Raw genomic sequence first — 141211 nt, 5'->3', positions numbered from 1 at the left:
CACCTCTGAATGGCTTCCTGCTGCAAACAGCGGAAGGACAGTGCTGTGATCACTTGCAGAGGCTGCCCATCTCCTCTGATTAGTCCATCCGCTAAGAGCTGAAAGGAGAGTGCTGCTAGACCAGAGAAAAGGGCTGCCCTGGCTGTTGTGACTCCCCAGGGGCCCCACCTGTTTGGGTATAAAGAGGGAAAGATATGTGGGCTACTGGTAACAACCTTTCAGATAACCATTTTTTCCATTTTTAAAATAACTGGAAACCGCAACGCCCCATTATTTCATTAATTTTGGTTGTAGAAGCAAATTCAAAGTTCTGAATGAAAACTCATTTTCTCTCGTTAAAACTTTTTGAATTTTTTTTCACTTATTTATATTGGGAAAAATATGAGGAACGGCTGAAACAGGCTGTACAATCACAGAATGGTTACAGAGAAAGAAAATGGGGACACGGTGAAGTTGACCGATATAATGTGGGGTCTATAAAATGAGAACCCCCCCCCCAAAAAAAAACCCCTATGTGAAATAACAGGCAACATGGTACATGATCCTCTCATAGAAATTCAGTGGGAAGCTTGTTGACTACACACCTTGTGAGACAGAAGAGAAATGGTGCCCTTTGTCCCATCAGCCAGAAACTTGGCAAATACAATGTTGTTGTTTTTATTTTGGGGGGAATAATAGAACACCTAGAAATGTCATGACCTTTGGACACAAAATGCAGAAGTCACAGGCAGCAGAAGACTGGCCTGTTCCCCACTGATATCAGTGGAGAAATGAAAACAAAGCAATCAAATTGTAACAACTGCAATTAAAACAAATAGAAAACAAAAACAAGAAACAAAACCAAGAAATGTTAGGATTTTTTTTCAGCCCCCTACACTGCCCTGGGAAGGGCTCTGGCATGTTGTCAAGATCGTTCTCATGCAGCTTCGAGAGGGGAGCACGGCGTGGTTGACCCAAAGCATTCTTTGCACAGGCATCATTCACCATTTTCTTTTGCAGACAACAGCATCAACTCAGAAGACAAGCGCTTCTGCAGGCCGTCAAGAGCCAGAGACTAAGGCAGGCAGAGGCTCAGGGGCTGGGGACCACAATGCCCATTGCTGCACTGACGCCGAGTGTGCTGAACCCACGAGGCAGCAAAGCCCAGAGCATGTGCCTTGCCTGCAAGTAGAGTCCCACTCCCACGAAACCTCTGGGACCGTAGTTCTGCTTCTGGACAAGTTGTGTGCTCCCCGCACGTGACGTTTTCTCACATCATCACGCCTTTTGCTAGCACAGTGGCGACTGTGGCAGGCAGCGTGCCTACAGCCCCCAGTTGGTGGGGAAGGCTGCTGTCGCGCTGCTCTCCTGCCTGTGGGATCCTGTGGGCAGCTGGCCGGCCAAATGCTGGACGAGATGGACCATCAGTCTAACCCAGCACAGCTCTTCTTTCTTTTTTAGGGGGAGGAGAAAGTGCAATATTGGCCAAGAGAGACCGTGTGGGGGCCATGGGCGATCTGTCGCCCATCGTGGGTTAAGCTGAAGCTGGCCAGCAGGTTCCGGCAGGACCCTGAGCAGAGAGCAAGATGCGGGGAAGCTGGTGGCCAAGGGAAAAGAAGAATCGCAGTGTGAGGGACGAGGGGTGGGTGTGGAGCAGACGCAAGGCTAGACAGACACCCGTCAGGTACCATCACACCGGGAGGATGTGTGCATCTGCCTGCCGAAGGCTTTCGCCACCCACAGCAAGCAGTGCTGGCCGGAGGAGGGCACTGCGCATGCTGCGACTAACCAAAACAAGCCTGCCAGGGCTGTGATGGGGCAGCACAAGGACTTGCAACAGGTGATAGAGACCAACTCCAGAGCCCTTAGTCTTTCCATCTGATTTCCTTGCTGCTTGGTTCCATGTCCAGCTGGATCCGGCACTTTCCAAATGGCCAGCTAGGAGTCATCTTAACATATGCTCGGGATGAAGAGGGCTACTTGGAGGATGCGCAGGCTCCATGGAAAAGATTTGCTCTCATAGATTTAAAGAAGCTTCTTCCCAGTCATGAGGGACTGGAATATAGCAAAGCAACGTCTTTGGCAGAAGGTGCCTCCTTTTCCCCTGGGTTTCCCAAAGAGGGCAACTAGGTTTGCTCTGCAGGGACATCAGGGCTTGAGTTTGAAATAAGCTTCAACTGTAGGAAGAGAGAGAAACTCTTAGAGCACAACAGTTACAGCCAGACATGGACAAGCTCTGCAAGTAGATATTCACACAGAATTCAGTACAATTAGACACAGAACAAACCTTTTATTTTGGTTCTAAAGAAAAGGAAGGGGGCAGGGGGTGGAGAATTTGCTGATGCACCTGTGGGTGAGGGACTCCTGACCTAGGTGACACCAGCCAAGCCCTTGTCTCCTACTTGGCTCCCCATCCCAGTACAGGGTTGATAATACCAGCTTATCCTACAGGGTTTTTGGGAGGATTACAGTTGTATCATATGTGAGGCACCTTCACCCCTCCAAAACAGGGGTGGGCAGAAGGTAGACCTCCAGAAGTCTGAGACTTCAACTCCCATAAGCCCCTGTCCAAAACATTTGGAAATCTACTTTCTGTCCAAGCCTGCTCTAAAGCAGGGGTGAGGTCCTCTAAATATTGCTTGGCTTCAGCTCCTATCAGCCCTCATCAGCACAGCCAATGTGGAGGGATGATGGGAGTCGGTTTCCAACCACAGCTGAGGAGCCATGCTTTCCCCATCCCCGCTCTAAAACCATACATGTTAGCAAAGGTATGCACGTCCAGGTGTAAGAACTGGACAGATGGAGAAACCTTTCTCAGGTTCACTTACTTGCATACTCCTGGGGGGTCATGGGCTGCTGTAGAACATGCCGAAAGGCTGCCAGCCACTCTTGCTGATCCTTCTCCGTCTCACAGGTGAAAAGGTAATCTCGGTCAGGGGTGACAATGGTGATGCCATGCTGCCAGGTGAAGCAACCCTGCGTGCTGGTTGGCAGCCCTTCTGTGACACTGTACCCATGTTCCCCACTGCCCACAAACACTTCGCCTTTAGCAAAAGCATCCTGTGTGATGGGAGGAAAAGGAGGAGAGCCTGCCTTAGGGACCTCATGGGGACTCAGGCCCATCTGAGTGCTTGACAGCCCAGAAACACAGCTGTTAAACAGTTTTCCTAGGGACTGACTGGAAAGAGGGTAATGGGCCATGTATCCTAAATCCTAATGCTTAAGGTCAGAAGCAGGCACAGCCAAAGCAGCAACAGCGGCAGTTCTTAACATCTAAAGTTATGAGTTAATCCAGTTTGGAGCAGCAGCTGGCGTCAGACTGGGACTCGGGCAATCTGGGTTCTAGGCTCTGTTTGGGTGCCTTAGGGCCAGTCACTCACTCTCAGCCTAGCTTCCCCAGTCTGGATGGCAATATGCAGGAGCCACGAGAGTATGCCTATGAACCTTGCTGGCTGGGGAACTTAGGTGAGAGGGTGTTCCTGCAAGCCCTGCTTGCTGATCTCTTGCAGGAAGCTGGCTGGCCTCTGGATGAACAGAATTCTGGATTAGATGGACCCCTGGCCTAATCCAGCGGGGATCTTCTTATGTTCTTGCAATGCCTCACAGGGTTGTTGTGAGGACAAAATGGAAAAGAGGAGGAGGAATGTGAGAGCCTTTTTGTGATTCTTGCAGGAAAACATAAATACAAGAAGGTTGGAGAGCATATATTTCCCATCATCCTTCTCTCCAGGGCCTTCCCCAGTCAAGCATCCCAGTCGCTGGGAGAGTGAGGAACTGCAGGCCAAGGCCTGGGTGATGAGGTGACCGGTCCCCTGTGACCTAAAATATCTAGTGTAGGAGGAAGCAACTTCCGGCCCGTGGAAACTATCTCCAATCGCAGACAACGAGGGGGCTGCAAGAGGGCAGATTCACTCACTCCACATCCTCTCCCCAGAAGGTGTGGGAAGCACAGTGATTTCACTCTATATGGGCCTTCTCCAATGGGAGAAGCCAGTTTCTGGCAGATGTGCCCAGGGAAGCATTTTTAAGGATAGGAGCTACACTTCCCCAGGCCTTGAGGAACAACCTTGGTAGTCTCCCCCAACCTGGTGCCCTCCAGGTATGTTGGACTGTGGACCACCAGTTGGACTGTAGCTGGTGTGCTTACCTGCTGGGGATGATTGGCACTGAAGTCAAACTGGAGAGCACTTGATGAGGGAGCAAATCTTCCTCAATATCAAGGAAGAACAATATGAAAGCTAAAGAACTGGGAGAAATAAATATGGGAAAGTTCATCAGCTTACCAATGGATCCTTGAAGTACATCAGTCTGCGATGGTCGAGGCTGAACCAGCGTTTCTTGAAAGGCTCCTTCTGCTGCGATGGACAGAGAGAACCAAGGACATTTACAAGAGGAGAGAGCCCTCTGCTGCTGAATCTGGGAAAGTGGCATTAGAACAACTTCCTCTGAATCCTGTGCTGCATCAGTTCTGCCTGCGGCAGAACAGCTTAGGCTGAGATGTGCCACCTAAGAGTTTGATTAGGGTGCCACAACACAGCCTCTTCAATAAGCCACATTCCACAAAAATCAGCTGAACACCAACAGACATCAATACGATAAAATATTATTAAAAGCTCATGTTAAAATGAACATCTTCCAGCCCAAAGATAAAATAGAAATATAACCCACACCAGACAGCCATTAAAACTAATCAGCAGCAGTCAGCATGGAAACGAGCTGCAGCTGAAAACATCTGGAAATCAACACCCTGGAGAAGGTTGTTCTAGAGCTCAGGAGATGCAGGACTTTGCTCAATTAAAACTTAGAATGCTTAGGATTGTGCCCTTGGGGACCCTATGGATTGCCTTTTTGATGTTTTCAACTCTGCTGATCTTTCCCCTCTCAAGTAAACCATGGATAAGTTAGGTTTCTTTTTCTATTTAACGTATTTTCTACCCACAGCTTCTGCAATTAGCAGAATAATCAGAAAAATAAACCTAATAAATCAGTAAACTGATATACCTTGGGCCCAGTCTTCTCCATATAGCCTTCTTTCAGGAAATTTCGGGTCAACCGGCTCGCCAACTGCAACAAAGCAATCATTTCTGATTCATCAGGGGTCAGAAAGATACCCCCAGCCAATTTGGATATGCAAATTGCCTTTTTAGTCAGCAAATAAAAATGCCTGAGGCTAGTCCAGCCGGACACGTGGGTGTGCACCGTGAGTCAAAAATGGCCAAAAGAGCTGAAAAAAATTAGGCCTGCATTGTCACTAGGGCAGCTTTCAGATGGAAGGTTCCTGGCCACAAGAATCCACAGCCGCTAGTCATGCCAGCTGGAAGAGCCCCCGCCCCACCGCCCACAGCTTTCTCAGAGGCAGATGCTTCTGTATACCAGTGGCTTGAGAAACCAGTACTTGTTGGCCACTGTGTGGACTGATTCAGCATGGCTGTTCTGATGTTTTTAAGGGGCACTGTGCAGGTATTTCTCTTCTCTTCTCAGCATTGGAGGAACACAGGAAGATGATGTTGTCTGGCTAGCCTGCAAAATTCTATGAATGATGCAGAGTGATCTGGAAGCACCCTGGGAAGCCAGGTCACTTAGCCAGGTCATAACCCTTGTGAGTGGGTTATTCTCACTGCGTAAAACTCTTACCTCTTGATCACTGGCTACAGGAAAGGCCACCTTTAGATAGTGGAGCTGTACCGCACGAATTGCATTGAACCAGTCCACTATTTCCTAGGGAAGGAGAAGGCCCACAAAAGAACAACGCATAAATAATTGGAAGGTTGATCTTCAACAGGTTTGCTCAAAAGCAAGCCCCATTTAGATGTATGGAAATAGTTGGCATGATTAAGATTGCTCTGTGGGTCTGAGAAAACCAAAGCCCAATAAAAGAAGTGTTACTTGGCATGATCTATGGGCCAAATAATAGGTTACTGTTATCATTAGCTATGCTGGCTGAAGCTGATGGGAGTTGCAGTCCAACACATCTGAAGGGTTGGGGAAGCGTGATGTAGCTAGCTTTCTTCCATAAATTACACAGCTGAGTGACAATTTAAGAGGGATCTCAATATATGGGGAGAAGAGACTGTCCCTTCCCTTCTCTTCCCAGTCCTGTCCTTACCCTCAAAACTCTGCTCCATTATAAACAATTTTTTGAAAAAATTCTCCTCATGCATTAGAACCATCCACATACACCATGTCTGATATTAATTCAAAAGGAGGAAGAAACATAGCTTCGTGCTACATGAGCAAGCATAACATGTATTCTGGTCCTGTGAACATCTCCCACAGCCAGAATTCGTAAGATCATAGAACAGGGGCCAAGAAGGACATCGGGTCCAATCCCCTGCTGTTGCAGGTCACCAATTCACACCATCCCACTCAGAGGACTGTCTAAAGATGCTAAAGAGATGGACTCTACTATTCTTAGCCTGGACATATTTATAGGCAACATTAAGCACTTGTCTTTCATGTTGCTATTGCCTTGCGGGATTTCTCAGACTAGATAAATGTCTACCTTATGGGAAAGAAGAACATCAGGAACCAGTTCTTGCAACTCTGCTTGTTTGCTTCAGGTGTGGAGAGTACCAGAGGAGGCAGATGAAGAGCAGAGGGAAGCTTGCATTCAGATGCAGCCTTAGGCCTCTAGCACCATGTAAGATGGGGGTTGGCAACGTGGTACCCCTGGAACCTTTTTTTGTGCCCCATGTTGGAGTCCAGGCCCAGCTTTTTATATTTTGGTAATTAACACAGTGTTTTACAGGCAGATGGAAATGCAGTGAAAGATGTTTCTGTTGGCGCTGCATACTGTTGGTTCAAAGCACTGCTTAGTGTGTTGGGGCTCAAATGCCACCTCCGCCTTGTAAAGTTGCCTACCCTTGCTTTAATTCAAGGATGGTGTTAATCAAGGAAGTCTCCATAATGTCCTTTAGATGCAGATGGTAGTGCTACAGAATGATGGCAGGTCAGGTCCACATACCTTGCCATCCTCATGGTAAAGAAAGATGTTGCGGGTCTTGTTATCTTTAAGATAGGTGATTTGCAGGCCATGGGGATTCCCAATCTTCTCTGGCTGGAACATGGCATTGACACTGTCAATTTTAACAGCTATTTTGGGTTCTTTTGCCTGAGAAGAAATTGTTATTATTATTGTTATCATTTCTATAACATCAACCATGTTCATGGGATATTACAGAGTTATGTAACAATGACAGGCCCTTGCCCCAAAGCAGCATACAATTTCAACTTTAATCTAGGTGAGACACCATCAGGGAAGCAAGGGTCGATCTGAGGCAAGAGTGTTGGATTTTTTTCCCCCGAGGGCAGAATTTCATGTTAGAGAAGCTCCTGGGGACCATATTCCAATAGGGACAGGGGCTTAAGACAAAAGGAGTAGGGCCTAAAAGATCTCAGGGTTCTTCCTTCTGGTTTAGGAGAGGCACCTGAGCCTTTCAGAAAGCAGGGAGAGGAAAGAAAAGCAGCAAAGCTGGGAACCTTGTCAGAGAAAGGACTGCAGCCTTGAGGAAACCTGCCCGGCGGCTGTTTTGACCCCCTGAGCTTCAGGTTCTGCACCCCTGCTCTAGGGCTCCCTTAAAGGACTCTAAAGAAAACTCTTGAAACATCTCTTGGAAAGATTGCATGCTCTGGGTTGGGATGAGCTCACCAGTCACATGTTACTCACATCTGGTTTAATGAAGTATTTGAGGCAACACTCTCTCTCAGAGAGAAGAAACCTGCGTGGCAGATACTGCTCACTGTTTCGGCCTCGTTTCCATAAGATCCCTTCCTTCAATCCTAGGAGAAGAAATGCAAGCTGGTGAGCAGAGACAATGGACAGGGAGTCATCACAAAACCTCAGAAACATAGGAAGCTGCCTTAGAAATGGCATGCCTTTGGGCTCCGTGTCCACCCTGTTGCCTTCCATGCAACTCCCAGCCTGGGGATGTATATGTGAAGGGGAAGGAAAATAGTCTTGAGGAGAGATTAAAAAAGGAATTACTTGGGTTGTGGTTATTTAGCAGCTTCAGGAATGCAATGCTTATGTTCCTCCATTGCTGCAGGGAAAAACATCAGTGGTTGCATTTTGTCTGTTGCCCACCTTCTGAAAATACCAGGCCTTCACCAGAAGAAAAATGGCCACTGCTTGATTAGATCTTGATTAGGTGGTGGGCCTCATGCTTGCTGTGCTTGTTCCCAGGCACAAAGCATCCACACATAGAAACTGTGACTTTTGCTGTGCATTCACAGAACATCCTTTTCATGAAAGCATCATCCTCCAGGGCCCTGGGTTTTACAACCAGTTTTGAGGCCTTTTTGTATTTGTGGAGTGAGGGAAGTCAACTATTAGATTTCAAATGCAGAACAAATGATCGTCTTGTGCATTGCCACAAATCTGTTATGTTACAGCCATACCACTTAGCCACCTTGTGGCTGAACACACAGAAAAATGGAGGAGGACAAGTCCTGGGGGAAAAAGCATTGTACAGGATGCACTGTTTCTCTTGCAAAGAAAATGGAAGCCTAATCAAAGCAGTGGGTTAAACGCCTCATGTGGAGAGGCCTGGTGCCTGCCAGCTTACAGCCTGCAAAAACCACAGATACTGAACTAGAATTCTGCCTGTCACCTTCTGCAGGCTCTTGATTCTTCTGGGGGGGCGGCCAGAAACCAAATGACATCCTGTAGCATTAGTACTGCCACTCATTTCATGAGCCACCACTAGGCAAAAATCTGCTGGTTAAGTCTTTAGAGATGTTTGCTAGTCAGGCTACAACAAGGAACATTCTCACCTATCAGAGAGGGAAGTCCGCACTTGCTCCAAGAAGACTCTGGCTTGCCAAATTCTGCTCTGGTTTTGATAATCAACATGAAACAGTGTTGTATCTTATTGTCATCAATCTCATTTAGATACTTATTCAGATATACTGATTGCTTATATTAAATATGAATTTGCAAACAGAAGAGAAAAAGATATAGCAAAAAGTTCAGCTCACAATACCATTAGCAACATTTTAACACTCATATATTTAAGATACAAATATTGAATTTTTGCTAATGCTACTGTGAGGTGACCTTTTTGTTTTGTCTTCTTCTGTTCTGTTTGCAAATTAAAATTATTATTAATTTAAAAAAACACAAAGTTCTAAGTCCCTCCATGCCATAATCATTTTGTCCCATTTTCTTCTGTTCCCATTCCACCCCTTCAGCTTACTTTTTGTAGCATCATGCCTGATGAAGACGTCTCAAAAGCTTGTATATTTTGGGCGATCTTTAATTTGACCTAGTAAAGGAATTGCATCAGGGATTCCCAAGATTTTTGGGTCAGTAGGTCTATCTGGAATTTTGAGAGTGTGTCAAGGACATTCTCACAAAATGGCTGCCATGGGAAGGTGCCCATTCATAAAATGGCTGTCACTGTGGGGACAGCCATTGCTGGATGAGAAATGCTGATTTTGTATAAGGCCAAAAGTGACACAAAAGGCAAAGTTCCTTGCAAAAAAAACCCTTAGAAAAGACAGAAGTAGGTTCTGAGCATCAAAACACAAAACTACTTTTTTGAATACAAATGAGGATGGCTTTAGAGAAAGCACTTTGATTTGCAGCATGGCAGCATCCTCATTAAAATAATTAATTAAAGAGGCTTAAGAAGTAAAATAAAAATAAGGGTTGTTGTGGGCACCACATAAAGTGTCTGCAGGCATGCTGGAGAAGCCAGGATCACACTTTATAGATTTTGGAACACTGCAGAATGTTACCATTGGAATATGGTGACTGTTTTCCTGGTTGCATGAATTCCTTCCTTTCATATTTGGCTCGTATCCACTGTTCTCTCAGGACTCTGTGAGACATCACAACAGGTGATATGGCAACAGGTAAGAGAAGAGCAACAGCATTCACCCGCCATCCCTTCCTGCTGACCTTGACAGAGCAAGCATACTTACAGGCAGTCTGTTTGGACTGGGACGTAATAATACGTAGGGACATTAGCTTCATATGTCACTTGGGCCACCATGTTCCCATGCTGTGCCAAAAACTGTAAAGCAGGGAGATGCATCAGTGAACACTCCTGCCCTCTCACACAGGAACAATCCTGGCTGGTTCCAGTCTTACTTGCCCCTCCTGATGTCCACATACCCCTCACCACCTACAAACTCTGAGCAATTCTCGTTCTCCAGATACAGCAAGACCCCTGTATCGCTGGCTCGGTTACTTCATTTTCAGTGGACCACAGCTGACCTCGGCCCGAAAGAGAAGTCATAAAGTACAATAAAATTCCAAAGGAAGTCTTAAAGAGCTGAGGTAAGAATGAATGAAATTGGAGGAAAGAAATGTATATTGTTTATTTGAGTTTATTTTGAGTATGAACTTCGAGGTTATTTTGCAGCTTGCTGCCCATGGGGCCCTGCTTGCTATTGTATACAGTATTGTATAGTGTTTGCTATTATCCACGCTTTCAGGCATCTGCTGGGGGGCTTGGGACTGATCCGTGTGGATCCGTGTGGATCAACTCCTGCAATATGGAGTTATTTCCCCAGATGAGCACCAGACTAATGCGTTGCATTCTGAGATTTCTAATACACGATGCAGTAAGAATGCAGAACATCAGATCCACGGGCCAAACACCAAGAGGAAGAGAGGAGCTGTCGGGACTCCTTGAAGCACCCACAGAAGGCAGGAGGGAGAAGCAGCAAGCCCTCCTGGGGTGGTGGGGAGGAATCACACACTTCACGGAGCCTCCTGCTCTGCTGCCTGATGCAAGCGCCTCACCCTGGGGAGCCCCGACTCTCCTGCCCTCCGAGTTCTTGATAGAAGAGAGGGAAAGCACACATGGGTTCCCCAGCTGACAGTCCCCCTTCCTTTAACCCCATCCCTTTTCCCAGACTATCTATCATTTGGTGGTTTTCTAGCTTTTGCACAATTCTCTCCATACTCAATACGATTGGAATGCCTCTCCTATAGTTTAGTTACTTGCAGCGAGACCTTCAGGTAAATATGCTGGTAGTTTTGATATTTCCACCTGATCCCTTTTGCCTTTGGCCTTACCCACTGACAGAATGCAGCCCCAGGGACATCTCCAGAATGGAACTGGGCCCTCAGGCTGAAAGGGTTTCCACAGTGCTGGACTACTGTGCTGGCTGGGGTTTATGGCAGCTGTTGCTGAGCATGTCTGGAGTGTATCAAGTTGAAGAAAGCTGAACTAAACAGTAACAGCTCTGTGTTGGGTGCATGAGATGGCACGTGCATTTGTTAGCCCACGGTTGTATTGATATTTTAAATGTGTAGTAGGCCTCTTACTTAGATAGCCCTATGCAAAGTAAAAATGAATAAATAAAAGTGGACGCGCCACTGCCAGTGTAGACTTAAAATGTCCTTACAATGGCAATATATGAAGTAGCCTTAAACTGTGACAATTTCCATACTGTTAAAGGATACACAGAAGCAACAACTCAGCCTGGTGCGAGAGGGATCAGGGCTTTCTCCACAAGTGCCAGGGTGACCCTTGCCTACCCTTGCAGATTCCCTTTTTGTCCTCTTTTTTATGATGCACAGGGGACCATTCTAATTTAATGCCAGCTCTTTTCAGCGCTGGTGCAAGCGCTTTCGCTTTCCAAGCCAGGAGAGAACGTGCACTGTTGCATCTCCCCTGCATTGCCTTTGCTACTGCCACCCGTCACGTGGAGAGGCACTTCTTCCAGCTATGTGGCTGTCATGTGAGGAGACAGCAAACAGAAGGTGGGCAACTGTTCTAGAGAGACCTTCCAGTCGTGCTCTCACTGTGACAAACGCCACAATGGAGGAGTGGCTGGTAGGGCTCTCCAGAGCACCCACTGAAGGTGGTGGGGCAGCAGAGCCATCAGCAAGCCCTATAGAGGAGGCATGGGGGAAGCAGCACAATTCACCACTCCTCTGCCTGATGCCGGAGGGTCATCCTGCCTCATACAAAAGCCAGTCCTGCCTCTTCTGCCTCTCTTTCCACTCTAAGTGTTCTGGAGACAAAAGAAGGGGAGATGCATGCATGCCCCAAACAAATAACAGGGCAGAAATTTTCTTCAAGCAAGACTCACCTGAACTTGGTGCTCTTCCCAGTCGTCCTTTTTTATTGACTTAACTTTGCTGATGCTGGGGATGCTGCGATGAATCTCCGCGCAGACTAAGCAGAGGAAGACACCCAAGCTCTGGGAGGCCCAGTCAGCATCTAAGTGAAATAAAAGCAGTGATCATGGTTGACACTGGTTCTTGACAGGGGCAGAGGATAAAAAGGAACAGTCTATCAACATAGCTGTCATTCAAGCCTATGCTCCAACAACAGATGCTGAAGGAGAAGAAATAAAAAACCTACATGAGCGTGTCTCAGAGGAAACTGGTAACACACCAAAACAAGAGGGATGGCGGCCTGTGGTGAGCGGGGTCCCCCAGGGCTCTGTCCTGGGACCAATCCTGTTCAATCTTTTCATCAACGACCTGGAACAGGGGGCAGTGGCCACAACTGAGGAGTAAGTACTCCAGATTCAGAAGGATCTGGATAGACTACAGAAGTGAGGGGGGGATAACAGGATGCTGTTCAATGAGGATAAGTGCAAGGCCTTGTGCTTGGGGAATAGGAATAGGTGTCATATGTACAGGTTAGGGGACAAGTGGCTGGAGAGCAGCACTTGTGAAAGGGATCTCAGGGTACTGGTTGACTGCAGGCTAAACATGAGTCAGCATTGTGATGTGGCAGTCAAGAGGGCAAACGCCACCCTTGGTTGCATAGCCAGAAGTGTGGCTTCTAGATCAAGAGAAGTATTACTACCACTCTGTATGACTCAGGTGTGCCCCCAACTGGAGTATTGTGTTCATTTCTGGGCTCCACATTACAGGAAAGGTATAGCCAGCTTGGAATCGGTGTAGTGTAGGGCCACACAGATGGTAGCCAGTTTGCAGGAAAAGCTGTATGAGGTGAGACTGGGGGAGCTGGATCTCTTCATTCTGGAGAAGAGGAGACTCTGGGGAAATCTGTTGGCAACATATAGGTATGTGAGGGGGTGCCACATGGAGGAGGGTCAAGACCTGTTTTCCCCTGCAGAGAAGGGCAGGATACATTCCAGTGGAGCAAAGCTCAGGGAAACAAGATTCAATTTGGATACCAGGAAGTACTTTCTAACAGTTAGGACCCCTAGGGTATGGAATGGGCTTCCATGGGAGGTAGTTGAAGCCCCATCAGTGAGGATATTCAGGAAAAGGCTGGACATGCACATGTGACACATGAGCAGAGCCGGCTGGAGCCAGGGGTCAGACTAGATGGCCTGGGAGACCCCTTCTGACTTGCTCTGTTTCTCTGTTTCTTTCTAAGTGATGTTGGTAATCATTGATGAGCTTAATGCAAAAGTAAGAAACAAAGCAGAATTCAATTTTGTGGGCAAATTTGGCCTAGGCTTCAGATACAAAGTAGGAGAACAACTCACAGAATTATATGAAGTCAATGATCTCTTTATTGCATATACACACTTCAGGCAACTGATCAAATGACTGTCTGTGTGTACATCACCAGACAGCCAATACAGAAATCAAATAGACTATAGTGGAAATAAGAGGTGAGGAATTTATATTCTTGCTGCCAAAACAAGACCAAGAACAGACCATGGCAGAGACCATGAACTATTAATACCAGAAGTCTGATTAAAACTGCAAAAGATCACTAAGTGTCAAATACAAATTAAATAACATTTCTGAGGAATGTAAAGCCCGCAAAGAGAACAACTCTATTGACTGTGAACTAGAACACCTGTGGGCTAAAACTATAGACGTTATTAGAGAAGGATGCAAAAAAAGACCATTCTGGTAGCAAAAGGGGGAAAAAAGAAGCCTAGAAGAACAGAAGAGAAAAGGGGGAAGAACAAGAGCAGCTAGTGACAATGGTGGGGAGAAGAGAGAATCACAGAGCGGGGGACACTGGTGGTGTCTTGCTGAAGGGCCTGCACATTTGCATGATTTAAAAAATCATGGGGCAATTGCATGATTTTTTTTTAAAAAAAGCTTGAACACCAGTACATACTGAGAGTCTTGCCCAAGATTTACAGGGCAGCAGTAGCAGAGATGAACCCTATTACTTTACAAGATAGAGGCTTATACATGAGCCATAAGATCTTAATCACTCGTTTGATTCTCCCATGCAGGCCTTAGGAAAAAAGAAGAATTGGGCTGTCAAAGTGGAATGTGAGAAGCTGTGCCAGGGTGAAAGGTTATGGATGACTTCAGTGCCTTGCATAGTAATTCCAGTGTTAGGGATCATTCAGTCTTGGGTCTAAAATGATCTAGTTACAGCACAGACAGCAGCTGAAATGTTTTAAAACATGAAGTATGTACACAATCCACAGCTGGAGAAAACATTTATCAGGACCAAACTTTTCAGTTCTCTAGAACTCTTTGTCAGTTAAGTGCTACAAAAACCGGGTGAAGGGAGAAGAAACAGAAAATCCTCCAAAGTCTATTCCCTCACCTTCTCTTTTTCCTTGCGTGCCTACTCTGGAAAACTTTATTATTATTATTATTATTATTATTATTATTATTATTATTATTAAGTGAGGGGCCATGTAATACTACTTTAAATAAATAAATAATATATTTAAAAGGTGGTCACATGTTACAGCCATGAGCTCTGCAGCTTAGTCAGACCTCATCTCAACTGGAGGCTGCAGATTGAATGAATGAGCCTCTTTATCTTGGTTTAAAGTCTACACACAAACCAGCACATGACTGAATCTGGCCTACCCACCCCATGTCCCAAAACCAAGCTAGATAAAAGCACGTGATGCCTGCAGCCCTCGGCCTTCTCCCAAGAGCAGGAGCTAATTTCGCCCCAGCCTTCACTGCCTCCAGGATGTTTATTCTTTTCCTACATAAATGCTACCCCCACCTCTCTTTCTGCTCCATCTCTGTTCTTCTTTCACCTCCCAGACAGATTTACCTGGTCCGCCACAATCTGCACAAGAGGCATTTTCTTCTCTCCTCTGCACTTCTTGGAGAAGGTTTGCAATGCTGTTATCTTCGGCAGCCATGGCCTCTGACTGCTTTGGAACCCTCCAGGTGGAACAGGAGTGGCTTCCTCTGAATCTACATCCAGTACCTTGCACAGGAGATAGAATTAGCCCGGATGAGGATAACGAGGGCGAAGAATTTCCTCTGGAGAAAGAAGGCGGGAGGGAGACCTGCAGAGATCATCAGAAGCTGCCTCTGTGTGAGGCAGCTAATAGCAGAAGGGCTGCTGCAAGGCAAGGCAGGCAAGGCAAGGCAAGGCAAGGCAAGGCCTGTGTGGAGGTGAAATAGGCTCAGACAACAAGCAGCGGAGGCTGCAGGGAAGGAGGGCAAGCTTGTGGGTGTAAAGGGAAGTACAGCTATTAACCACAGAACCGGTTTTTCCACATGTCATATATAAGGCTAAAGGACGAGAACTAGAAGGAGGAGAGCAGAAGTGATAAACACGGCCCAGCCCAGAGCGCTCCATTACAATCACCAACATGCAACACTATGCACCCGTTCGATAAAATTAATTGAAACACTCATAATAAGCTGCCTATGCAAACAGCCCTTTGGTGCTGGCATTGTTCACATTTCAAAAAAATCTCATAAGGAAGAGACCGTGAACATTTGTTTGCATTGAACTCTCTATCATCTCAATGCAACACCTCTGTAATCCCCAAACCATTGAAAATCATTGTTCTACATGTCACTTTTTAAATTTAATCTGCAGTCTTAGGCATGCTTACCCACTGTACAGCCTGCTTCTGAAGAAATGTGGACCTTTTCTGGAAATGCAGATGATTCTAACACTAAAGGAACCTTGTGGCTATTAAGGGACATTAATTAATTGTGTCTTTTAAGGGACATTATTAAGGCACATTATTAAGGGAATGTGGTTCTTGTGTCTGGCTGTGGCATGCTGGGAGTTGTAGGTCTATTTCTGTCTAAAAAAGATGAAATAGCTTTCCAATTGCCACTTGAGTCTCTCAGCCAGACATCCCTCTGCATGTCAGTTAAGAGCTCAGGTGATCCTGAATGCCATCATCATGAAGTGGTTCCCATATACCATTTTCTTCCTAAATAGTTTTTAATGCTTAACTTTGCATTGTGAGCTAATGTAAGCAATGTATACCTGCAGTAAAGGCAGCAGCACCAAATATATATGACAGCTCCATCCCTTTTCCTTCCTCTTTAATGCAGCTATTTATAATCATTATTCCATTGGTTTATTTACAGTTCATATAAAAAAGTTGGCAAAATGGAAAAATAGTTTTAAGTGGCGGATATGTTTTACTTTAACACATTTTCTTCCTTCCTCCTCATTTACAGTTTTCTGTTCTCTGCTTTGGAAGTGACATTAAAAAAAGAAAAGAAACCTTTCAGGACATAATCCTATGGCCTCTCGAAACTGTCTGGGTTCCATGGGATTATGCAGAGTCCCAGCTCCAAGGTCCTCTGACTGACCTCAATGCTGGGGCTTTGATGACCAAGCTCCCATTCTGCTGCCTGTGCAGCCAGCATGGAAAGGGCTGTACCAGATGCCTCTCAGAAAGTGCAAATGGGCTTTGAAGAGGAGGAAAAGAGCGGGCAGGGAAGGAGGCTGGAGCCATTTACCTACTGGCAGCCCAGCTGCCTTCCCCCACCCTTTCCAACCCTTTATCAAAATGTGCATAGGAGAGCACCTTCAGCCATCTGAAAAATCACAAAGTGTAAGCTTTCAATGGTCTCCAAATTCCTTCAACATGTAAGATGTTACAGTAAGTATGTACCTTACCACCTGCTTTTTGGGGGGATAGGCTGTGGTCTGGAAACAAAGAGTAGCTGAAAGAGTAGGGTATGTTTAGCCTAGAGATGATTAAGGCGAAGCAACCCCTTTCTCTTAATAGTAGAACCCAAAGTCATTTCATGAAGCTGCTTGGTAGAACACTCAGGACAGGTAAAAGGAGGGACTTATCCCCATAGCACATAGTTAAACTATGGAATTCACTTCCACAAGATGGGGTGATAGCCACCAATTTAGACAGCTTTAATAGGGGATTGTGGAAGAGAAGACTATTAATGACTACTAGTCCTGATGACCATATGCTACCTCCAGTGTCAGATGCAGTAGGCCTATGGGCACCAACTGCTTAGGAACATAAGCAGGAGGGTGCTAACATAGTTAAATCCTACTGGAGGGATTTCTTCCAACCAGTTGATTGGCCTCTTTATGATGCAATGCTAGGATTTATGATGCAATGCTATGATGCAGATGGAACCTGGCTGTTCTTATGCCTAAAAATCTTGCCTGACAAAAAGATCTGGAGCAATTAAAAACTTGCACATTTTTATTGATTGTTGCATTGCTGTAATACACACAGCAATGCAGCTGCTTTCTATTGGCATTTTTTGTCTAATTTGAGCACTGCAATTCTGTTAACTGATTTAAAATGTTTTAATAAAATAATAATAATAAACTGAGACTTACTCCAGAGTAAATCTATAAAATCAAGCTGCATATTTCCACATGATACAGGCTCCCACACAAGTGCCTGCTGCTTCCCGTCATGCTACATTGGAGTTGATCCTAATGTAAGTATTGCCCATGCATGACTTCTGAAATGTGTGGCCCTATTTCAAGTTCTTTAGAGAATCAGAACCACCTATAGTACAAGAAGGGGCATCTAATAATAATCAAGAGGGCACCCTATGATAGCCAATGTGGTGCTGTGGTTAAAGTTTGCCTTGGGAATCAAGAGATCTGCTTGCATGTTTCCACTCAGCATGAAACTCAGCCTAACCAACCTCACAGGGTTGTTGTGAGGATAAAATGGAGAGAAAGAGGAGTATGTAAGATGTTTAAAAAGGACGGATATAGATACAATCAATCAATAAATAATAGGTTCCGATACAGAAAAAGTCCCATAAACTGCAGCAGTCAACCAGTCAGTCATAGCTTTTTCCCCCTGTATGAACGTGCATAAAGCTGCGTCCTTGATTACTGCATTAAAACCCGAAGCGAAAAGTAGAGCCAAACGGCTCCTATACAGCAGCGACTCGTATGGGCGGCAGGGGCGGTGCTCGGAGGTGGGAGGAACCGGCAGAAAGGAAGGGGCGGTGTTCGGGCGGCGCCGGGACGCGGGGCTTGCTGGCCGCTCGCTCGGCCGAGCCGGAAGAAGCGCGGCTTGTTTCGCGGAGTTCGGCATGGGCCGCAAGAAGAACAAGCAGCTGCAGCAGCAGCGGCGGCTCCGAAGGGTTGTGACTTTCGATGAAGAGAGTCGGCGGTGAGTACGCGGCGAAGAGGGCCTGGTCGAGCAAGCCGCTTGTTCTCCCTGTGGCCGGCAAGTGCAGCCGTGCTTCCCTCTCGCGGAGTGTTGCGGCCAGAGAAGCTTCCCACGTGGACAGAGGCTTATTTTGCCGTCAGATTTTGGCATTAGGAGATGGCCGAAGGCTGCAGCGGATGCCGTTTCTCCCGCCACCGAAGGGGAAGAGCTTGCCCCTATAAAAGTTCCGTGCACGCAGCGCTTTCCTTGGGCCTAATCCACACGCGCAGCACGAGTGAAATTCTGAAGGGGTGGAATGGACTGTACCGCTATGGAGTCGGGATGGATTGGTATCAGTGCAGAATTAGGCGAAACGTTCATGTTTGCATGTTCTGTTTTTAAAAACTCCGCGCAGAAAACCTGCCCAGGAGTCTTACTGAAATGGCTCTGTAGGTCTTAGGAATGTGTGAAGTTGGGTTCCTGCCCTCGCTCGCCCACATCTTGCAGGGCCCCACTGCCAACCTCCGGTTGCTCTTGGGCCTACGGTTTCGTCCTCTTTATCTGCTCTCTCTGAGTATGCAAGCCGAGAAAGGGACCCTGTCTCATGCTGACTGCCCCCCACTCCACACACACACTTCTACAAGTCCTTGGACAAAACGGGTCTGGGGAAGAAAATGGGCAGCAGAGACACTGACAAGGAGCTAGCTAGCTCACTCAGAAAGGAGGCTCACAGAGAGCACCTTGTCCAAAGTCTCCCTGAAACAACTGCTCGATGTGCAGGGCTTCTGCTGATATTGTTTTTTTTTTTCCTCTTAATGAGGAGCGCATTCAGAAATTGCATCTCTTCCTGCCGCCACCACCACCCTGCAGTCTAAAGTAGTATAATCTGCTCTACTTACCTAATTTATGTATTTATTTTACCCTTTATTATTTTTCTGTACTCTGGACAATTTTGCTGCACCTGTAAACCAGACCTATAAAAGTGCATTCCATGGTAATTGGCCCATCACATAAATGCCCCTATATGATGTGGCATCCCCATGGAATGTTCATACAAGCAAATACTTAATCTGTTTTGGCCTCACGGGCTGTGCCCGGCAGCTGATTGGTAGTATGTGCATAAGAAATGCAGTGGAATAACAGCTCGGGGAAGTGAAGAGACTTTCTTGCATTGGTTTTAACTACTGTGATGTGCTTACTCTTTCAGGGAGTACTTGACAGGGTTTCACAAGCGTAAGGTGGAAAGGAGGAAAATGGCTGTGGAGGAGATAAAACGCAAACTGAAAGAAGAGCAAAAGAAGATGAAGGAAGAGGTACCATCCATTTGGGGTGGATGAGTGTACCCCTAAACTGTATGTCCTAGAAGTGCAATGCTATCTGAGAAACTGAACTCTGGCCCCTGTCTGTGTAACAAGCCCTAAATGGCTTGGGACCAGGATACCTGAAGGAACATCTCCTTCCCTATATGCCCTCTCACCCCGTTACATCTATAGGAGAGGCCCTGCTCTGGGAACCCTCCCTGAAGGAGGTAAAGAGGATCCATACCCGGAGGAGGGCCTTCTCTGCGGTGGCATCCCAACTGTGGAATGTGTTCCTCAGAGAGGTTCACCTGGTGCCGACTTTATATTCTTTTTGGCACCAGGTAAAAACCTTTTTATTTACCCATTATTTTAAGGATTGAGGAATTTTAACTTGGATTTAATATATTTACAGTCACGTTTTGTTTTTGTTTGCTATTATACATGTTGTTTATTTATTGTTCTTAGTATTGTACGCCATCCTGGGACGATTTTGGTATAGAACGGGGTAGAAATATTTTAAATAAATAACAGATGACCACCCAGCAGCGTGTTAGTTCTGAATGGCTGGTTTCTGAATGGTGGCTTGAATAAAATCAAACAAACAGTGGATTATCTGAAAGCACTTCATTATTTGGGGCTGTTCCCCCCCTTTATTTTTCCTTGTTTGTAGAGGCACAAGGAGTACATGAATATGTTGAAGGAGAGAGAAGAAGCCTTAGGTGAGGATTGGTTTGAATGTATAACCATTAAAATTGTGGAGGATCAGGTGGGGAGGCAAGAGGGCATGGGAGAAGTGGACTTGAATTATGGTCAACATTTTCCTCATTTGTCTCATGCAGGCTTCTTTAAGTCTTTGTGGCTGCTGCCTTAAGCACACACAGTACAAACAGTTGTGAAAAAATACCCTGTCTGGGTTTTTTCTGATGAAGTATGCTTGATAAGGTTACCATCTTCATATTTAGAAAGACAAATGCATGCAAAGGTCCGTAAACAGGCTAGATTGTGGGCAGGAGGGTTGGCATAGTCTGCATCACACAGGTGCACTGGAAGTAGAAGCCTGACTCCCCACTGCCTTTTCTCTAGCTGGATGCTTTCTAAGGAGAGCAATCTAATGTCATTCATCAGGGATGGGGGACCTGCAGCCATGCTGGTGTGTTTGTACTCCATATTCCATCAGTCCAGCGACTCTGGAGGGTCAAAAGTTCTTCAGTACTACACAACATTAAAAAACATCTACCTACAGTAAAAAGCAGACATATTTTTAACTCAACTGGTATGAAGGAATTGCAGGGTTTCTGAGAAGTCTGATCGTGGAGGAATTTCTTGTATACCATCATTTTCATTTGGAACATTGGTGACAGGGACAGCTTAATTTGCTTGTAATTTCAGTCTGTTCATTATTTAACCTTCTCAGAGGAAGCAGATGAGTTAGAGCGAATGGTGACATCCCAGACGGAATCTGTGAGCTATGATCACCCAAACCACACGGTTACTGTTACTACGATCAGTGACTTGAACCTCTCAGGCGAGCACCTGCTAGGACTGGACACCCATGAGGTACTGCCTCCCTCCCAGCATGTATGCATGGATACTTGCCCAGGTCTAATTTTTACTGGAGATGTATTTGAATATTTTGTTGTTTAGATAGTTGTGTCCAAGAACGAACGACAGACAGACAGAACACACACACACACACACTTCTTGGGAGAATAGTCCAGAGTTAACACACAGCATTTTACAAATTCTTCTTTGCCAAGACGGAATGATGTCCTGCAAACATCAGGGCCGAGATGACAGATGACACCCAGGCTAGTAAACAAGCAGACTGCAATTCCGGTAGCAGTGGATTTGCTTGAAAATGTATTGTAAAAACTGTTTGGATTAGGGACATATGGGTGCTTAAAAATCTGTTCCATCTGTGCTTTGTGGATTGCTAAGTGCCTTTTGTTCTGTTGTCCACTCACTGATGGAATCTTTTGCAAAAATGCACTTGTACAAATTTGGGGTTGCACAAATTTGCACACCTGAAAATACGTATTTTCAACTTTAGTCTATGGAGGAAATACACATGTTGGGTCAGAGGACTTACATATTGTGTTTTTTTTTCTAGACTAATTTTGTGTAAATTACATAAAATAAAAAGGCCTGCAGTTTCATGAAATCCATGCATCTTGGATAAAGCTGATCTACAGAATCCACAGCTTAAATTCTTTGATAACACGCCTCATTGGAGCCTGTTGTGGATTTGTCCAATTGCTTCTCCAGGGGGCTAAAGTGGTATAGTTTTCCCAGTACTACATTTTGATCTCCGCAACTATCCTGTAGAATAGGCTGCAAAAGACTGACTGGCCCAAAGTGCTTCATGGTTGAGTATGGATTGAACCAAGGCTTCCCTGGTCTCTAGTTGGACACTCTCGCCATACGCCATCCTAGCTGTTATATATTCATGTAGTACTCTGTGTATTCAGAAGATTTAACTAGCCTCTGTGATACTCTGGCTCTCTCCAGATGTGTTGGGCTCCAGCTGCCACAGTGCATTTCAACATGGTTGGGGCCTCCGTGGTTAGATCTGATTTTGTTCTCAAAGAGGCCCTGCGGCAGTGCAATAAGCATTGACTTCCTTTCATCTGCAGCTTTGATAAATTGTTTGCAAACTGCACCAAGTTATTTAATGCTTCCCATTGTGTGGTGGTGATGTGTGGGCTTGTGTTACTCTTCTAGGGCAAAGATTCTGGAGTGGAAAAAGATGCTCCAAGCAAGCCTGCAAGCATCTTGCCTAAGAAATCTAGAGATCCTTTCCTATCTCAGAGGTAAGTATGATTTCTTTAGCCCTCCTTGATCTAACAAAAAAAATTAGAACACCTCATTTGTACTTTTGGATCATTTCACAAACCTGTCTAGAGCCAACAGATGCTGAATACCTGCAGTGTGCAAAGAACCTTAACACTATTCTTGGCATGCCTCTGGGTGTAACTCAGCAGGCACCCTAGTGCCCTCCAGATGCTTTGGACTATAACTCCCGTGGTCAGGGACGATGGGAGTTGAAGCCCAAAACATCTGGAAAACACTCCTAGTCTATTGACTGGGACAGATCTCTCTTTTAGGGTGCTGTCACCAAATTGATGGGGTGGAGTGGCTGACTTCACACAGAGAAATGATCACGACACCTTTACATCAAATTAGATCTTGTTTTGGGCCCAACACTTAGGATAGCTTTATAGCAAAACTTTTTTTTACAGTGGCACAAGGGGGCAGTCTATTACATAGTGCTAGCACTGCTCTCTAGTGCTTAAGGGGGCAGTTTAATTTTACTATTGTTTAAATGGCTGTGTGAAGCTTAATGTTATCCTGGGGGGCGGGGGGGGCAGGTTATTTGGACCATATTGGTTTTGTCCTTTCTTCGATATGATAAAGATGGTTCCTGACCTCTTCCCTTAAAAAAAGATATTGATGGTTCTAGGGAGCAATCCTTTGCAAACTTATTTCATAGCAAACTCCACTCAGCTAAGTAGGATTCCCTGCAGGGGTCTGTCCTGCCATCTGAGATTCCTGGAGAGGCTAGGAATGTAGGGCCTTCTGCATGCAAACCATGTGTTCTGCCACTGACCTATGCCTCTTCCCAGGTGGTCCCCCATCCAAGCAGCTTATAGGGCTATCTCTGCTTAATGTCAGCAATAGAATTGCACCACATGTCTTCCCAATAGAAGATGAAGCTGAGCATGACAGGGTGAAGGAGCACAAGCAGGGGAGGGGAGAAATGTCATCAGACAGGACTAAACAATTCAGTACATTAGGACTAGAAAGCCTGTATCTAAAACTTAATGCTTGTTCTCCCATTTCCAGGATCTCTTCACTCACTGCTTCACTGCATTCCCATAGTAGCCGGAAAAAGACAAAAGGAAAGCACGCAAGACATAGTCAAACCATAACAAAGGGAGTTCAAAAGTCAAGAGCAGGACGCACAAGCAAGACCCAGCGTCGGAAAATGACAGGCAAAGGAAGGCATTTCCAAGACTGATGGGCAAGCTGTGGTAACAGCAGTAAAGCCTGCAGAGGAATGTCAAGTTATGCTCTCTGCCTTACAGCCCATTTTATCTGAATGAAGGTTTACTTGTTGGGCGCTGCGGAGGAGATGCAGTGCTTTCCCGGACTAATCGAGGAGCTGATGGGTGAGAGGCCTGACAAATCTTGGTTGTGCCTAATACCCTCTTTGGGCCAAGCTGATGTGATTGTTCTTAACTTGTGTCCCTTGCTGTGTAACACACCCACTCCACATGGGAAGTAGAAACAGTGGGGGCTGGTGCACATTTTCCCACCTATGGATGACAGGCAGATCCATTTAATCTGGGAGTGGGCTGCCTGTGACCTGCGGCCTTAGAGAGGATTGCTGAAGGGGGTAGAGGAGGCTTGAGCCCCCCTGCAATACTATCTCAGGCAGGAAGGGGAGGTTTAACCCTCCCCCTCCTTGCCCACTGGAATGTGGGGATGAGCAAGGGTCAGCCTTGCACTCACCCCAAATTTAATCGATGCAGCCTGTGTTTAGGGACCCATTTATAGTCTTACTCTCACATCCAGAGTGCCAGCTCATGCATTCCCAGCCCATCCTCTCCTGCAGGTCTGGTGCTATAGATGCTCAGATCCTGCTTCCCTGTTCAGGTAGGTGACTGCATCAACCAGTCTTCCCCAACCTGGTGTCCTCTAGATACCTTGCCTTTAATTCCCAGCATTCCTGACCACTGGCTAAGCTGGTTCGGGCTGATGAGAGTTGAAGCCCAAAACATCTGCAGGGCTCCAAGTTGGGAAACCTGGCACAGGCTGAGAAAGGCTGTCCATTCTTTCCCTTCAGTCACATTGTTTGTTTGTATTTATAAATGCCTTTTAATACTGAAATTGTGTGTGCTTTTGTTTTTAATGGATCCTTCTGGTACCTGCTGGGAGCAGAAGGTAGAACATACCAACTACTGTTATTTGGATGGCACTAATGAGAGAGGGCTTTGCTGCCCTTGGTTCCATTTTACCTCATAAGGAATATATGGGACTACTTCCATTCCCATTCAGAGGTGGGAACCATGAGTGTTTGCAGAAGGAACCTCTAGCACTGCCAATCAAAAAAGGCAGAAGCTAGGCAGTGATCCCGTTTTGCTCCTGAACTATTTTTTAATTATTTTGGTTGAAAGAAAAAAGGCTGAAGGTGATAAAACCTAGAAAGGTCACCTGAAGGACAATGTCATCTGAATCGCCCATTACATTCCTTGAATGAGGCACAACGATTGCATGGTAAAAACCTCAACTGGAAACCACCTGAGATATAGTGGCTTTATTTGGGGTAACAGGTTGCATGTCCCTGGCAGAGATGGGATGGAAGTGCAGTTTGCCAGTTCAAAGCCCGATACTCTCCACTGACTGTCAAAGCATAGCCAGGACCCAAGAGCTTCTTTAGATATGGCCATGGCTTTGCACCTACCCAGTAGAATTTCTGGGGCTGATTTTTTTCCTTTGAACAATGGACACTGGCATAGCCTTGTCTCTGATCTGTTTCTGAGCACAACTCAAACTATTTTAAAACCCCAAGGACAGTTACCTTCAACAGAAAGTTTGTGCCAAGATATGGGAGGACATCAGGCTTGTGGTATCTACTTTTTTACTAATATGATATTCCAGCCAAGGCTGAGGGCAAAAGTTACTCAGGGATGGGTGCCTCTGAACTTAGGAATTCATTTTCAGCACCAGAACTGTCCTGAGCTCGCAGCCTTTCGTACACAATGCACTCCTGGGAACCCCAAGCATCCTGCAGGCCAGTTTTGATAGGGAAAGTCACTTGGTTGGTGCTATTGTGAAACTCTTTGGACTTGGAAATCCCCATTGATCCTCTGCAAATCACACAGAGACCTGCCAGTAGACTTTGGTCTATATTCTGCCCACCTCAGCTTTATATTCAGCATCTGAGTCAGCCCTCTGCTTGCTGAGCTTAGGCAGGGATGACTGGAAGGAGGGCATTCTCAGTTGTGCTGCCCTGCACATGGTGGAGGTCTCCCAGGAAGCTTACCTCTCTGATACCTGGCAGAGAGCTTTTCTTCTCCTTTTCAATCATGTTAGTTTTGTTGCTTGATCCCACTTGGCCTGAACCTACTCAGACAGACCCTCTGTCACTCATGTGAGGTGAAGCCAGACCTCCTCCCTGGGCCTTGCCTGAAGAAAATGTAGCTGAGATTTATAATATAAAGTGGATGGGACAGGGGACTAAGCTGCGGGCAGATGGGAAAGTGCCCAGGAATCCAGCAGGGCCCATCCCTCTGCAGCATCCAGTAAGACGAGGATGAGGGTAATAGTTTAGTGGTAGAACATTGAATTGTACATAGAGCACCATATGTCCAAACCCTGCTACATCCTGATAAAAGAGATTGGGCACCTGTGCTGTACAAGACCAGTGTCCAGCCACCAAGAGAGCTACTGCCAGCTCCAAGAGGTGTTTAATAGGGATGCATAAGCAATTCATTTTAATTTTGTTTTGATTAGGATTTACTCATCCCAATCAATATTTTGCAGCTTCTGAAAAGGTTCTCAGAATCTGCAGGACAGTTCTTACATTTCCCAGCTTGCAGAAATTTGTGGGCACCCTAAAATACTTTCCACAGCATGCATGCTGTTGAAAAATGGACACAAATGTGCTTGCTTTAATCATTTGGGGAAGAATGGATACATTTCAAAGAAACATACAATTGATGCATACATTGTCCCTGCAGGTTATCTCAGGCCATTGAAAGCTGGAGTGTCATTGCCTTGCAGAGTTTCAGAAACCTGTCCTGCATGTCTGAAACTCCAAAGGGGGAGAAAAATGTCATCGAACTCCTTCAGAAGTGAATGCAGTGCATAAGTAGAGCTACAGGAGGGATGGGGAATGTGGGGTCCTCCAGCTCCAGTCAGTCCTCACCATTGGCCGGCCTGCTTATGGCTAATGGGAGTTGTAATCCAGCTGGAGGTCATGCATTCTCTGCCTCTGATCTGCCAGAAGCTTCTCTTGGCCTAACCTGCGGGTATAGAACAGAGCAAAGCATTTGGGCTTCTAAATTAAGATCTAGGAGTTGGGGCGGTGCCGATGCCGTTGCATGGATGCAGTATGCGCTCCTGCAGTAATTACACCAGCCACAGTGTTGATCTCTTTGTAATTGGTAATGGAGACTTGGAGAAATGACACATGATAGAGAGGAAATGGGGAGACATGGTGGTCAGTAGGGGTGGGGGTGTATCTTGTGACTCAGTCATGTGAGGATTTTGGTATGCAGGTCACAGGATTAAGCATCCAGGCTATGCCTGGTGTGTGGCTAAAAGCCAGAAGTATTAGCTTGATGACAATTGGATAGCTTTCTGTTTTTTCCTTGAATATCCTGGTTTCTACCCTGGTAGGGAACTCACTCTGTTCTGTGAAAAGAAAAATGGGTTTAAGATCTCTTTAACATATATATTCTTAATCGTTATTGTCTGCCTGCTAAGCAGCAATGCTTGGGCTCTGTACAACCTTCAGTGTTGTTACTAGCCAGAGAGGGGAAATGGGCCCCACAGCCATGAATTTACGAAAGCTGAGCAGGGCTTTACAGGAAGGGCATTTTGGAGGGTCACCATAAGTGACTTGATGGCACATAACAACAACAGAGGCTCAGTGTTGTAGTACAGGGGTGGGGAGCCTGCCATCCTCTAGATGTGCCCTGTGAGAAAGACCAGCAGTCAGGAAGGATGGAAATTTAGTCCAGCAACATCTGGAGGACCGTAAGTTCCTCACCACTACTTCATTACAAAATTCAGTTACAATGGGACTCGAATAGGACTGAAGGTGGGCAGCTTGTGGACCAAAACTACTGGAGGCCACAGCTTCCATCAGCCTAGCCGATGGCAAGAGAGGATGGGAGTGGTAGGTTAAGACAGCTGGAGGACCCCAAGTTGCCCATCCCTGTGCTAAGTATTAATAAAGGGACACATCACACAGATTCACTTGTTTGCCACTGGGTTCTCTGCATCTTTTCAAGCACCCATGTAGGGACTGTCATGAAATGGCACTTTGCACGAAAAATAAGTACACAGCATTCATCTTATTAGAGCTATAATTGCATCAGAACTCCAGATTCAAGCACCAGGCATCTCTGCTCCACTTTTGCAGCTGAGGTTTGTGTGTGAAGTGCACCCTTTCCTGCTTTAGCATCATTTGGCCATGATGATTCGTGCAGGGGTAAACTTATGTTTGGATGGCAGTCATGCATTCTGTTTGGGGCTACTGTTGAGACTGGTTTGGAAGCTGCAGCCAGTGCAGAACGCAGCGGCCAGGGTGTTGGATGGGAACACAGATTACGTCTGTATTGAAAGAACCGGACTGGCTGCCACTTTGCTACTGAGCCATGTTCAAGGTTTTATGAATTGATGTTCAAAATCTTAAACAACTTGGAACTAGGATTACCTGAAAAACTTTCTTCATCCTTAAAGACTCACTAGCTCTTTGGAGGAGGTTGGTTCATGCCACAGCTTGTAAATTGTGCACTATGAAAGCAAACTCACTCTATGGTGGCACTAAAGGTGCTCTGTTCCATTCTTTGGAAAGCACTAACAGATATTTTGGCACCTACAAAAATGGATTTATTTTTGCTGCAGAGTTTTGTCTATGGGGTGGTATAGAAATGAAATAATTTCCCGATTGCTAAATCCTGGAGTTGTGTTTTCAGTGTTTATTTTGTTTGATTTATTGTAAACTGCTTTGAGATCTTGACTAGTGACTAATTAAATGAACAAATGAATTAACTGAACAGCCTGCTGCATGGAATCAAAGGACTATCTAATCCAGCATCGCACAGTGGCAAATTTGATGCCTCTGGGAAGGCCAAGAGGGGGGCCTGAAGACAGGAGGCTGTTCCCATGTGTGGTTTCCTGTGATTGTCAGAAGCGTGCTGCATCTGATCAGCAGAGAAAGCATATGCTGCAGAGCAGAGTTCCTGCCCTTTCTCAATCCCTTCTTAGAGGCTCTACACACATAAAAAGGATGAGTGTACCAACACCAAAACAGACAAGGCTGTAGCATGGTTTCCAGCAGAGGCTATATCCAACGGTAGACATAGCTGGACACTTGGTGAAGCCCCACACCTTGGCAGGGCCCCAAGTGAGTTGCTTCTCTTTACCACTGCAACCTGTTCTCCTGTCATCTCTCCCTTGGGCCTGGATAATGGTGGTGGTCAGGACCAGCAGTGGATGCAGCTGCCTCCTTGTTCACTAGCTGTTGAGCAAGTGAGTGGTGGCAACGATGCTATTTAACATCTAAGTGAAACTCCTGGATGAGGCATGGGATGAGGTACCACCAATATGCAGATAGCACTCAGCTCGACCTCTCTTTTTCATCAAAACCAGGTGAGGCAGTAGCTGCCCACCATGGTCTGAGCACGGTGATAGATTGGATGAGGGCCAAACTGAGACTCAATCCAGACAAGACAGAGGTGCTGCTAGTGGGTGGCTCACCTGTCCAGCTGGGTGAGATTCAACCTGTTCTGGATGGGGTTGCACTTCCCCTAAAGGACAAGGTTAGGGGGTTCATAGTTTGGAGGTATTTCTGGATTCATAGCTGTCACTTGAGGCACAAGTAGACTCAGTGGCACAGAGCACCCTTCATCAGCTAAAGTTGATATACCAACTACAACCCTACCCAGACAGAGAGAGCCGAGCTAGTTATCTATGCTCCGGTGACCTCTTGTTTGCATTACTCCAATGCAAACAAGTACATGGGTCAGCCTTTGGAAATGGTCCAACTGACCCAAAACAGGGCAGCAAGACCATTGATGGGGAATGACTCATGAGAACAAATTATGCCAGTCCTCTTCCAGCTGCACTGGCCCCCAGTTGAAGTGCAGGTGCAATTCGAACATTCAAGGCCCTAAAAAGTTTGGGGCCAGGTTATCTGAAGGATTGCCTCATCCCGTGTGTATCTGCCCAGACCCTGAGACCATGTCATGTCATGAGCAGAGGCGGCAGGAGCTGGGGGTCAGACTAGATGGCCCAGGAGCTCCCTTCTGACTCACTCTGTTTCTGTGTTTTGATCTCCAGGGACACTTTTCTAGGAGCCCTTTCCAAAGGAAGTGAAGCAGGGGACTACCAGGAGGAGAACCTTTTTGGTTGTTATTATTATTATTATTATTATTATTATTATTATTATTATTATTATAACATTTCTATGCCGCCCCTTGCCGAAACCTCGGGGCGGCTTACAACACAATAAAATACATTGAAATACAATAGAACATAATAAATTACCATTAAATACAAAAATACAAAAAATACACTGAGTTACAAACATAATAATATAAAATTAGAATTATCAGTATAAAATAAGTAAATAAATAATATAGGAGGAGAAAAGAGAAGGAAGAAGAAGTTGCCCTGGCCAGATCATATGTTATGGCACCCAGATTATGGAATGAACCCCCCAAAGAGGTGTACCTGGAACATATTTTTCAGTACTAGGTGAAGAGTTTTTTATTCTCCTAGCATTTTAACAGTTTAACTTTTTAACCTCATTTTTCAATATTTCATGTCATTCTTTACCACTGCTAGGCTTCTGTACTGATTCAGTTGCACTTGCTATGTGCGTTTGTGTATATGCTTTAATTGATTTTTTTTTTATTGTTAACTGCCCAGAAAGCCTTCTGGTGGAATTAAAATGAAATAAATGATCTTACTGTTATTGCTGATCATTTAAGGGATTGTTAGTGTAATGAATTATTATTACTTTTTGTTGTTTATTTTAAATTGTAACCCTCCTGAGAGCCATTATGCTGATTTGGTATGGTATAGAAATGTTTTAAATAAATACATAAAATTTTGAGAAGCAACAGCAATTGATGGTGATGGTGGTGAAAGGGTCAATTTACTGAAGGAGAGGCCACATTGAGGGTGCTCTGCCAAGGACTTCCGTCATTTGCTTTGGGACAAACCCAGGGATCCTACACACAGGCTTTTTCCCTGCCAAAATGTAACACTAACTGGTGTTCCCATCAACTTCCTTCCTTCCTTCTCTGGCAGTTTCCATATCAAAAGCCCTGCTTGTGGCCTGTTTCTGCATTCAAACTCCTGTGGGGAGGGAGCCCTGGAGGCATTAGTTGCTACCAGTTACTGAGCCACAGTTCCCTCTGAAAAGATGCCCCTGTGTCTTCTCCCTGGGAGCCCTTGTGGGTAGCGCATGGGGTGTGTGTGTGTTTTTCCAGTTTGGTTCTTGCTATGCATAGATCAGCCTTCCCCAGCCTGGTGCCTTTCAGATGCTTTGGACTACAACTCCCATGCTGTCCAGGGATGCTGGGAACTGTAGCCCAACACATTCAGAGGGCACCAGCTTGGGGAAGCCAGGCAGAGAGTGGTCAGTAAGCTGCACTAATCAGTGGCAGAGTTTCTTCTCTGCTGCTCTGCTTCCACTGCGCTGCGCCTCTGTGGCTAGTTGTCCTGGTGGAAGCTCTGCTTCAGTAGCAGCCGTCTTCACTGTACAGGAGGATTGCAGGGTCTGCTAGCATTTGGCTTGCTGCATCTGGGAGTCATCCATAATTTGTTCACGTGCAATGAATTAGCTTTTTTTCTACTGATGTGCAGAAGAGCAGGTTTTCTGTGGATGGGTGGTCTAAAAGAGATAGTCAGACCAGCTTTGGCAAAGTTGTGCAGTGAAGAAAAATTTGCCTGGGATTAAAGAAGGCAGAAGTAACAAGAGGTGGGTCAGCTCCTAGGAGGCTTTTGTACCATCCTCTCAAATGAGAAGCAGACTTGAGTAAGAGGAAAGAAAAAGGGTGTGTCTAGGAAGGGACCAAAGTTTTTCATGAGATGTGGAAATGCTTACGGAAACTGGAATGAATGTATTGGACCCTAATATTATCAATCAGCCTGTCAACAAATAGAAGAGATGCTTTGTGACCTGCAGCAACAAAGCCATTTTCCTCCCCCGCAAAAAAAAATCCCTTGGGTAAAAGTCATTCCTCAAAAGGGGTGTCCACTGTGCCTTGACATTGTCTACGTTTTTTTAAAAATCCAGCTTGTATGTGGGCATCCATTTAACAGGAATTTAAGGACTGTGAGAGAGTGGGTACATCATAGCTTTATATAAAGGTCTACACCAAGGAAAATATATGCTCGCGTCCTGTGTCCAAAGTATCACATCAGCCCCAGAAGCTGCTTTCTGTACTGGGTCACCCATGCGCCAGCATGAAAGCATGTGAAGGGTGATGCCTTGGAGCACTTGCCAAGTGCCATATCACTACACAGTAACAGCTTGACATCACATAGTTGGAATTAAAGGGTCTCTGAATCAAAAGATGGGGGCTTGTGTGTGAGGGGGGAAGCCAGTTCCTGTCCCCTCTATTTTTACAGATTAAACTTTGTATTTTTTCAGTCTTAGGAAAGTAAGAGCCCTGCTGGATCAGCCCAAGGGTTCATCCGGTCCAGAGAATTCTGTTCGCTCCCTGGGTAACCCACTGCACTTGGGAAGCCCCAGGTAGGACAGGAGTGCAGCTCCACCTTCTAGCTCCTGTTTCCCAGCACCTGGTTTACAAAGGCATTGGTTCTCTCTGCTGCACAGGCACAGAGGGGGACGGAGGGACACTCTAATTCATCCATCAGCTCTGATAAATTGTTCTCAGGGAAGTGGCGGGTGCTGTGGACAGATTTTTCTGGAAAAGGCTGCTCCAATGCTCTCCACTCCGAACAGCTCTCAGGACAGAGATGTGCGGACATTTTCTTAACAGTGACAGAGACATAGGCTGGGCAAAGGAAACTTGGATTAAAACTACAATAGCCCCAAAAGACATTTTGGTGCAGCAAAGAAATGGGAAAAATTATACATGATCTTGGCCCCAAAACGTTCCAGAATCTTCCAAAGGGAAAGTAGTTGAGAGAAAGAAAGATGGATGCTTTGCATTCAGCCTACTAGGGGTTAGGTGTTGCTCCTGCGGACCTATGAGTAGATCTCCGTGTGATTTGCAACAGATTAGCAATACCTCCCAGCTGTTGAACAACAAAATGGTTTTTTCCACCTAAATTAGGCTGCTGAAATGAAGAACAGGCATGGATTTTTGTGTGAAAGGAGTGTGAAGGCAGTTCAGTTCCACTAATTAAGGGAGATTCGTAGGCTAAGAATATGTTCGGAGGTACCTGGCTCTTTAAAAACTTAAGCAGATATCTTTGGCACTTGGCTCTGCTTGGAATCTGAGTAAAATATGAAGTAATTGATGAACTTAAACTCTACAACACATATAGGTTTTAATTCTGTGCAAGCTTAGACAGGAAAAAGGCGAACTGGCTGGGGATTATAGGACTTTTCCCCATCCAAATATGCAAAAGATTGTGTCCTAACGGTACTTTCCCCATCTGGCGCCCTCCAGATGGGTTGAACGACAACCCTCATCTTGCACTGAGAGTATGGGCCACGTTGTTGGGAGACGGGAGTTGCAGTCCAAAAGAGCACCACCTTGAGAAAGGCAGAATAAAGGTGTCAAGACGTGGAACCCACGGGGGTTTCGCGGACGGGCTAAACACGAGGCATTGCGAACTTGGAGTAAATGAACTCTACGGAGGAGACTAGGGCAATTGAATCATACGGAACAGAAAGAGTCAGAAGGGAACCCGTGATGGTGAACAGCGAGTTTGCGATCTCAGCGATGAGTTAAAACATACGCCTTTTTATTCGTGTATTTCCGATTTCCCTTCTCGTAATTAAAAAATCCCGAAGCATAAGGAAATGCTGCTTTGGCACGAAGCCTGAGCGAACCGACATTGGAAGCCAAGTGGTGCGCGTGGAGGGGAGAAAAATCAATCACACACCCAGTGTCGCTGCAACGTGGGTCACAAAACATGAAGGGAGGGGAAAGGCGTCGAGTTAATTAAAGCAAAAACAAAAAAGCAGCCCCAAACTTCAGACTTGAAAATCCCAATCCCGATCCGCATTCCATTCGCTGCCAAACCCGTCCGCCCCCCTCCAGGGCAGCCACTTAAGAAGCAGCATTCAAATGAAGTGGTCCGCGCAACCAATCAAAATGAGGCGAGTGGGTGGGGCCTGAATTCGCCTGCTAGGAGGAAAGTTTGTATTCTTTTTTTTTTTTAAAAAGGAGGCAGCCGTGGAAGGCTTCCAGCTGTAGCCAACCTACAGACGCGTGGAGTAGGCACTCTATTCTGCAGGGCGCTTTTCTGCTGTCTTCTACCGGTATGTTATACTGATAAGCTACGGGCTTTAGGTTGCGGACTATGTGGGCATTATTCCTGTGTCAGAAACGGCCCAAGTGCATAAAACTTTAGCAGCATTTTCTCAATTTTGAGGCAAACGTGAAAATAGCTGCCGCTTCAATTGCAGGTACAAAGTGCCTTTGTAAAGGGCTCGTGTTCTCCCAGGTGAGACAATAAAATCTGAGTTTATCGCTGAGACCCCCGAGTTGCTGCAAATGGTTCCGCTGCGCGGGTTTTCTTTCAATAAGTCTCTAAATACGTTGCGTGTTAATTAAAAACAGCGGCCAAACGGAAAGGGAGCAGAAAGGTATTAAGCTGGGTTTTTTTTCCAGACATGCGACGAGGGATGAGAAGTGAAGAAATTGGGAGACATGGACAGATTATGAGAGCTTATTCTTTTCCTTACGTAAGGAGTGCTGTAGCAAGCTGCTTCTAATTAGTTTTTGAAGAAAATTCTGATAAATAACAAATGGAGCTTCTAATTGATTCATGCACTTCCTTCATCACAAAATGGAAAGTGCTTGTTTGAAATGTATGGTGGCACGGACAGTCCTTTATAGCTGTTTTTTCTAAGAGGGTGATGGTGTCAGGTAAACTATTTCCAAACAGGAGAACTTAAGAATGTCTCTTAATTCTTAAAACTGGTATCCAATGGCTTATTCATCCAGTGCCTACAAATAGTATATACAGCAGATTAGGCAGTCTGCTGTCCTCGAGATGTTGTGGACTGCAAGTCCTACTAGCCCCAGCCAGCAGGGCTGTGGGTCTCATATTATGGGAGTTGTTGCTTGAAACACTTGGAGGACACTAAACTGCTTCCTTTGAGAAAAATTACAATTGAAGATAATCCGGGGGGGGGGGGGCAAACCAGTGTGAAGTAACTAAAGCACAGGTGTAACTTTCTTCAGTGGTTAGATGAAATCATAATTTTATGTCCTGTTTTATCTTTACTTACATTCTTATGAGCATGAATCAGTTAAAAGTAAGGGCAGGTCCCCACAGTTATCAATGTAGACCTTATGCTTATGGAAACACACATTGATTGATGCCTCCCTGTTAAAATTAGTCTGTTGACCCAACATGTGCTGCTGTTCCACCACTCTCCAAAGGCTTTCCTTGTACATGAGCAAGTACAGAAGATTCATGTGCCCTTAACATTTCCAGTATCTATCAAATGGAGAATAGAATGAGTTCCTGTTGCAAGCCCACAGCGAGGAAGGCATGCCATACTCTTGAGTGAAGATCTGCATGCTGCAGAACTGAGCCACTGAGCAAGTGGTTGGGGCATCTAGTAGAAGTGTGCAGCTTCAAACAACACCCCTTCCACCAGCTGTAGATGCTGAGATGATAAGAGAGGAAGACTAGCATGCAGGGCAACTGCTCTGCTAGAGCTTGTGTAGTTGAGAACACGATGCTAGCATAGATGATCTGTTAATGTCAGGAAAGTCCTTGCTCAAGGATGTACATCGCACTAGAAAATTGATGTACGTCTCTCTGGCCGACTGAAGCTATTGATGCATTCCCTCCATCAATGCAGGCCAGCTGAAGCATGAGTCAAGTTCCTCAAATAACAAATTCAGGGTGCAGCATAAAGCACGGCTCATAATGCGTGTCTCCTTCCCCTAGATGGGCTCACTTAAGTCTGTGAGTTCTGTTTTCAGCAAAAAGAAAGCAAGAAATGGAATGCCTTTGTTGCACGGATGTGTTCCTAAAATTTGGGAATCCAGAGTGCATCCTTGGGGGCTTTTAACGGTTACAACATAGCTACTCTGTGTTAAGTGGTCCTTTGATGTTGATGTACGATGGGATGCCAGAGGGCCTTGCTGGATCAGACAGAGGCCTGGTTAGCCCAGTCTGCTTGGCAAAGATCCCAGCAACCAGCACACCCACAGGAAATAGTCTAGTGATTTATTGCTGGACTGGTCTCTTTCTGTCCTCCCCAGTTTTTAGGACCTGACCTCACCAGTTAGAGTGGTCTTCCCCAATTTGGTACCTTCTGGGGGTTTGGGATGGCAATTACTGATGTTTCTGAGCAATGGCTCTGTTGCCTGGGGCTGATGTGAGTTGTACTCCAAAACATCTGGGGAGCACCATGTTGTGGGAGGCTGAACTACAACCCCTCCCATCCTTGTTGGGGAATAAGGTAATTGAATATCAACTTTTAAAGGGAATTCCATGTGCTTTGCAGCTTCCTGGTGCCATCCTGGAGGTGTTCCCCTTACTGGAGTAAAAGGGGGCCTGCCAGGTGTACTGTGGCGCAGAGGAGGGGGGAGTCCCTGGGTGGAGGGGGAAGAGGCCAAATGGGTTGAGTAGAGGAGATGGTGACATGGCCTTTTGAATTATGAGCAATAAAGAGGCTACGGCACATGGATGAATGCTTTGCTATGCCTTGAAGATTCCTCCTCTGGATTCCTCCTCTGCAGATCAATGCATTTCCTGCTGTTTGAGACAGTTCTCCCTTCGATAAGTTTGGAGGAAACTTAGGGGGCTGATGAGTCTTGTCTTATGATCCTTTCACAGCTGCCTCCCCTGCACCCCACTCCATTCCAGCTAGCCCATTAAACCTGCATGCCAAGTGACCTTTCCTTCCCTGCATGGGCCATGTTGGAAACGGCAGACCACCCTCTCTGTGAGAAGTTCGAGGCCAATGTTTTTGCCAAGAGCCGATGTCAGAACTGTTTCCGTAGAGACACTGCTCACCAGCATGGTAACCAGGTGAGCTTGCTTTTGACCCTGGGGACAAGTTGCTTAATCACTGTTCATGCGGTTGCAACTGGTGGGTGATGGGGGAGGTTTCAGCAATCATTGCCAAGGGTAGGGAAAGCCAGCAGAGGCCATTTTCATAATGGCCTGATTGAATGATTGGTGCTAGAACCTGCGAAAGTCAGCAATGTGGTGGCCAGCAGCTGACTGAGTGAGGCAGGTGTCTCAGTGGAGGATGGTGTGGGCACAGTGGTAGTCCTCCAGCCATGCCCCTTTAGAAGGACAGAGCTGTAAGCCAAGCTACCCTGCTTCTGTCAGCCATCTTTCCCCAGACTCGTGCCACCCAGATTATGACTTTCAGAATTCCTGATCAGTGGATGCTGGCTGGTGAATGCTGGGAGTTGCGGTTCTTAGCTAGCCAGCTGCTCTTCATGCAGTGCTGACGTCAGTGTTGAAATAAAAATTCAAGTGCCAGTCCAGCTGTATTTGTCCTTGGAATAGGCTTAGAGCACCAGATTTTGACCTTTTCCTCAAGCAGCAAAATCTCCCAGAATGATCTCAGGGACAGAGCATGGGGAAAGGTGCCAGAGCAGGAGTAGGTGTATTGAGATTTTTGAAAATATAAGATGGTATAGACAATGTTTAAAGAAATATCATTAATATTATTACATTGCATTTATATCCCATTGTTTTCCTCTTGTAAGGGCCCCAAGGAGGCTTCCATAGCTGTTTGCTCTTCACAACAACAATCCTTTGAGGTAGGTTAGTTAGCAATTGAGTGTCTGGCCCATGGTCACTCAGCGAGCTGCATGGCTGAGTTGGTCTGGTGGACTGGGGATCCAGGTTCTTATTCTAAGCACCACACCATACTGTCTTTCTGTGTATGATGGGGTGTTTCTCTGAAAGACTGGGGCACACAGGTATGGTAAAAGAGCTGAACAAACGGGATCAGAGCCAAGCTACTTGCTGTGTAGAGTTGAGACTGTGATCTTGAGAGAAGCTTTGCATCTAATTTTCAGAAATGCCCCAGAGCTCATCAGGTGTCGCCCTCAATACAGCGCAGGTCGAAGAAGGGCAACTGACCATATGAACCTACAGTCCTCCACTTCCCTCAGGTTAGGTGTGTTGACACATGAGAAAAGATATCCAAGAGCCACCATTGGACAACATATTAGGGCTAGATCAAAGTATTTGGCCAGCTGTGGTGGCCACAAAGTCTACAAGTGTAGATAGACCCAGTCTATCTGGGTTAGATTTGTAATGCACTAACACATGTAATGCAATGAATGGTGTTTTCACTGTTACTATTAGTTAGAGAAGCAGTGGCTGAACTCCTTATTAGGATTTATAATTAATAACCAGACAGAAACTCAGCTGGATTTCTGCAATGGGGGAAACTGACATTTTCTCCTTTATTCTTTCCTGCAAACCCAAGAGCAGCTCCAGGTCCATCCCTTGCAGAGCCTAATTTGCAAGTCTGAAGACTCTCCCACCTCCACTTTATCTTGGGGCTCTGAACATGCAGACATGGTGACTTCATCATGTCAGGGTTTTCTTCTCCTGCTCTCACCCCACCCCATCTTGCCAAACCTGCTTTCTGTAGCATCTTGCCTGATGCAGAGATCTGATGATCTCCAAACTTGCACATTTTCTTGTGATTTTGTAATAAGTATGGATTTTAGAATGAATCTTCCATGGTGAAGGCCACTGTGATGTAATGCCTTGTCTTGGATCCAAAGAACTGGGGAAGTATCTTAAGTCTGCCACAGATTTGCAAGGTGACTTGGAGTAAGCAGCTGTCTTTCAGCTTCTGCCTTATCCTGTTTCCCTACCCGTGGTCCTTAGCCCATAGGAATGGATCCCAACTTCTTCCCAAATAGGCAACCTCTGCCATGAGTTACTCCCAATCCCCCATTTGGAAGACTTAACTGTGCTTCTGCTTAGCATCTTTCCCCAGATTCTTTGCATTGGATTATGTCCTCACTGCAATCCCATTAACTTTATTTACCTGTGCTCTATGAGCAAGGCTCAGACGAGCCACTTTTGCCAGCCTGGTGCCATGCTCATGTTTTGGACTGCAGCTGCATCAGCTCCAGTCATCATGGCCACCAGTCAGTAATCCTGTGATTTGCAGTCCCAGACACCTGGCGTGCACAAGGTTGGGGCAAACTACTGTAAAGCAAGGAGGGTCATATTTCCAACATGAAGGACATTTTTAAAGAAAAACTCAAAGTGGGAATTCTGGCATTTTGCACTCCTGTGTAGCTGAGATGTGTGTAGTAGACCAGTCCCCATTCACTGACTGCTGTAATATTGAGAGGCTGCTTGTCCCTGCCATCAATAAACCTTGCCTTTTCCCGGTTCCTTCATTTTTCCACTCTGGGACATCCCAAAAAGAGCAGGGAGTGCTTCCTGTAATCATTGTAAGCATTTCATTCAACACAGTGTGTGCTTCCTCTGCTGTCATGCAAAGAGATTCAAGATGCTCAAGCTGCTATTTGCAAATGTCTGCTTTGAATGAATCCACAGGACTGGTAGATACTCTGTCAATGAGAGACTAAGGGTTTTGGCAGGAGGTATAAAAGATTGCAAATGAGTCTTGCTGGCTGCTGTGCAGAGTAATTAGAGGTCAACACAGAGGCTCTGTGCCTTTTAACGCTGCCTGGCAGCTAGCAATTCCACAGGTGAAGCTTTCCCATTTTTGTTTTATGTAACACTATTCATGTACATGCTACTTTAGAGTCCTTACCCCAAAGAGCAAGCAATCCTAAAATGCAGCATTGGTGGAAACAGTTTAACTTGACCTGGAAGGCAGAATACATAGTAATTGCAAAATTAACTAATTAATTGAAAAATTCAGTGACAAATGGAAATTCTATTATACCCAGTACAATTACAGCAATGTAAAAGGGAGCTCTTTAAAAAGTAGTTGAGGATTTATAATTGATTTAGAGCAATTGGAAAATTTATTGGTGTACAGAATAATTCCATTTTTTTTACTGAACTTCCAAAGAGTGCTGAATGACAGAAAGGTAGCTATTTTTGGTTGCTTTGAAATTTGTAGGTTTGAATGTATTGGTTGTAACTTGTCCAATATCCTGTGGCAACTTTATTTTACTTTCTTTTACTTTTATATACATTTCTTCTTTCTGTATTCTGTTTATGTTAAGAAAAATAATAAAAAGAAGAAAAACTTGTCCAGGAAGCTGCCTTCTAGCAAGGATTGTCTACTTCACTGACAGCATTTTCCCAGTCCCACTTGCAGATACCAGGGGTTGAATCTGGGACATTCTGCATTCATATCATTTGCTGTTCTTTAGTTTGAGCTGTGATATCTCCCCTAAGAGAGGTATTAATGAAGTGTTTGTCGGCTGCAAAAGGAACAAGATGTATTCCGCATTACAAGATTGGCCCTGCCTTTGGTCACCCCCAAAGTGAGTCTCTCCTTTTGCCTTGGTTTTCTCTTCCTGCAGTTTTTACAAATATTGCAATGCTATCTTCCAGTTAGGAAAGGCAAATGGATTTTAAAGTATTAAACCCTCTCTTACTGCTCATTTGAACAGAGAAGAAAAACCTGCCAGTAACCTGCCCCTAGTTTCATTTTGGTAGAGAATAAATACTGGATCTTCTAGTGCTAACTCAAATGAATACAGTGTAATCTTATTCATGTCTGCTCAAAATAAAGTCTTAAGTTCAGTGGGCCTTACTCCAGGGTATATAAGCATAGCAGGGATGGGGAATGCATGGCCTTGAAGATGATGCTGGACTGCAACTCCCATCAACCCTATGCACTGGCTATCTAGTGAGAGATGGTAGAAATTTCATCCCAAATTTAGACCATGTTTTCCTTGCCTCTGCCACTAGCTGTATGATGGGTTTGCAACTAGGAACTCTGTGATAGTTCTAACAGAGAAGGGTCAAGACCCACTGCTTTACATCCCAAGACCCTTATGAATCTCTTTACATTTTTATCAGGAAGGCAGAATTGATTGCATTTAGAATTGTGTTTCCTCCTGTTAGGCCAAGTTTGAAGCTTCATCTATACTGCAAATTGGATCTGGCTTTAAGCTTGTTCTACTGTTTTGGTTCCACAAGAAACCCTGGGAATTCTTGCAACAGGGAAAATAGTAAGGATTAGCTTTATGGCATCCCTAGGGTGCTTCTAGAGGTGATATTTATTGTGCAATTCCTCTGCCTCATTCACAGAATTTTATAGACATCCAGATGGTGTTGTCTTCCATATGTAATCCTCTCATGTTTTCCCACTGCTTCTATCTTTTTGTTTGTTTCTGTTTAAAAAAAACCCTGTTGAGGAGGAAAAAATGGAATAGTGGCATGACGTTGTTCAACTGCTTATGCTAGGATCCCTTAGCCTGAGACTGCCCCAGTCCCTTTGCAGAACATTGTTTCCCAAGATTCAGTGAACAGGGAAAGAGAAATGCATCTTGTTTAAAAGTATAAATGGTAGCATCCTCCGAGTCTTGCCTCTCATCGATGCTTTCACTTCTGCAGTGCCCTCCAGGACACAGAATGCCTGGGTGCTGTAACACTGGATGAGCGCCTGTCCTTTAGCTATTGTTTGCCTCTCAAATGTGGCAGGATTGGAAAGGCCCGTGAGTCAGCCGTGGGCTTCTGGGCAGGTGTAAACTCCATCCCTCCCTATGGCATGCCAGCTGGTGTCCTGTTAACAAAAGGTTTCATGTTGTTCATTGTCTGCTGGGTTAGATCAGCCATGGATTATGAAATAATGATGAGGTCCCCTCTCTCCCTGTTCCAGGCCCTCTAGAATTTCCTCCTGGCTCGCCTGCGATCTGCTCCGAGCCTTTTCCCCTCCCCACCCCCAGCTCGAGCAGGACAATGGCAGGGAAGTGGAGGTGCTGACAGCACTCGCCTGGTAGGGACCCTCCCTTTGGTGAGCCTAACCTGCCAAGGTAACCGGACTGGGGAGAAGGCAGGAGGGGTTGTGGGGCGGGGATTTCTCTCTCTCCAGCTTGCCAGGGCAACAGGGAACCCTCTAAAAGGCGGGCTGGGTTGAGATTCAGCTCTGGATCTGAGCAAGGCGAGGGCTTGACCTCTTCTTTCCTTCTCCCTTTCTCCTGTTTTAATGCTGCCAGAGTCTTGCTCATCCCCTTTCCCTGGTGGTGCTGTCAATAAGCAGGGCTTCCCATTCTGTGGTTCAGCTCTGATCAAACATTTCAAAAATTGCTTTTCCTCAAGCTGCTTGCTGAATTTAGTGGGCTGGGGGAGAGATCTGACCCAGTGACTTGCAAAATTAGAAGGGTGACCAACTAGCTCAATCTCCTGCGCAACCCCCCCCCCCCCCCGAGAGAGAGAGAATGAGAGAGAGAGCAGGAGAAAGACCGAGCCTTAAGTGAGTGTAACCTTGAGCCAGGGGGTTAAATCCAGCCCTCCTCAAGAGCACCAAATGCTAGCATCTCCTCCTGGCCCCTTCCCAATTGCAAATTGTCTGCTGGTTTTCCCCCATTCTAAGAGGTTGAAATACCTCTCCTTATATGCTTCTGAATATCCCAAAGTGCCTGAGGCTGCTTAATCCTGGAAGTTAAGCAGCATCAGGCCTGGTTATAATCTGGATGGGAGACTTGAATTCTGCAGTAAGCAGAGGGTTGGACCTGATGGTCTTCAAAACCTCTTCTAACTACATGATTCACCTAAAGGCTCAGTAACTGGCAGGAAGAGCCTTAAGCTAAACTGGGCTAGATTTTTTAGCTCCCTCACCTTTTGACTATGGACCTGGCCATTGCTGGAATGTAGCCCCTGAGAGCATATCTGAAATGGTTTTCAGCCCTCGGGCTGGAAGAAGTTCAACACCCTCCCCCACCCCAATTAGCTAGTGTTTTCTTAGACCATGGGTGGACAAAAGATGGATCTCCAAATGTTTGGGAGTCGAGCTCCCAGAAGCTCCTGGTAGCATGCTGGGAATTGCAGTCAAAAACCTCTGGATTGTGCCTGCCTGCCTGCCAGCTCATATTCTAGATCAGTGATTCCCAACCTGGGGTACGGTACCCCCAGGGGTACAAACCAGGATATTTAGGGGTATGCAGAAAAAAAAGAATAATGGCTGAAATCTCTTGAGTTTTGAATGTAAATGTATATGCACCATCTGTTCACCTTATTATTCCATTCCCTTTTAATTCCATCATTGGCCTATTTATTTTCAGTAACTACATATAAATTTGAAATAGCAGCAACTATATTAATCACAAACATTTTGCTAATATGAAGAGGCCGCAAGTGAAAAATTTATGGGTACAGTTTATGGAAATGGGCTGCCAAAGGGCACACATGTGAAAAAAGGTTGGGAACTGCTGCTCTAGATGATCCTGTGCCCCAGTAAGAGAGCAAAAGCAGAAGTTGGAGGAACTGTGCAGGCTCCATGAGCGAGTGCAGACAACTGCCAAGAAGGCACAACCGCCTTCTTTGGCGATTCTGGGATTGTGACAGCACAAGTGTTAAGATGGGTATTGTCCACCTTCTATCTGCTGTCCAGTTCATGTGATGCAGAAGTCCATGTGCCTTCCTCAACATAGGCTATTGATTGGTAGTGCTGGCAATCAATTGGAATAACCATGCTATTTATAGTTTTGTTTTGCAAGCTTTTCAGTTCAGGTCCTTTTGAAGCATGCCTTAGGCTTGTGTGCAATCTTATTTTAAAAGGAATACGTGCTTAATCTTAACAAATGAGAAGACTGCAGTGTTCAGCGTGCTTTGCTCAGTATGTCTGAGAACCCCGGCTTTAGAACTAGAGTGGGGAAACTGAGGCCCAGGGCACAAATCTGGCCCTCCTGTTTTTCCCGGATGGCCATGCCCCCTTCCCTGGCTTTGTCCCTTTTTTGACTCCACCCACTTCACCCAATCATCAGTCATTTGGTGACTTCTTGGCTTTTGTGCAGCTTTTTACCCATTTTAAAAGGAGGAAATGCCTCTCCTAAGGCATAGTTACTGGCAGTAAGAGGTTTGAGCTGCAGTGTGCTGGTATATTAAAAAAATTTGGTCCCACCTCTTCAGTTTGAATCTTGCCTCTTTCCCTTCAGTCCGCCCACCCACCTCATTGCCTCTTCCAAGAGCTTTCCTGAAACTCCTGCTTTAGAACAAGCTGCAGGCTTGCTATTTAAGTGACTCTCAGCATATGTCTGCACTTTCCTTGGCTTCTGTAGCACTGGACTGTGTGAGCACTTCCAGCAGGCGTTGAGGGGTCATATCTTGCAATAGGTTTCTTAGGCAATTGAACTTGCTTGGTAATTTCGGTAAAGAAATGCTGTGGTTCCTGTGTGGATGTGAAGCAACGGCGATCTTGGAGGTAAAAATCTGGGTGAGATAAAGCAGGTCCTCTAGTGTGGGAATGGGGCAAAAAGGAATCCAGTAGTAGAGGTGTACTCTCTGAACCAGGTGTTTGGTAGCAGCACTTGTGGAGGAGGAACCCTCTGCTCCAGTATCCGTGTTGAGCAGCAGTCCTTTGGAGGCAGCTGTACCGGGGGGTGAGGGGGGGCTTAGTGCCTCTTTGAGGGGCTGCAAGGCAGCAAGCGTCCTTGGGAAGGCAATGCTTTATAGAAGGCCTGGCTGACCACTCAGTGAGTGGGCTTCTCCAAGATGACTAGGATCTTTTTAGTCATCGTGATCATAGTTTCGTTATCCCTGACATTCTATAGTTCGCATTCTTGGGCATACGTTATGCTAAGGTCAGAGACTATTTGCCAGTGTCAACTGTACTTCCAAACTTAGACACAAAATAAAAGAGAACCAGTCAGGTAAGGCACATGCATTAGGCTAGTAGGCACTCTGTGCTGACTTCCTGTGTGGTTTCTGTGATCTTTTATTTTATTTTTTTTATTTATTTTTCAATTTATATCCTGCCTTTTTCCTACAAAGGGCTCAAGGTCTGTCTCTTAATCCACATATACTGAAGCTCAAATTATGACCGTGATGCCAGGTGATCTCTGGTTATCCCTGGAACAGGTGCACTAGGAGAGTTTCATCTCCCTGCTAGCTGAGTGGGGTCCCTAAAACCTGAAAACAGGAGAAAGGGCAAAAGCTACTGATAGGAAGCTGTCCTGTATCTGGGCTTAGCCAACCTCTGGCATTTGGTAAAGGGAGGACAGGTTTTGTTTAGGGATTTGTTACATGCTTTTTGACTAGTGTATTTAAGTTTGATTATAATACAAATAAAATCAACAGTTACAATAAACTATAAAATGTATTATGTCAACATTGCTGTCTGCATGTGAAGGTCAAACATTTGAAAATAACAAAACAGCAATTACAGACCCCCTAAAATGGCTGTTGAAGATTAATTGAAATATTCTAGGAGGGAGTTCTACATTTGAGTAAACACCACCAAGCTGGATGTATTGTGTTTGAATATTTACATGAAGGGAAATCGCAAAACATTTGGAAATGAGCTAAGCTTAATGAGATGTTCTTCCGAGTCATGGAGCAGACTGGGGCAACAGAACAATTATTTATCCAAAGGGGGACAGAATCTAACTGCAAAGGGGCAGCACCTTCTGTTCTTTCTATAAGCAAAAGATATGCAGTGAGTAAGCCAGTATCGTTTCCTGTTAGTTCACCCATTTCTGTTAGCTTAAGGCTTGCATATGTTTTTGTTAACAGAGAACTCTTTATCAAGCAAAATGGAAAGGGAGATGGGGGAAAATGTGGCTTTTTATTTTTTGTCTTAATCCCTGGTAGGCAGAGCAGCCCTTTCCCTCTCCTCTGAGCACAGCAGAAGCAGCAAAGAGGTACCACTGGTCTATTGTTTGATGGCTCCCACTTCCTTTGACAGGAGTTGGCAGAATGCACAGTGAAAACACCCGAGCGTGTTACTGATATCAGAGAACCTGGGTCCTGTGATCCATGGGACCCCTTGTGCATTTTAGTGCCCCAGTGTGAGGTCTATGTATGTGTGGGCTCCGAGGACAGGACTGAGAGGTGAGTACTTCAGTGGGGAAGCGGAGAAAATTACTTATTTCTAAACTTTATACCCTGCAGGGGTACAGATTCTGAGATCCAGAGGCCAAATTCCTCCAGTCTGGCTTCCCAGGATTCCTAGAGGGCTTTGCCCCCTTTCCCACAACCACTGATCATTGGGTGTGGGAGTGGGCCACTTGTGTCCTCCAGATATTTCAGCCTACAACTCCTGTCAGCCCTGGCTAGCATAGCCAGTAGTAGCTTTTTCAAGTTTTTAACAGCCATCCTGAATGTTAAGCTGGTATTATTAGACTGTATTGCGGCTGTGGAGGAGTGAGGTTGAGAAGAAGTTGGATTGCCTAAGGCCACCTAATGACTTCTCAGCAGAACTATGATCCAAAACAGGGAATTTTTGGTATTGGCCTCACCCACTTTGCCATAGGCCCCACCCACCAATGGACGGGGTCCCCAAGGATTTCTGCAGAGGGAAATCAGCCCTCAGGCTCAGCACCCTGAGGTAACAGAGAATGCCACTGCCTGACCCTTCTCAGGAACCTTCTGCCGTGAGGGCCACTCTTAGCTCTTGCACCTGACATGTTGGGTGATTGTCAGTGGTTCGTGTTCTGCCTGTTCTGTAGCTGGCAGGAGAGCTTGGAGTACACGCAGCTCAGCTGCACGGCTGAGGAAAACTCGGAAGAAGCCACTACCTGTCCCAACACCACGCCTATCATCCCTAGTGTTGAGCCAGACACCGTTGCAGCTCTCAGCAAGGTAAGGTGTGTGTGTGCTTCTCTTGGCAGCCGAGCGCTCCCACGCTTTTTGAGGCAGTGGTCTCTGTGGGCTGCAGGAGGTCCCCATTGCTCCCTGTTGAAGCCCCCACTCTCTCTCACTTCCTTCAAAGTATTTTTAGCCAAAAAAGGCAAATGTAGCAGCTATGGATTGTTGATAAGCTAACTGCAACTCTTCTGGGAAATTAAATCTAACCATAGCAGTGTGAGCAGGCTGCTGAATCTGGAGGCAAACCAGCAATTTCATTCTTTTTTCCTTTCTTTTCCTGGGGGTGCCTGAGGTGGGTCTGGGGAGTGATGGTTCCAGGACCTTCTGAAGCTGCCCACCCTTGTTTTAAAGGAAAGCTTCTTTCCTCTTATTTCAGGTTCCTCAGGTTCCTTAGGCACCCTTGCATTCTTGCTTGCCAAGTGGAGTGAAGTGTAGCTTTGCGCATCAGCTGAACTGGCTTTTCTACTGGGGATTTGGCATTTCTGCCTTGCCTGGTTTACATGTCACCCCAGTTCATAACTTGGCAGTTCTCCTGGACTATTTGTAAAAGGGCAAGTGGTGTCTGTGGTTAGGAGTGCCTTTTATTACCTTTGGCTTGTATGCCGGCTGCGGCGCCATGTAGAGCTCAGACTTTGCCTCTGTTGTCTCTGCTGCAGCCATACCTGGTTAGATTACTGGAATGGACTCTGCTTGGCCCTGCTTCTGAAGATGGTCTTGAAGCATTTGCTGATACAGAGTACAACCTGCTTGGATGTTTGCAGGGCAGAGGGTGAAGGGGAAATGTAATACCAAGCCTGTATCAGCTGTATTTGCTGTCAGTGTGTTTATGGGTCCAATTTAAAATGCGAGGCTTGGCGTGTAAAAGCATAAATAGTTTGGAACTCGCTTCGCTTGGAGGGCTGCCTGCATGCATATATACCTACCTGGGCATTAAGGCCTGTTTTCTAGGCCCAGCTTGTAGGCTTACTGGTAAGATCTGCTTGGGTGTCATTTTTAAGTGGCAAAGACTTTCAGTCGTGGCCCCCAGCTTGCTTGAGCTCTCTTTTCATATAGCTTGAACGTTTCCAGGTTTTACATAGCCTTTTAAAGTCCTTTTTCCCCAAGTTACTTTCCCATAAATTAGCATCTATTTCTGCTATGAGCAGCTTAATGGACTGGTCATACTCATTTATTTAGGGGTGCTTTGCTTTCTATGTGACTTGCTTACTTAATTGGATTTATTCTGCAGTCTGTAGTATGTGTGTGAATTTTGGTTTATTGTATTTTATGGCAGTTCGTAAAGTCTGTCACTCTGAGCTACCTTGTCAGTGCTATGCCCTGAAATACATCCTATAAATATTCCTATAAATTAAATAAGTGTACTTTGCAGAACTTCTCAGTGATTTTTTGTGAACTTCTTCCCTACCAACCTAGAACTGGGAAATGACCAGGCTCCTTGGCAACATTTTGGGACCTGACAAAGGAGACATGATGTATTATGCGAGCCGGAAGCATGAAGTGCGACCTGAAAATCTACATTCTGATAGACCCAAATGGGTGGAGACAGCATCTTCCAGGAGAACAGAGTCCTGGAGTTGTCTGAAAGCAGGTACATTTTCCCCACTCCCACTTCCCCACCATGCCAGTGCAGATACTTTGGTCTTAAGGAGCTTTCTATCCCTTAGGGAAGAAGTGCTGCTCAAGTGCTCCATCAAGAACAAACCTCTGTGCCCCAATTAAGTTGCATAGATTAGTGGATTTGATGCTGCTGTTACCAGTGGGATCAGGGCAGGGGAACATGTGGCCCTCCAGATGTTGATGGACTTCAGCTCCTGTTAGGTTCTGACTTAGATTCTCAAAGGACCTGAAGCTTCTAAAGCCAAGACTGAGATTGACAGGTGATAAAAAAAGAATGATGTAAATGTAGGGAGTAGCATGGAAGTGCCCAGTTTTCCCAGGGGGCAGGAGACTGAATGGGCTGGCATTCCCCTTCTGACCAATGAAAGCCCAGCCTAGCTCTACTTTTGATCTCTAATCCCATGCATGTTGAAGAAGGAAGAAATCCCCATTGCTCCCAGCAGCTGTAAGGCTTCTTTTCTGTCTAAATAAACAAGGATTGTTCCCTAAATACATAATAAATATTGGTATGCCTGAATGGGTTTGTATCCAACTACAGGGGTAAACCAGTAGCTTACCAATACCAGGATATTTGCATTATCATCAACACAGCTTTGTAGATGTAATTCCTAAATCTTCTGTTTGTTGCCTAGGTTTTTAAATTTGTATCAGTGACCATGAAGGCTAGAAGTAAGCTCCCTGTAAATAAAATAAAATAAAATAAAATAAAATAAAATAAAATAAAATACAGCATTTCAAAGTCAAAATAGATTCTGTTTACTATATCATGATCTTATAGGGGAATGTAACACACACAACCTTGGTTTAGTTAAAAGATGCTCATGTAAAGATTCTCGCTTTTCTGTGTAGCCTCTGGTCTAGATTGAAGAGGTTGTTCATCCTTCAGTTAAAACATACAATGATGCAGAAGCTGTAACAAGGCAGCTCATAGCAACAGAAGCACCCTACGAAACTCCTGAGCCAGCATCTCTGTGACAATTTCCAGCCACCTCAAAATTGTTGTTTTGAGAGGCTTATTTTCCCTTGTTCCACTTGGAAGAGGACCTGGGGCCCTCTGTATGCTGTTGGACTTCTGACTGCCATCAGCCCAACCAGCATGGGCAATGATTCTCGATGATAGGGTTCTCAATTCCAGGAGGTCACAGCTTCTCCTTTGCTGTAGATGTGTTTCTAAGCTTGCACCAGCCAAAGGAGTTGCTGTGTTGATCTGTGCATCAGTGAACATCCACTGCTAGTAATAAAGCCACACCAAAGTAAATAGCAATGCTGAACAACAGGTCAGCACAGTTTGTCATAGTTCTCTGGGTTCTGGGTTACCCAATTTTGAATAAAAACACCTTGCTTGGAGAAGTGAATCAGGGCTTCTGTATGCTGGTATTTGCTTGCATGGCATGGCCTTCCCTCACCTGGTGCCTTCCAGGTGTTCTGGATTTCAGCTTCCACTATTGGCCATGCCACCAAGTAGAATTGCAAAACCTCTGCAGGGTTGGAAGAGGTTGGCGTATCCTCTTGACTCTACATTGGCTCTGTTCCCCAAAGTTCGCCCACTCCTTGAGCATGAGAGAAATTGCTGCAGTGTTTTATTCCTTCCCTCTCCAGAATCTAAAGCTATGAGCCAGAATCAGGCAGACAGTAGAAGAAAGCATCAAGGAGAGAGTGGCTACTTCTCTCTGGACCGTCGGAAATCGGAACCAAGCTGGGCTTCCTCCCATCCCCAGGTTGGCTGCAGCACTTTGCCTGTCCGTAGCGATGCCACGGGGGCAGGCAGGTGGCCCACCTCTTCCATCAGCTCTGCAGATTCGGACCTGAGTTGGCGCACAAGTGGCAGCAGCGAGAGCCGACGTGGTCTGATGAAGCATGAGTATACGGTGTTGGCCGATGTGCCCAAGCCAAAACGGCTCAACCACCGGCAGGCATTTGAAAAAGACCGCAGAAACTCCCGCACTTGTAGTCCTGGCCGGGCGGAGGTGGAGCGGATCTTCGGACAAGAGCGCAGGTGAGCCATTGTATGGCATCAGGAAATGCAGGCTTTGTGTGGCTAATCTCAGGCACAAGAAGCATCAGGATGGATTAACCTTTGCATTAACTAAGTAATAGTATTGATTCTGGAATGCAGGAAGAGGAACACTTTGGTCCTGGCCCTGAAGGCTTGCTCACCAAAGAGCCAGCCCCAATTATCTCCCCAAAATGAGCCCCACATTTCGTCTCTAGTTTGGAACTGGAGGAGGCAGTGGAGACCCTCCCTGTTTTGGGGATGAGCCCCCCAAAGCTCCTCATAACTGCCTGGACAATCCTTGACGCCAACGCTCCATTGATTTATATCCCACCCGTTTTCCTTTCAAGGAACTCAAGGTGGCTTACATCATTTTCCTCCTCCTGCGAGTCTTGTCCTCAGAACAGCAGCCCCGAGAGCTAGGTGAGAGTTTGACTGGCCAAAGTGCCCCAGTGAGCTCCGTGGCTGGGTGGGAACTAGAACTCAGATTTCCTGAGCCCCAGTCCTGCAGTCTTAACCCCTACACCACACTGGTTCCTTGGTCAAGACACCCTCCGTTGGCACCCTCCCCCAGCAAGTCAACTTTCGCACCATCTCCTCTCTCTCACCAGTGCTCCAGCTTGCTGGCTGGGCTGGCAGAGAGCCAGCAGGCAAGGAGGCAACGACATTCCCTGCTGCTCCTCTGCACCAGCAGCCTTACCAGGACCATGGCAAAAGGCATGCTGAAGAGGAGCAGCAGCTCCAGGGGGCTCTTGTCAGTGGGTCCTTTGAAAATAGCAGTCGCGATCCCCACCCTGCCCCCAGCTCCAAGCTAGAGAGGGGCGGGTGGGGGGAAGCCGTTCCTCTTGCCAGGCTTACCAGAGTGAGATGGAGCACTTTGTGGCAAGGGTCACAAGGGGAAGAGTGGGTGTTGTCTTCATTCACCATTCAAACAGGAATTGCACACACACAGTCTTTGCAATCAACACGTCTAGACAGGGATGTTGCCAAATTAGCTGGCTTGCTGGTTGAAACCCATCTGTTTCCAATGCCTGCCTTACAAATTTCCTATCAAGTTTGGAATTCATTACATCTGAAGAATACCTTTTCTGTGCAGACACTAAGTTTGTTGATTTAACCGTTGAATGATCTTTTTCTGTCTGCTTCCTTCATCATCTTTGCTTCCAGTGCAACTCTGACTCTAAAAGGAGAGAGTAGGAGATCCTGTGGTCCCACCTTCTTTCCTCCATATAATGGCAATCTGGGAATAAAAAACACATCATGCATGCAGGCCATGCAAAACACAGACACACAGCAAGTCAGAAGGGGCCTCCTGGGCCATCTAGTCTGACTCCCAGCACAAGCCGGCTCCGCTCATAGTGGCCATGTGGGTGTCTAATCTTTTCTTGAACACCTTCACTGATGGGGCCTCCACCACCTCCCATAGAAGTCCATTACATATCCTAGAGGTCCTAACCATCAGGAAGTACTTCCTGACGTCCAACCTAAAACCCAGTTTCTCCAGCTTTGTCCCATTGGATTGTGCCCTTCCCTCCACTAGAGGGAAGATCCTTTTGGAGTCTCTTCTTCTCCAAGTGGAAAAGTCCCAGTTCCCTCAATCTTATATCATATGGCATCCCCCCAATCTGGCCACCATCCTTGTTACCCTGTGTTCAACTGTTTTCAGCCTTGCTATGTCCCTCTTGTAATGTGGAGCCCAAAATTAGACACAGTACTCCAGTTGTGGGCACACCAGAGTCTTAAAGAGTGGTATCGGCACCTCCAAGTCATCCACGTCCACCATGTCACCTCCATCTAGCCATCGCAAAACCTTGTTGTAGAATTCCAGAAGATTCGTCTGGCAGGATCTATTTTTGCAAAAAAAAAAAAAAAAAAACACAATCAAGAAGGAGTTGCATCATGTTGGAATGCATGACATTTTCATACTATATGATTCCAGACTACAGCTTCAGAGATGCACTTGAAGCTGTAGTCTGGATGAGGTGATGGTATGAAGGAGAACATTAATCCATGCTTATGTGGATGGGGTTGTTACTTTTCCAGGAAGTAACACAATCACTTAGAATGCATTTGTGCAATGCTATTTATGGATTATGTGTACCACCTGTTGAAATTCTGATTTTATGTAAGTGGAGCACAAGGGCCAGCAAGTTTATCTGTCATGCAGGTGTGAGGAATTTGTGGTCTTCCAGATGTTGCTGGACTGTAACTTCCATCCACTTTGGCTATTAAGCTGAATTGACCAGAGTAGATGGGAATTGAAGTTCAATATCAGTCGGAGAGAAGCCTATTCCTCCATGCCTGTGCAGTGTGTTTGGAGACATTTGAAATTCAATCCTAATTCTACCTGAAAACGTGCTATTGTTCTTGGTTGTTAGGAAGTCGGAGACCTTGGAGGCATTCCAAGCCCTGGAGGAGGGGCTGCTTGAGCGGCTGGACAGTAAGACCTTGAAGCTGGCCAAGGAAGGGCGGCTAGTCAGGAGGCAATCGAGCCCCACGCTACGCAGAGAAGTGAGAGGCTACTATATAGTGTGGGATCTCAGTTCCATACAGTGATTGGATGTTGTGAGGGAATGGGCTCCTGCCCAAACTGCATTCTCCTTTGACATTTGGCTTTCTCCTAATTTCTCTCTGTGTACACCACAGTCCATCTTGAAGAGCAAACTCCTGCTTTCGGATCTTTGCCCAGCCACGGTAAGGGGTAATTCGGTTCGGCCCTTGGATAGAACAGCCCTGCAGAAGCTGGTATCTCTTTGGAAGGCACACAGAGGAGAGAGGGATTAGGAATTTGAAAACACCCTGTCACCAAAGTCTCCATGGGTGCATAAAGCTTGCCATGATCATGTGTGCAGGAATTCTTGCTGAGGGAAAAGGAGTACACATGGCTAACTTGCAGAGTGCAGAGAAGTGGGCAGGAGAACACTTCCAGGCAAGGCCTTCCCATCTTCTGAAGTCTGAAAGTTTATACAGTGGGAAACTCTGGATGTTTGCATTGGCTCTCTAGTGAGTTCTTTTCATTGCTGCTTGTTTCTCTGGCTGCATGCAGCAATATCTTCAGACTCTCCAGACTCTCAAGAGGTTGGAAAGACCCCAAAGCAGCATTGTAAACCTCTGGTCGAGGGCGGGGGGAAGAAAAGCCTGGTCTTCACTTATGCACGTGGCACCACCCAAAAGAGGCTCTGAATTGAGTCTGCTGAAGAGTGGCTCTGATGCTTCTATTCCCGCAACAGGCACTGTATTTCCCAGTCTGGAAATGAACAGAATGTGCTTTAAGGGAGAGGGCTTCACTGTTTGACCTTGCACTAGTGGGGCATCTTTGCATGAGACTGATAGACCACTGAGTTGAGCATTACTACTAGGCTGGGATGAGCCACTGAGAACTACCACTAGTCTAGGTGGGAAATTTGTAGCCCTCCATATGTTTTGGTCTGTAGCTTCCATCATCCCAAGCCAGCAGGGCCACTGGTGAAGGATTATGGGAGTTGTGGATCAAAACATCTGGAGCTCCACAGGTTGCCCACCCCTTTTCTAGAAGGATAATTGGCTGCATCTCATATGGAATCTGCTTTGTTTGTTCTATCCTGATGCATAGTTGACTGGTTTGCTTTCATGGTGATACCATCTGTCCGCATTGGACCCTAGAAGCTGCCTTGAACTAGTCTGGCATGCCTTTCAGGGCCATGAGCACTTTGGGCAATTTGATAAACTGTCCTTGGCATCACCACAGAATAGCTGCCATGAGAAGCACAGCAAAGAACAAGGAATCAGTCCAATAGACTGAGCCCCGACTCCCCGAACGACCCTCTCAAGCTCACATTTTTCAGTGCCCACAGAAATCCCAGCTGCAGATAAGAAAATGCATGTTTGTTTAAGTGGGAGGTAGAGCATCTTGGTGCACACCTGGAAATGTGTCCAGGGGAGACATGGCGCCCACAGGCTCAGTATCACCTGTCACCCTTGTCTTGAGGCACCAAGCTGTAAAAATGGAGCTGCCTCGGTGGAAAATGTGTGTGCATGTGCTGGTACAGTATACCCGGCCCTGACGATCCATTCAGGAGCCCCAAGAACGGACCTCTGCTCTTCCTGGGAGAACAAGCAAAGGAGGGGAAGTGAAATGTAGGAAGTATTGGGCTCAAGTGAGATGGATGCTCTTTGAGCCATTTCTTATTTTATTGTATTGATAGTGCGTATACTCTGCCTTTTAGCTAAAAAGGCTCCCAGAGCAGCTTGCAAAGAGAGCTCGAATGACAGTCCTTGTCCTTAGTTTTAACAATCTAGCATAGTGGGGGAGCTTTCTGCAATGGACACCCAAAATGAAAGGGCTGTCTTCTCTCTCCTCTCACTTCAGGGAAACGAGAGACTCCCGCGGGAACCAGAACAGCAGAGCAGAAGTAGAGGAGAGTCCCTGCGGATGGGCAGACCAGGTCAGCCTCCCGAGAGAAGTGGCAGGAGCCAAGGCGAGCCCTTGCACACAGGGAGACCCACCCAGCGCCTGGAGAGCCAGAGCAGAGGGTTCCCACTGCACTCCACAGCTTTGCCGCCTCAGCCAGTAGACAGGAGGAAAAGGGAGGAGCACCACTGGAGAGCTGGTGGGGCTCCCCTTCATGCCATGAGTCATGGCAAGCAAACTCATAGTAGCAGAAAGAGCCAGCTGGAGGCATCACACAGCTCTGCAAAGAATGTTGAGACCAAATGGAAAAGCTGCCTGGAGACCTTGCAAACTGCCAGTCCTGCAAAGAGTTTGGGCAAGAGCCACGCAAGCCACCAGAGGCAACTGGAGAGGTACAAAGAGAGTGACCGGAAGGCGCGAGGCAAACCTTTGCTCCCCGTTGGTACAGCCGAGCAACCAGCCAAAGACCCAAGAGATGGCCAAGAAGCAGTGCGTGCTCTCAGTCCAGGGAGGGGATCAGCAACCTGGGGGAAAGGTGCGCAGGCATGGAGTCCATTGCATGTCAGAGAGGACGGCTGGAGAGTCCAAGGAGAGAGCAGGCGTGCTCTCAGTCCAGGGAGAGAAGTGGACATTGGTTTGAAAAGCCATGGCCAAACTGGTGGTGTGCTCAGTCTTGGAAGTTGTGCTAGTGCAAGCCAAAGAGGCACTGAGCATTTCCTCAGTCCAGAGAGAGGTAGGGAAAGGAGCCGGAACAGCTCTGGAGAGAGCAGGTGTTCTTCTGGTCCCAGGAGGCCAATGGAGGCTAGCCATGCATGCTCCAAGCAGACGAGGTGCTCGGCTGTTTCTGAGCAGCACCCAGAGCACAGCTGGAAAATCCAGAGGGAAGCTTGCTGCAGGAATCGAGGGACCAGTAAAGGCCACGACTGGCCAGGCCAAGAGGAGCAGGCAAATCCTTTCAGTCCTCAGCATGAGCATGTCTGGACGTGTTCTGGCCAGTCCTCCTTCCACACAAGCCTTCCAGCGGCTGAGCAGAAGAGGTCTGCCCAGGAAGACCACCCTCGCTCTGGCAAGTCAGAAAACAGCCGGCAAAGCTGTGAAGAGCCCTTGTTGCATGTAAATCCCAGGCAGCACTTGCGAAGGGAGTGGGTAAGCCAAGGGGAGTACATGCGATCTGCCAAGGCAGGGCAGCAGCACTTGGAGAGAAGCTGGAAAAACCAAGGGAGTCCAACAGAATGGGCAGAAGATGTGTGGAAGAATCAGGGAAGGTGTCCAAGCCCAATGAGGCCAGAGAAGCAATTGAGGAATGACTGGAATGCTGAGGAGAAGCTCCTGCATCAAGTAAGAAAGCGATGGGGGCATCAGTACAGACCACTGTCATGCACTTCCACTTTTTTCCTCTGGTTTCGCTAGGGGGAGCTTTTTCTTTGGGTTCCCTGCTGCAAAGTTGCCCTCAGAATTATAGCTAGCAAAGTGACTTGCCAGCTGGAGAATGATCTTTAGCCCTTTAGAATAACTGTGGATGCAGTTATTATTCTAACATCAAAAAAGTCCTTGTCCCTTTTTCAGAATGTGTTCTGTGTGTGTGCACGCAGATGTGCACATACCCCTAAAATATCTAAAACTGCTTGGGTCTCATAAGGTATCATAACTGTTAACTGAAAATTGTATATGTGTAATCCAAAATATGCTGGATTTCATTAAAATTGGCCCATTTAGAGCTAATATTTTAAAAGGGGGGGCGTGGATTTTCCCTAAGAGTAGATGCTGGCAATTGAATGTAAGAACATAGGAAGCTTCTTCACACTGAGTGGGACCACTGGCTCTTACTGCTCTGCAGGGGCTCTTTGGAGTTATGGGAAAGGGTGTTTCCAGCCCTGCCTGGCGATGCTGCAGATTGAACCTGGAACCCTCTGCATGCAAGGCAGGCCTTCTAGCCCTGAGCCACTGCTCTCCCTCTGAATAATGGCCTTAATGTATCCTCCATGAAAGGATTATAGTTATTTCAGGCCACCCGGAAAGCTGAAATTTTGGCACACACATTGCCCAAGATATGCAGATTACTAAGCAAAGTCTGAAATAGGACATTGTTGCACATAATATTCAGGAGTAAGGTCATGAAGTTTGCCTCAAAACAGCCAACATTCCAGTGCAGAAGAAGCCAAGTTGCACATGAAATTGAATATTTACTTTGTATGTTCTCGTCAGCTTATAAACCATCTTTTTATCCAGGGACAGCCAATGAACTATAAACCAAAACAAGGTTTGGGGTTTCCTGCCTCTTCAGGTGTAGATATGGGGGGAAAAGAGGCACTTTCCCCAAATCCACAAGCAAATACAAACTTTCAGTCCAGGTGGGAAGCCACAGGCCCACCTGGACTCCCAACCTGGCCCTCCAGCTTCCCTCGCTTGTCAGGAAAGTAGCTTTGGTTTTTGAGCAGAGATTCTTAAAAGAAAGCTCCTTGAATATAGCTTTCTTTATGTACATTCTTTTGTCACATCAGCTCACTGAAGGACAAGCCTTGAAGAGTACCTCCACCTCAAAAAGCCAAGACCTTTATCTGGACACAAGTCAGAAACACAAGGTACAGCATGATTTAAACTATTTTATCTGGTTGATCAACTAAAGGTATCTATCTGGGATTGCTAATTCTTGATTCTGATAAGGATCTTTATTAATAATTTACTGTGTGACAGGAAAAAGCTTGACAGATATTGCTTCCTCATAGCAGGGGATCCATTGTTGGTTGCTAGGCTGATGGTGCCCAGGTTACTGTCATGCAGCTTTCCCCAACCTAGCGCCCTCTGGATGCTCTGGACTACAGCTCTTCAAATGGATGTACTCTTGGCTGTGCTATCTAGGGCTGATGGGAATTGCAATCCAAAGCACTTGAAGGGCACTAAGTTAGAGAAGGCTTCTATAAAGGGCTTCTAAAATAGCTGTAGTTTGGTGGTAGGTGTTCACACTTGGCCCCAGACTCGGTTCTGTATCAGAAATGCCTGGAAACAGCTCTAGGACAGGGGAATCATGGTATCTTAAGAAGATTTGTGCGAGACTGTTCTGATAGGATATTGACATTTTCCTTATTGCAAATCGAAGTATTTGTCGGTCTTGCTGAGTATTGTCCAACGAACGGGTAATGGATTTCAGGGTTTGGGGCATATGGCTTTTCATCATTTACACAAACTGTTCAACTTGAGATGGCAGGAATTGAACCTGGATTTCGCTTCTCTGTGTGCAAAGTATGTGTGCTGCCCTAAGCTATGTTCTCTCTTTTGACAGGGCTGACAGTGCTGTAATAAAAAAAAGCAATTACATCTTACCAAAGTATGGGAGACTGTGATCGGGCAACCTGTGTGTCTTACTAAGTTTGCTGACCAGTTGCACTGTTGAGTAACTCCAAGGCCCAGCCCTTCCTTGTGATGGCTGCTTATGCAACACTTGGACTGGACAGCCCTTTAAATGAAGGAGGCATTCAGAACAGAAGATAGTCTTCTGGCAGCTGTTTTTGCAGCTGCTGAGGTGGTTTCAGTTTGCAGATAGAACTTACTAAAGGAAGGGCAAACTCAGTGCTGTACCTTATTTCTTTTGGTTGGATAGTTACATCTCCAGCATTTCTTCTTCTGTGGTTGTTGCATTGAGACATACTTTTAAATACGGTGGCGTCCACCCACCCTTCTGGACAAGCCTCTGCTTGAAATGCAGCTGCAAGGGAATGATATGTGCCTACCTGTATGCCTAGGGCAAACCCTGCACCTGCTTCTCTTCTCTTTCAGACATTGCCTGTACTGGTGAGCATGCAACACGCCTTAAGCGCAACCGCAGTATTCACGCACTAGCTAGAGAGCTCCATCAGTCTGTATTCAGAGGCAATAAAACTGAAATGATCCAAGGCCAGATCACTGGTAGCACAGGCAGGGATGCAAACATTTCTTGCCGTGTGCACAGATTATACTCAGTGTCACAAGGTGAATGATATTTTTAGATATATTTGAGACATCTTTGCAAGTACCCAGTGACTCAGACTCAAGAGTTGAGTGCTGTTGTGTCAGCCCTGATGACTGGGTTGTTCAGGGCATAAACAACCCAGCAGTTAACTCAACAACAAGCCATGGAGTGTAACCACTAGTTTGTTTGGTGGCTACTTTGAGCAAACAGTTAGAAAAGCAAGGCAGAAACTCAAATCAGGTATGCATGATGAATAAACTCATGTTTATTCATCATGCATATGTCCATACCAGTTGACACCAAAGATAAAAGATACAAGTCTTTCTGATCATGCTCCTTTATGTGCCACAGCATTTATTATAGTTTTTCTGGTGTGCTATGACATTTATGTTACTAATCAGTGGAGTTAAAACCTTTTAGTGTACCATTCAAACTATGTATGATGCTAAGATGTGGATATTGGAATGAGGTTTATGACAGCAGATTGTGGTTTTCTCCCTTCCTTGGTTGAAACATTTGTTTATCTCTGGTTCTTTGGCATAGTGAACTTGATACTGGTTCATCTTTAGGGACATAAGACATTGGGAATTTTGTTTCCTTTCAGCTTGGCAGGATTTTGGAGTGTTTCTGTTTTGGTAAGCTATGGAGGATTTGTAGCAAACTTGTTTTGATTCTGAAAATAATTTGCTCATCTTGGGGGAGGGGGCAATTTTATCATTTAATCAAGTTAGGGAAGTGATAATTAGATTTGCACTGATGATGTTATATTTTTTTAAAAGAATGTAAAAATATTTTTAGCTGGAAATCTTGCACAAGCGCACACAGTTGCAAGTGCATCTGTCCAGTATTAGCTCCACAAATGCATGATCCTCTTTTGTAATGTCGTGGTCAGTTTCATCCTCTCCATGCTGTACTTGGTTTAGACCAGCAGGTCAAGGAACTTGCCAATTTTGTTCTTCACTTTGGCAGCTCCCCTACAAAATTGGGAACAGGGGAAAATGACAAGTTTTCTGGCAAGTCCAGCATAGATTTCTCAACAAAATAGTTTATGGAGAGGATGAAAGTGAAAAGGATATTTACAAGAGGGAATAAGCTTTGGACTGATTGGCTTGTATGCATGTGTAAGATGATGAAATCACTTGCGTAAGTTCACAATTAAAAAAAGTATAATGTAACTTGCACAAATTTCAAGGTTCCCCCACCAAAGTTGTGCAAATTGCCACCATAAAAAACCAGACTTGCTACAGATTGAGCTAACTCCAGTGGGGGTGGAAAATGGAGTAAAATTTGTAGGGCCAGACCTGAAAAACTGCCTGAGTCCCCCATCCCCCCACCAGAATTCTCATACGTTTCTGTAGTGTCTTCCACTTGTTGCAAGGGTGGGCTCTTCCATGTGCTGCTATTCCAGGGAAGAACTTGCTATTCCAGGGTAGGAGGGCCCCAGGGAAGGTTGCAACAAGGAGCTAGTATTTTCCTTTAGTGGAGAAATGACCCTGGGATTGAACGCATCAGGCCATGAATACAGACCCCAATGGTCCTGTCCATTGCTTGCTTGTAATATTGCTGTTCTGTTATGTAACCAGAAAAGTGATAGGAATCATAACCATGCAGAAAGCTTGAGCTGGGGGTGGTATAGAAATGACATAAAGAAATGTAACAGATGGGGGTGGATGAGAAGTGTCGTCTTTCTCTGGCAGCAGCAGGCAAATGCAGAGATAAGAGATGGTGAAATTCAGCTCTAAGCTTGAATTTCATTTGGGCCGGGATTGGAGGGGAGGATCAGCAGCCTTGCTTGTCATGCTACATACTGAGCAGACAGAACAGGACTCCTTTCCTTTTCCTGAAGTTCTTTGGAAGAGAAGGCACTTGTCTAATTCTGCCATATGCTTCCTTTTGCTAGTCTATTTCAGGAAGCACATCAAGTGTTGTCCTGACTTCCAGGTACAAATACACATGACTGAGGGAATGTAGAAACATTGGAGTGAGAGGAAAATGAAATGCAGAAAGTACAGACGGTGATGCTTAATGACTTAACAGTGTCCATTCATTACACAATTGTTCATTAGTCTTTAAGTTACCATAAGAGGCTCACTGACACAAAATTTTGCCTTCATGCAATTTCTCCTGCTGTGAGCTGTACTGTTCTTTATAATTCCTCCGCTGTTGCAGTGCACAGAATGCGTCATTGTTATCTCCAATGTAGGGAAAAGTAACAGAAAATCTGGATAATTTATTTTGGATATATATTTGTGAGAAGACACAGATTTTGTCCAGGCTTGTTTGGAACTGAGGCGTGTTGCTTTTCAGTGCCTTTGGTTGGGATATTGGAAGCATCAGATGGCCAGTTGCATAAGAAAACTATCCAGATAAACTTCCCTTCCCTAACCTGGTCATCTCTGGACATTTTGGACTACAACTCCCAGGATACCCAACTATTTCCCATGCTGGCTGGGACAGATGGGCACTGAAATTCAAAGATCTGGAAGGTACCAAGCTGATATAAATGGCCATCAGGCCCTGCTGAAGTAACCCCCCCCCCCCCGCACCCGCCCTGCACTCCCACTTCCTCAGGCGTTTTTACAGAGTTAACATTTGATGTGAGGAATGTGATATTATAAGGCCTCCATGCAGGGTCCCTTGGGCTCCTTTCTTTTCTGTAAATTGCAACCAGATGCTGCCGCCTTTCCCAGTTCCCAACTGGGGTGCTTTCTGATGCCACCAATCAAAAGGCTTCGTGCTGTTTTTCTGACATTCTCTCCTTATTGGCTCTGTGGTAGTGACCAAAAAAGGGGGTGTGGGGGAGAAGTGGCGTAAAAGTGCAGGAAGGTTCTTTGTCTGGCACCCCCATCCAATCCTATGTTTGAGGCAGGGTAACTCAATTAGACTGGTCTGGAAGCATTCTGGGAGGATGAAGGAGTAGCAGGAAATCAAAGACTGTTACTCAGGTGAGGACCCCTGGCACTAGCGTTCAACAGCTGCTCTGGCTTTTTCTCCCCAGATTTCTGTATTAAGAAAAAAAGGAAGCCTGAGAGAAAACATGGGACAGCAAGAAACAGAAGGGATTGGATGGGGTCGGGGGGGGGGGGGAGATGTGGCGGTGCGATGGCGTAAGAGTCCGTTGTGGAGTGGCATTACTGTTGAGTGCTGGACTGGGACTTGGAAGACTGGGGTTCTAGGCCCCACTTGACCATGTAGCTCTTCGAGATGACTTTGGGCCGGTCGCCAACTCTGAGCTACCTGACAGGGTCGTTGTGAGCACTAAGTGGAGGATCATGCATGCTCCTCTTGGATTCCTTTGTGGAAAAGGTAGAAATATGCATGTAACAACTACTCAAAACCCCAGTAGAAACTGTTTTCAGATCTTGTCATTCCCAACTCTTGCTGGGATTATAGCTGGAGGGGAGGTGTGCCCGCCTTGTGGCCTTCCATAATTGCTAGGTTACTATCGCCATCCAGCCCGTACACAGCCGCAGGGCAGCGCCTTTCCTCTCTCCATTAACGGCTCGACACCGCTGGCAGGCAGCGCCGCCTGGCACACGCTCCGCAGCGGCAGGGGACTCACGGGCGCCTCTGCGTGCGAGGCCCTCCCATTTGTTCCACTGTATCCCTTCGTGCGCCTTTTTTTAAAGTCTTGCCTCCCCGCTACCCCTTCATTGGCTGGGACCCTTATTTATTTATTTATGGTATTTGCACAGTCGGGCTCCACCCCGTCTCCCTCGGTTGCGTCGTCATTGGCTGCTCACAATTCATACCCCGTAAAAGCTCCTGTTGCATTTGTTCCCATTGGCTGGAAAGGGCCGTCCCAGGAAGTTTTAAGGAGAGAGAGGGAGGGCGGGGAAGGGGGACGTTTTCTTCTGTGTGTAGAAAGGTTGGAAGGCGCTGGGGGAGAGAGAGACCGAGAGACAGGCGAGGAGCCGGACGATGGGTCGCGGCGGTGGCGCTGCTTTCGGCTTCGCTTGATTCGGGCGCTTTGAAAACGCACAGAACTTGCCGCCGTTCAGCGGAGCCGGCGGCATGACGGTAAGCGGCTGCCTTTCCATTCTGGGCAACTTTTGCTACCTTACCCGTAGTTGTACAGAAGTTCCCCTTCGGAGCAGGAGGGCGTGTACAGGTAGAGGTGTCCCGGGCAGCGCGTTCCTAAGTTCGGATTCTTGTAGGTAGCCTTCCCTTTCTGAGTGGAGAACACCGGGCAAGTCCCCGGTTTCTGCCCCTGTGATCCCGCTGATTTAAGGCTTGCCGCCGCCGCCGCCGCCGCTACAGAGTGGACTTGGATAAGATCGTCCTAGCCGGCTTCTCCCGCTCTTAGGCCTCGTCGTTCCTTCGCGTGCACAGAGCCTGGCGCAGCTCGTGCGTTTGAACACGTTGTGCGGACTTGCCGCGTTTTACCTCGAAGGGCTCGCTGCGCGACATCGAAACGCGAGCTCGTTTAGCTTGCCTTCTATTGGGTCAGACCAGTTCTTCGATTTTTTTTTTTTAAAGTTCTTTTAAAAAACAAAGCCATTTTTCTTCATCAGAAGCCTGGGGAAGGACGAAAGTGTTAACTGGAAAGTGGTGTGCATTTGCCTTGATCAAAGATTGTGGAGGGTCTTCCTTGGTCTGCTCAATCCCTCCTCTTCCTCCTTCCCCACCCGCTAAAAAAAACAAACAAACAAACAAGCAAACCCTTCTCTGTAGGGCAGGCATGTTTGTAATCAGAAAGAGTCTCTAGTCCTGCTGCTGGGTTAGGAAAATTTTCGCATGTCCAGGGAGGGATCTGCTTTCCGTCCTGGCCTTCAGAGGTGCTCAAGGAGCCAATTCTGTTCAACTGCAGCCCTTCCTCCTCCCAACCCCTTTCCTCCCCCACCCTGGCCTCCTGGGGGTGGGTGGTGCTGTAGCCATGGAATGGATGATCTCTCAAGTTTTGGAGATGAACGCTTTGTTGACTTGGACAAGCCTCCCAAAGCTTTTGCTCGGTTATGCATGTCTGTTATTTGTTTTTAACTTGGTTGATGCAATGATATGTCAACCCTTTTAAAAGCAGCCAAAGGATGAAGAAGGCAGGGCCTGTGCACTTCTCACCTTCCTGTTTGCTTTCCCGTTCTCCTGTATGGAGGGTTTGCCGCCTCCTGCACAACTTTTAATGCTCTTCATAGCTGAAAGAACGGCTCCTCCTGTTTGGCTGGGACCGTTGAGTCATGGAGTGTAGTGGCCTTTCTGTCCTCTGCTCTGTACGAAAAGGGCAGCTGGTTTCGAGTAATGGAGAGGGGGGGCGGCCTGGAGGTGCTGGTGAGCGGGGAGGGGTGTGCAGTGATAGAGTCCACTGGGGAGAGCAACTTGGCTGATTTGTGTAAACTGGGGCATATTAGTCTTTCTCCAAGGACACCCATGAAGAGCCTGTTTGTCTTGTAGGTGTGCTGTAGAGCCAGCCAACACGCAGCCCTATTTATAGGTGGTCACGTTGCCTGGGGATAGTGGGAGTTGTGGTCCAGCATGCATGGAGGGTGCCACATTGAGGGAAGTTGACCAACCACGACCTTCTCCAGCACGGTTCCTTGGGGATGTTTTGGACTATAGCTCCTCTCATCCTTGATGCAGGCTGGCCGGAGCTGATGGAACTTGTCATCCAGGTGATTTAGACTACATTGGCTGGGGAAGGAACATGACCCCACCCTCTGCACACCTCCATCCACTGCTGTTCCCGCTGTCCCTGGTTATCTTTCAGGTAGCAGGAGGCCCCATGGTGCCAAGGTTTAAGATGAATAGGCCTGTTGTAGAAGAAGAGGCAAATGTGAATGGATCTCTTTGCTGCTGCTCCTCTTGGCTTGGTTGCAGTAAGCTCTGCAGTGGGTACTGGCTGTGGCTCCACAGTGGGGGACGTGCATTGCGTACAGGAGGTCTTACCTGTGCCTTCAGGGAACCAGTGCCTGTCAGTGTCAGTGCTACTGAGCTTGATGGACCGTGGGTCTGTTCTGCGTAAGGCAGCTTCCTGCGTTCCTGTCTGTGCATTCTATGGGGGATCACTGTGGAAAGGAAATATTATGTCTGGCTGGGCTGTGAGAGATGTCTGGTGTAAAGGGGCTCCGGGTGGCATTGAGTTATGGCTGGTTTGCCAGAGTGGAGTGGAGGCGTGCAGTGATTGCACATCCATATTAGGGGAAAGCCGTGACCCTGAGCTTTGCCTGTGCATCCTACAGCCTCGTAATATCCTGCAGCCCTTCCTATCCTTCCTGGAGACACCACTCCTTTTCCTTTACTCCTCCCTCCCACTGCGCCTTGCACCCCAGGCCAAGGATAATTGCTGGGGGGGGGGGGGGGAGAGCTCAGAGACATGTGGAAACAGTTTTTCCCTTGTGAGACCCAAGAGTATGGAAACCCTTACAGTTTCCCACTCCCCTCAAATAGCAATGGCATAAATCCTAACTGAGCTAGCCCTTCCTTTTCATGTTTGTTTTGCATTCTCCCTGCTTTTGAGGGGGGGGTGGATGTCTTTTGGTCTTGAGCCAAGCCTTTTCTGGCAGTGTAGAAAGGAGCCGTTTTAATCTCTAGGAGTGTTGGATTCCATCTCATCAGATATGCAAGACTGGAGGGGGCAGTGCCTTTTTTTTTCTTTTTGCCAGCACAGTCTTATTCACAGTCCTGTATCTGTTGCTTGCAGAAGATCAGTTCATGGTTATTCATGATCCCGTCAGTGTTCATCTAGTTCTTCCCTCTTAAAAAACAGTTTTAAGATTTTTTTCTGGGGGTTGTCCACCACTGTGGAATGGAGAGGAGTGTAATAACAGGGTAGGCAGAGCAGAGATCCCCAGATGTTTTGGACTTCGCTTCCCAACATTCCTGGCAATTGGCCAGGGCTGATAGAGGCTTCTGGGAACTGAAGTCTAAGACATCTGGAGATCTACCTTCTGCTTTAGACTATAAACTCCTCTATATTATAGGAGTAGAGTTCCCACCCTTTCACTAAAAAGGATGACTGAGTAACAGCTTACCACAACTAGCCCTAACCTGGTGCCTAGGATATTTTGGACTACACTTTGCAGTGTGCCTGATCTTTAGCTAAGATGGGTGTGGCTGATGGCAGTAGACATTCAAAACATCTGGAGGGCACCAAGTTTGGAAAAGTTGGCTTAGCAGATGGTAAACTACAGCAGTACGCCTAGAGCTACACAGGGAATCAATAATCCATGGTTTCTGCCCCAATAAGGTTCGTACAGGTTAACGCTAAGCCGTTTTGCATTACAAAACAAGCCATGAGGCACTTTGGGCACTTTCTCTGCCTTGTGTATAGCCTTTGGAGATGTCTGATCCTTGCACTGTGGCAAGCTGTCAGATTGTTATATTGATTTCTGTGTCATTACAAACCATAGTTTACCTGTTACGATAAAATGGCCCGCTGTAACTTGGTGCAAGGCTCAGTCATCAAGGGCTCGTGGAGCCTTTCCTGGCCAGTTCAGGAGGGAACATTCATGGATGTTGACCAAGTGAGGCTGCATAAAGGTTGCTTTGTGCAACCTTAGCAGCTGTCAACTGGTGATCTGTCAATTGTGGAATTTATAGTCAATTTATCTATTTTATTCTGATTTAGGTTGTAAGCCATTCAGAGATGCAAGTAATGGACAGCATACACATTTTATAGATAGATAGATAGATAGATAGATAGATAGATAGATAGAAAAGGAAAGCAGCTAAGGTGTTCAGGGGATAATAAGTATATCTTTCCATTTCAGGTCTGATGCTCTAGTTTTCCTAACTGTCTCAGCCCCTCCACCTTTGTTCACACTTCTAGGTACTCTAAAAAGGTGAGATCTACATCCCCCACTTTTTGCAAGAGTTTCCTTTTGACAACTGCCAAGGCAGTGGGGCTGGAGCAGGGAGTAAAGAGCTTTTTGGGGTAGTGTCTGTGGACGTGAGAGAGCTTCTTTATTTGCACGTTCAGTTACACTTGTCAGTCTCTAGGGCCCTGGTGTGCAACCACTTTCGATTTCCTTCTGAGGTTGGTGGAGTTGAATCCTGAGAAGGGGGGAGAGAGTGTGGATGCTACTTGTTGGCAACGCAGCATTGCCAGGTGTTTGCCTTGGCTGCTCTCCACAGTGCCATGACCAGGAGGTGTGCTGCCTGGTCTTGTCTCGGCATTACACATCGCAGCTCCCGTCAGCCCAGCTGGCAGGGCCAATGGTCAGGGACGGGGGAGCTGTAGCCTGAAACACCCGGAGGGTAATGGGCTGTCCGCCCTTGTTCTAGATGGGGCCTGCAGTTTCCCAGAAACGAAGCTAGGACTGGATTGGCCTATATACGAAATCTTTGTTTCCGCCAGCACAGATTCGTTTTCCTGGCTGCTTCTGCAAGTGACAGCCCCCAAATGTAAGCCTGAGTTGAAGTCAATTTTTTGGTTACTGGTTTTTCTTTTTCTTTTTGGGATGTTCTTCGTATCACCATGCTAAGAAGGTTTATGACTTATAATTAAGAGATTTATGATTTTTAGTTCTGTTCCGTATGTCTAAGCCCTACGTGTGAGGAATGGGGGACAATTTCCCAGAATTCTAAATTCTTGAAGAAAGTTTCCCTAGATAGAGGAAACTACAGACAACCATGCTTCGTGTGTAGTGGGAACAAAAGTAGAGTGCTTTCCCGCTCCAATGCATAGACTTTACACCAAAGGGGAATGCCCAGATAGGGCTTAGGCAGTATTTAAACACTATAGCTACTTTGGTGAATGGTTCCTATCTCCTACTATCTCTTTGAGGAGAAAGGGAGCTACAAAATATTCCAGTGTTTGGCTTTTATTGGAATTCAAGTTTAAAAAAACCCCAAAAACTCTGTACACCAGATTTCATCTTGCCAGATCATGTGAAATACCCTAATGGTTCTGACAGCCCTATAAGTTTATTTCCTGGCTGCTAATGAAGCGTTCCTAATAGGCATTGCAGAAAACTTTTTTTCTTTCTCTTAGATAAAGTTTGGAAATATGATTAACTAACTGAGGCATTCAAGCTCCTCTTAGTCATTTGTGGCACATGGATGGGTGAGAGGGGAGAGACCAAGCAGCTGATTCAGGAAGTATGCTTCCTTGGTCACCAGGGAATAATTTGTATTCTGGACTGGCAACCAGATACCTGACTGATTTTCTCTGCTTCCACTTGTCTAAAATGTATGTATGTTTAATGAATGTATATGCTACTACAATAGCCCATTTCTGGATTCTCTGTGCAGCTCCCAGTATAAAAACAACACAACATTCTAAAATCAATAAATCAGCATGCTTAAAATACATTAACAATGTAATCCAAAAAACACATCAAAAGGAAAATATATGCTAAAACATTAAATAAAACAAACTAAAATTGACTAAAACCAAACATGGAGTCAATTTTAAAACCTGATAGCCATTAAAATCCATTGTTAAAATAACTGGAGAAAAGGTGACTCTGCCTGGTGGCAACTTTCTAGCAGAGTTTGCACCAGGTGTACCTCTCTGGGGAGACTATTCCAGAGGTGGGACCCTTCTTCTAGCCAGCACCCCCTTCACTTTCCTAGGGGATGGCTCCCTAAGGACCTCCTGGCTCAATCTTAGTGGACAAGTAGGGACATATGGGAGCAGACAATCCTTTAGTGTTTATAGTGCTGATGTTTATTCCATTTATTGTTTATTACATTTGTATACATCTGTTGCTTTCTCTGGTCACGTGTAGGTCAGTGAACAGTTTGATTTTGATGCTGATTTGGTTTGTCGAGGGATAGCAATTCTATTTTCTTGACTATGAATCAAAGGAGAGATGCCTTTGTTAGGTAGACACACATGAGGGGCCACATAAAGGTTTAGGTTGGGAGGTTAGCTGAGCGATCACACAGGCTCATAAAGACAAGGGTGAGAGCCCCCTAAAATTATTGCCCAGCATGGGAGCCAAGCTCTTCACAGCAGGGCAGTGGGACCCTAATGGAGCCCTTGATCCCTTCGCTCTGCTGGTTATGCCTTATTGCTAAAGATCAGATATTGTAAAGGTTAAGAACTAAGCTAGGAACATCCTGGTATATTTGGTTTTCTCTTTGTAACCAATATTACCTCCCCTTTATCTCATGCCTGTGTGTCCCACAACTTTTTTTTTTTTTTTTTAATAAAGTGCTTGTTTGTTTTTTCTCAGTCTGCCCTAGATACAAAGTACTGTTTGCTTTTCAGAGCTGGGGACTGCTCAGCTGGGGTGAGCTGGCTCCTAACTTACTGGAATTTGTGAATTCTAAATATTTTTCACTGGGATCTGTGTTTTCATTCCTAGTAAAATGCAACTTTCTTTAGGGAGTCTGGGGTAGGGAAGAGGGGTGTGATTCAAGGGACTTAAAAACCCATTGCAGGTACTGGTGAAGGTTGATCATGCAATCTGGTTGAAAATGGATCTTTTCTGCAAAGGATATAAGGTGGTTATTGTTTGTCTTGTCATGACTGCAAAGTGATCATGAATGCATGTCATGGATCCATTATTGCCTTTTAAGGATTTTTTTTTAAAGTCCAATTACCTGTCTACAGTCTGGCCATGTTTTAATGGGTCCATTCCATGTTTCACTATTGTTCCTCTATGTAACTTGTATAGAACATTTTATTTTGCACTGCTTCTTGTATCAAATATTCATATTTGCAGAAGCTTTGAGAAACGGAATTGTTTCCAATGCTGGAAAACACCAGATGAGGGTATGCTGGTGGAGCCTCAGTCAAATCAGGCCATGCCAGACCAGGGCTCAGTCTTGGATCCTCACGACCAAATCTAGCTGTCTCCTCACTGGACATTTCTTTCCTGATATCCTGCCACTGAATTTTTGAGTAATGGCTTAGGAGATTATTCAGCTTGCCTTAACATTGGTCCATTTAAATTTAAACTGACTGGCTTTATCAAGTTGTGTGACCTACACATGAAAACATTATGCATTTCCAAAGATCTAACTCACCCTTCAATTGGTCCTGTTGAAAATGGGCATGAGGCAGGAGAGCAGAAAGATGTCTGAGTGATGCTGTTATAAGTTGCTGTATAAATCTGTTTGGGTTGCTTGCCAGACTGAATTTAAAGTTTGTGCCACTTTAGTCCTTGCAACAACTGTCGGAAGTGGTACTGGGCAAGCAGATAATAACTTTGCCAGACAAGCCAGTGTGATTGGCCATGTTAAATTTGTGGTTCTTCACAGCTGAATCCAGAACTCTTGTATCCTTTGCACACAGCTGGCCTTGGCTGTTATTGTGCTTCAAACATTATGACCTGTTCAACCATCACCCTCGTTGGCTGGGTTCAGAGAACTTGATAGCTCACACTGAAGGGTTGAGTATGATTTGCCATGGAACGGTAGGTTGTTATTCAAACATGGGCTTCATCCTGTCTGAACCCAGCTGAGATAACATACCATCATGAACAACTCATGACCCATGGGTTTGTGGCAGCCAACAACAACATGGTTTTATGCATGGTTAAAAAGCCCCGGCTTGGAAGTGCAGTTGGTCTTAAACAACCCACACTCAACCCATACAGGTTATCATGTTGTCTGAACACAGTCTCTGCTTGTATATCTGGTATTGTTGCTTGCACCCTATGGTCATTTTCTTTCTCTGCCTCCTGGTGGAAAGTGTTCCAGAACCAAATAGGTCTTGTGGTGGGGATGCACTCTGCCATGGGTTAGTGCTCATCTTCAGCAATGTTAAAAGACTGCCCAAAGGCATGTGAAAGCATGTGAGATATTTTGGCCTCCCCTGGGAGACTTTTTAATCAGTCTGCTTCTCAATCCACTGTTGGACCTCACACATCTCTTTTGCTTTCATGAGCATTCTTTCTGTGTTCCTTTTCTACCCGTTTGTGCCATCCTAGGCAATTCCTTTCCTTCTTTGGTGTTTACATTCCTTGCATACTTCCACACTATTATCATGCCCCCCGACTTGATTTTTGCCAGACTAAGCATATTGCATTCTCTTTAATCTCTTCCTGCAACGCTGTCCCTTCAGCCGTCCAAGTGTTGTTGCATTTTTGTTTCTTTATCTACAGCATCACGGTGTCCTAGAGTGAAATACTGCTGCTTGGGAACATAGCTAACTTGGAGTCTGCTTGTTCCTCCTGCAAAGTTCAAGGCACATTGAGCTTTCCTGCAGGCAGGCAGCTCTTCATACACAAACTGCACACTTTCTCCGAGTTGTGTTACTAAATGGGTGGGAGATTGCAGGACCAGATTCCCAATTCACATGGCCATGCTCCCTTCTCCAGCCCCACTGCCTTTCTCTCAACCACCAATTGTTTCCCTGCTTTTGTGCAGTTTATGCCCATTTTAAGATTGAAATGCCTCCCTTAAAGCTTTGCTGCTAACAGAGCTTCAAGCTACAATGTGCTGGCTTTTAGGAGTATTTTGCTCCCCCCACCTCCGGTCATTGGCTCAACGCACAAATGGAGTGTGGCTCCTGAAAGCTTCCTTCAAACTGAATTTGTCCCTTTGGGCTGCAGGAGCTTCTCCACCCTTCTGTCCTCGTGTTCTCCTGCAGCATCCCATCCCACTGGGTTCTTGTGGACCCTCTCTTTGGCAATGGTATGTCTGCTGTGGCTCCAGTTGGGCTTGCCATGCTCTTTCACAGGGTCGGAGCACCTGCTTTGCAGGCTGAAGTTCCAGGCTCAATCCCTGGTGTCTACATTTAAGGGGACTGGGTAGCATGCTCACCCAGGATCCTCTAGACCAACTCCCATCACCCCAACCATTGTCTGCGCTGGTTGGAATTGAAAGGGAGATGTAGCTCACAATGTTTGGATGGACCCAGGTTGGGAAGAGGCTGTAGCGATGGGCTCCTCAACCGTTTTGATCTACACAACCGTTTCTACCCGTTTGCAGAATTTGAGAACCTGTCTTGGCACCTCACAAAATTGCTCTTCTGGCAGTTGTGGCTAGTCACATAGAGATTGCTGTGAAGGTCTAGCCAACCAAAATTGAGCTAAAGAGGACTGGGGGAGAGGTAGCAAGATACAAGCAAGGCTAGAAGCTGGGAGGGGGAAGAAACATGAGCAAAAGAAGTGGAGGGAATAGCAAGATTAGAACGGAGGGGGAAACAGGAGAAGGCTTAGAGGAGAGAGAAAAGGCAAGGGTAGAAATTAGAAAGGGAGAGAAAGAAGACTACTCTAACATTTGTCAGGTGTTTTATTAACGTGTTTTCAACAGGGTAGGGAGTAGAGAGCTTCATAGCATCTTTGGAAGCACCTGTGGGTCTTTCTGGGGACCCCACTGTAGCAATTGATGTCTTGAGACCCTGCCGTGAATAGATAGAGACTAGCCTTTCCCAACTCAGTGCCCTCCAGATGCATTTGGATATGATGGTTGGGAATAATGGAGGTTGCAGTCCCACTCATATGGAAGTTGCCATGTTGGGGAAGGTGAGTGTAGAAGATGGATGTCGAGAATGCCCAAAAGGCCTGATGTGATACCATGTTTCCAAGGTAATCCCTGATGCAGTGGGGCTTTTGCTGCTTCAGTTCAATGTCTGGCCTCAGCATCAAATGCAGAAAATGTGGGGGTGCTGTGATACTCACGCTTCGTTCTGCTGCTTGCTCCCTTTTCTGCCCTGGACAGGGAGTTTCTGCAGGATGGAAGGCGCAAGTTACCCGAGTCCACAGGTTGTTTTCAGATGCCTAAAGGAGGGACACCCAGTACCAGAGAATCGGTAGAATGCAGATGCTATCACTTTGCCTGTGCATCTGGCACCTGTTCCCTTCTGGGGGGGGGGGAGAATCCCTTTGTGTGCGCAGGCGGATCAGTTGCGATTTGTGTGGGCTATTATGTTGTGTGGTCTTTTTGGGAGAACACATTAAGTAGTCCCATCCTGTGCTTTTTCTTTCTCGGTTATCTCTTTTAGAAACAGCTCCAGTTGAAGTCTTTCCCACAGTTGGGCTTTTACCAAGTGTGCTTCAACAGAGCTGTTGCCTGGTACTTTGACACCACATGGTTTCTGTAGGCATCTTGCCTACAACTGTTGCAGCTCCTTTTTTAAGATAGTTCACAGCATTAAATAATTTAGTCCTACAAGAATAGAAAATAAAAATCAAAACCTTTTGGGTAGCCTTACATTTTTAGCTATTGGGACAATCAGTAGCCTTCAGTATTTTTTTTCTACCTGCGAATAAAAAAAGAGCAGAAAACAGTGTCTCATCCCATACAGCTTGTTGTTCTTCCTCATTTAATGTTGCCTGCAAATTTGGTCTAATTTTATGTTTACTCTTTCGACTGGGGAAGTATGCCTGACACACCATGCATCTTTATTAGATAAATGTGCTCCCTTTCATTACTTTGATGTTTGTTGTGACTAGTATTACCATTGTATCTAATCTACATAACAGCCTGAACTATTTGGACTTGAAATGCCATGGAGACACTGTACATTTTGGCTGTAAAATGCAGATATACAATATGCACTACATTCCTTTGGCTCATTATGAGATCTGGGTGTAACTGGCTGGAGTTATGATGGTAGCTCATATTTCTGTAGTTGCCTAAATGCCTAGGGATTTCTTGCAAAACTCTATGTGTATTATTCTTTCTTTATGGAGAAAAAACAATGTGGACATTGGTGGTTGATCTGGAATGTAATGGTGGATTCTAGGAAGCAAAAATGAATAGGAGCAGCACAGTTTTCTAAACTTTGGTGATGTCGGATCCCTTCTTGCACATCAAATGTTAAATGTAATACATATGGGAGGGGAGGATTCTGCATTCGGAGAGGGCAAAGGTCTCTACTGTGGTCCCCATAGGCACCACGCTTGGCATCCACTAGGCTTCCTGCCTTTCCTAATTTTTATTTGTTTCTTAAGATGGTGGTGATGATCATCATTAGTTATATGCCTGCTCCTTAGGGCTCAATCACTTTTGTGTTTTGGAGCTCAAACTTCACTCCTCTTAGGTTCCCATGCAAGTTACTGTTACTTTCACCAGTTGTCTTATGGGAAGTGTGTGCTTTGTGATTGCCCATACCCACAATAGCAGCCATTTTATGAATGCACAGGTCCCATCCCTATGGCAACCATGTTATTAGATTGCCCATCACATTATCTCAAAAATCAAAATTTGCCCATTGCCTCCAAAGTTTGGGGATGCTTGAAATAGGGCTTTGATCCCAGCTGTTCTAATGAAATCAAAGCTACCATCCCAGCCAATCTGAAGAAACTGGAAAGGCTCCAGAATTGGCGTTTGGTGGATCACTGCCAGTTCCTCTGAGTTTAAAAAGCGCTCATGATTTGAGTAAAAATGGGGTACATAAAAGCCAAAACTGGATCAGGTGGAAGTCCTATCTGTTCCGGTATCCATTTTCCCAAAGCGGCTAACTAGATGCCTGTGGTAGCTCCATGAGCAGAAGGTGAGGTCAGTATCACCCTCCTGCGTATGTTCCCTAGCAACTGGAATTCAGGCATATACTACCTCTAATAGCTGGAGGTAATCTATAGCCATCTTGCCTAGTAGCCACTGATAGCCTTTTTTCCATGGATTTGTCTAATCGCTTTTAAAACTGGCCAAGTTGGGTGGCCACCATTATATATTATGGTAGCACATTCTATAGCTTGAATATGCGAAGAGGGAAGAAGAACATGTGTTTGTCTGTCTTGAATCTCCCATCATTATTTGGATGACCGGGGTTATAATACTATGAAAAGGAGCAAAGGATCACTGTATGAGCTTTGTCCACACCATACAAAACTCAATATACTCGTTCTCTCTTAGTCACCTTTGTTCTAAACTAAAAGGTACTTAATTGTATAAAATGAAATACTCACAATGATGCACATTATGCATTACAATATTTCTTTGTGTTTAAAGTACTGTTCCTTGTTTTATGTGTCCTTTAACCATGATGGTTGGTATGTAGCACTTGTCACTTCTACTAGTTGTAATCTAGATTCCTAGTAGGCTTTTTAAAGAAGCAAAATTGTTACTGGACTCAAATTCTGACAGTGTGGGGGTTTTTTTTAGGTTTAAACAACATTATTGTGGCTCTTGCTCCTCATTCCTCCTCTGCCAGCTGATGTGGTGGACAAGCAGTAGCTTTGGTCATCATGCTCCACCAGCTGTTTAGACTGTGTTTGTGTCTATCAGTTTCCAGTTGTCTGTCTGTGTTCTTGGCTTCCTGTTACCTTTAAATTCTTGGTCATTGTTGACTGAGTGAAGCAAGGCCCTTTGGCGTGAACGCAGCATTTGTTTTGTGTGTGAGTTTAAAATGTGATACCAGTTTAGAAGATTTGAAACATTGAAAAGATAATTGCTCCGGGGTGTTTGTGAGAGGAGTTGGAGGCATAGTTCTGTGCTGCCAGCACTGTCGAGAGCTAGTGTGCTGTGGCAATTACAGTGTTAGACTAGGATTTGAGAAATCTGATTCTAGGCTCCACGTTGGCCATGGCACTCACTGGGAAGAGTTTGGGTCATTTACCTACCTCACAGGGTTAATTAATTGCTGTGCGGATAAAATGGAGAGGAGGAAGATCATGTACTCCTGCTCGGGCTTCTTAGAAGAAGACACAGCATAAACATGTAACAAGTAAAATACAGAATAAGTTCAAATATAAGCTCAGTTGGTTTGCAGTCATTCAGGATGAAATTGGGGCCCTGTTTGTATACTGCTTCTCCAAGTACTTAGGCTGATGGGTGGGCACAAGGGCTCCTCAGTTGCTGCCCTCCACTAATGGGATTTTCTAACTGAAATCCACCAAGCTCCATCATCAGATCCTGAAGGTTTATTAGTTTACCTTGGCCTACAGTTGGCTCAGAACTGTATCAGGTGCTCTTGTGTGTGAATGGTACTATATGGTTTAAATCATTCATTTTTATTTTATGATTATTGCTACTTCAGTTTCATAGTTTTAACTGTTGTGTGGCACCTTAATAGGGTGACTTTAAAGCCCTCCTTATAAATATATGGTGTCTTAAATCTTAGTAATTCTTAGATACAAGCTTCCCCTCTGCTCCTCTTTTCCCAGAAGGCCAAGGAGGAAGAACTCTCAAACGTGGTGCGTTTAGCACTTTACATTCTCATCCTCCCAGGTCTTCCATTTTCAATTATTGTCATCTATCCCTCCTCTTGAAGATTCAACTCTGTCTGGCAACACACCATGAAATGCAACAAAACAATATCCAAATCCCTGAAATCCCTCCCACCCACCAGCTTTGCACCTGAGTGAAGAAATCTTCAAAACTGGATGGGATTCCTGCCAATGGCAGTCACAAAAGGCTAATCAACCCTTTTGGACTTCCATCAATGGGTTTCCTCCAGTTTTGGGCTCCCTGATGCCATCATCCTGGGGTAAATGGCAAAAATGGGGAAACTGTTGGGGACCCAGCATTCTTAACAGTGGGATCTTTGAGCTTTTTTCAGGGGACTTGTGTGTCTCTGGGCTCCCACAGACTGCAAAAAGTGTTCCTCACCTCCTTTTTCCCAAGCATTTGCAAAGCATGCTTTGCAAGTGCCCCAGTGTTCAAATCTGGCATGGACACTTGTATCTTCCCAGAAGTGTCCATGCTAAATTTGATTTTTGTAGCATTGCAACCCCTGCTGGGCCCAGTCATCTGCTGGGCACATTGGGGGCCCTGGGCAAAGGAGCCACCTGAATGCTTGTAACTTGCCTTGGCGTTGAAGCCACAGTGGTTTGCTGTGCTGTCTGAACCTGGTGCCCCCTGCCATGGGATATTTTCTTCATGACCATGAAGCCACCCCAACAATCCATGGCCACACAGGGCAGCCCACTCACTCTGTCTCATTTAGTACCTCTAAGAACACCATTTGGCAGCTGTAACCAATAAGGCAATAGGCAAGGTGAACATGCGTAGATCAAAAATCCAAAAGAGTGCACTTGTGCAACTCAAAATACAGCCAACAAAGTTTTTTTCCTTAAAACATGAGAACATTTGCACACATTTCTGGCATCATCTTTTTGTTTTGTTTTTCTAAAGGTGTCTAACCAGCAATGGTCGCTCCATTAAAGTTTGGGCATTAATGGAAGTGCTGTTACTAGTCGTGACACAGGCAGATGGCCAGGAGCAGCAGGTGGGGTGGGGTTGGTGTTCTTGCCATGCCCCTTTGCTAGCTGTCTCCTGCAGCCCATATGCGATTGCTCAGTTCAAATGACATGGCTCAGATAACATGATAACCCAGCATGGGTCCGAGAATGCCTAGAAGAAATGGCTCTCTGGGGTGGCTTGATGCCCCCAAACAAGCCATCCTGAGGGAAGGGGCTTGGTTTGGATGACACAACAACTTACCAACACTGGGCTGTTGTATAATATGAACTCTGCCCAAGATTCCAAAGAGGGAATTCCACAGCCATGGAACCCTTAGTGAAAAGGCTCTATCCTGGAAAATCTGATTTTAGTTAGGTAGTATCCACTGCCAGTGCTTCATAGAGCAGACCCATTGTAATGAATGGGTCTACTTTACATAAGACTAACACCTATTTGTTTAACTGATAAAGGACTACAGGGCAGTTTACAGTCTTAAACCAACACATCAAACCCAAGCAAAAATATACAACAATAAAAGGGACAAAGTAATACAATATTAAACATTAAAATAGTATATATACACAGTTATTTATTTATTCACTTTATAATGAATCCAAGGCAGCTTACATGCTCCTCCTCTCCTTTTTATCCTCACAACAACCCTATGATGTGGATCAGGCTGAGAACTAGTGACTGACCCAAAGTCACTTAGTAAGCTTCATGGCCCAGTGGGGACTAGATCCTGGCCTTCCTGAGTCCCATTCCAACACTCCAGCGACTATAGCACCATGAACTCTGCAGTAAAGCAATTAAGCTACAGATTAAAGTTAAATGCCTGCTTAAAGAGGGAGGTCTTAACCTGGTACATGAACATAATAGAGTTGAAGATGCCAGTAGAATTTTCCTTGGAAGGACATTTCAGAGATAGGAGGCCCATACAGAGAGAGCTCTCTTCCTTGGTAACCACCTGTTAAACCATTGCAGCCAGCAGCTCCAGAGAGGATCCTGCACAGGTCTTAGAAATCAGACAAACAATGGGAAATGGCACTCCTTCAGGTCAATGGGTCCTAAGTTGTTTCAGTGGGCAGAGAGCCGGATGGCTAAAGCTGCTTTTTAAGACTAGGGCTAGCTCATAGGATCCTTCAACTAACTTCCCCCACTGCATAATTTCAATCAACAGTACCTCTGTTTTCTTCAGTCCATTCTGTGTGTATGTAGGGCAGCTCAAGGCTGCCAAAATAGTGTGTTGAAATCCACAACCAGGCTTCTCTGATGTGCCATGAAATCTTTCCCTCTGGCTCCTATGGTGTTCATATATTTTACATGATCCTAATGGCCGCTGATCTTCCCTGTCATCTCTGCCCCCTCCACATTGCTACACTGCTCTTCTAGCATTTGGCAATCATGGAGTTAAAGCATGTGGGAGCCAAGGTCACTTGGCTCTTCTTTCCTTGAGGTTTTTCATTTCCCACCTCCTTTTTGTTGACATCCAGTCCCTGCAATCAGACCTGCCAGTGATAGGCTGGGAGTCACAGGTGTTGCAACAGGTGGCCCTCCCCTGTATCCAATCAGGTTGGTCCATTCAGGGTGAGCCGGGAGGTCTATACTTCTGCTTATTCATAAGCTTGGGTGTAACCGAAGAACCCAGCCTTTCAAGATGAAAGCAAGGGAAAGTTTCACCTAGCCAGGTGTACAGAGTAGCTTGGCATCTGGTTGTTGCTTTCCTGGAAGTATCAGAATCCCAGTGGGGCACCGAGTACCCTTCCAGGAAGTGCTGAGCTGTTCTCCAGGATACCATCTTTCCAAAGAGTATGTGGCCATTGGGACCCCTGGACCATTTACAAGTGAATGGTTCTCTTGACACAGACAGTGCTCCGGTATGGAAATGTCCCTTTGTGCTTTTCTTCTTTCCTGTTCATAGTGAGAAAGAAGCATTTGGCGACAGGAGAAGCACTAGAATGGCAGGTAACACAGAATTCTCCAACTGGGCACCCTCCAAATATATTGGGCTACATTTCTCATTACAGCTGGTGGGAATGCTGGGGATTGTAAGCTCCCATTCTGGAGGGTGTTAGGTTGGGGATGGGTGATGTAACTTAAGATGATCTGCTCAGCTTCTAAGGCTGTTTCAGGGCTTGTACTGATTGTTTTTGGAAAATCAGGAGCCCCCTTTTGGAGAATAGACCAGATAGGTACTTTAAGGCTCCATCTCCAGGCCTTATATGCAGAACTGAGGCTGCCTCCTGCTCAGTCTACCCCAAAAGCTCGCTCTCTGGGAAAGGATCCAACTCAGAGGAGTGCCTGAAATTTGTAGGGCAGGGAAGGTGAGGTAGAATAGATGAAGGAAGCATTTGCTGAGCTGGGAAGTAGCAGCAGCAGCAGCCTTGGGAGCCTCTTGGGCAACATATTAAAAAAACACAGGTTTTAAAGGATGAGAGTGAAAGGGAGAGGGGTCATCTGGATAATTATTCTGATTTCTTCCTTCTGCCCTTCATTGTCCTTTCTATCATTTATAATCCACACAATGCATCCAAATATTTAATGACTTTTGACTTGGCTTTATGTGGTGAGGAGGTCATTATGCCTGATTCTGGATTTGTGAAGCAACAGGGATGTCTTCCTATGTCAGCTGTTCTACACTGGGAGGCCAAACTGGTTGGGGTGCCTCAGTCGAGCGAGAGCGTGGCATAACTGCTTTGATTCTGAATGGCTTCCACACCTTTTATGTTGATGAGGCGCAAGGGCCTTGCCAACAGACACAGGTGCAGCTGGGGAAGGGGGCACATGTTTGAGAAGAGTGGGAGGGGCTGCTCTTGCATTTTAAAAAGGCAGTTTGTAGTCTCAAATCTGATTCATTCCATTGCTGCGGAGAGGTTACTTTAATATCTGGATATTTATTCATCTCCTTTGTAGACATGGCAAAGTTTCATGCTTCTTGCCTATGATGTGCAAATGAAAGTTGATGAAAATTCATCATTTTAAGAATGAATATATAGTATTAGATTAGTGCCTTTTAAATCACGCTCAGCTATTTTTTACCTGAATGCAAAAGGCTCCAGCCTTTCTGGGAAATTAATAAATGGATTCAGTTTCTGAAGAATAGCTCCCTCTCCTGTAAGTTAGCCCAGCCTTGGGGTTGGAGTTCCCTAGGCTTCTTGCAACCTTCTCCATTCTGGTGCCCTCCAGATGGGTTGGGCTATAACTCCTGTCTTGATCCTGCTGGCTGGGAATGATGAGAGTTGTGGTCTAACACATCTGGAGGATGCCAGGATGGAGAAAACTGACCTATGGTCTTGGTTGATGTCATTGTTTACCCCAGAATCTTCCTGTTGGAGAGTGGCCTAGGATTTCATGGACACTATGCCAATCACAAGCATGTTCCAAATTATCTCTTTCCCCAGGACACACACAGATTCAATCTGGTATCTCTTTGGACTTGTTTGCATGGTGTTCTGAAGATGGAAGAATTCATTTGACCTTTATTTAGTGAGATTTAGACTGCTGATGACCCGGACCTTCAGCAAAGATGGATGACCTATTAAAATGCTCCAGTGCAGGAGTCTGATAGATCCAAATCACAATGAACCTATGTTTAAACCCGTGGCTTTTGGGTTGTGGGTTCTTCACAGTTCTGTTCTGTGCCCCATGGTTTTTACATCGGGGGTGAGCATATGTGGTTAGCCCAGGGACACTCAGATCTTTAAGCTCTCCTAGATGTTTGAACTGCTTGTTGTTGCTTGTTTATATTTTACTGGTTTTGCGCCCAAGGGAAGGGCGATATAAATGGCTTTAAATAAATAGCATGATTCTGGAGAATTGAGAGAGTGAGTATGTGGACTGGCAGAGGGGGAGTTCCTCACAGGTCCTTCTTATCCACCTAACACAGAAATACAGCTCTTTGCCCTAGCTTAGTAGGGAAAGTAAACAAAGACATGCTACAAAACAAGAAGTGTTAAGCTGGGGAAGTGCTAGGTAGGAAAATGATCTGGGGCTCAGGGCCACTGAACCAAAAAAAGTACAAAATTTGCACGTCCTAATTTACATATGCTCTAAAGTCTCTAAAGGACCCTGTCTCCTAAAAAGGCCCATCTTTGTAAAAAGGGGGTGTGTTGACAAGGGAGACGCTGGCATTTGATTTCAAGAAACACTTGGAGGGCATAGCAGGAGCTAAAGCCCATATGGGCAAAAAACCAGCAACTCCAGGGGGTTCAGATGCAATGGATCAAGAGGACCCCTGTACCTTTATTTCAGCAAGAGTCCATGAACAGCAGGATGCTGGGACAGAAGTCCTCCCTGAGATTTGGGGTTCCAGGTAAAGATTTGGAGTTCTAGCCCTAGTAGGCTGGCTGATGACATCGCTGCTGCATTGGAAGCTGGTACCATTGGGAGGCTAATTTCAAGGCAGAGTGAGTTACTCATAAGGAGGAAGGGTTCTAACTGCCACACAAATGTCCTCTCTTGGTAGGATTCTTATTTCAGTTTATTATCATAAGACCTCCACTTTTATTACGCATGCATTATTTCAGACCACCACATTTTACGTCTTCATTTCATGTCATTCATTAAGCTTCTGTGTGATCTCTCTTTCTAGCCAGATCTTCTCAATTTCAAGAAGGGATGGATGTCCATATTGGACGAACCAGGAGAGGTAAGATGGAGACAGTGAGGCGGGTTTTTGGGAAATTTTTGAATTGAAATTGGGAAATATGAAAAATATCCTATTTAAATTAGGCTAATTTGCATAGGGTCATTGACCTTGGAGGGCACTCTTTGCATCAGAATATCAGAGATCTGGTTTAGCACGTTGAAGGTTCCATGTTACATTTTTGCCCCAATATACCACAAGTATTTGACTATTTGAGAAAAGTTAAAATGTACATAATGTAACTTGAGATCATGTAGTTGTTTCTATTAGAATACAGTGGTACCTCAGCTCACAAATGGCTCAGTTCATGATCAAATCGGGTCGCGAACACACATTTCATTAACATTTTGACTCAGGTCGTGAACTCTACATTGGGTGACGATCGCAATCGCGGCCATCTCCCCACCCGCTGAGTGGGGAGATGGCCGCGATCATGCTGGGGGCAGGGGGGAGATGGCCGAGATTGTGCCTATCTTTCCTGTAGGAGCACGCCTGTGATTGCTCCCGTCTTTCCTGCATGAGCGCATCCGCAATCTCGGTCATCTCCCCCCCCCCCAGCACGATTGTGTCCGTCTTCCCCCCCTCCGAGCGCACCCACATTCGCACCCGTCTCCCCCCCCCCCACAGTGCGCCTGTGTTCACGCCCGTCTGTTTCTCCCTCAGCACGCTGGGATGATGGGTGCTTGCAGGGATGACGGGTGCGATCCAGTCTTGCTGGGGGGGCGGGGAGATGGCCGGGCTCGTGTTTGGGGTGTGTGTGGGGGTGGGGGGGAGATGGCTGCAATCTTTGTTGTTCTTTGTCACTTTGCTTCTTCACATTTTTCTGATTAAGAAAATTCAGTAGTTACAGAACAGATTAACCTTAGTTACATTGAACCTTACTGGGAAATTTAACTTGGATCACGACCATTTTAGGTCACGACCAGAGTCCTGGAATGGATTAAGTTCGTGAGCCAAGGTACCACTGTACTTGTAAAAAAGTAAAGTCAATAACATGTACTTGGTTTACATTGTTTAGTTGAAAGAAAGAAACAAAGGTTCTGAAAACTTTTGACTGCTAATTCAGCCTTCCAGATCATGGTACCTTCCTGATATGTTGGAATACAACTCCCAGTGTCCCCTAGTCATTTTGACTGGCTAGGATTCTAGGAACTGTAGTTCAGTACATCTGAAAAGAACTAAGTTGCACAAGGCTGAGCTAATTAATTTTAGTTTCTTAAAGAACCGTTCACAATACTTGTTCAATCATTCACATTACTGACTAGGGACAATCATCTGAAAAAAATCAATTACAGCATTCATGCCTGCCTACTGTATTTACACTTATTCATTGTTCATTGTTATTCATGAACTTATGAAATGGAAAAATTTCCATAGAAAATTTTCTGCCCCTATCACCGATAAAGGAAGTAGTTTTCCTTTCTTCTACAAACTCCAACATGGTTTGTGTAAGAGCACTCCTTTTGGAACAGTAGGAATAAGCTGCCCAGAGACCCCACTTGGAGTAAGGGGGTGGCATCTCAATGTCTAAATAAATAAAGAGCTGCTTTTGACTTCATCCTTGAACATGCTGCTTTCAGGATCTTTTGTTTATCTGCAGCTGGTGGAAATCTCACTGGAAGCACAGAAAACAAACCTTTCCAGAACTGAGGCAGCCCACCTGTTCCCCTCCAGATGTGTTGGAAGGCAGCTTCCATCAACTTTAGCCAGAATGGCCAGTAGCCAGGGATCATAGGAGCTGTAGTTCCAGACATCTGGAGGGCACCAAGTCATCCACTCATCCTTGAGACTAGAACCAGCTCCCTTTGAAATTGAATGGAATGACATGGATGTTTAGCTGACAGCTTGGGAAGGGCTAATTTGCTCATAAGACTGGAAGCCTGCCTCCTGCTTTGTCCTAGCATGCTTTGTGTGCCTCGTAACCCCTGTTGCATGATGATGCAACCTGCCTGCCGGTGGTTCCCCATATTGTGTGTCTTCAACCCGACAAACAAATTTGGTTTTGGAGAAGCTCTGGAAGGAGTGGAAGGCAGAGGGGTAGCTTTTGTTGCCAGTAATAATGCCTTTGGGGAAGCATTTCAATTGTTCAGAATTTGCAGGGGTGGAAATGGGCAAATGCCAGGAAATCCCCAATTAGCATTTGAGGAAACAACAGGGGAAGGGATGTTGGGCTGTTTGGGGAGCTCTGGAGGGCCAGATTGATTCCCCAAGTAAGATTTGGTCTGCAGGCCTGCATTTCTGCACCCCTGCTATGTCCCATTGCAGAAACCAAAGGGGAGGGGTGTGTCCTAAGCAAAAATGAGGCAGTTCAAACTGGGGTTGACTTTTCCTTCCTGAGCAGAATTTTGAAAGGTCAATGAGTGCCGCAAGCTTCTGTGGATTCTTTAACATAGACCCTTCCCTTTTATTTTGCTCTTCCCTCCCTGCTCCCCTCATGGTTCCAATCTGCAGTGGACGAAGCATTGGTTTGTGCTAACAGACTCAAGCCTGAGATATTACAGGGACTCCAATGCAGAGGAGGTAAGGAGGCATCCTGACCTGCATGGTCTCTCCTGCATGGGGGTAGTCGAGCCACTGCTGTGAAAATACCTTTATTGTATTCATTCAGAGTCTGTCTTGTTCCCCCGCCTGCAAGGCAGCTCACATGGTTTCCCTCTTCATTTTATCCTCACAACAACCCTATGAGGTAGGTTAGGCTGAGTCAACATCTGGCCTGAGGTTGCCTAATGAGCTTCATGGCCAAATGGGAGCCAAAACCTGGGCCTTCCCAGTCCCAGTCTAACCATGGACCATACTAGTGCTTGTCTATTATGTATTTAATGTACTTGTATATAATGTTTCCGTACCATCCAATAGCTAAAACCCACTAGATGATTCTCACAATAGAGTGAAAACCCCAAAAATATATATTTTAAAAAATCAATAACATCAAAGAACAGATAGAGAATAAAACAGAAGCAAAACCAAGCACTGAAAAAAAATCAAGCATAAGCACTAGGGAAGTCTTTCAGGGAAGGGCATTCTACCCCCAGGCTGCTCTCTTTATTAGCCAGTGCTATGCACTGTGGAAAAAATGGCATAATTATGGCTTATTTTTTCTTTGGAAGAAAATGAGCAGAAGTGGTGTGTTTGGAACACGTGAAAGAGGGCAGGGGCAGTGATGGTATGGGCAGTACATTTTATATTGATGAAGGAAGTAGACCATGGAGTCTTTTGTGCGTTGAAAGAATTGTCTAGAGAAGTATATAAGCTTGAAAGAGGCTGGTTGGCGTAGGTGTGTGTGAGCGCAGGCTTAAATAAGTTGGGAATGGTGTTAGGCCTGAAGCCTAGCTCAAGTTGATGGTTTGGAGGTCATTTCAGGCAGATGATCTGGATGGGGAGATTGACCTACGCTCTTGCACTGATGTGACGGAATATGCCGTGCAGCGCAACTATGGCTTCCAGATACACGTGAGTGCTTAGAATCTGGAGGCATTTGGGGTGAAACAAAAATGTCGTCTGGTCTGCAGTGCTGGCACAAAAACCTGTGCAATGACTTGATATTGCTGCAATCAAAAGGCTTTGCATCCCTTCGCCATCACAATGGGAAACTCAGAGGATAAGGGGAACAGGGTACGGGTGAACATTTTTCTACAAATCATACTTATAACATTATAGCATTGAAGACTTCCCTGCATTTTTTGGGTAGGAAACAGTTTCTTTCCAGCAGGAGTAGGTAGTGTAATGGTGAGGCAAGCCACCCCCACCAACACTGCCAGGAGTCCCCCTCCTCCCGGCAGTCCGTAGGGCCAGGAAAGCCCAATGTCCCCCCTTAGCAAGCGAAACTGCACTGGACCAGCACACGGTGACCCAAGTCTTGGGGAAAAGGTACTTTATTAAACCACACCATACATGCCATCGGAACAGAAACAGGCCACGACTACAAATACACAAATGTAAGGGGAAGGGAACAGGAAAGTGGAAGTGGGATAGCAGCTTTTAGTCAAAAGAATACAGTCACAGGCGTTCGCCCCCTTGGGCCATCGCTTCTCCTTCTGCAGCTTAAGGCCTTTCCCGTTCCAGGTAGCCTGGGGCCTTCCAGCCATGTTGGACTACAGCTCCCAGTAGCTACAACCATCATGGCTACTCTTAACGTTATCAAAACTTTAGTCCAAAACATAAAGGGTACCAGGTTGCCTACCTTGATGCAAGATAGATGTCCATTTTCTCTACTCATGCTTGTAGTTTATGGAGGCAATCAACATAATTTTTCAGCAGCATGGAAGTTTTATTTTTTAAGTGGATGGGGACATAGAATAACAACCATGCTACTGTGACTTCTCTAAAAACAATAATACCCCCTTTTCGGTGAAAAAACAATGCAGATACCCCATTTTCGGGTTCAAAAGCCAGTTTCTTACTGGGCAAAGATTTAAACAAATTGTAACTGAACTTCAGATTAATACAAAATACAAAGCATTTCTAGAAGATTTCAGCATGGTTCATAAGCATTAAAATCTCATAGAATTCCAAGAGTTTTGTTTAGTTAAAGCCCAAACATTAGAAGTCCACTGATATTCCAAAAGTTTCTTGTAAGGTTTGGTGGCATGTGGCAGCTTCCATCTGCCCTATTACCTTCAGGCTTCCTTTCTCTATTGAAGCCATGGGACCTGTTTGCCTGACGTAGATGGACAAGACCATTTGGTGTTTCTTTTTCAGACTAAAGATGGTGTCTTCACGTTATCCGCAATGACATCAGGAATCCGGCGGAACTGGATTGAGGCTCTGAGGAAAAGCATACGACCTGTCAGTGTGCCGGATGTCACAAAGTACGTGCACTGGGAATTTTTGCTTTCCCTAGGTCTTCTGACAGCATGGCATTTTTGATTGGTTCCCCTGAGCCAAACATATACTCTGTTCCAAACCATCCTATGTTTCTTTTCTCTGGGTAAATTCCAATATAATTCTTACATAGAGTAGAGGCACTGAAATGAATGGGGCTTAAGGGAGCTGTGATTGAACCTGTTGATCATGTGCTGTGAGGCTGTGCCATGGCCCTTCTATTGATCCCTTGCTGTGAGGCTGGAATGCTGATTCTGTTCCCACCTTGACCGGAGCAAAATATGTAGAGCAAAGCCAAATTTTATGATGCTGTAGACTGAGAGAAGGTACTCAGCCAGAAGTGCTTTGGTGATGCACTTTAGATGGCATGCGCAAGTTCAGTCATGCAGTCCTCCTCTACATGCGTGCACTCCAAAGCCAACACATCAGTGTGAGTGACTGGGACAGAAGTGGCATATGGTGGGGTGGAAGAGTCCTGGAATGACTCACCTCTGCCAAGAGCTGACTCGGGTAGCTGTTGCCACTAGTGGCATGTAGGAGGAGCTGGTAAGTGCGGATGGTCACAAGAAGCAGGTGCTGTTGCTTTCCTTCCCTCTCTGGGGAGCTGCCAGCAGCAGTGGTTTCCTCTTGCCTGCTTGCCCGCCTGCCTGGCCAGCAGCCATGGGGACTGAGGAGTCGCTGCCGCCATACAAGCGGCCATGGAGGTCTCCTGGGAGTCCCACATGGGTCAGAGATTTAGCAGGTGTAGGGCCTTTGGACTGGTGGCCCACACCCCATGGAATGGCCTTCTGACTGAGGTCAGCCATACCTGCACAGCTTTGTTTCAGAAGTGTGCTGAAGACTTTTCAGCTAGCATTGCTGAATGATGAGTCGATTCTGTCTGTCTGTCTTTGTACATTCCTGTGCTACACAGCTCAAGCTCTCTGGACAGTTCGCAGCAAGAAAAACTATAAAAGGCAACATGATAAATACAATATATGTATGTATGCATATGTATATAATTTAATTTCAATTACATAATTGTTATTTCATACTGTGCTTCAAAAAGAAAATAATTTACAGCCACTGTTGCATTGATCTGTTTGCTTTCATAGCACCTTTTTGCATTTTGTGTATTTGTTGTCTCTCAATGTGCAGCAGTTCGTAAATTTTATCTTAACCAATGACTGGAGTGAGGACCCATTGAAGGGACTCCCCCACCCCACTCCCACACCCAGGATGGGCACCAGTGCAGAGCAACCACCTGTTTAGTGGTTAACTGGGCACCGGCATTGCAGTGCTGAACACGCAGTGCTGGTTCTGACCGTTCCTGCTGAAGTGGGCATTCTCCCGGGAGAAGGAAAGAATTCCACAGGCATCTGTTGTGCTGCTTTTTGCATCCCAAGCCTTTTCTCTCAGATGCAGCAGAACTTGAGTGTTTGGCTGCAATTCCAACTACCTGGTTCTTGTGGCCACTGCAGACTTGTTCCTCTTGCATTGCTGTGTGGTATAACGGGGTGGACGGGGCTTGGGCAGTTTCAGGGATTGGGATACGACCGTAGGGCAGGGTGAGACAACCTGCACGGCCGGCTTTCATAACGCTTGCCTGTGCTCTGCTGCTGAGTTCCAGGTGAATTTTCTTCCAATTCTAGGCTGTCTGACTGCAATAAGGAAAACTCCTTCCGCAGCTATGGATCTCAGAAAAGCCCCTTCAAGTCTGAGGAGCAACGGCCAAGCTCAGGATCTGAGGTTATAACCAGGAGCAGCGGCAGGAAAACAGATGGGCAGCGCCATGCTTTTGACTATGTTGAGCTGGCTCCCTTGCAGCAGGGCGCTTTAAATCAGGGGTCTCCACAGCGGACAAGAGGGAGCGTGAGAGCCACGGATGGAGCAGCCAAGCGTGAGGAGCTTGAGCGGGACCTGGCCTCCCGCTCGGAGGAACGGCGGAAGTGGTTTGAGTCTCCAGCCAGCGGGGTCCTGCAGACGGACGGTCCAGCAGGAGACCTCGGCAACAAGGCTGGCGGCCACGAATCTCCAGGGACCCCCCTCTCCGAGGCTCAGAGGAGTCAGCTGAGCGAAGAGATTGAGAGGAAATGGCAGGAGCTGGAGCGTCTGCCCCTGAAGGATTCCAAGCGGGTACCGCTGATGGCACTGCTGAACCAAGGCAAAGGAGGCCACGAGGATTCGAGTGAGGCGCTGGAGAAAGAGGTAGAACTAGTTGTGGAGGGAACGATGCAGTGGCGTGTTCAGAAAGAGAGGGGGCTTTTAAGAATCAAGCGTAGGGTGTGTGGGCGTCTGTCTGTCTTGTGCCTGCAGGGTGTGAGAGTGTGAGGTGCTGTGGTGTTTTACCAGTACAAATGGGTAAGAGGTTGCACAGAATTCCTAGCCTGTGCTGCTCTGACCCAGAGCATTACTGTCTCCCTTTTGGGTAAAGGCATCTCAGGAAAGAGAAGAGCCATCTGTTTGTTTGCTATGTAGAAGTCACAGGAACAAATGGTGGCATTTGCCTTTAGAGAGGAGCCTGTATTCCTCTTTCTTCCTTGATTCAACACCTTTTTGAAGGCCAGGTATGTAGAGATCACAGGAAAAGCTTGTGCTTCCGTAAGATGAGCAAAGAGGCTTGTAACACCTTAAGGACTTAACCGATTTGTTTTGGCTGAAGCTTTCATAGGCTTCTGTTTGCTTGGTCGGATGCATAAAGCGTTAACTTGCATTGGCAGATATATATATATATGCTGGCTGGGGTGAGGATAGGGGATGTAAACTGCCTTATCAGAAGGCACTGAAGTGCAGAAAGTGATGATTGCCTGAGCATTTGATGTCCACAATATGTTCTTGGGTGATAAAGAAGGCATAATTGTAATGGTGAACAATGGTGCAGGGTATCCGTGTTATCACCCAGAGCATATTGAGGCTGGAAACTGGAGAACGTGACGGAATCCGCTGCCGCATAAGAAGTGCTTTCACTGACTTCCACATGGTAGCTATAATCTTGGATTAATAATAGTAATAATAATAGTTGCTTTACAAAGTAAATGTTTAATGGGTCTGTGGTGTGGGTATTGTAGGACTATTATTAAAGACGTTAAAATGAACTTAAGTAATTTTCTGTCGACATGAATGCCCCCCAATGATTGTATGGGGGCAGGGTGCTTGCACATGTATGTTATGCTATCTGTCCCGGATGACAATGCCCTTCTTCCTCCAGCATGGTCAATCTTCTTCTTCCTCCCTCTCTGCCCTCCTCCTTTTTTGGGCACAGGTCCAAGTCCTGAGGTCCCAGCTGGAGTCCTTGCGTGCCCACAGCAAAACAAAATCTCACCAAGATGGGCATGTGCCCCACAGATACATCTCTCAGGTAATGGCGCTGCCTAACACCACGCTGTGTATCTTCTGCCCTTTTCCTGGAAGCTCTTTTGCACCCCGGGCCCCAAAATACACAATAAGTGCAGAGAAAGGCAAACCGGGGTCACACCCATGTGCTTGTACTTTGTGGATCATTGCTGCCATAGCAACCACAATCAGGCCCATCTGTAATCAATGTTAATTATATGTAGCTGCTGTATGCAAGGAACTCCCCACCAAGCTCATGGCCAAAGCTCTCAATTTTGGGGAAAGTCCTGGTCTTGAGCCCTTAGCCTTTGTAAGCATTTTAGCCTAATCATAGTTGGTTTATGCACCCACAAGAAGAATGCAAAATGTAAGTCGGAAGCAAAGAGGAGCAAGCATGGCATAATAAAAAAACTGCTACCAGATATTCTGGTGCAGACACAGTTTATAGATCTGATGCAGCCATTTTAGAAGCTTTCTTGTAATCCAGGATCCTTTTAGGTTGATGGAATGTCCTGTTTAACAGGTCTGGATGGAACTGCAGTGCTTTTATCTGGCGCTTATAGTGTCTATTTGAAAATAACCAGTTTCTCCTTTGACTAATAGGTCATCTGTCTGACTTTTTGAGCCAAACAAAAAAGCCCTAAAAGCAGCTTAGTGATTGCCTTGAGACTTCATTGGGCTTTAAGACCTAGAATTCAGCAGAAAACCCTAATAAGGCCTTTCCCTGAGCTGGGAACCCTCCAGATGCTTTGGAGAACAATTCCTAGTATTTTGGTCATGCTGGTTGGGGCTCATGAGAGCAGAAGGCCAATAACACATAGAGGGACCCACTGGGAAAAGCTGCTCTGAGCAATTTTGCAATCATGCTTTCCTCTCTTAGAGGAATTACTTACACAGCTGGGTGAGGTTTTCTCAAGTCTTGTAGTGCTGAAGTGGCTGCCAAGAGAAAATCTTCCCTCATTGATAGGCACTGTTAAGTGTTTTTATTTCAGCCTAATTCAGTCTAAATAAGGTTCCCCAACCACTTTGGACTTGTAAGATCATCTGGGAATTTGCGTAACTGCTGTGGGCACCATTACAAAATGGCTCCCATGGAGGGTGAGCCTAATAAGGACTCCTAGTTGATGGCGGGCCTTTTAAAGACCGAGTGCCAAACTGCAACTCAAAACCCACTTATTTGTCGCAAAGTTGACAACATGACAATACAACCTGAAAACCGAGGTTTTAGTTTAGAAAAAACAACTCACAGCCTGTCCAAGCAAATATGGACAGAGCCCCTGACAGAGAGGGTTCTGTGTGCCTGCTGTGGCACGCGAGCCACAGGTTCGCCACCACTGCCCTAACCCTGCCCTGGTGCACTCCCCTAACCCTTATAGAGGGGTAAAATACCATTGAAAAGAGGGCGATTTTGAAAAAGCCTTCCTTAAGTAGCTGTTCCTGCACAGCTCATCCTTTCTGTCCATTCTAAACACATTCTAAGTATCAAAATCATGCCAGGACACCTCGTTTTTCTAACCCTAATCCAGTGATGGTGAACCTTTTAGAGACCAAGTGCCCAAACTGCAACCCAAAACCCACTTATTTATCGCAAACTGCCAACACTGCAATAAAACCTGAAAACTGAGGTTTTAGTTTAGAAAAAACAACTCACAGCCAGTCCAAGCAAGTCTGTCTGTCTGTCTGTCTGTGGCAGCGCACTGACCAGCCATGCGAAAGCTCGGACGAGTCGCGGCTAATGAGTCATGGCTCGTGACTTCATCGCCTGGCACCACTACTCCTTTCCAAGCATGCGCATGGCCCCTGTGTATGCTGTTATCCGATGCTCGGCTGCTGGGGTGATGCTGGGGCAACTTGGCTCGCATGCCGACAGAGGGCTCTGCGTGCCCCCTTTGGTACGCGTGCCATAGGTTTGCCACCACTTTCCTAGGGTATGGAACGGGATTCCACGGGAGGTGGTAGAAGCCCCATTGGTGAGGGTGTTCAAGGATAGGCTGAACATGCACATGGTAAGCATGTCATGATCGGAGCCAACTGGAGCCAGGGGTCAGACTAGAAGGCTTGGGAGGCCCCTTCTAGAAGGCTTGCTCTGTTTCTGTGTTTCTAGTCGAATAATGGCTACGGCAGGGTGGAAAGGAGCAGCAAGGCTAGAGGCTGGCAGTGCAGATAGAGACAGAGAAAAGGGGAACAGCTGGAGGAAGATTGGACAGGGCAACAAAGAAATCTTTCCTTCCCTTCATTCAACAGGTGGTCAGTGGCAGGTTCAAGAACAGGAGGGAGAACCTTGTGCCCAAATATTTGTCGAAGTTCTTGTGTTTAAACAAAGCTTTTGAAGAAGACAGGGAGTGGAATCTCCACCCCCACCTCCATGACTGATTCATTAGTACTGTGATAGGGGCCCTGGCCTGAAATTGAAGTACAATGACAACAGTTGTGTGAAAAGCAAAGTAAATTAGGTTAGGTCTTGAATGAATGGTTGGAAATGTGAATAAAGCAGGTTTCATCTGAACGTTAAAGGAAAGCTCCGAATGTTAAGAGCTGTTCAGTAGTGACACAGACTGCTTGGGTAGGTGCTGGACTCTTCTTCAGTGAACATATTTAAGCAGTGATCCTAATGGTTGCATTTCTTCATTAAGATTTGCATCAAGCAAGGGGCTGGGCTAGATGATCTCCATATTTCCTGCCAACACAAAAATCCTGCGGTTCCTTTTAATCTGAAACACATGTTATGGCCATGGTCAAATACATCTTTGAGGAACTGTAGGCAGGAAGCTGGCCTGTCTAGATATGTATATCGCATCTCCACCCATCAATGTTTGCTGAAGGGGAAAGTTACTGCCACTGTGGAAACCTCATAATGCTGTTCTAACAGCAAAACATGCTTTGCTCGAGTGGCCAAATTTTCACTGGCATTCTGTTGGGCTGCCTCTCTGGCTGCTGTTGAAAAGCAGCGGGCTGGCTAATAACTAGGAGAGTTAAAATCCATTGATTGGTACTCTGGATTCCAGAGTTTTAACGTCAGTAGGTACTACAATGCTAGAAAGAAATATGGGCCAGTCCCTTCCCAGTGGCACACCTTCCATTGTGACCTATGTGGTCAATTAATGGAATCAAAATAAACAGTGCAGTATGTCACAGAACTCTGGCCTGCCTGCTTGCCAACTAAAGCTGAGCAAGGAGATTACTGACTTCATAGTTAAACTAGGACAAACTCCCATGTGTTGAGAGAAGTATGAACTAAGTTTGGGAAGAAAACGTTGCTTGTCCTATGCAAATACCCGACATGCTGAGAGTCTTTTTTAGAGCAGGGATTATAGTAGAACCAGGCATGCCAAACCTCTGGCCTGCAAGTTGAACCTGCCTTTCCTGGGACAGTCTGGCGCTTTGGGGTTTCCCCTGTCAGTGGCTTGAGTGTTTCCCAGCTTTTGCATGGTTCCCCCCCCCCCCCCCCGCCTTCTAAGAAACTGAAATGCAAGTTGGGAAAGGTTGCATAACACTATGGTTTAGCCTCATTAGAATGGATCATGGTGAGACTTAGGCTCTCAGCCCTGCTCCTGCCCACACTTGGCTGCAGGAAGGAAATCAACTGCCATTTTAGACTAACCACAGTTGCTTGTGTCATCCAAGCCTGAATTAATGCATTGTTGTTATGTTCCATCATGTTGTCTCCAGCTTATGGCAACCCTATGAATGACAGTCCTCCAAAACATTTTGTCCTTGACAGCCCTGCTCAGAAACTCAAGACTGTGGCTTCCTTTATGGAATTGATCCATGTCACAGTTGGTCTTCCTCTTCTTCTGCCTTGAACTTTTTGTCTAACATTATTATTTTCTCTAATGAGTCTTGCCTTCTCATGATGTGCCTGGAGTATGATAGCTTCAGATTCTTTCATCTTTGCTTCCAGTGAAAGTTCTGGCTTGGTTTGCTCTGGGACCCACTTGTTCATCTTTCTGCCTGTTCAGCATATTTGCAAAACTGCACCATGTTTCAAACATATCAGTTTTCTTCCTGTCTGCTTCCTTCAGTTAATTGCCATTAGTAGAAACGAGCCAACTTCATAAACAATGGTTTAAGGCTGGTTTGCTTCACCTAACTATAAGTAATATTAACTGTGTGAGGCTGCAGTTAATCTAAAATAGAAGCAAAGGCTTCTGAACTCTTCTGTGCAAGTGTGTGATGCTGGGGTTCATGGTGGCTTGTTTTCATAATGCTAAATCGGGCTCACAGAGCTGTGAAGACCTTGCCCACTTCGATCTGACAAGCGAGATGGAAGAGGGTAGGAGGAATACTGTTCTAGCGCTATTATTAATGCTGGAACAGGCATTTTGTTGGAGTTTGGGGGAAGCTTCCAAGCTGTTCCAGCCTGGACTTTAGATTGCAATGAGAGTTACTGCCCCTCAACCCTCAGCCGCCATGTCTGGGACTACTCTTTTTCCTGCTGTGAATAGACCTCAAATTGAAGTCCTGGAAGGTGCAACATATGCTGTTGGATATATTCGCATACTAAAATTTTCAGTACTAGTACATAAATTAAATTTACATAAATCAAAACCCCCACAAAAAAAATATCTCGAAACAATCAGTTTGCCATTCCCTTTTAAGGAATGATTTTCTCTGTCTCAGTTATACTCCATATTTTTAAAAAATAGTGCCCCCCCCATCAGGAGTGTGACCTTATAACTTAATCCCTGAAAACTGTATGGTTTCATGCTGCCTGTTTAATGTTATGAGAAACCTGTTACTACTTTCTGTGCTGACCTACCCTTGATATGCTGCCCCCATATATGAAACAGGGATGAACATAGTAAAGGGAAGCAAGTTGTGGGTATTTACATTGCACCATATAGGATGGTGTTTTAAAGATATCAAAACCTAGTATGGAGAAAATTGAAGGGCTTTTGTTTTCCTGTCATAACATTGAGTATACATAGTTGCCTTAAAATCTACCCCATTTGGGGTCTTCGTGGTTTTGTCTGCCAGACCTGACACTGGTTCCTGGACTCTCCAGAGTTCACATTTCTAAGTGCACAATGTGTAAAGAGAGATAAAAGTTCTACAGCTCCCAACATTCATCAGCCAGCCATATTTGGCTTGGATATGCTGGGAATTGTAGGAGTTTTTTCTGTGTGAATGGGCATAGGATTGTGCCCTGAATCTAGCAATCAGGCTACCAAAAGCTTTTTGTTCTCATTTTCATCTCCTTCCTCTCCCCGCACACCTCAAATCTTACCTGGCAGGAGGCATGCGAGCGCAGTTTAGCAGAGATGGAGACGTCTCACCAACAGGTCATGGCCGAACTGCGGCGGCATCACCGGCAGGAGATGGAACAGTTGCAGAAGGAGAAGGAGCGACTTCTGTTCGAGGAGGCAGCTGCCACTGCTGCAGGTTGATGCCCGTGTCTGTGTGTCTGTGAGATCTCCTTTAGAGTACCATGCTAAAGAATGCACACAAGCAGTCTTTTCTTTATACCAGCTGGAAAATCCTAGTGCCATAAGCCAGTGTTGGGCTCAGATTGGAGAAAATGGGGCTCAAGGCCTTCCCATGCATCTCTGGACCTTTAAGCTCACTGGGTGTCTTTGGACCAGTGGCCCTCTCTCAGACTAACCTACTTCATAGGGCTGTTGTGAGGATAAAATGTGGAGGCATGAACCAGCTTTGAGCTGGTTTTATTTTTATATAAACTTAATAGGATTATAATTATTATTCACTGCATTTCCATACTGCCTCTAGCTGAAGTTGTCTGGATGGCTAACAGCAGTAAGTCATCCATCTAGATTTCAACCAGACCTGACTCTGTTTAGCTTTCAAGATTAGGCAGGATCAGGCATGTCAGGCTAACACACATGCAGTATATAACATATGTGGTGGGGGATTATAGGAATTGTTGTACAACACATCAGGAAGATATCAGGTTGGGGAAAGCTATTATAGAGTTCGATGCATTAGACAGAGAGCTGGGTAGGTCTTTCCGAACCTGGGTGCCCTCTAGAATAACTTATTTTTCCTGATCATTAGCCATGTTGTAGGGACTGATGGGAGTTGTAGTTCAAAACATCTGGATTTGTACCAGGTTGGCAAAGGCTGGCATAGATGTATGCTATGCTATTGTGCTGTATGGCATAGGAGTAACTGAGGACTGGCCAGCAAATTTCTGAACATAGGAAGCTGCATTATCCGGAGTCAGGCACTTGGCCAATCTAAGCCAGTGTTGCACACTCTGACTGACAGCAGCTCTCTGGCACCTTGCACAGAAAATCTTCCTTATCTGCTTGCAGTTCCTTTTAATTTAGAGATGCCTCAGATTAGATTTGGACCTTGTGCATAGAAAGCACTTGCTTTCCCATTGATCTCTGACCCTGCCCAAGAAAACCCTTGCTTCTCCCATTAGTTAGGAAGCAATAAAATGCACCAGGCATCTCAATTTGGTAGAGTTCATACGGGTGCCACCTCCTCTCTCGCTCATTCTTCCTTTCCTTTCCCTTTGCTTTAGCAATTGAAGCACTGAAGAAGGCACACAGGGAGGAACTGAACAAAGAACTGAGCAGGACCCGCAGTTTCCAGAAAGGGGTTTTAGACTCAGATGCACTTCATCAGCAACATCGGTAAGCAACACTTCTAGAATTACATTTTGCCCCTTTGCAAACTTTGAATGTTGACCCCTAGGAGAGAGGGAGGGAGCAATGGTGGGTTCCCACATGCAGGCTGCAGTGCCACTGGTGCTGAAGAAATGGCAAAATGCCCAGTTGTGACATCCTGGCTGCTTAGTTATCTCGGGCACGGGAGCCAAATGTTGCCCTTCCCAGTTCAGTCTTGAGTTTTCCTGATAGCCACACCCCCTTCTCCTGACCACACCCCCTTTCCCCCAGTTGCTGATTGTTTAGTGATTTCCAGGCTTTTATGCAGGTTTTTCCCCACCTATCCTGAAAGGCTTTAATGCCTCTTCTAAGGCAGAATGATCGGCAATAAGGGCTTTCAGCTAAAATATGCTGGCATTTTTTGTCTTGCCTGCTTTTACCTTCAGTCCTACTCCCCGCTACAGTGCAGCTTCCAAGACCTTCTGCAAAACTGAGTTTGGCCCTCACACTGGACTCCCCACCCCATCTTAAGCTTAAATATTGTAGATCTGCATAATATACATCTTCACTGGAAGCCCTACTTCTTTTCCAATTGTAACTGTTAGTGATTGGTCATTTGAGACCTGACTGATCCTTTCTGCCGCCGAGCACCTTTTATCCTCTGGTCAAGGTACAGCTTTTGTAGCCCTTGGGCCAGCGGGTGCTGATATACCAGTGTTGGGAGGTCTGTTGCTACTGGGAGCCTGGGAGGGGAAATAACAGGGAGTCCTGGTGCAACATTCCAACCTCTCCTGCAGATCCGATGTGGAATCTCTAAAGCGGGAGCTGCAAGTGCTTTCGGAACAGTATTCACAGAAGTGCCTGGAGATTGGGAATCTCATGCAGAAGGCAGAAGAACAGGAGCAACTGCTGCAGCGCTGCCAACAGGAGGGAAAGGAGCTGCTGCGGCAAAACCAGGCAAGTGGCTAGGAACTTAGGGAGGTTGCTAATACCAAGTGAGACCATGGGCCCAGCTACCCAGTGTTGTTGACACTGACTGGCAGCAGTGGTTCTCCAAGGCTTCAGGCAGAACTCATTCCTCTCCATACTTGAATATGCTGTGGATTGAACCCGAGACCTTCTGCATGCAAAGCAGGCCCTTGGCCACCAAGCTATGGCTCTGCCTCTAAATATAGGAAGTGTTGCTAAGGGAAGGAATTGGAATGGTGCAGGGGGGGGGCAGCATTTGAGGAAGGTCTTTACGGGTGGGGGGGACTGTTGCAATCACTGTAAATTTAAGCAGCTTTAAAAGTCCTTCAGAAGTCAGGCAAAAAGCTCCAAGTTCTTGCTTGACATTTTATAGAGCAGCTGCTGTTGGGTCATGATACTTGAGGCTTTTGGCAATGGTTTTGTGAAGACTGACAAATGTCTTGTTTCTGAAGCAAGCTGAGCAGGAACATGGCAAGCTGCCTTATTCTGGTTGCACTGTGGGTCCTAGCCCAGTATGGTTGGCAAGGCACTGACTGGCAGCTGCTCTCCAGGGTTTTAGGCAGGGGTTTTTCCAGCTCTACCTGGAGCCACCAGTGGTTGAACCTGGGACCTCTGCATACAAAACAGATATGTGAGCTTCAGCCCTTCTTCTAAATAGCATGGGCTATACTAAAAGCTGGGGAAAGGGGTAAGGAGTCCTGGAAAGATGGACTTATGATTTGTGTCCATTGCCACCCTTAAGCTGAATAAAGCAGATGCCCCAACTTTTGCATTCTTGCCTCCAGGAATTACAGAGGCGCCTGTCAGAGGAGATTGGGCAGTTACGGACATTCATCACAGCCCAACGCTCACAGGATGGTGCTTCCCATAACAGTGAAAGGAACTCTTGTGAGCTCGAGGTGAGGAAGATGATTGCTTTTTGTTGAACAGAAAATCCCTTGTTTTCTGAGTTTCTGTGTCTTGGGTATGAACAGCTGCTTACATCAGAGAGCACAGTGTTTCAGAGTGCCAAGAAAATAGTCATCGATTTGGAAGGCTGGAAAGGGGAGAGGTTTGTGCAATTTCCAGCGGCATCTGCATTTGGAAAAAAATTTATAAACAAAAAAACAGTACAGCAACGAATGAGTGATTCAATCTGGAGAGTGCCTTACTTGGATCTTAATACAAACCCGTTGTTAGTCATGCATGGATTTTCTGACAAGTTTTAGGGCAGCCTTGCTTCCCCATAGGTGAAATGCAACTATTACTTATTTCAGTTTGTATGCCACTACAGTAGCCCATATCTGGGCTCTTTCTGTGGCTCACGACAATGGCAATGGCTTACTAATAAAGGTGAGCTCTTTCACAGGATGGTTCTGAGCGCTGAAGGGCTGTGCTTGCATTTTATACAAAAAGTAAAAGGGAAAAATAATGATAGCATATAGAACAAAGAAGAGCTGTAACCAGGCGCTCCATCAGCAATTGGCATCTTGGTACTTAGGGGCAACATTGTGCCCTGGATACCTCACTTGGCACCCATGAAGCTGTTCTGCTACCCCACACACTTCTTTTGAAAAATTAACACATTTTCACCCTGGCAGCTAGGATTGCTACGAAATAGGTTTCTCATGGCACTGAAAACTTTGGGCTCAAAGGCAGTTCAGTGCACTGCGGCTCAGATCCCATTTTTGCCTTGTTGTCAGTCTTTCTGGCAGGTTACCTATCCTTTGCTATGCTTCCTATGGAAGCCATTTTGTGGTGGCGCCCAGGACAGTTTCTCAATTGCCAAACATATTTTCAGCCCCTGGGCTACATGAACTACAGCTTTGCCTAACCTGACACCCTCTGGATGTATTGGAAAGCAACTTGGTTGGGATGACTGGAGTTCTAATCCAACAGATCTGGAGAGTGCTAGGTTGGGAAAGGATGGTCTGCTCTGTGTGTAAAGCTTTGGCTCTTGTCCTGTTTCGGGTTAAACTCAAAGAAACTCAGAACTTCTCCAGCCGCACATGGGGGTTTCGGCATCATGCAGCTTAACCAGACATGTATAGAATCTCTAGTTTTGCATTTACCTGCTAAAGGAAGACAGCAAGGTTCAAAGGGCACTGAAATTCCTGTTCTTCGTGTGTGTATCCACAAAAACCATGGGATACTGAAGTCCATCTATGCCCAAATTAAAAAAAAAATGTTTACACAGAACTGTGAATGGTTTGATCCCATCTACAGCAGATCTTCCTTCCTTTCAGCCCTTCTTTCCAGCTTTGTTGCTGTATCTCCCTCTGTTGAAACCAAATTCCTTTCCACTGTGTTCATTTTTATGGCTGCCCTGCTTCTACCTTTGATGATTTCTGGAAATCTGCCTACAGATTATGGTCCAGACCAGTGTTTGCAGGACTCCGTCCTCTGAAGTTACATGTTAGAAATTTGATTCTACTTATTTTAGAGCAATGGACCTCTTAGCTGAATGTGAAATTCTATAGTTGTTGCTGAGTAGTCTTGTGAAAACCATTTGATTAATAAAAACAGAGCCTCAGTTGTAACTTGATTTGTCTCGAGTATGCTGAAAGCACTTGACAATGATTTAAAAGAATGAAAGAGTAAAAACAAAAACATTAAAAGTGGCAAAAGCATTAAAACATTAAAAGTTACCTAACTCCACAGTGCTTTGACCATTTGTGCTTGACACCTTTACACTGAACTGAGCTTGGATTGGCTATTGGTGCGCTACTGCAAATATAGTTTTGCAGTGGCATGGTAATGGCCTGCCAAAAGCTAGTCCATGCTGAATTCAGAACCTGAAAGCTGATCCACAGAGCTAGCTGTCTGTTTGTGGGCTACTGCAAATGGAAGTTGCATACCTTCCTCCCTGCCAGTACGCACAGCTGCCACCGGCTGTGCAGTGATTGTGTGAAGAAGCCCTTGGCGTCTGTTCTCTACTCAGGTTGGATTACTTGCCAAACCTGGTTGCACTCCAGACAGTTGTGAGTACTTCGTCCATATTGAAAGCCACTTGGCTTGCTCATGACAATGTGCATACTCCAGTGTCTTTGCTTCATGCCAGAAGGCATTTCAGGACACTTAGGCAATCTCGCTTTTGCTATTTCTCCAGGGCAATAAAAAGAACAATTTCGCTCTTGATGCTTTTCCAGAGCAATACAAAGTTAATCGCAGTTTATTGAAAACTGTCTCCCTGGTTAATACTAAGACTTCTCTCCCTTACTTTTCTCCCTTCTGTCCTTCTTCACAGGTGCTGCTCCGAGTGAAGGAGAATGAACTCCAGTACATGAAACAAGAGGTGCAGTGCCTTAGAGATGAACTACAAATGATGCAAAAGGTAAACCTCTAAGGAGCAACTTGGATTTGCTTGTTTGTAGGAAGAAGGTGAAGTATGTCTTGCTCACATCTTAAAGCAGGGATGAGGAACCTGTTTCTCCAGATGTCATTGGACTCCAGCTTCCATCCTGGTCTCTGGCCAATAGTCAAGCTGGCTGATGGGAGTTGTAATCCAGCAGGATCACTCCTGCCTTAGAGACAGGCACAACAGGTCAGTGTGGCCTTCCCCAGACTGGTTCCTTCCTGACATGCAGGACCATAGTTCCCTTCTCTGGCAGCAAAAATTAAATCCATTATTCTTCTCTTTCTTGCAACTTTTGGGGCACAAACTTTATATATTACGTTCATATCTTGTAAGAAATGCAAGGTGACTGGCGTAACCCTCCTGCTCTGTGTTTTGGGGTCCCCAACTGAAGTGCTGGCTGGGGCTCTTCCAGATTCAGCTCTCCTGTTGCACCATCCCCTTCGCCACATGGGGATGGTGCAACAGGAGCATTCAGCTGGCAGCCTTAGACTGTCTGAATCCTAGCCTTTGAACCAGGATGGATCCCAGAAGTGCTAGCAGAGAGCATACTGGCTTTGCTCTTCAGAGCTCTGGGTAGAGGGTGAGGCTTTGCTTAGGTCCTCCAAGCTGGAAGTGTCCCATCTTTGCCCTAAAGCAGAAGTGGGCCACATGTGGCCATGGTCACTAAAGTTAGGAACAGTAAAAAAGGGAGGGGCATCTTGCTGTCAAAATCCAGCAGCCCATCTTTTGCCATTGTCCAGCTTAGCATTGCGGTGGTGGCAGGAATGCAACCGCTGGGGCAAAAGACTCCCTGACCCACCCAATGCCTCCCAACCCACCCACCTACCACTGCCCTTAATCATGAAACAGAAGGATTATAGTGGTGGGCTCCTTCTCCCCTGTGCATCTGCACCTTCCCATTCTTCTTAATTGCTCTGCAGTGTTACTAGATTTGCATGCCCCCTTTTTTCCCAGAACAGCAGCATTCCAGAATGTCAGTGTACGATCAAAGTTAAATTCACATTACCCATTCACATTACTGTTACCCATTTTTAAATTTTTGTTACCCATTGCAGGCATGCTGTCCAGCCACACTCAAAGCTGTACTGTCAAAATCTAGTTCATAACCAGCACATCAAGGCCTTCCAATCTACAGTCTCTAAGATTCCTTCAGCTTTTAAAATTTCTGTTTCTCACCAAAGGGTTTCTATTACACTAGGGGTAGGGGTTCAGGACACCCTTCAGCCTGAGAGTTGAATTCCATTTTGGAGAATCCTTTAGGAGCTTTATTCCAGTGGTATTTTAGGCCAAAGATGAAAGGGGAAGTGCCCAAAATACCAACACAGAAACATAGAATAGTAGAATTGGAAGGGGCCATGAAGGCCATTGAGTCCAACCCCCTGCTGTTGCAGGACACCACGTTACACCATCCCACTCAGATGGCTGTCCAGTTTCTTTTTGAATGTCTCTAGTGTGGGAGAGCTCACCACCTCTCTAGGCAGCTGGTTCCACATACTTTAGTTTAAAACTATTACTGCCAGGAACTAACCTTTTAGAATGGGGAGATAAATGGCACAAAAGCTGGGAAATCAAGCAAACTGTTGGTGGGTGGGAAGAGGGGGTGAAGCTGGGGAAGGGGTGTGGCCACTTTGGGAATTCTTGGAGGACCTAATTTGGCACCCTGTTCTGAGGTTCTGCACCACTAGAGGAGAATCGGTGAGGAACCTTCAGAGACCTCTGGCCCCCTGCAGTCTGTACTTCCATGCAGCTACCATGTTCTTCCAGCTGTTCTATTTTTTGGGGGGGAGGGGGAGGGCATAGAGTAAACTGAACAAGAGGATTCTCTCAGGGATCTTTCCATGAGCTAAACAGCAGTCTCCGTGCAGTGATTCCTTCCTCTCCCAGGACAAGAAGTTTGCCATGGAGAAATACCAGGACGTCTACACAGAGTTAAACCACATCAAGCAGTGGTCGGAGCGGGAGATTGAGCAGCTGAAGGAGCATCTGCGCCTGGCCATGGCAGCCTTGCAAGAGAAGGAAATGCTGCACAACAGTATTGGCAAGTAGAGCTTGATTAGTCCAAATGCAGAGGAAGGGAGGGTTTGGTGGATGGGGGCTTCTTCCCTGCAGCATTAGAGGACTCCCTTGTATTGGGCATAGGGCCTCCTTGGAAGCTAGGCAAAGGGGTGTTTGTGTGCTCACTTCTTGCTGCAAAGAGTGGCAGGGCAAGAGTGATCTGGGTGAGGATTGCTGTGGGGTGGAGTGGAGAATACAGGCAGCTTAGGCGGCGGGATTCAGCAGCAGCAGGTGTGCTCTCATGGGGGGAACATGTTAAAGTCCTGGAGGGGACACAAGTGGTGCACCTCTGTCCTAAACCTTGCGCAGTGTAATACGTTTCAGGCGTTAATTTCCTTAATTCTTTTTTTGTCCATTCCTCAGGTTAATTGGCTTTGAGTCCCTCACTTTGGAGGACAAAGATGGAACCTAGCAAGCAGCATCCCCCTCCAGGAAAACAGGACCAAACCTCCATTGGACTGTCCATCACATGTACCTGCATTACTCAGCGTGTATTGGGCTGGAACCTAGTATTTGCACCTTCTGGGGATTTTATACATGAAAATATATTTTATATGGTTTTGAGGGGTGGGTTACATTATGGAATCCTATACTATGTTTTAAGCAGCAGTTGACCAGAGAAGTAAACCAGATCCTTCTCCCCAGCCTCCTTTTAGTCATCATAACTGATCCCTCTTCCAAAATCCTTGAGTATATCTAAAATACCAATGGCCACCTACTTCCAATTCTTTTCAAGCAGAGACAGAAAGTCACACACATCCAGCTTTATGGTGAGTCTCCTTGGAAATGACAGCATCGCTTCGTGGTGATGCACCTTGCTGGGAGAATGTTTTACTGATGGCTTTGTCAGAGAAACTGGTGTCGGTCCAAAGACTACACAAGGTTTTTCATTCATGTTCGCTTCCTTTTGTTAAGGATCTGGGACTAGTTGTTCATTTTCACAACCTTGAAACACAAGCAGATTTTTTCCCCATGTTGTTGAAAATGCCTGTGCATCCTACCACAGTGACAGCATCCACAGCATTCCAGAAGCTCGTCTTCCACTTGTATGTTCCTGTGAGGGGCGACTTCACTGCTAATGTCGCCAGAGCCAAATGATGACGGTGACTGATTTCTTCTTTTTCTGCACAGTTATAAACTAACTTAATAAAATCCTGAAACACAAACGTTGGTGCTGCTTGTTTGTTTCTTGGTTTGGCAACAAAAATTGTTACGAACTCTCTCTGCAGCAAATCAGCCCTCTCTAGCTTGGTGTTTTTCGGGTATGCTGGACTCTAATTGCCATCCTTCTCAACCAGCTGGGGAGTTGCATTCTGACAAATCTGGATGGCCCCAGGTTGGGGAAGGCTACTGTACTCAAAGTTACGGTAAGTGCTAGACATGCTATATTCACAGAAGATCACGTTTGCTGTTTTCACATCCGCTTTACCATCACCGGTACCTAGTGCTATTTGACAGCTCAAATCAGTTCACCTATTTTATCTCCCTCCTCTTCAGAAGCTTGTAAGGCTGGGATGGCAGACCATAGAAAGGAATCTTTTCATAGACGATGAGATGATTTGCAGTAAATCAGCAAGTGCACGACTCCCAATTGTTTCACAATGGCATGAACAAAACAAACATCTTAAATCAGGTTGTTAATAGCCTGATCTCCTATAAGGTGCATGTTGATTTGTACTTGTATGAACTTGTATCCTAATATATGACAATTTGCTCAATCTTTGTTGGATTCCCATGCTTGAGTCAACACTTTGTCTCCTTAACAAGAGCCCCAAGGTCCATCTGATCCAGCGTTCTGTTCACAGGGTAGCCAAGCAGCTGCTCACAGAAAACCCAGCTATGGCCATCAAAACTATATGTAATAGCCTCCTCCTTGAATTTGTCCAACAATCCAAATTTAAAGCCATCCAAATTGGTGGCGTATTACTGCATTGTGTGAAAGGGAATTACACAGATCAATCATGCGCTGTGTGAATATGTATCTCCTTTATCCTGAATCTACCACCAATCAGCTTCAGCTTCACCGGATGACCCCCACATTCTAGTATGTGAGGGGGGCACAATGCTTCCTGTTCACTCTCTACACAACATGCATGATTTTGTACACCTACATCTCCCTTGTCTTTTTGCTAAGCTAAACCCAGATTTTGTAACCTTTCCTCACAAAAGGAGTTGCACCAATCCTCCATGTTTTTTGACAATTTTTCCAACTGCAAAATACTCCTTTTTTAGGTGGAGTGACTGCAACTAGACACAGTATCATAAATGTGGTTGCACCATAGATTTGTATAAGGTCAATATAATCTTGTCAGTTTTCTTTCCAATTCCTTGCCTAATTATGCCTAACATTAAGTTTTACCTTTTTCGCAGCAGCTGCCCCCTACAACCCCAGGATCTCTTTCTCAACCAGTCACTGCTAGCTCAGAACCCATCAGGTTATATTTGAGGTTGTGATATTTTGCTCCAGTGTGCACTGGGATTCCTAGTATCCTTTTTAGGAAAAGAGATTCTACAGGCCTGAAGTCTGCCTTGCCTACTGTTCTGGTTGGCTGGTTAGTAGTATCCACCATTCCTTCACTTCCAGGAACAGTAAACTCCAGTGGTGAGTGCCAGGAGGACTGAGCCAAAGTGAGAGGAATCAGCAGGGCAGGCACCTATATCAGTGGGGCTCCATATGGAAACAGAAACAGAGCAAGTCAGAAGGGGCTTCCTGGGCCATCTAGTCTGACCCCTGGCTCTAGCTGGCTCCACTCATGACATGCCTACTGTGTACATGCCCAGCCTATCCTTAATAGAAACAGGCATATCAACAGCAGCTTTTATTCTGAGCTTTATAGGAACTATACATGATGGTGAGCCTGTTTTGGGAATGAAGTTCAAAACAATGGGTAGCTCCTATAAAACTTGAGAAAAGCAGCAATCGACAAGGAGCTCTACTAACAGCAGTCACCAGCCTCCCCTGGTTACTGGCAGGCTTGGGGGATCCCTGAGTTTAGCAGATCATTACAGGTGCCATGCTGTGCATGATTAGAAAGAAAACTGATTCTATGCTGGATGGAGCATGCTGGGACTTGTAGGCCTTTTTTCTGTTCAAACATCCACAGGGTTGTGCCTTAAAGGAGCAACATTTCAGTGTAAAAGGTTATGAAGGCTGAATAATGCCCCAGAGTCATGGAGTGCTGAGTTGGGGAAGGAATGGACTGTCCTTGACTACCAGTAGGTGCTATTTCGAAGGAGGGCCTATTGGCCAGGACCCTAAACAGAATCAGCCCTCTTAAGAGGTGAGGATGTGCTACAACATTGGTTTGTTAATGGTTACACTTGCAAGCTAGCATGCTGTGTAGGGAGCAGAACCCAGGGAATCAAGGCTCTCAGAGACAGTGCTGGCACTTTTTGGATTAGCAGGTGCCAGCAGGATCTGGCACCCCCACAGGCTTCCCTGTTCTCTCTGAGCTTCACTGAGATCCTCTTAGTAGCTGTGGGGGAATGAAATTTCTCAGCAACAAAATACTTTCTTGGTTATAATACAGTCCTTTGGAGTAGCTTGGTCTGCAATGGACATTCTATGGAAACTGCTAGAGGTTTGTACGGATCAACGTAGTTGCCTGGATTTTGGGACCCTGCTGGGAAGCATGGCTATGACTGCCACGAAGAGCGCTTGCGCTTCACAATTTGCAACTACAGAATGTGATGTGCAAAAATAATGGGTCCCGTTCTTCAAAAGGCCTGATCGAAGTGTGTGAACAGGTCGCAAAACCACAAGTTTTTTCTTTCTTGCTTTCATGGTAACCTGGCCTTAGGTTGCTTTCTGTTAGGTTGCTTGAAGCAACATTAGGAGATACTAATGTTCATCTTCAGGCCTCTCTAGCAATTGAATTACTACTGAATTATGGCTTTCTAGTTAATGTGAAAATAATAGATTAACCCACAATTGCCCTAAATATCAGGAAAGTGTCAGGCTGGGGATGGCTGCCTTAACTATTTGTACAATCTATGCCTCTTATTGAAGGAAGATACAAGTATCTCACTTAAAGTCTTTGTTAGCAATTTGCTGCTTTTGCATTTGTTCTTTTCTGCTTACTAGGATGAGCTGGCCTCACTAAAGCTTCTATTCACCACCATGAGGGTTAGAAACATGCTCCTTAAAAGGTGTGATCTTTTGAAATAGGAAGTTGTGATGTTTTAATGTGCTGAATTATGTGTATACTTTTGATGTGTGCATACATCAGAAGCATACACAGTTCTGCTTATGATGGCTACTGGATTAGTGTTCCAAATTTATCTGTACCCAAACACCAACTACTGTTTTCGGATCATGGCATTGCCCCTTAAGTAGCAGTGCAAATGAGTCATTGCTGCAGTAGCAGTCGCAGCATAGGATTTGGTTGTGTAGAAAGAAATTGCTTTGTTCTGAATATATAATCTCCCTCTTTTTTGAAGTAAAAGCTATATCAAAAAGCATTTAGTGTAGTCTAAGTAAATGTTCATTTGTGTAAAACCTGGCCATGTTTGGGGCCGATGGGAAGTATAATACAAAACATCTAGAGGGCACCAGGTTGCCCACTGCTGGTGCAAAGCATCCTGAGCATTTTTTTTCTTTAGCTGGCCTAAACAGAAATTGGAGGTAGTGCAAGCCAATTAACTTGCAGTGAGGCCAAATGAGCAACCTGGCAACTCCGTGGTTTTAATTTCACCAGTGCCATGAGCAGTATCCAAAGGGTGCTTATGCCCTCTCATTCTTTTGTGCCCCACCAATTCCACTGTGCAAGCAGCCCACACTGCTTCTGCAATAGCAATTTAGTGCTTCTGGGGGGGCAACCAAAAGTTCCTGGGAGAAGTTGGTGGAGCCAACATAAGGAGCCTGCTTCTTCCAGAGACAAATGCTGCACACTGACACCCCTCAGAAGAATTAAATAGTTAAGGCCACTTGAGCAATGGAATTCTCAGGGCTTGCCACACATGGACAAGAATTGGTGACTCAGTTTGCTAGCAGGGAAGCAGCATTAGTTGCTGCATAAGATGTCCAGAGGTAAATAATTCTCTCCTACTTTGAGCTTCTTCTTGAAAATTTGCAATATGTAGATTGTACTAACCCATCTTGTTGTAATAATATAAGAAAATGTATGCAGAGGATGATCTACACATAAAATACTAAAAATATTTAAATACTTCTTAAAAGATACTGTCCTTGTCCTTTCCATTTAGTCATTGATGAGGGGTAGGATGTAGCTGGGAGCAGTGGGTGCTCTAACTCTTCCTCCTCGCACATGTTAAATTATGGTCTGCTTTCCATGTCTTGCCTACCACACCTTTCCCAACCCACAGCTTCTTTGATGGAGAAGTAGGCGGTAGCATCTACTCCTTGCCATTGTTTGGCCCAGGACAAGAGGCAGGCAAACAAGTAGGCTGCCCTTGTGGAGAGAAGTCCAGGGGGATTATTGGGTCCAGCAGTGGGTCGAAGTGTGAGATATCAGCAGCTGCCCAACTATGTCTTCCATTGCCTTCCAGAGAATTCCATTGCTCTGATGCTGATAAAGAGTAACCTGCTGCCGTGAAGGGCAGTAGCCAGCATGGAAGTAAATTTTAGCTCCTAGTCTGGTCAGCTTCTGTACATGAAATTGGGCATGAGGCAATTATCACCATTTTCGTGCTTCATCATCATGTGGTAATAGGACTTTGAACACAGCCATGGCAGAAATACCATTGTTGCCAAACAGAAACATTCTGTCCTCCATATTTTATTTTTTTTAAACCACCATCAGCATATCTCATGAAGAGCTCGTGGATTATGTTAATAATTGCATTTGTAAAATTGCCGAACATTAAACCAGTGAGGCTTGTGTCCACTGTTTAATAGCAGTCCTATTTATTTCAATAGGTCTATTCTAGATAGGACTAACTGGACACAATCCTGTATTTACCTTTATAGTGGATTAAGAGACACCAGGCAGTTATACCTAAATCTACATTTTCGCGTTCCTCCTTTAAATGAACGTTTCCTGCCGCAGCCAATACAAGCTTACTCTACAAAGACTGCAATATTGGTCATACCGACTTGGGAGTAAGTTCCAATGAATTCAGTAGGACTTCTGAATAATCATGCAAAGGATTGTGCTCTAAGGGCGCTAGCTGGAGAATACTGGGAATTGTAGGATTTTTTTTTCTGTTTAAACATGCGCAGGATCGCGTCCTAAATAAATTAAACCGGTCTTTAAGACCCATTCCACACGGTGCAGTTCTTTCCTAACGCACCAGGCGGTACTTCTTACAGGAGAAACTGAGGTGAAGCCTCAAGTTCCGGGAAAACCACAAACGGGAAGTAAATACCACATGTACCAGCAAGAAATCTTAACGGAAAACCACTGAGTGGCTTGGAGCGGTACAACAAAGGGACCGAGATGTTGCCTCCTGCGTACAAGGTCGGACTCTCCACAAATGCACTCTAGTCTGCACGTAATCCCTGCCCAAGGCAAAGACGTGTCTCGCTATGCGCTCTGCCGCCGCGGCGAATTAATGGTTACGTTCGTGTTTCTTTGGTAATCCTGCGTTGTCGTTTCTACAGGAGAACACGCATCAGTTCGCTGACTACATTTCCCACAAGCCACCGCTCACGCATCCTACGGTGGCTCTTTTCGGTGAAAGCTTAACCGTACCCCTCTCTGTAAAAACTAATCAGCTGACTGAGGAGAGGCTCTTCAAAGCGGCGATGACTGCTAGCCAAAAGGACCGTCCATGGGCTACTGTGCACGCGATGGACCTTGCGAGGATCTTGCTCAGCTCCATCCGAAATATTTGCACGAATCAACTTGTCCATGCTCTTTCCCGAAGCGAGAAGACGAAGAAAACATGTTATCACTTCTATTGTTTTTACTCCAAACACTCTTTTAAGTTTCTGAAAAATATGTAATACAATTTTGCATGCACTGCACTTTTTACATTTATGTTGTCTTCAGAGATAACAATCTTTCTCCACCAACAAATACCCTTTAAGTCTCTACTTTAAAATATTGGGGTGGCTGGGTGGGTGGGGGGTGGGAAATAGAAACTTACATTTAATTCGCAAGCATGCTAATCTTTTCTCCTATTGCATTTCTTCTTTTGGTAGAACACATCAAAAGGAATACGGCTCCTCCTCCTCACAAAAAAGTTTCTACAAGGCACGTTATCGCCTCTCCCCATCAAATGTGTGTGTTTGTTTAAACCGTGTCGCTTTTGATAAATACACCAGGATAGTAGCGAGGGTGGAAGAAGGGAGAAGAGCAGCCTAAGCCCGCAACCTGATCTCTTAGCCAAACCAGCAAACGAATCCCCCCAAACACCTACAGTTCAGAATGCAGGAAAAAAATCGAAAGTGGTAGGGGCCGATCTCTCCCCGCGCCCCCCCCCCCACCGCCGCCCCCTCCACGGTCCTCTCACTTTGGAACTTGCTGAATAACTTTCTTGTATTATTGGTGGGTTAACACCAAGCCTGCCTCTGTCCGTCGCCGAGTAGGATCCTAACACTCTCCCTGCATGCCCTTTATATTCAGATTAGTGTTTTCCCTTTTTCGAGGTCGATAAACACCTGTCCGATTACTTTTTGGAGGAAAGAACCCACGGAAAAAATCATACGAAGAGCAAAGCTATGGGCACTTCAAAGATATGGAGGTTGAATTATTCATATTCTAGTCACAGAACTGCACCCTTTATTATTATTTATCCTAAATAGATGCCACAAATTTAAACTTCTTAAGCTGAGCTGTGGGGGAATAAACGTAGGATGAGGGGGGGGGCTGAGATGTCAAAGTGCCTAGATGTATATTTTTGTTGCTAGTATTCTCCGTGTTGCTAGGATGCCAGCTTGATTTTATCATTTATTTTTTTAAGTGTTCCAGAGGTGTTTTTACTTTCCCTCTCCGGAGTTCTTCGGTATCGTAGGCAGTCCGCATCTTTAATGTTGCTACTACGCTTTTTAAACAATTAATATCTTTATTAAGAGAAAGAAGAACACATGAGGAGATGGGAGGGGAAAAAAAACAACCTCAGTTCTCCCAGCAAGATGGCGATGGCACGTACATTTAATCTCCTAACAACAGTTAAGCACTCCCCCAGGACTGGGAAATTATAGTTAATACATTTCGTGAAGCTGCTCTTTATCCCACCCGTCACGTACCCCGACTTCCCTCCCTGACGAATGATGTTAAGAAAGTGTTTTTAAGCCAAAGGATCGACTCCACCTTGAAAAAACTAAGCAAGAACAAAACAGCCTATGTAAATCTCCATAGCACTTTGGTGGGGTGCAAAATTATTGGGGGAGGGACACAGGTGCAGCCCGGAAGGAATAAAGGCTATCTGAGAAGGTGCCAGTACCTGGATGCAAAAAGAAAGAGGTGCCGTCTCCCCCTCCCCAATTTTTCCTTCTTATATAGACAACTAGTTATTCAGAACCCACTGCAGCCAGTGAACGACTTTTTTGGGGGGACAGGGGGTGAATGTAGCAAGCTGCCCCCCCGTCCCTTTCCACCCGCTTAGCAGAGTCAAGGTAGAGCCGGGGGACCCTGTCTCCCCCAAACCCAAGCAGGGGGCTGCCAGGTACTCCTTGGGGGAGGGGATGGCTGCAAACTTCCCATCTAACAAACAGGAAAGTTTTTGCAGCGCTGGGGCTCCGAAGAGGGGGCGGCCGGAAAAGGGGGACCACGGGATGGGGGGCAGGGGTCCCCCCACAGCCCCCCCACCCATGGGGGAGCCACTCCTCCCCCCCTTCCTGGGCAGGTCTGAGCTGAGTCTCGCCTGGCTCGGGGCTCCCTGTGTTAGTTGCGGTCTGCTCCTGGCCCCCCTGCGCGGTTCTCGGAGCGCCCAGAGATCCGGGATGGGGGTCTCCCGGCGGCCCAGGGGTGCCCCTTGTTGCTCGCCTTTCGCCCCGTCCGGGTCCCCCTTGGCTGCTTCGCTATGGGGGAGCAAAGGGGAAATGTCGCTGCACCCCACTCGCACCCAGCGCCGTTTGGGGCGCCCTGAGGAGGCGGGGGACGGCGACAGAGGGAGCCGGCCGCGGGGCCCAAGAGCTCAAGGACCGGAGCAGCCGGCGGCAGGGCTGCCGGGCCCAGGAGCTGCCGGGAGAAGCGGGAAAACGCCGCTTTAGGCGGCGGAAGAAACACAGATGTCGGCGGCGCGGCGCCATTCGGGGCCTGAACAGGCAGCCAGCAGCCCTGTCCTCACCGCGGTCCGCTCCTGAGCGCTAAATACCCGGATGCGCCGGCTGCTGCCTAGAGAGCCAGACACAGAGCAAGAGGCAGAGGTAGGAGCGTAGCCGAGGCTGGCAGCAGAGGTGGGGAATTGAGCCCCAGAGAGGAGGAAAAGAGGCGATCGGGGGCTGGGCTTTGGGCACCAAGCGGCGGCAGTGGGCGCCTGCCCAGAGGAAGAAGCTTGCAGGCAGGCAGGCAAGCAAGCAGGCAGGCTGGCCGGCCGGCCTTAGCCAAACCTCCTTAAGTTTCAGAGGGGCATTCCCTGGGAAGACTGCCCTGACCACACCCTGCCACCAGCTGCCTGGAAGAGACCTCAAGGGGGCGACACTCCACTTGTGCATTTTAAAGAATCTGCAAGAATTGAGGGGAAAAGTTGGGCACAACTCATCAACGTGAACCTCAGCAACAAGGCTATTTGGAAGGAGTCTTGTGTGCCTAAAGAAAGACTTTTAGGAGCAGCCCAGAAGCCAGGTAACTTTGACAACAAGCTGCTCTTCGGAAACGGAAATTGCAAGACACAATGACTGAGAACTCTACTGCAGCACCTGCTGCTAAGCCCAAGCGGGCCAAGGCAGTCAAGAAGTCGACGGACCACCCCAAGTACTCTGATATGATTGTGGCTGCCATCCAGGCTGAAAAGAGCCGGGCTGGCTCCTCCCGTCAGTCTATTCAGAAATATATCAAGAGTCACTACAAGGTGGGTGAGAATGCTGATTCCCAAATCAAGTTGTCCATCAAGAGGTTGGTGACAACAGGTGTCCTCAAGCAGACGAAAGGGGTTGGTGCTTCAGGTTCCTTCCGCTTGGCCAAGGGAGATGAACCCAAGAAAGCTCCAGTTAAAAAGGCCAAAAAGGAAGTCAAGAAGGCTGCAACCCCCAAGAAAGCAGCTAAGCCCAAAAAGGCTGCTGCCAAGTCGCCAGCCAAGAAGCCCAAGCCTGCGGCAAAGAAAGCCAAAAAGAAGCCCACACCTGCTCCAAAGAAAGCCAAGAAGCCAAAGACTGTCAAGGCTAAGCCAGTGAAAGCATCAAAGCCTAAAAAGGCGAAAGCATCGAAACCCAAAGCAAAGTCCAGTGCAAAGAAGTCAACTAAGAAAAAGTGAAGTGCAAGTTTGGGACCTTCTTTCTTGGACATCCTTGACCTCTACTCTGTAAATAGATTTCTCCTTTATTCTCTACACCTTTCTAGTGCAGCTTTATACAAGACTGAACTATTTTCCGCCCATAGTAGTTTAAACCAATTACTTAAACACCCATCAATATGGACAGCTCCATTTTTTGGCTTGGATTTTCTTTTTCAATTGTAATTTTAAAGATATTTTTGTGTGCTCATCTTTCCTCCCTCTTAAAGGTATGCAATACTTGTTTGTCTTTTAAGCATGAGGGAAGACAGTCTGATTGATAGGGGATATTCTTAATTTTCCCACTCCTTGGAGAAGATTTTAGAAAAAAAAAATGAATAAGGCCCCTTAAATTATGGGTTTGAGAAACAACCATAGTGGAAGCTCTTGGGTACCTGCAACTGAATGCTGTAACTTGCTTTTTTTAAAAAAAGAAGAAAAATAAGGCTAGCTTTTTTCAAGAATGAATAAGACTCAGCTTTGGCTGAATGCAAGTAGGATGGTGTGTTTTTAGCTCTTGTGAAGATTGGATGTGAGGTATATAAGCTTTCCACTACTTTGCTCTTTCAGAGGAGGATGGTGTGCTCTTATTATAGGGGGGAGGGAGATTAAATAGCATCTGTGAAAAAAAACTTGATTATTTGGATTTCCCTCTTTAAAAGCTGTATAGGTTGACCACATTGATCTGGAGAGATTGAAGATTTTAATTCCCCTTCTTCCAAAGAATTTTTTTCAAAGGCAAGTGGGGTTTTTTCTGACCACTATCTTGGTCTTGGCAACTTCAAGGGAAGGTGTTATCAAAAGCGTCCTTTATTTGCCATCTGAGTGCTTCCCAACCCTACAGTGCCTGCCTCCTAATTCACAGCTTTTCTATTAGAGTCCTTTATCCACAGTATGTACTCCCTCCCAAGTAATCTTTACTTTTTCAGAGTGGGTCTCCTGTGAGGGAGGGAAGAACGAATGTAGAGGGGAATGGACATGTAGCCAATACTGAATCTACTTTGGTAGGTTTATGAAGCTGTGTATTCTTATTGCTTAGGTTGGGAGTGTTTTTTCCATGGGGAATGGAAAGAAATAATTTTCAGTACTCCAATTAAAATTAAGTATGCTTGTTTAAACAAAGTAAAATTCTTATAGGATTGATACCTGATTGTCCATTTTATTTTATATGTGTCATTTTGTGGAAGCATTTAGCTGTCTTTGTAATTCTAGGGTTTAAAATAAAATTTTAAACACAAAAGCATAGGCATCTCTTTTTACTATCCTTTGAAATAAAGCTTTGTAAAACAAATGTTTCGAATAGTAGGATGAGCCGTGCGTCCTCCAAATGAATGGGCGAATGATTCCTGTTCAAATCTAAAACCAAATGGCAAAAAGACCCTTGTACCAGTAACGAGAAGATACAAAAACTTCTTTCCTCCTAAACTATAAAAACACTCCTTGAGAAATGGTGAATAATTTCAGTGTGTGACAGGCTGGAGAAGGGAAGCTTTCTCTAAGGAAGAAGATCGATGTGATTAGCCACCAGATGGCAGCCCAGGAAGGATTGATCTCACTTTAGAAAGAGGCACCGTTTGTGTTTTGGTGGGGAAAAGGCCAACAATTTGCTCCTTAATGCCTTGGCTGTCCTATAATCGGTCATACTTTCCTTTGCAAGCACATGGGCAATGTATACACTGGCATTTGCAGCAGTCAGCACTGTATAATATACATGGGTATTTGTGAGCACATGGTAGACAGGCACCTGGAACCTCCAACTGTCTGCTCCTTGGGGTGTGACTCTTCCAAACTGCTATTCTGTATATACAGTACATGCGGTAGATCGTTACTGTGCAAAACATCAGATGGCCCTACAGCACATGTTTGTAAGGGAGATAACCTTGCTTGTGGTTTGTCACTTCAATGAGAATTGGGGTTGTGGGAGTGTGTTGCATAGTAACCCTGAGACACATCAACCAGGCTGCAAGCTTTAGGGGGGGCCACCTGGCAGAGCACCTGACATTTGGAATGCAGGGTAGGTAGATTGGCAGAAGTGCATCTGATTCCCTAAACTACCCATGCAGATACATCCTTCGGTAGAAGCAAAATTCACTGAAATCCGTGACAAGTTTACAAGTGGAAATGCCAGCTGGAAGAAGGCTGTGCAGGAATCATCCCTACATTGAGATCACACACTCAACAATGTGTCACACAGATGGGTTTCCTGCATTTAGTGGTAACTTACTGTTGAGTGATTTGACAGTTGTTTTGCGAACGCAGCAACACTCAACAATGATTGATAACTAAGAACCGTTCACAAATGGAATCCATGCTTTTTTGTTGAGTTGTGCACTACGGATAGCAAGCATGCTTTGTTAGAACAGCTTAATTCACATGACCGCTCACATGGTTCAGTAACAACCCATGCTCGACCCATACTCTGGCTTGTCATATTGTGTGACCTAAGACAATAGGATAGAGAATATGTGGCCCTCTGGGTATTGGTGGATGGCAGTTTGCAACTACTGTAGTCGCCATAACCAAGGTGAAGAGATGACAGGAGTTGTAGCTGAACATCTGGAGGGCCACATGTTTCCCATCCTTGATGTTCCCATCCCAAATGTTCCTCTGAGGGGTGTGGGCAGATAATTAATAATGGCTATGGTGATAAATAAAGGAGGCTTTTCTGGGGCCTTCAGCACTTTGTCAATTAACTCTTCTCCCAGGCATGCTATAAATAAGGGAGACTCTACATTGTTCTGTCAATCACAACTGTTTCTCAAAAAAGAGGTAGGTCCCTTTTGGAGGGGGACAATAAAGGTGTGCCTTAAAAATTAGGTACTTGAACATTGTGCCAGCTTTCTATTTCATATGATACCACATTTCCAGCTAGGGTGCTGTTCTGCTCTGCCCCCCTCCCCCAGGTGTCAGTTCATGCTTTAAAACTGTGTATCATGGTTTTGAAGAACAACAGTTTCTCAACCCTGAGCACCTGCAATTTCACTAACAACCTTGCTGCTATAAAAGCTTTAAGTCCAGGTCTAAGATTACATAGTGAACTTCTGCCCTCAGTCTTACCACCATAAGCCAGTGTACAGTACAGCAGTCAGAAAGTTGCACCTGTGTTCAAATTGCTGCTTGGGCTACTACTTCTCAGATTCTCAGCCTAATCTACTTCACAGGATTGTTGTGAGGATAAAATGGAGAGGAGGAGGATCTTGTATCCAGTTTTGAATCCTTGGAAAACAAAGCAAGATATAAGTGTATGCTTAACAGCTTGGGACCAGGATATCTAGCAGACTGCCTGGTACATTCTTAGCCCACCTTTAAGATCATAAGAGGCCTAACAAGTTTAATATTCCAAACCTAAGAGAGTATTTCCATGTAATACCTCAACAATGCTTTTCTTGGTTTTTCCACCCATCTGCTGGAAAAGCTCATGCAATCTGGAAAGCAGAGACGGTGGCATGTTTCAAAACCCACCTGAGAGTGCACTTACTTTCCCTGGCTTTCCATTAAACCCTGCTGTTCAATCTTAGCATTTCTTTCATTAGGTGTTTAACCTTTCCTGAAGTTTCTATTATGGATTCTTTGCAGCATTAAGATCAGCTCCTTTATACACATGGGGATTTTCCCCCCTAGCATTTTTCATCCCCTGCCTTTCTGTATCTGCCTTTACACAAGCAGAAGGTAGCACTGCAGTATAGTGAGAACTGCAGGAATTCTGAAGCTTCTCATAGCATACCTTCCAGATAATAATGGCCAAAATCCCATGGAAAATGGGAGACTGTGGAAGGTGAATATGATGTAAAGCACCCACAGACTAGTGTGAGTGAGGAATTATCATGTATATGTAGAGAAGCCCATACTGTTATTAGTGCTCTGTACTAGTATTGTGAATGGATTTACTTTTAATATTGCATTTTCAATGTGATGTTAATATTTATATTGTAGTAAGTGGTATGGAAGTATCACCTATAAAATAAATACATCAATAAATTATTTCTTTAAATGTTTAAAATAAACATTAAAATAATGTTTAAAATTTATGAACTGCTTAGGGATTTTATTTGATTAAACTGTAAAAAAAACAGTGTGCACAAAACCACAAACATAGCCAGTGTGGTGTAGCCACTAAGAGTGCGGGTCTGGCACTCAGGTGATCTGGGTTTTAGTCCCCACTCAGCCATAGAGCCAACTGGAGGACTTTGGCCAGTCACAGAATCTCAGCCCAACCTACCTCACAGGATTGTTGTTGTGGAGATAAAATTGAGAGCAGGCAGAGAATGATGTAAGTTGCTTTGAGTACTTTAAAAGAAAAAAGGTGGCATATAAATCTAATAAAACATAAAGGGTCCATCCAGTCCAGTAATCTGTTCACAGGATCCCACAGTTCACAACCAACCAGCTGTTCACAGGATCTCACAACCAGGCATGAACGCAACAGCGCCCTCCCACCCACATATCCAGCAACTGGTGTCCATAGGCACGCTCCCTCTGCTACTGGAGGTAGCATATCGCTATCAGGAGTATCAGCCACCAATAACCTTCTCTTCAGACGTTGGTCCAACCCGGTTTTAAATTGGTGTCAATAAACGGATCAGCACTAACACATAAATATGCCTGCCTGCCTGCATCCAAATGAATGAACGAAATGAATGAATAGCGTCCCGCGCGCCGCCTTTCGCGAGGCTCGGTTCCGCCAGCAACTACTCTCGCCTGCCTTTCCCGTGTCTCTCCACATGAACCCTCTGATTGGTTGCTTTAGGGAGCAGGTCCCCGCAGCCTTCTGATTGGCTCCATGAGTGCACACCTCCCTTCCGTTTCGCTCTCGCTCTCTAGCTGGACGTGGAGCTTGATCGAGCGATTGCCATGTGGTGTGGGCGACTCTTCTGCGGACCCCGTTTTGCTCCGCTGGGGCAAATCTTCCCCTGGCGGGAACAGTCGGCCTTGGCCCAGCTAAAGCAGGTGCTGGAGGGAGAGCTCGAGGGCATTCGAGGCGCTGGGACCTGGAAGAGCGAGAGGGTGATCACGTCAAAGCAAGGGCCCCATATTCACGTAGAAGGTAGCCAAGGAGGTAAGTGTGTGATCCATTTAGGGTTAATGACTCGTTCGCGCTCAGGTGGAAAGCAGCTAGGAAGAAGGGAAAGCGCTTTGGTTAGGCGTTACCTTAAAAAAGAAAAAAGCAGGCGGAGGATTATTTTGTGGCAGCCCAGGAACAATATGATCATCTTTGTTCTTGGGCTCCTGGGTGTGACAGACATTGAAAGCTGCCCTTGTTGAATTTTTGTAAATGGAAACCTTTAGAAAGAGAGCGTGGTTTGCCGAAGGCCTTCAACCCCTTCGCAAGCTCATTATGCAAATAGGATTGTTGCTTCTACTGAGCTAAATGGATCGAAGAGAATATTGCCGAAGATTCTCTTACATCAAAAATCGTATGTGCATGACTGTAGCTGTTTTAATGTTGCAGCCCTTCCAGTGAAGTCTTTCAGCAGTTCCAGTGAAGTCTTTCAGCAGTTCCAGTGAAGTCTTGCGACACTAAGGATGCAACCCTGCATATGCTTATGCAGCATTTCTTAACCATCGCTGGAGGTGTGTGACTAACATGAGAAAGTCTTAAAAACATTTTAACTTTAATATTTTTGTCATGTAAGTCACACTAATAAGTCATGTTATTCATTTATTAATTTTGTATAAAAGTCGCCTAATAGCATAATTTGATTTGATTAACTCTCACTCTGGGAACCATCATATATGCACCTTTGGAAGTGCTCTTTTAAAAATCATGTGTGTGTCACCTTTGATAGGTGTGAGATACAATCTGTAAACCAAAGAAATCCTATTTGTGTCCTGGAATGATGAGTAATGCTAGGATTTTTTTAAAAAAGCATTTTCTGTTTTTTACATGCACAAAAGGGTTGGAATCAGCTTTATTTATTTAAAACATCTGTATGCCACCCAATTGTGCCACAGCACCTCTGGGCAGCTCACAACAAGTCGTAGTTAGAATAAAATTAATGAAATCAGAAATTTTCAAGTTAATCACATGGAAATTGAGGAGTTTATTTCATTCAAATGGTAGTGCTGTATGATAAAAAGCAGTTGTACAATATAATTAACTTTCAATAAATAATAATAGTCTAGCCAAGAATGAAGTTGAAACTGGTGTTGAAAGGAGAAGTGGCAGGGAGTGTTTACATAGCTGGGATAATGTGAAAACATGGGTTGTTGATCTAGGATTAAGAAAGAATTAGAGGAAAATACAAAGGGTTTTAAGTGTAGCATGCAGCTATGTTGATCAAAGAATGTAGCACTTACAGTGCATTCTGGTTTGGCTAGTTTTTGAGCATGCATGCGTGAGAGCACGTTGGCACATTTTCTTCAGATTCCAACAACAACAAGGCTATTCATTTGAACATTTTGTTCTATTAAATTGTGCTGTCAAATTTTGAGGACCCAGTGGGGACTAATTTGGATGGTAAACTTTGTATCATTGACTTTGAGACTTTACATGATTGGGCTAATAGATGCTTATAGGCAAAATATCAACCTTAGAATAAATATCAATTATTTTATTTCTTTGTATCTTTTCATCCTATATGGGATTCCAGAGATGCTTATAAATTAAAATAAAACATGCAATGTCATTAGGACCATGCTGCTATGTTTGGGGATGGTCTGTCTTGGGACATGGCAGTTGGTGAGACAGTCTCAGGTCCTTTCTCCTAAAGGACAGGGCAGAATATGTGCAGTTTGGGGCACTGAACTCCAAGAAGGACATAGCCAACTTGGAATAAGGTCTGAGAACAGCAACAAAGATGTTTAGCAGTATAGAAAACAACCCTTGTGAGATGTAGAAAGTTTGTAAGGTCTTCAATCCATTGCATTTTAGGAGATGTGCAGTTATCCTTTCAGTGCTGCAACAACAGTCTTTTCATTGTCAGAAGATCATGGAGAATCCATTTCTGTGGCTATGCATTCACTTCCAGGTAGCATGTAGATCATTTAAAAAATCACATGCATCAGTAAAATGTTATGGAGTGTTCCAATACAAAACAAATCCAGGCAAAGACCTCTTCCCAAAGAGGGGAAACCACTGGACATGACCTTGAAGTTGACTACTGACAGTTAACACCAGGTCAACAGATTAACCAGACATGCTGGTCATCTGTTCACAATCTTTTCTACTGTAGTGAGATGTACTGTGTTTTTATTTGAAGTGTAATAACCCTGCATCTCTACATATAAATTAAATTATGCAAATTGAATTCAAATCCACATCTAAATTTTTTTGCTTTTTAAAGGGTCTATATGATTTGGGTCTAATTTGCTGGTGCAGCAGTAGTGGTCATGTGAATAACCAGAAAAAGCTCAGCATATGACGCTCCATGAGCTGGAATAGTTCTATACTTCTGACCTTGTGCTTTATATGTTTGCTGTGTTTGTTTTATCCCTTCAGCTCATTGAGTCATGATTTCTTGATGTGCTTCCAAGTGGGATGGCTGACCAAATGGTGTGAAGAGGGGGAAAACACATCATTTTTGGCCCCTGTAGTAGCTGCCAGATCATGTGTGTGGGTGTGAATACCAAAACTGTTTGACTCCTTGTCAAATATCTTTTGAATAAAGCTGTAATTTTTTACTTAAGAACAGCACTGTTTTCACTCTGTGTCCATGCTCAGACGATTTGGTAAATGCACACTAGCAAGATGCTCTGTTGAACTTGGCCCCAGGTCCCAAGCAGAGGCCCACACCAACAGACCTGCCAGAACCAACCACCACAGCAAGCAGAAACCTTATGCTATGAATATCACTGAGTCTTGTTCCCTTTGGTCCCATGCACACCAGAATCCTCCAGTACTGATCCAAATCCTTTAAAATCTGAAACTGGCACCCCTACTTTTAACTATTGGGGAGAATCCTTAATTTGTGCTAGACTACATGGTTTGCATGTAGAAGTTCCCAGCATGTCTGCTTGAAAGGATCAGGTAGCAGGTGACAAGGTAAGAAGCCTGCCAAAACTCCTAGAGATCAGCTGCTATTCACAAAAGGCCATAGTAATTTTGATAATCCCACAGATTAAGGTAGCTTCCCGCATTCCTAGAGTCAAAGTGAGAAACCTACAACTACTTAAGTTTGTGTGCTGCTTAATATCATGTCCCTTCTTCCCGCTAGCTTCATTGTGGTTATTGTTGCAGATATCCTAAATTTTTGTGCCAACAATTACCTTGGACTCTCAAGTCATCCAGAAGTGATCCGTTCTGGACTGGATGCCCTGAAGAACTATGGTGCTGGCCTGAGTTCTGTCCGTTTCATCTGTGGAACACAGGTAGGAAGGAGTAGGAATGTGGAACCTTAAGTTGTCTCTCCTTTGCAAAAACGTAACTATATTTGGTGTGGAAACATGTGAAAACGGTGTTATGTCTTAATAATAATCCTGGGGACAATGTACTTGCCCGTATTTTCAAGCCTGATGTCTTAAGGACTCAAACCAGGATTAAAAAAGAACTAGGATTCCTGGTTTGGATCCCATCTTGATGAAACGTGATTATAGTCGCATTGATAAATGAATTAAATTGTGTGTTTGCCACATTGGCAATAATAGTTGGAAACGTCATAGTCCTTTCTTTGTGTTCTCTACAACTTTTTAGAATATACACAAGGATCTCGAGGAGAAGATTGCTTGCTTCCACCAGAGAGAAGATGCGATTCTTTATGCCAGCTGCTTTGATGCCAACGCTGGAATCTTTGAGGTTCATAGCACTCTCTCTGTAGGGGGCTGGTTGGGGTTGGCTTCCAGAAAGTGACAAACAACTCTCTTTGCTCTCACATCTAGAATGGTAGACCTGTTGGTATGTTGCATAAAGGCAACTAATTTTTATAGCTTCGGCATTTATGGGCTAAAGCTGATTTTATCAAATGCAGATACTAACTTCTGTTGGCATTTTGTGTGCATGCCAATATAGACAGAAATATAGAGAAAAATGTAAACAGTAAGGTCAGATGAAAATAAAATGCAAAAGTGTACAATCTGTTAAAACTTAAATGTATGGAAAATAAACACTCTAATCACTCACGAGAGCCATAATTGATAGCACAAGCATCCCAGCCTTGCAGTAAAAAGAAAAGTTGGAAAGAAAAGTGCCAGAAGATTTTAGGACAGCTTGTAGAATGGCTTTCTCATTTTGTAGTTTTACAGGAGAATAGTCATGGGCAGAACAATCCTATTTTTACCAGATAGTGTCTAGGGAGCCATAGGATTCTTTGGATTCCCAGATGTGATGTTGGAAAAGCGCTTCAGCCTCAGAGGTGGGCATTTGTGCTTGGATTGCCCTCCCCCACCCCTGGCAGCCAGGTAGATAAGAACAGTGCTGGCTGCTTCACAGAGGCTGCAAAGGGCAAAAGGACTGCAGAGACAAGATTGCCTCTGTGCTACTCCCACCCTGCATAGGTTGCCCATAATCCTCTGTGCTCAGAGGTTTATGGGCATCCCCATAAGTGTTGTCCATTCAGACTTTTAACTGAAGCTATGTTGCTCTTGTAAATTATTTGTACATGCGTTTTGTTTAACTGTCCTAATTGTTTCTGATTATATGATGTTTATATGTGTTTTATTGGTATTGTATCCTGCTTTGGGTTATTTCATAATGAAAAGTGGGCAATACATTTTCTGAAATGAGATATGCAGTAAAGAGGTGCTTCCTGTAATGGTTCAGGCACTGCTGACCCCTGAAGATGCAGTCCTGTCAGATGAATTGAATCATGCCTCCATCATCGACGGGATCCGGCTTTGTAAGGCCAATAAGTATCGTTACAAACACATGGATATGCAGGACCTGGAAGCCAAGCTGCAGGATGCACAAGTAAGTTGGTGCTCTTGTCTTTGGCTGTTTGACAGCACATTGCTCCACATCAAGGTTAGAGCACTGATTTTTAAAATGTTCCTTCCTACAAACAGTTTTCATTATTACATATATATGCCAACTTTTTTCCCTTGGCAAGGAACCCAGTACTTACATGGTGCGCCTTCTCTTCAACTTATCCTCAGAACAATTCCTTGTGGTAGGTGAAGCTGAGTCAGTGACTGGCTGAATGTCACCTAGGAGCTTCATGTCCCGAGTGAGGACTAGAACCCACATCACCTGAGTCCAGCACTCTAGCCATTACACCGCAGTGGCTCTCTCGGGTTCTCTTTGTTTCCCATGGCTCACCTGGCACTTGCTCTCCTGCACAGAAATACCGTCTGCGGATGGTGGCAACTGATGGGGCATTCTCCATGGATGGTGACATTGCCCCCTTGAAGGAAATCTGTAACCTCTGTCAGAAATACAAAGCCATTGTTTTTGTGGATGAGTGTCATGCTACTGGATTCCTTGGGCCCAATGGACGGTAAGGAATTGAATTACTCTCTTTTGTCTCAATTTCTGGAGCTCAGGGCTTTAGCAAAGAAAACTGATCTGCAGTGATTGGTGAGAAAAGTTGTTAAGGTTTATTTTGTGTTAGATTGTTTTTGTCCACAGGGTCCTCAAATTGGCATGCAGAAGCTAATCTAGGAAATACAAAATACAATATAAACATAGTTACAATATGATCTGTAAAAACATCAATAGCAGGAGAAAACGTGAAATCAGGAACCAGAACAAGCAGTTTAGTTATTATAAAAAGTTGGAGGCTCCTTTTGGGGCAATGACAATGGTTGGGTTCAGACAATCATGCCATGTAATTTACAAAACATTTGGGAGAAAGGTATACCATGATTCCAATACTTAAACATCCAGTTGCTTTGAATCCACTTGTGATTTTTCTTGAGGTCTTTGAAGAACAGATTAAGTTGGTCAGTCAGTCAGGAGTTTGTACAGAATTTGCTAAGTATTGCCAGATTTATTACTGCTAATAAGGGTGTGGATCCATTGCTCATACACTGAAAAAAGTGCTGAGTGAAAATTTGGAAGATATCCAAGAAGTTGAAATAAGTGGATGTTTTAAGAACGCCAAAGCCAGATGTTTGAAACAATTTGGCTGCCCTTCTTTTGAATAAACAAAGATAGATAAAATGCAGACAATAATGAACAACTGCTTTTGCAATTGTTATAGTATGTATGCTTTGGACAACAAAATTAAAGTGGCTTCCAGTACGGGAGCATCTTTTGTCATATCCCTTATTTTAGTGTTGGCAACAGGTTAAAAACTGTCATAATGGCTGTACCAGTGCTCCACATATCCCTGTATCCTCTCACTGGCTGCCTCAGAGGAGGTGTAAAAAGCACTGGGCAGTGATGATATGATTCTCTCTTGACCTCTGATACGTCAGAATTTGGGAGCCCTTTGCCTATGAAGCCTTGTGCCCAGCACAGGCTAGCAAATAGTGGTTTGTGTTCCATTAATCTGGATGGCTTTTGCATGTCTGGTTGCACTGTCCTTTGGCGTGTTCTTACTCTGTTGTAGCAGTAAAACTGCATGTGATAGCTCCGCAAGCTGGTTTGGTGTTGTAGTTATGGTGTGAGGCCTGTAGCTAAACTGCCTAGGCTAATACGTTTATTCTTTTCTTTAAGGGGCACTGATGAGCTCTTGGGAGTGATGGATCAAGTCACTGTAATCAACTCGACACTTGGGAAGGCGCTTGGGGGAGCAGCAGGTGCAGTTTCAAACTGGCACTGTCCTAGCTAGAAACTTGGGGGAACTACAGAACCATTTCTATCAGTGTTGCAACTCATGCCCTGCTTTTCTCTACAAATAGAAACCCAAAGCAGCTTGTGTCAAAAAGAGTTTGCCAGAGATCTCTCTCCTCTTCCATGCAGAAGGTTTGGGGGACACAGTGGATAGTTCTGTGGGCTAAAAACTTAAGTGGCTGGCTACACATTGAAGCAGGGGCAGGGAAGGAAAAGCAAGCTGCGAGAATCAGCAAGTTGCAGGGCTGCAGAGATCATCTACTGCAGTCATGCTGCCTAAATATGGTGCTATATGTCTCAGCCGTATCAATCAGTACACAAAAATTATGGGCCTGCCAGAAAAGAGAAAACTGCTTTGGGCTAGCAGAGAAGGGATGTATATCTTTGTCCTTTTTCTGGGAACCTGCTGTATTTCTTTGCTAGGTGTGAAGGAGGGGGCCTTCCCAACTCTGGCAGCTTGATTGGTTTCTTCGTTGGGTGCAGAAAGACAGAGCACTCCATCCCTCCCCTGTCAACCTGTGTTCTCACCTGCACCTCATCCTGTACTCTCACCTGTGCATACTAAGCTGTGTGCTTAAGCTCCCTGACTGATCTACCAAGTAGATCTCCATGGACTATGTGGGGAAAGGATGTTTGGGGGCAAGCTTTGTCTTGCAGTATGACTTGCCAGAGCTACCAGGAGTGCCACCCTCTCTTCATATGCTAGCACTGCAGGCTGGAGAATGAGCCAGACCCCTCCACTGAGCGCATTCAAAGGAATTCTTAGGGCTGGGGAACAGCAAGTCCTCCTGCCGTCCCATCATCCTGTTTCTAGTCGTGTCACCACGGATGCCAACCTGCCCTGCATAACACCATGCCAGGAGCTACAAAAGGTCCCTCGAGCAGCGGTGCAGAACTTCAGGCCACGGGACCAATCCAGCCCTTTGGGGTTCCCCAGAAGACCATAACCTGTTGCCCTGGCCACCTTCTGGCCAGTGGTGGTTTACCAGCTGGTGTGCAGATCCCCCATTCTATAAACCGTTGAAGTACTTCTCCAAAGGTTTTGTTACTGGCAACAAGAACTTTAAGCTAAACTGTGCTGGCCCTTTGGTCCTGCCCACCACTGGAACACAGCCCCCGAGAGCACCTTCAAAATGGGATTTGGCCCCTAAGTTCAGTGTGAGGTGAAGCTATTGGATGGTCTCTCCTGCTCTAAGATCCTCCAAGAACAGAGTCTGGTAACTCATCAGAGTCTTGAAATAATCTCCCGTCTTTGCTGCCTGCCTAGGATTGCAGAAGCCATGCGGGGACAGTGTGTCAAATACTTGGCAAACCACAATGCATGGCTGTTTGGTGGATCACAAGCTTAGCAGTCCTGCCGTGTAATTGTGATGATGGTTTTTATTTGCAGGTGGGTATACAACTGGCCCCAAGGCACTCATTGACCTCCTGCGCCAACGTTCTCGGCCTTACCTCTTCTCCAATAGCCTGCCTCCTGCTGTTGTGGGATGTGCTTCCAAGGCTCTGGATCTTCTCATGGAGAGCAATGCCATTGCACAGTCCATGGCTGCCAAGACTGCACAGTAAGGGAGGACGTCATTTATCTAGAACCTCTGCATGCTTCCAAGGTTGTTTGTAGTAGACAGGGAATTCATGTCCCTCCAGACATTTTGGCCTTTAATTCCCATCAACCCTACAACAGTGCTAATGGATCATGGGAGCTGTGACCCTTCAGTTGTTTTGGCTTATAAGTGGTCCGCTCCTGGGAGTCATACCCTTCACTTGTCTGGCTCCTCCTCTGCATGGGGAATACAATCCTTTTGGCACAGGGACTGAGGAATGCCTTGTGGTTAGTCTGCCTGCCTCTGGCTGACAGGACTCCATCTGGGTTCCACAGAGATTATTCCCTCATTGGGTCAGCCAGTTTTGTAACAGGTAATAATATTTCCACAAGTGCACCTTCTACGTACCAGGTTAAAAATAGATTGCTCTCCATTGCTTTTTCTTAGAAAATTATTCCTTTCTCCCTGTGCTCCTCTATTGGGAATACTTTCTCTAAAGCAACTGGCATTACCTTACTCCTTGGTCATCGGCCATTAAATAAGCCCACTGGGCTGTTCTGGAGAGGTTTGCCTTTTTTAAACTATAGATGTTTTGTATTTCTGTAAAACTTGTGGGATTCCTAGAACATCCTGGCACTTCCCTCTTCCTTCCCAATGATCCTACTTGGTTCTATAGTTGTTGGCACTTAACACCTGAGCTTTCTTAAAGGGAGTGCTGTCTATCAAAGGTATTTCTCTGGCACAAGCTAGGAAAAAGTAAAATTAGTATGCAATTTCTCTCACACACTCAACTCAGAGAGAGAGGGTTGATGTGTTCATATAATCTATAGAGATGCCAAGCCCACAAGCCTAGGCTTTCCCACAGTGAAGGTTTTCCTCTTCCTTGCAGGTTCCGAAGCAAGATGGCAGCAGCTGGATTCACCATTTCGGGCAATAATCATCCAATTTGTCCTGTGATGCTGGGTGATGCTCGGTTAGCCTCAGTGATGGCTGATGACATGCTGAAGAGAGGTAATCAGTTTGAGACAAGGGAGGCTTATGTAGCCCATGGTATTTTTATTCTCAGATATACTGCCCAGTCAGTCCTAGGATTGCCTAAGGTAGCTTGCATTACAGTGTCCCCCAACTTAACCCCAAAATGGTAGAAACCCGGGGGAGGGGAGAAAATTGCATCTAGAATGAACATTTTAATCCCTTTTTTTTTACCTTTCTAATGCTCCATAGCTACTCTAGATCACACAAAGAGAGAGAGAAAGCCTGGAAGCAAACAAATGTTGAGTTTTTTGATGTTCTGTAACCATTCTTGACAACACTTAAATGCTGTTCTGACAAATGCCTTCTGGCATTTACAATGCTGTAGATGGGAGGTGCAGCCTGCCTTGGAATGATGGAGAAAGAGAGTGAAAACAGTTCCCAAACTTCCCAAAATTGGACACCCTGGGTTTCAGATCTTTGTGTTAGATGGGAAGGTCTAAGTGGCCCCTTCCATTGTTTGACAGCTATCTCAGTCGGAATGCTGGCCCTCGTATCCCCATTTCATTTCATGTAAAGCCAATCTCAAGCAACAGATAGAATCAGTAAGCAAGTCAGGGAAACTTTCTGGCTGCCCTTAGGGAGGAAGAGAAGAAAAACCTGCTGAGCTCCTGCATCAGGAGAGTCAATCCTTTCCCCTTTGCCCCACTCACTACTGTTCCATGATGCAGACCTTCTGTGACATACCTAGAGATTCTTGGACGCAGCTCTTAAAATTGCCACAGTGTTCAGTGCTACCAACAACACAATCTTAGGACCATGAAGCCAAAAAAGTGTCCAGTTAGTTCAAATGGACATGGTAAAATTCCCCCTTAAATTACTGTTTTGGCCTTCATTTTCTTTTTTGGATTAACAGGTCACAAGGTTTCCGTGGCCATAAAAGTCATAAATGGCAGAATTCAGGATCTAGGTCAGTCTTTCCAAAGCTGGTTCCATTCAAGTATTTTGATTACAATTACCAGCATCAGTGGCTGACTAAGACTGATGGCAATTGTAATCCAAAACATCTCCAGGACACAAAGTTAGACACCTAGATATATCAATCACTTTTTTTGCTCATCCTGTCTCACTATTGGACTCCAAAGCACACAGTTCCTCCTGGCCCAAAGTTCAGTTAAGTTTTCTAATTAATTAAACCCTTCTTGCTTCTGTTCACTTGTCTCCCAAGTTTTTTTTCCATCACAGGAGGAGTGTAATGGAAATTCCTTAATACCTTGGGTTCTGAGCATTCCATGACAAAATCCCAGCTCAGCCAGTCCATTGGATGTTCTGGCACCAGAACAGCATCAATTACCTCAGCTTTTGCTCATGTCATTTACCCACTGCCTCTGCTAGGCTTCCCCCCACCCACCCCAAATTTTCTTCATTGTGCTTTTTGAAATTGAAGCCAAAACCAAAACAAAGGGGAAGAAATAAAATATTGCAGTGTTCTTACTGAAACTTAAGTGGATCTGTTGCAATGAATATGCTATATGTCGGTGGTTGCTGTGTGTCATCAAATTGTTTCTGACTCACGGTGACCCTGTAAATGAATGCTCTCCAAAATGCCCTAGACCTGCTCAGCCCTGGAAACTCCTTTATGGAATTGATCCATCTCACAGTTGGTCTTCCCCATAGTTGGTCTTCCCCCAAGATGTCTTGGTGGGAGCCATGCTGTGCCAGTATTCAGTATTTTGTTCTTTTGTTGGCTTTTTTCCTTGCTCAGTTTCTGGTTGTTTTGAATTATTTTCTTTTTAGAAACATAGAAACAGAGCGAGTCAAAAGGGGTCTCCCGGGCCATCTAGTCTGACCTCTGGTTCCAGCCAGCTCCACTCACGACATGCCCACCATGTGCATGTTTTGCTTTTCTTTTCTTTTTTTTCGTTTTTGGTATTGTGTTTGGAAACTAATACACAGAATACTGTATTATGTGTATGTGCTTTTTGTTTCTGACTCAGTGGTCCCCAAGGTGGTTTGCATGTTTTTGCTAGTCCCAGACTGTGGAAAGGTTGAAAACCACTGAGATAGTCTGTTTCCCTGATGTTCTTTTAGCATTTCTAATCTAGGTTTGAATTTCCCTTCGATTTCTTGAATCTTCTGGAAGAGATTTCTTGTTTTGTTTTTCCTTTTTGTTGCTGTATTTCCTTGTTCTGGCTATTGTAACAGTTATTTTTGCCTCTACATGATAGTTGCTAAAAAGTTGCTTTCAAGATTCTTTTGCTTGTGTTTCTTGCTTTTCCTTAGATATTGTGTTTCATCTGTCATATCTAGTTTTGTTTGTTTAATTTTCACTACAGGAATTGTCTTTTTGCATTCTTCCCTAATAATGCCTCTGGTTTCAGTCTGCAGTTCTTTGACTTACAGTCAACTGAATTCAGTATTGCCACTCTGTTACTAACATGACTTCAAATCCTTCAGGGATGTTATTTAAGTTGCATTTTGACACTATTCTGTTAGTGATCTTTTTCAGCTTTACTCCAAATTTTGATATTACTAGTTCATATTCACTGCTACAATCTGTTCCTGTTCTTCTGGCAGTGAGAATGAAGTTTCTCCAATTATGTAGTTTATTTGATTTCACTGGTGATGTCCATGTGGACTATCTTCTGACTTGTTGAAGTATGTATTTGTTAGAAACAGATTTTCAGTTTCACAGAATTCTGTGAGTCATTCTCCTGCTTTGCTTCGAACACCTAGGCTAAATTCTCCCACAATGTTTGTTTCTGTTTAGTTTCATACTTTTGTCTTCCAGCCAGCTAGGCTTATCAACATGTCTTGCTTTGGTGTGTTACCAATTTCATCCTGGATGTTTGTATAACATTTTTGATTTCTTCTTCAACATCTGTTGTTGGAATGCAATCATGAATGATGGTTATATTGGCAGATTATCCAAGAAATTTGATACTATTTGGTCAGACTTCACATTGTAACTCATTACTGCCAGCGCTGCATCTTGTTTCACTATTATTGCCACGCTGTTTCATCTGAGTTTGCCATTTTCCAAGTAAAACACTTTGGGTTTGTCTGACTGAAAATGTCCCATTCCAGTTCACTTTAGTTTGTTCACACCAAGTATTCCAATGTTAACTGTTCCATTTCTTGATGGTTTCCCATTTGCCTTGAGTCATACTTCTCACATTGCATGTTCCAATTGTATATGTTGTGCAGTACTGGACTTCATATTCACCTCGGTGCATGTCAACTGCTAGGCTTCTTTTCAGCTGCGATCTCATTTTTCATTAGCAGCAGCACTGTTCATATTTAAGCATTGCTCTTCCTCAGTAGCCATTTGAGTGCCTTCTGACTTGGGTGTCTCATCTTCTGGCATTATCTCTTGCTTCATTTTGGATTGTTTCATCACAGGGTTTTCAGGATAAGAAATATTCAAAAGCAGTTTATCGATGTCTTCTACTGCACAGTACTAACCAGAGTTAGTTGGTAGGTCATTGTCTCTGCAAGATCCTCCACCGGTGTCCCCTTCAGCTACTGCACGGTTGCTGCCCTTCAGGAGTTTCTCTGCTTCCATTACCATCAGAGTTATCCCTACACATGTGTTGATTGCTCCTGAAGAGGGTGGTTGCATCTTACTTTGGCATCTCAGCTTTCACCGCCCTGCCTTGGGCAACCCCACTAGGAGACCAGGCTAATGAGATAGTCTGGCCTTCTGGTGGCATTGCTCTTGGCTTTGCTGTCACTGTCAAATCCTCTCACCAAATTAAGATGTGCCTCCTAGAGGAGGCAGATGTATACATAGCAGGACATATTACTGTTCTTAGAGATAATTATTCTCCGCTAGGCTTATCCCTCTTTATCTTATTAACTGCATTTCTAAAAGCACTCCAGGCAATTTACAAAATAAAGATAAAGTAATAAGGCATGCAAATACATTGAACCATAATATGTCATCCAAAACAGCTTCAGAATAAACCAGAGCAAAAACCTGACGGTCATCTGAGTGGGATGGTATAAATTGGTGAACTGCAACAGCAGGTGGTTGGGACCTGATGGTTGTCTTGGCCCCTTCCAACTCTACCATTCTATAATTCTATGACAGCAATTCCCCTGTTTCTTACCAAACAGGCATCTATGTCATTGGATTCAGCTACCCCGTGGTGCCCAAGGGAAAAGCTCGTATCCGGGTGCAGATCTCTGCAGTTCACAGTGAAGAGGATATTGATCGATGTGTGGAAGCCTTCACTGAAGTGGGCCGCAAACACGGAGCCTTGCCTTGAATGGCTGAAGACGGAACATGAGTTGTGCCTTTTGGAACATGGAACCGCAAAGGAGCAATGCTACTTTTCAGAGAGATAAAGGTGGCTTTGAAAGAGGGATCACTTCTTTTTCAAAGGATTCTTCATCTCTCTGAGAAGTAGCAGTAATTTTTGTGTGGGAGGGGTATACTCAGCCCATGTTTACTTGTGGTCAGACAGGTTTTTCTTTAGCTACCAAAACTGCCTTTTTCAACTAAATGTGTCAGTGGAATGAATGACGTACACCTCACTACTCTCTTAAACTGCTTCAGTGCTTCTTAGTTCAGACAACATGATCATCCACAAGCCCCACCACAACGTTCATAGAATTAGTCTTAGACTAAGCAGGTGTACTTGTCCTAAAATCAACAGATAATATACAAGCTCCTTTCCAGTGGCGCTTAGATCTTGTTTAAGACATCTGGATGGGCCCCAGAGCCTGCACTCTTCTGGTTCTCAGCATATGCTTTAGTGGCCATGGCATCACAGGTATTTCTAAAAGCCTTGAATGCAAGGCTGGTCATAAGGTGCAGTGAGGTTAGTCACCATAAGCAGGGGGTGCAGAGGCAGCTTCTCCCCCCCCCCACATTTCTCTCTGTTGGAGGACAGAGCTGTGTGTTCCAGGTAGCCTTCTCTGCCCCCCATGCATTATCCTGTTGTCTTCCGGTGCAGTGAAGGACATTGTTCTTTCAGCAGTCTCAACATAACATTCATCTGCCAACATCTGTAAATGGAATGGAGAATGTATCATTTTGTCCTTCATCTCCTGTTTAACAGCCCTGGCTGCCTATCCTGGCCCTGTTCTGCAGAGTTCAAGGCAGCAGGATGGAAGTGATAATTTGCACTACTTGAAAAAAGTATTCTTTTGAAAACCACCATTTTGCTTTGGTCTGATCGCTAGAGGGCAGCTTTGGAACAATCTGATTGTGTTGCTCATGCACAAGCGAAGAAGAGACAAAAGAACATGCAAGAGCTAAGCTGTCTCAGTATTTGATTACACTTAATTATATGAGCCTATCATTTTGATGTATTCATGGCTATTACAATGCACCACAGAATGCTAAAAGAAGCTCAACCAGCTTTGCGGTTCTCTGTATCCTAGTAGCTAGTTTTGCAATATAATCAGATTGCAAAAGGATGATGGAGAGAGAAGCAAGAATGTTCTTCTTGAATGTTTCTTTTTAACTTATATCGGGGGTAGCCAACTTGGTCCTTCAAATGTTTTGGCTGACAGCTCTCATCTGGCCTAACTAGCATCATCAATGATGAGAGTTTTGGGCATCCTACAGATAGTTCTGGTGCACAAAGCTGCCCTACATTAGAAAAAAAAAACTCCTCTTTCACACATGCTGCAAAGTGGAGTAGGATCAAACTCAACACATTCGTTCAATGCATCCTGCACACTGTGAGAGAGAGACATCGCAGGAAGCATAATGCTACAGTGAGAGTGGTAAGGAGATCTATGTCCTTCAGATCATGTTAGAGATAAGTTCCAATCAACTTCAGCCATCATGACCACTGGCAAGGAATACTGGGGGTCAATTGTCTAACATCTGGAGGGCTCCAAGTTTCCTGTCTCTGATTTAAGCATATCCATTGCAATATGTCATACCCCTTCTTTCTCAATATAAGCTATTATGAACAGCCCATAAAAGGTGGGTATCAGTCTGCAAAAAATACCAGCAGGCATGTGCAAATTAACACAATTGCAAGGTTTCAAATATACAGCTTTTTAAAAAACATCTTTTGCTTCTTTATTTTTTTAAAAATCAGTCTTTGCAAGTGCTTAATGCATTAGTTGAAACCGTTTGGTGAAACATACTCTCCCTTCCCCACCCGCAAGTTTTTCATTGCTTAAGCAGCTGTGGAGTGGAAAACACCAGTTCTGTTCCCTCTGCAGTAGCTTGCCAAACTGCATCACTTCACCCTACTGGGAATGGAATGAGGCTTTAAGGGAGCGCTCCCTTGCATGTCCAGAGAGTGGGGGGGGGGAGCCCTAAAAGTCCCAGCATTTCCCAGTCCACATGATTTGAGGAATTCTTCCTTCAGGTCTCCCCTCCTTGCTGTTTTGGGGCTGCTTGAACCCTCCTGCTCCAGAAGCCAGCTGCACTGCTTATTGGATTGGGCCAGCTCTGTGCTGAACTGAAGATGGAAGAAACAGGTGATGCAGCTTCTGCAATTGTGGCCCAAGGAGCAAACCTCTAGTTCATGGCTGGTATTGGCAGTAGAGGGGTGGGAAAGGGACACTGGGCAAGAGGCGCTCGATGCTTTCCCTTCTCTGGGGGTGTGCAGAGGTTACTGCTCTTTGCTTTGCCACACACGAGAGGTCACGTGAACAGGAAGACTCGGCAAGGGAGGAAAGCAGCAGGTAGGTGGCCAGTCACATGTGGCCAAAAAAGGGGAAGTGTACAAGAAGAATCAGTCGGGAAGAAAAACAGCATGTAGGTGGGCTCTTGCACGTTGCCAATTTTAAAAAAATGGAAAACACATCACTTAAAAGATGGTTAGGGCTCTTTATCTTGAAATCAGACTTGAACTGGGACAGCCCTTTAAAAAGAGGAGAATGCCTTCAAGTAGAGGACTGAGCTCTGTAAACTAGGAAGCGTGGCCACCCAGTCAGCAGGGTCTGTAGTCTCCAGGAGCAGCAGGTGCTCAGTGATGCTCACGTTAGCCCAGGATATCGATTAATTTTATGACTTGTGTTTTTGAAATGTAAGATGGGCCCTTGGAGAGGGTGGATAGGAAGCTCCAAGAAAGGATAACAGTCTGAGGAAGTGGGAATCTTCTGTCTTTGGCAGCTTAGAACTGAACAGGTTGCACAGTCTCTTGATGAGCCATATTGAAGTGACTGGTGAGTGACTGGGGAAGCTGTTAACTCTGGAAGAGTCAAAATGTTTCCTGAAGCAGCAGCCAGTACTGCTGTTTTGCTAACATGACACAGCAGCTACTAAACGCAATGGAAAATAGTATGGCTGGTGCAGCTGGAAACTTCCCTGAATGATCATTTTGAGGACTGGCCTGTGGAGGTCAGAAAGGGAAAGTCCTGATGATCTACTCTTATTCCTGCAGTAATAGTTTATGCTAAATTGTTGTGCTAGTGAAAACTATTTTCCTCTTGGGACTAGTAGGTGTTCCTGCTACTGCAGCATCTTTGGAAGAGGTGGATAGTGTTGCAGACCCCGTGTTTTGATTCAACACAATGATGAGATGGTAGTTCTTTGTCCCAGCAGTCCTAGGAGGGATTGGAAACCTGTGTAGCACCTTGTTCAGCCAAATGCAATTCTGTATGTAATGACAGAAGTAAATCTCACTGAATTCAGTGGGACTAGTCCTTGCACAGGAGCACATAGCATGACTCTCTTAGTCTGCTTTTTCCCTACAACCCACTTCCCAGTAAATGTTGACTGAGATTCTAGCAAACTAGTCACTCTTCCTCTGTGTCACCTTACCTGCCCATTCCCTACAGATGCTCTCTGCCACCTTAATTAAGAGTTCTAGAGAAATTAAAAGCCTGTTCATGATCGTGTGCCATTTTTCTTTGTCCTAATACAGGGATTTATTCATCTGTGGATTTTTATTTTTTAATGGACTGTCATGGCTTCCTCTGTGTTCTGGATGAGCAAGTTAAATTTGCATATTGTGGTATTCCAGTATAAGTTGGGGCCACTCCAAAACATTTCTGCCTCTTCTCAAGGTTGTTCCTTAGAAGATGAGCCAGTGTTAGTTCTTCGTCCTCTAGTCTAAGGAAGTTATCCTGTCTGTGACTTTAGGATGAATTCAGATAGGCTCTTTCCTATTCCTTTGCAATGTCATTGTTACATTAATTTTCTAGTCAACAGATCCTCCCACACAATAACAGATCCTCCATGCACACACACAAACACACAGGACTCTACTGCATATTCTCACTTTGAACAAATCTTTGGTGCAAGGTTAGACGTGTGCACATCTCAAAAGATGGGAGTAATTTTTTTTGGTTTTGCTTTTTACAAGTAGAGTCTGTTCAAAGGAGTTTGAGAGAGACTGCTTTGGGAAATATAACTTTCCCCAGAAAGTAGCACTTTAACTTATTCTAGCAAAGCAACTGCTTGCTAGTTTCTCCATGAAAGCAAATGCTTCCTTTGTACCAGGTGATGGCCTTCAAGAAATTCAACCGTTGATTCTTTGTGGAGGTTAATAAAGAAAAATAATTGTTGCAGACTTGAAAATGATCAAATTGGTTTCAGATATGTTGGCTGACACCTCTTTGTTCCAATCCCCCTGTCTTCGCTGCTTGCTTCCAAATATTTCATCTACCTCCAACTTTATTCTGCATGCATGCACTTTCTGCAGTTTCAGACAACAGCAGGATATATGCTGGGAATAATAAAGGTGGCACTATTAGGACTCAGATGAATATTGCTGTTGGCATGGATCACAGTGCTCACATTTATACAACTAGTTCCTAATTTGTGAGCACAAATGCTGTACTACCAGCTACCGGGCTGCAGATTTATGACATACAATACATAAGAAGTGGCAGGTTATATTTTGCCATCCAGCACAATATACAGCCAAGAACAATGCCCTCCTTTTTTTCTCTCTACCCAAATTTGACCATTTCCTTGTAATCTTCTACCCCTGGAGCTCCAGCTAGTTATTTGCGGCTATTCTAGATCAGTCACTTTAAGCTCCCTCAGTTAACACAGGGCCACAGTTTTCTTAATTGCTACATTCCTGTCTCATTCCTATCACCAGTGATGCTGAATTACAGACCATCAAAGATACTGTTCCTAGCTTTGATATCTCCCTTAGTTCCTTGGGCTCCTTGGAATGATGGAACAACTATTAAACTAGTTTGGGTATATAGTTTGTGGCTATACCCAGAAGTACTGAGGTGTCAGATAATATTGTGCTTTGGGAAGGTAATTTTTTATTGCAATATAGTAAAGGTTTGGGTGTCTTCCCCAATCACATTTCCCCATGTATGTCCCTATAGACAGAGCTATAAGATAGAGATGCAAGACTTACCTCTGCAAAGCAGTTCTGGGTCTTATCAGTGCTAGGATGGGCAGCTGCCTAAGGATTACTTGAGTTCCATTGAAATAGGTGGAATATAATTCTCCACCATGATAACAATAATTGAATAGGACTGGATATCAGACATTTTTTGTAATTTCTCAGTCATCCATTGTATGTCTCAGATATGCTTACCAGTAATGCCCACTCCTCCCCTAGATGTTTGGGAATGGAGTTCCCCACTTTGGATAACTCCCATAAAGCTCAAATAAAAGCTGCAGTGGATCAGGGGACCTGCTGAGAGAGAAGTCACCACCCTCCCCTGACTCACAGGTAAGTCTAGAAGAGTGCACAGGTCTGCAACCTGAATCCAAGATGCTGCCTAGAAACTAGAAAGGCAGTCATCCTGTTGCCCTCTCCTTAAACGCATCTCAAGAGCTTATCTAGAGAAAAGTAAGCTGAGTAGCAGCCCTTTGGTATAAAAGGTTTTAGTGAAAGAGTATGGAATAGATACCCTGAAGCTGCCCTGCTGGTTTAGCCCCATTTATGGGACATTTGGAAGTCCCTCTGCACACGCCCCCTAGAAAAATAGGAAACTAGTGCACTTATGCACACATTTGTATCTATGGATCATGTACAGGAAAACATCCAGGTGGATTGTGCCTGTGAGCTCTATCTGCAAAGCTTACTAAGTTATGTTCAAACAAGACAGAAATCCTATACAGTCAACAACATGGTAATTGCTCCAGACTCAGATTTTTAAACATGACAACATGACTTCTCATAAACACCAATTAAGCCCTTATATTTCTTCGCATGAGAATCAGGTTTCTTCTCCAGTGACAAACAATGCATTGAGTTTTGCCATTAGTTTCAGCTGTCAGCTTATCATTATCTATGCCAGTCTAAGATAGTTATAGGTCAGGCTTAGGGTTTCACTCTCTTGGCTTCCTTTTCTTCAACATGCCAGCCATCTTGCAAGTCTTGTTTCTGTCGTCTCTCTGGAGACCTCTCCAAGGCACAGTTTTTTATATTTCCATGCAGTCCTGCTTTCTTTCATCTCTTTCCATTGCTGCCCTCTTGCCCAGATGCCTCCAGACCCTCCCTTCATCTTGAGCATGCTGGTTGACTGACCAAGAAATAACAGCAAAATCCCAAAGAGTGCCAGAGCTGGCAGGGCAGCTCTTCACCGTTCCTTCTTGTAATCAGCAGGAACACTTGCATGCAGCCACCACAGGGTATGGGACTTGCCTCCAAGTGCACTGCTGAAGGGACTTCCTGTGACTCGAAGTATGATCCCTGTTCATCCAGCAATGCCACGCAAGGAGTTTGATGTGGGTGGTCTGTGCAGGCTGGCACGACATGCCTGGAGGCCATGAGCATCCAGCATCCATTAGGTCACAGTCAGTATGGCGCACCCAGCGTGGCCAGAAGATGGGTCCCATATCCACCCAGGAAGACTTCAGATGGCAGGAAGCACTAGCCACTAACCACTGATGGAGGCGCGGGAGGAGGGCTTGGCTCAGGTTGTGGGGGATCCCATCCTCGGAAGGCAGCAGGTCAGAAAAATCTAGTGCCTTGGCCTCCTGCAGGAGTTTCTTCCTAAACTGGGCTGTATGTTCAGCCAGGTCTTGGTTCAGGGTGCCCAATTCTTCTTGGCTTGTGTTCTGACCTCGGGGGTCCTCAAGAGACATCCAGAAAGGATCATAGGAAGAGCCCAACAGTTTCATCAACCGGGTGGCATGCAGCAGGCGCTTGGGTTTTGGTAAGTACTGGTGGTAGTCATCTGGAGAGAGGGACAGGCTGTAGGGCCTTGCTTGGGTGCCTGGCTTACTTTGGATGAGGCGGATGTCAGGCTTGGCTTGGGCCATCTTACTGCTCTTATGAGGTGGGGGAGCTTGCCTTTGGGGAACGTCTCCTTCTTGGGAAAGGCAGATGGCCCCAGCATGCTGAGATCTCTGGCAGCAGGGCTCCAGCAGCACACAGATTAACCAAGCTCTGACTTCCATGGCTGCCACAGTTCCTTCAGGACTGGAGTGCCTTTTAATTGCAGCAAGCTGGCCCTGTGGGCTCTTCTCTCCACCCCTTTTTGCTGTCAGCAGATCCCTTTGGCCAAGAACTTAATCATTCCCCTTTTCCCTAGTTACAAACCTTGATGTGAGAGAGCACTGCTGCTCCCAGGGGCCTTAGCAAATACAGAGTGAGGAAAAATACCTACCCCTTTAGCCTACTGGGCATTTGTGGTTATCTGTGCTTTTTATGGCATGTAATTACAGTACTGACCTTACTGCAAAGGATGCAGCATGTCTTGGCAGTTTGGAAGATGGTATGCCCATGCAAGGGCTGGCATAACCCAGTCAGGGATGTGTCAATGGCAAGAGTGGGGTCTGGATCTGGACCTTCACTACAAATCCAGGGCAGGCAACCTGCTTCCTTCCAAATGCATTCAACTATAAAACACATATCACAAGTTACACTGGCTATGTGGACTGTGGGATACAGGAGTTGTAGTCCAAAACATAAGGACTAAACATGACAAATTACCAGATATGTCACAATGTCAGTGGAGGCAGACACATGATCAGAAAGATTACATACATTAACTCCAACTGCAGCTTGACTTGGTGTCTCCAACACAGTACTGCAAGATTCCCTGAATAACTTCATTTTAACTGATTTCTTAACATCATCATCATCCAAGAGCATTCTTTTGAACGGGAATCTGGCATTCTGTAAAGCAAGGTACCACCTTCTGCTTTTATGTATAAAAATGCCTCTAATTCCCAGAGGCATTCATAGAAAATAAAAGTGCTGCAGACTAGCACTGCATTTTGAAACATGTGCAACCAACCTGAAAAAAGGAAAAGGTAAATTAGGGAAATAGAGAGAAAACAGTACTGGGAGAGGGGCAATAGAAGGCGGGGAGCAGAAGGACTGTTTTCCTTGTGCTGGGTGTGTGTTTTGCCTAGTTTTGTGTGTGTCTTTCAGCATCACCAGTTTGCCTTCTGAGAGATGGGTACTTTGCTGTGCTTTGTTAGGAAAAAGTAGGTGATTTGGCATTTGAGGCTCAGATTCCCCCTCTGCTTTCTCTTTAGGTCCTTGGCCAAGTTACTTTGTTCAGAGCCTCAACAGCTAGATCTCTATGATGTGTTTCAGCAGCCATTTTATGAACAGGAAAGCACCGATCCTTTGGCAGCCATTTTCTGAAAACCAACTGGGTTAGGAACCCCAAACCCAACTATTTAAATATTCATAAAATTGAACTACCTGCCCAATGTGGATGATTCTGGGTTCACCATAGGGTTGGCTGTTTGTACAAGGGGTACACCTCATTGCAAAGGCGTAGCTGTGAAGTTGAGCATGTTTGCTTCTGGCTTCTGGCACACCAGACGTCTTGCTGAGAATGGAAAGAGACTGAAGGTGCCACTGGATACCTAAAGCAACTGTGGCTCTGCAGCTTGGTCAGTGTGCGGTGCAATCAGGTGACGCAGCTGTGGCAGTGATTCAAAAAGTAGATCCCAATGGCTGTTGTTCAGACTGGGGACTGTTCTTTGCACTCCCACATTTCTATTAGAGTAAGCCCCAACAAGCCCAACACTCAGCTGCCAAGCATCAAGGACTGCACTGGAAACCTGGATGCCATCTAAACTTCCCATGAAGCACACTGAGAGAGCAAATGCCTTGCATGCAGAAGGAACGGGTTTGATTCCCAGCATCTCCAGGCACCACCTGCAAAATTCTTGTTTGTGAGAGGACAAAATGAGCAAAACCTTTGCATAATATGGCTGCTAAAAGCCTGACGCTGTAAGAACAGCTTTAGACTTAAGATCCATGTTACAAGTTTTGCTTCCCAGGTATGCCTTGGAAATGCTAGTGTCCCTGTCCTGAAAGGCCTTGTCCTCTGGAGGCATACTCATAGATGCATTGTCTTAATCCCTTTTGTTTTATTCTAAAGGCCTCTAGCATACTGTGTACATAATTCCCCCTCCTCCAAACTGTGTGTGCAATGAAAGCATCTTGTACACACTCCATCTTGGTAGTCCCTTGGAGACGGCCTGCATGCAACATGCATTTCTTGTATGTCTGAATAAACTGTAAATGTTCTTTTGTTTGTACACCCCAATGCACTCTCTTTTCATTCCTGAAACCCTAGAAAGCCATGCCTACCTCAGTGGTGACAATGTTGGGCTAGATGGACGCATGGTCTGGCTCACTATAAGAGACCGTCCTATGTTTCTAAGTTACTCCATTGCACTTTTTGTGATAGCAAAAAAGGAGGTGAACAAAACCCCATGAACATTATGGCACTTGTCCACAATGTTATTCTGGCATGTTTAACAGGTAATGTTTCTGGTGGCTAGTGTGATGAGGCAAAGCACCCCTATCCTAAAAAAAAGCAGTATTCTTCTAATGAGAAAGACATATTTAGCAGTGACAAAAAGACAGGAACTCTCCGCTTAGTGCTGCACACTGACAAGGCCACATAGTTCCAGATGCACCTGTTTCTATGGCAACAAAGCACTTGCATTCAACAAGAGACTGGGTACTTTTGTTTCCTTTACTCAGTAGAATCTTCTTCCTAAAGTTTAACTGTGTGTGGTGTTTGTATGAGAGAAAAGGGAGGGAGGGTGGAGAGGGAGAGTCCACACCTGACAGAACTGTTAAATAACCACAGGCCTTTGGCCAGAGGTGGGGTAGCCATCGTTCGGATGGGCTAGAAATGTCCTCCAGCAAGTTTGAGTCACTTCAACAAACTCTTCCAACAAGTTCTGCCTCCAGATCCATCTCTTCAGAAGTTCTTTAGTAGATATCATGCTGACAGACAGTATTAGGGATGGGTATTGGGTGATTCTTGGTTTCTTCAGCAGTATGAGGATGAGTACATTTCACACATTTCAGGAGTGATTTTGTGCATGTTTAGACAGAAAATAAGTTGTACAACTAGCATTTTTCTACTGCACAATGCTGGAAGCTGTAGGACTTCTATCTATGTAAACACACATAGGGTTTCACCCTTAGTTTAATAATGGAAAATCCATATTTGGAATATCCAAATAGATGGAATATCTATCTATGCTTGCTTGCTAAGGCTGATTAATCCAGTTGCTGCCATAGTGCAAACTATACATTTGCCTTTTTAAATTAGGGTTGCTTGCACGTGGTATGGGAATCACATATTTAATTATAAGCTCACAAGCTACTGCAGAATAGCAAGCTCTGCAGGCTCCAGTAGCATGCAGTTGATGCAGGGTATATAGTTGAATATTATTTATTTATTTAGGAGACTTCTATGCCGCCCCATTCGCTGAAGCCTTGGGGCGGCTCACAACCATAAATAAACTTCAAAATAGAATAATATAAATTAACAATATAAATTAAAGAATATGATATTAACTACGCAAATAGTTATGCTATTAAAGTCCATCTTATCATGTTTAAGAATCTTCCAAATTCTCTTCCTCCAATTAAAAGCTTGAGAAATCTTGATATTAGGACACCAAGAACATTGGTAGTTCCAGGCAGGCAGTAAAACAGCTTCCCCCAGCCCAGCAGCCTGCAGGTATGTTGCACTACAGTTCCCATCAACAGCATGATCAGTGTCACGCCAACCCATCTAGAGGGTGCCAGACTGAGGAAAGCTATTTAGAGTAGGCTTATTGACTTCAGTGTGTTTTTGC

The 141211-nt window shown here is 45.3% G+C and overlaps 6 protein-coding genes across 11 annotated transcripts; 4 read left to right on the top strand and 2 right to left on the bottom strand.

Moving 5' to 3' along the window:
* Positions 1–1681: 1681 nt before the first annotated feature.
* LOC123028879 (arf-GAP with dual PH domain-containing protein 1-like) lies at positions 1682–15208 on the bottom strand. Of its 2 annotated transcripts, XM_044441180.1 has the most exons (11): positions 14910–15208; positions 12028–12158; positions 9904–9995; positions 9718–9800; positions 7646–7758; positions 6944–7090; positions 5614–5697; positions 4981–5043; positions 4263–4334; positions 2808–3039; positions 1682–2156 (listed from the first exon to the last, which is right to left on the bottom strand). In XM_044441180.1, the coding sequence occupies exons 1-11, from the start codon at positions 14998–15000 to the stop codon at positions 2128–2130; spliced, it is 1137 nt and encodes a 378-aa protein (XP_044297115.1). In that variant the 5' UTR covers positions 15001–15208; the 3' UTR covers positions 1682–2127. The 2 variants fall into 2 exon arrangements, with proteins under 2 accessions (XP_044297115.1, XP_044297116.1); XM_044441181.1 differs by lacking the exon at positions 12028–12158 and having other exon boundaries at positions 14910–14994.
* Positions 15209–18117: 2909 nt separating this feature from the next.
* NOL12 (nucleolar protein 12) lies at positions 18118–24395 on the top strand. Its single transcript, XM_044441284.1, has 6 exons — positions 18118–18225; positions 19412–19517; positions 20176–20224; positions 20920–21062; positions 22227–22315; positions 23349–24395. Exons 1-6 carry the CDS (start codon positions 18146–18148, stop codon positions 23521–23523), a joined length of 642 nt encoding a protein of 213 aa, XP_044297219.1. The 5' UTR covers positions 18118–18145; the 3' UTR covers positions 23524–24395.
* Positions 24396–36251: 11856 nt separating this feature from the next.
* On the top strand, positions 36252–102914 carry LOC123028845 (TRIO and F-actin binding protein). 2 transcript variants are annotated; one of them, XM_044441127.1, is made up of 20 exons: positions 36252–36443; positions 45232–45377; positions 45995–46127; positions 47547–47721; positions 49350–49746; positions 52122–52254; positions 54092–55471; positions 56635–56715; positions 80629–80685; positions 83134–83202; positions 84043–84132; positions 85381–85490; positions 87135–87690; positions 88745–88840; positions 94050–94197; positions 95303–95414; positions 96185–96344; positions 97142–97255; positions 99583–99669; positions 101578–101739. In XM_044441127.1, exons 1-20 carry the CDS (start codon positions 36297–36299, stop codon positions 101737–101739), a joined length of 4353 nt encoding a protein of 1450 aa, XP_044297062.1. In that variant the 5' UTR covers positions 36252–36296. The 2 variants fall into 2 exon arrangements, with proteins under 2 accessions (XP_044297062.1, XP_044297061.1); XM_044441126.1 differs by lacking the exons at positions 36252–36443; positions 45232–45377 and adding an exon at positions 102112–102914 and having other exon boundaries at positions 46076–46127; positions 101578–101731.
* An 8074-nt stretch (positions 102915–110988) lies between these two features.
* On the top strand, positions 110989–113326 carry LOC123028925 (histone H1.0). Its single transcript, XM_044441283.1, has one exon. The coding sequence runs from the start codon at positions 111490–111492 to the stop codon at positions 112066–112068; it is 579 nt and encodes a 192-aa protein (XP_044297218.1). The 5' UTR covers positions 110989–111489; the 3' UTR covers positions 112069–113326.
* Positions 113327–116886: 3560 nt separating this feature from the next.
* On the top strand, positions 116887–132277 carry GCAT (glycine C-acetyltransferase). Of its 4 annotated transcripts, XM_044441249.1 has the most exons (11): positions 117013–117142; positions 117536–117657; positions 118958–119054; positions 120263–120393; positions 120716–120817; positions 121781–121927; positions 122299–122453; positions 123617–123699; positions 125124–125295; positions 126164–126285; positions 130366–132277. In XM_044441249.1, the coding sequence occupies exons 3-11, from the start codon at positions 118961–118963 to the stop codon at positions 130515–130517; spliced, it is 1158 nt and encodes a 385-aa protein (XP_044297184.1). In that variant the 5' UTR covers positions 117013–117142; positions 117536–117657; positions 118958–118960; the 3' UTR covers positions 130518–132277. The 4 variants fall into 4 exon arrangements, with proteins under 4 accessions (XP_044297183.1, XP_044297184.1, XP_044297186.1 ...); XM_044441251.1 differs by lacking the exon at positions 118958–119054; XM_044441248.1 differs by lacking the exons at positions 117536–117657; positions 118958–119054 and having other exon boundaries at positions 116887–117142.
* A 4461-nt stretch (positions 132278–136738) lies between these two features.
* LOC123028933 (noggin-like) lies at positions 136739–138163 on the bottom strand. The gene has a single exon (XM_044441293.1). The coding sequence runs from the start codon at positions 137540–137542 to the stop codon at positions 136739–136741; it is 804 nt and encodes a 267-aa protein (XP_044297228.1). The 5' UTR covers positions 137543–138163.
* Positions 138164–141211: the final 3048 nt, after the last annotated feature.

The sequence above is a fragment of the Varanus komodoensis genome, unplaced genomic scaffold, assembly GCF_004798865.1.
Source record: "Varanus komodoensis strain SLA01 unplaced genomic scaffold, ASM479886v1 scaffold39, whole genome shotgun sequence".
Lineage (NCBI taxonomy): Eukaryota > Metazoa > Chordata > Lepidosauria > Squamata > Varanidae > Varanus > Varanus komodoensis.
This window is presented reverse-complemented; position numbering and strand designations above follow the sequence as displayed.

Coding starts and splice junctions, on each gene's coding strand:
- LOC123028879 (XM_044441180.1), bottom strand. CDS start 15,000: ATGGCTGCCGAAGATAACAGCATTGCAAACCTTCTCCAAGAAGTGCAG. Junction 9,801..9,903: donor CCAGTCCAAACAGACTGCCT/GTAAGTATGCTT, acceptor GATGTCTCACAG/AGTCCTGAGAGAACAGTGGA. Junction 4,335..4,980: donor TGGAGAAGACTGGGCCCAAG/GTATATCAGTTT, acceptor TGTCCATCGCAG/CAGAAGGAGCCTTTCAAGAA.
- NOL12 (XM_044441284.1), top strand. CDS start 18,146: ATGGGCCGCAAGAAGAACAAGCAGCTGCAGCAGCAGCGGCGGCTCCGA. Junction 18,226..19,411: donor TTCGATGAAGAGAGTCGGCG/GTGAGTACGCGG, acceptor TTACTCTTTCAG/GGAGTACTTGACAGGGTTTC. Junction 20,225..20,919: donor GGAGAGAGAAGAAGCCTTAG/GTGAGGATTGGT, acceptor TAACCTTCTCAG/AGGAAGCAGATGAGTTAGAG.
- LOC123028845 (XM_044441127.1), top strand. CDS start 36,297: ATGCCAAGTGACCTTTCCTTCCCTGCATGGGCCATGTTGGAAACGGCA. Junction 45,378..45,994: donor TCCGAGGACAGGACTGAGAG/GTGAGTACTTCA, acceptor CCTGTTCTGTAG/CTGGCAGGAGAGCTTGGAGT. Junction 87,691..88,744: donor GTGAGGCGCTGGAGAAAGAG/GTAGAACTAGTT, acceptor TTTTGGGCACAG/GTCCAAGTCCTGAGGTCCCA.
- LOC123028925 (XM_044441283.1), top strand. CDS start 111,490: ATGACTGAGAACTCTACTGCAGCACCTGCTGCTAAGCCCAAGCGGGCC.
- GCAT (XM_044441248.1), top strand. CDS start 116,938: ATGTGGTGTGGGCGACTCTTCTGCGGACCCCGTTTTGCTCCGCTGGGG. Junction 121,928..122,298: donor CCAAGCTGCAGGATGCACAA/GTAAGTTGGTGC, acceptor TCTCCTGCACAG/AAATACCGTCTGCGGATGGT. Junction 123,700..125,123: donor GGCGCTTGGGGGAGCAGCAG/GTGCAGTTTCAA, acceptor TTTTATTTGCAG/GTGGGTATACAACTGGCCCC.
- LOC123028933 (XM_044441293.1), bottom strand. CDS start 137,542: ATGGAAGTCAGAGCTTGGTTAATCTGTGTGCTGCTGGAGCCCTGCTGC.